Source organism: Rhinolophus sinicus, linkage group LG12 (genome assembly GCF_036562045.2).
Source record: "Rhinolophus sinicus isolate RSC01 linkage group LG12, ASM3656204v1, whole genome shotgun sequence".
Classification (NCBI taxonomy): Eukaryota; Metazoa; Chordata; class Mammalia; order Chiroptera; family Rhinolophidae; genus Rhinolophus; species Rhinolophus sinicus.
In genome coordinates, this window is record NC_133761.1 from 17,304,631 (window position 1) to 17,448,809 (window position 144,179).

Here is a 144,179-nt window from a genome sequence, read left to right on the forward strand (position 1 = left end):
CCTCTTGGCTCTGGACTATTTCAAGCAGAAGGCCCACATGCACTTTTTTGGGTCAGGTTAAAAGAACCTATAGTGTGATTAGCACACAAGACTGGAAAATCTTAGTGGGATATTTCCAAGGACAAAAATATTGCAAAGAAACTTTAAACTTTACTTCCTAGTTTTATTGTTAGTGGTAATATTGGCGTTGTAATTTTGAAATAAAACTGTTATATATGCTGTAGGATAAAACAATAATTATTGTTTGTAAGTAACCCGCTTTTTTGGTGCTCATCACTCCAGCTGCCCAATGATAGGCACTAATTTCCAGTTCTGGTTCTTCCATGATGGATTTTCTTCATTCTTCTTCTTTTTGACTATCTTTCTTTTACTGATTCTAGCATAATTCTACTATAATCAACCTTCAATACTTCTAAATGTGTTGAGACGGTCCCTGTGACCCAGGTTGTGGTCTGTTTTGATAAAAATTTCATGAGCACTTGAAAAGAATGGATATTAACTTTTTTGCTTTGTAGCATTAGGAATTTTTGTCAGGTGTAACTGTTCCTGTTTTCAGATTGTAATATAACACCAGACCCTCACAATAAAAAATCTTCAGGGCAAGAAATAGCCTTCATTGGTATAACCACTTCGTCAGTTCTGCCTAGGTATTTATTGGATGAGTCAACATTTCAAAAATAAGGAATAGGCAAACTATATTTGGAAGTGGAGAATGTTTTAAATTCGTCTAAGATGGTTTTCTAGAACTGTCAAATTATTCTCTTAAAGCCTTGAGATGTGTATTTCAAACTGTGTTATAAGTCAGCGTGATTTTTAGAAAATATGTTCCGCATCACCACTTCACATAAAACAACTTCCTGGTACTTATGTAAATCCTACATGAAACTAATAGCAGCAAAGGGCTATTAGTTCTGGTAATTGCGATCAAAGTTTCTGTTTTAATTAATTTTTATATAATCTATGTAGAGACCGCTATCTAAAATTACATAAGACAAACTGCAATACCGCTTAGGACTAATTAACAGAATGATGTTGGATAAATCGCGTCTCCCTTTCCTAATAAGTGTAATGGGAGTTAATACAGTTCATGGTTTACAAGATTGGGAATGGGGATTAATCAAAAAATTAGAAGTGAAAGCATTTTTACGCATGAGACCTTATATAAATGTGATCTATAATGCTACTGTGATCAGTTGCCTAATGGAGACTGACCAAACATAAAGTGGAAAACATTTTTAAAAGTCTACTTTCTTCCAGGACTCTATGGGGAAGCCGCAAGCGCACAATGCGCATGTGCAAAGGACTCTGGGGGGGGGGGGGGAGGAGGTGAGGCTGGGAAAAGATGGGAGGCGGGGCCCTACGCCAGCGCTTTCTCCCAGCTCCGCCCCTCGAACGCCAGACTGCGCACGACGTCACGAATAGCTTGTACTTCCGCTTCCGATCACTCACGTTTCTCTCTCTTCCTGTCCGGCTGGAAAGATGGCGTCCCGCAAGGAAGGCACCGGGTCTGCTACCACCTCTTCCAGCTCCACTGCCGGCGCGGCAGGGAAGGGCAAAAGCAAAGGCGGGTCCGGAGATTCGGCCGTGAAGCAAGTGCAGATAGATGGCTTGGTGAGTGGGGTTCCGTCTCCTCCGGCCCACGTGGGAGCATAGTTCCCAGCCCAGTCCCGCCAGCAGCGCTTCCCGGCAGCTTCTCCTCTAGGCTTGGTGAGGCTGGGCCAGAGTTGTCCGCTGAAACCCTCTTTTCTCATCTTCACTTTTGATCGGGAGACGCCACAGCCTTCTCTGCCATCTGACGGGGGAATAGAAGGAACAAGGCGAGGGGGGTGTGTGAGACAGATTCTTGGGGTCTTCTTTTGTGATGCGTGGGAGAGGGGACTTGGAGAAAGACTTTTCTGGAAGACAAGTAGGTGACGGAACTGCCGAGAAGGATCTAGGACTCCAGGGCTTTTGGCAGGGGAGAGTAAGGTAAACTAATGCTTCCCTGCTGGGGTATGACGTCTGTAACTTCCCAAGGGGAGATTTACTTTGTAGTCACGTTTGAGCCTAGAGTTCAGAGCTTTATCTGAAACAGCATAATCTGTTATGTAGTTTCTTCTTTTCCCATCTGTGAATGTTGGGGTGCCTCAGGATTTGGGTTTAAGCCTCCTTCTCTCTGGTCTCTGCTTGACGTAACGTAACCAAGTACTGTAGTTAAAAGCACACCTCTGGAGCCACACTGCTTGGGTTTGAATCCCACCTCTGATTAGTTGAGTGACACTGGACAAGTTCATCTCTTTATGCCTCAGTTTCCTCATCTGAGTTGTTTGGAGGATTAAAATTGGCTGAATGTGTCAATAACTAGCACGATGTCTGGGACATAGTAAGTTTCCAGTTCCTCTTAGCTGCTGCTGTTATTTGTAGTAGTTATAGTAGTAGACTCTCTTTAAGGACCCTTCTTGTGGCTTTCCATATTTATATTCTGAATTTATATTTCTTACCAGATTTGGTTGTTGAATGCCACTCTTGAATACCCAACTGCCTGCATGACCATCACTATTTGGATATCTTATAGGCTCCTCAGATTTAACGTGTCCAAAATAGAGTTATTGACTTCTCCCCCTCATTCCTCTCTCCCCTTCATTGGTCCTACCTCAGTCTCTCCCATCTTAATAAATAGAACTACCATCTACCCATTTGAATAAGTCAGAAAACCTAGGCATTAACCTACATTTATTCTTTTTTTTTTTTTTTACTCTCAACATCCAGTCTCTCAGCAAATCCTTGTGGTTCCAGCTTCAAAATACAGCAAATTCGTCTGCTTCTCATCTGTGTGCCACCAACCATATCCACTTAAAAAATAAAATACAGACTTCTTACCACAGTCTTCAAGGTCCTGCTACTCTTGTCTCTTTCACCAAACTCACCTCATACTTTCTAGGCTCCAGTTACAATGACCTTTCAGTTCTTTGTTTTCTCTGCCTGAAATAGTCTCTCAAATATTCCTTCCCTCTTGGTGGCTTCTTTTGATGCTTTAGGTCTCAGCTTAAATAACACCATCTCAAGAAAGGCTTTGCCTAACAACCTTCTTAGAAGTAGCCTTCTCCCGGTCACTCTCCATCACACCACCCTGTATTTCTTTCATAGCCTTGTCCACTGCCTGTAATTGTCCTGTGTGTCTCCCCCACCAGAATGAGAGCTACCGAGGGCAGGCAGAGACTATGCTTTTGTTACCTGTAATTCCCAATACTGAACCTGTTCACTGACATGATAGGATAAATGAATGAATAAAAGATTACGTTTTATTTTTGTATCGCTATTTATGTCCTGATAATTTTCTTTTATAGATTATTTTAATGGTACCTTGGGTTGTTGTCTTAGCCCTTTTCAGTCCATCCTTCATACTTTTATTAAAACATTGACTTAATGTGAAAGTTCACATCTTACTACCTTCCTTCCTGAAATGTTTTCAGTGATTTTGCATTGAGTTCAAGGCCCACCAAGATATCCAAGATATCGTCCTCTCTTTTGTGTTTAGGTTTATTTCCTAGTTTTTCCAGGCTTCCTAGGAACTGTGCATTCTAGCCACACAGAACTATTTGGCAGACCTGATGTTTAACCTCATTTGTTCCTGTCACCTTGACAGTGGCCAAGACCAATTTTTCTTGTATTCTTGAACCTTTCCTACCTTTGGTCTTGTTTCATCATTTCCTCTATCTTTAATATTACCTTTCCCTTGTCAGGACTTTCCTATATTAAAATGTTCAACTCTGTCTCTTTACTTAGCACTCTCTGTTCCATTCTTAATCCCCACTTTTTTTCTTCTTGAAGTCAGTGGTTACAAATCGTCTATATTGGTCGTCTTCCATTGTTTCTTTAATTCACTGCTATTAGAATCTGCCACCAGCAGTTTCCTGATTTAGTTTTTGAAAAGATCATTCATAACATTAGCAAAGTGTAAAAAAAAAAGTCAAGATATGTCATACATGCAAAATAGTGTCTATAATACATAATTTAAATAATCACAATATATCCAGTCACCTGCCATTTAGTTTGAGAACTAGAACATTACAAATATCTTTGAAGCTCTTTCCCCTGTTTCATCCTTTCCTTCCATCCCTTCTCCCCACCCTATTACTATTCTGAGCTTTGTTTCAGTGACTTCTTGGTTTTCTTTATAGCTTTACTAGTGTATTCCTAAACAACTTGTCTAGGTTTGCCTGTTTATATTAATAAATATGAATTAAATCATAGTATGTTCTCCTGTGTCTTGAGTAATATGTATACATATACAGTAGTACTTCGGTTTTCGGACGTCTCTGTTGACGAACCTTTCGGTTTACGAACGCTGTAAATCTGGAAGTAAATGCTTCGGTTTTCGAACACGCCTGGGAAGTTGAACATGTTACACAGCTTCCGCTGAGTGCAAGATCCCAAGGCCTAGTGTTGGCTGTTTTCGAGCATTTCAGAACTCGAACGGTCTTCCTGAATGGATTACGTTCGAAAACCGAGGTACCACTGTATCACACCATGGTTGAGATTGGTCCATTTTAGAGTGAGTAGGTGTAATTTATTTTCATTATGATATAGCATTTCATTGTATGAATATGTGTAAGTTTCTTCATCTGACTGTTAATGGACAATTACATGGCTGTTTTCCTTGTGTGAAATTGTATCTCACAATCTGTAAATAGTCCGTTCTGTTAGAATTGTCAGTGTGTCTTCTGCGCCCTGTACAGAGTCAGTGCCCAGTATAGCCTTATAGCATGGAGAAGTGGGTCTTCATTGTAGCCAGATGGCCTCATCGTTCCTAGACAAGATCAAGCTAATTCTTCCTATTGAACTTTTCATGTAAAGCCCGCTTTGTTCCCTGAAACCAGTTTGACTCTTACCTTTCTTATACTTTTGATACTCAGAGTATGGTCTATGGACCAGTAAGACGAGCAGAATTGACCTCCCTTGGTATCTTGTTAGAACTGTGGAAATACAGTGTCTCAGAATTTCAGGCGCCTCTCCCAACCTGCTGTATCAGATGATTTATAGCAGATCATGTTAGAGAAGTACAGCTCTGCTCCACAGTGATCTCTTCCTTTCTCTGAACTTTTTATGATGACGTTTTGGATTGTTCATCTTGGCCTGTGGTCATATACTGTTAATTAACACTTTGCTGTTTATGTAGGTTTTCTCACTGAGATGATCTGAAGGCTAAAGTGTAAAACGTTTGTGCCTTCCAAAGTTCCAGTGCTTAAAACCCATTGCCGTCAAAATCTACTTTTTAAATTTTCTTTTCCCTTTATGTAAGAAAGTTACCTCATCGTTTACAATGGTTAGCTACCTGATTCCTCCTTTATTCAAAGTAAGGTAGAGAGTGCTATTAATAAATGAAAAGGTCAGAGTTACATACACTTTTTTGTTATTCAGGTGTCAGCTCAGATGTCACCTCACAGGTACCTTCTGACTGATCTAAAGTGGCCCCATCAGTTCACTGACCCTTCTATCATCTTGTTGGGCCCGTGATACTGTCTGAAATGCCCTTGTTGTTGCTTGTTTGTGTTCTCACACTTAAATACCTACTTCCCGAGAGGACCAGTATCAGGCTTGTTCACTTCAATATTTGGAAGTGCCTAGAACAGTGACTGACACATGGAAAGCATTCATATTGTGAATGAATTATTATAATACAGTCCTGTGGTACAGAAATTTTCTTGAAAATGAATCATGAGGAAATAGGATTAGTAAAATGCTTTGTAGAAATTTAGATAATCTGTTGGTGAGAAAGGAGCACAGGAGCGAGGCTAGAAGACCAGTTAAATTCATAAACTTGCTCACATTTCTTCATCTTTTTAGGTGTCAGTGTCTTATCTGTAGAAAAATCACTAGTGTTAATTGAACATCTACTATTGAGAAGACCCTGTGCAGGATGGTTTGGTTAGATTATGTCTGATCCTCACACCAGCTTTGAGGGTAGATTTATCTCTGCCCTACTTGTCTGATGGTTATTTAGATGTAGTAATGAGAAAATGTTGGTAGAAGTGCTTTGTGAACTGAAAAGAGTATTCAAATTTGTAAAGTGCTTATACTAGGCCATGACATGTATGACTATATATATTTTTTTGTGACACAATATGAAGTTAAAAGAGACTAGATAATAGTTTGTTAAATTCTATGAAATGGAAGCTCTTGTCTGAAGTCCTCGTTTCAAGTGGAATATAGTTTGGCCTTTTATTTTAATGCTTTAACAAAAAAAATTGTATGACTCTTGGCTTCTTTCATTTTTCTGACTTCTTTGGAGAATCAGTTGTTTCACATGTGTGAATAGTTCAGCCAGATAACTTTAAATTCAAGCATGCAAAACTTTTACATTTCAGTCATTTTAATTATAAATCTTCCTGAAGTGTGTTTCTTAGAATAATTTCTGCCTCTTTAGTCAGAGAATATTGAACACAACTTAACCATGTTTTGATGACTTAGTATTATTAAGAACATAATTTATTACCCCATGCTGGACAAGAGTCTCAAGAATCCCTTGGTATTTATGTCTGTTTATTTGTATAATAAAGGTCCCCTGTCTTTGAATTTTAGGTGCTTTGAGTGTAATTTATCTTTGTATCAAGTTGACTGCCTTTTGTTTTTGTTGTTGTTGTCAAATTTATCTTTTCCCCCCTTGATTTCCGGCTTTACATTTAGTATGAATGAGAAACCATTTAAGCAATCTTGTTAGCATTATTTATAGCATGAGACTCAGTAGACTCTGAATGAAGATGAAATTAAGTATGCAGTCTGACATTTTAACCATTTAGTTATATTTTGTTGCTTTGGCCAGTAAGATGTTATTGCTTAAATGATAGCTTTCTAAAGTAGATAAAAACATTTGATATACATTATTATATTTTAGGAGCTCCAGAAGCTGATAAAACCACCACTGGCCAGATTATACAACATGATTCACTCACTCATAGAAACTGAACAGCTTTTCAAGGACATAAAGCGAATATATGCTAGAGCTTGAGCTCAGATTGTATCTTGCCATTCTCGATTCATTCTGCTCTCTATTATTGTAAGGACTTTATACATTGTCCCTAAACATAAGGATTTTATACATACAAGCTGCTTTATACATGTTAATGACTCAGTACATGTTAGCTCTTGTTATTTGTCAGGTGCTGTTTGAAGTACTTTATGTGTATTACAGCACTGAAGCCATATGATAACTCTTTGATGTAGGAACCAGTATTGTCCCCGCTTTACAAATGAGGAAACTCTGGTAACTATAGATTATGTGACCTGATGAATGTCAGGCTAGGGGGAAATAGTAGTAGAGATGTTCACAGAATAATCCAGTGCTCCTTCCTCAAGCATCTGGAAGTGTGATTCCCAAAATTTAGGGCTCTTCCAGATTTATAACTTTAAAATATATGAGAAAGCTAATGTATCAGAACCTTTGTGTTTAATAATTTGTCATATCCTAGGAGAAAATTTATAATGAAAAGAGGTCAATTTAGTAAATACTCTCAAGTTGGGAAAAAGGCAACCTTTAGCTTGTGGGTCACACAGATTAAGATACTAGGGAATCAACGTTGAAGAAAATAGGATGTATATTAAGGAAAGTTAGGAGAAGCGTTGGTAGGTATTCCTATGTAAAGTAGTTTCCCCTGCTGCCTTCACTACGTAAACCTAAGTCCATCTGACTTTCCATCTCAGGATGCATCCACGATTTGGATAACCCTGCACATACTCTGGGCATTGTTCCTTTCCCTTAAGGTCAGAGGGTTTATTTGCTTTTTAAAAATTTTTTTCTGACAGTGCTTCCTGTGTGTACAGCACACACAGTGATGACAAGCTGTATTAGTGTTTCTTGTAGCTTCGTGGTATAATTTAAGGCGTCCAGCATACATGGTATTTCTCATGGAGGAGATGATTTAATAAACCAATTAGCATCTCTGGGCTTTAGTTTCTTCTGCTTTAATATGAGGATGATGCATGGCCTTGTTATTGTAATAAATAGAAGCTTAATCTGTATAATTTCTTAATGATGTTTAAACATTGTTGATAACAGTTTTGGTAGTTGGTATGGATTTTGATGTTTTGTGTTAGTTACAGTGGAGTTTCAAACTGCTAGACCAAGTAAATGGAATGTAGTAAATTTTAACTTTAGTTGTCGCAGTGTATCTGGCCTGGAGGAAATGGCATATGTTACTCCTCAAATGCCTATTCTGACATTAAACAGTGGTTACACAGTAAGTATAGATTAAACTACTTACTGTTTGTTACCTTTTGCTTTCTTGTCACTTGCTTTCTTGTCACTAGTTCCTATAAAATTATAAATTCTGATCTTCTGCTTAATACCGAGTGTTTCATGAGTTTGGCTGAGCAGCTACAGGTATTTTAAGTCTTGGCAGCATTTTCCTGGACTTTTAGCTCAGTCCTAGCCTCGGCGTTGGGGAGAAAAGTCTCTGAAGAGTGTTAGGCTTTGAAGAGGGATTTTGCCAGTTATTATTTTTGTGGTCAGATTGTCTCACTTTTGTTTTATCAGCTCTTAGATAGTTTCTCAGATGAAAGCTTCTGATTTCAGCACTCAAGAAAACTTATTTGCATTTGCTTTTCTTTTGGAAATTCGTTTATAATTTTGTTTTTGTAAAATGTCATTTAAAATATAGTACTTGGATATTTCATTTGGCAATGTATGACAAAATATACTTAAACTCAAAATAGCTTTATTTTTCCCTGTAAGCCACTATTTATAGAAGGTCATTCTATAAAATGGTTGTATCCTGTAAAGATTAGATTTAATAGCAAAGTACAGTGTAATTTACATATCCATCTATTTGATGGGAAACTATTGTTTCATCAAAGCTGAAAGGGCTGAAATGGAGACTGGTGTATGCCAGAGTAGTATTCTGTATTTTTGTTGATATTGGTACCACGCCCAAGCATACAAGAAAAAAACCGATTCAGCAAAAAAGTGGTAACTCAGTATTAACTTAGACAAAACATAAAACTTCTTTACCCTTCAAGTCTGAATATCAGCTGTATTTTGGCATAAAACTTGGAAGATTTCATTTTCCCCCAGATAGTCACAGACATTCATTGTATCCTGATACTTAATACATTTTTCCCCCCTCAGCACCTTCTATACCTTCTGTCGCTGTCCCCAATTAGTTTCACTTAATGTAAGTAGGAAATGTCTATGTATAGGACAGTAATACTATGCTAAAATACGAATTTTTTTAAAAACAAAATACATTTAAGAAAAGTTTGGTGAAGTCACACACACAAAAAACCCACAAGGAAAATTAGTCAGTTTATAAACTCGTAACCTGAGGGCGGGTAGCACCATTAAGATTTTGGGCTCTGCTTTGGTAGTGTTTTTCCTCTGGTTAGTAAATACCTACAGTTGAAGTGAATCGGTTAAAGATTATGCATGTTCTTAAGCTTTTTAAGCATTTTGTCGAATTGCTCTCTAGAATAGTTGTGTCGTACAGTTTACTTTGCCACCGACAGAGTTTTGGAGTTCTGTTTCTTGGCACCATTGCCAACTAAAGTTAGGATTTTCAAAAACCTTAGTCTTTATTTTTTAAATTAAGTGTGTGTGTTAGTATGCTTATTACAGCAATTCAGTAAACATTTCCTCTCCCCTAGTGATACTCCATCTGCCCAGGTCACCCGGGCTTTCGGTATCATCCTGGATTGTTGGGTTTCCCTTGCATTTGCTTAAGATCACTTACTTAGTTTTTCAGTTTACAACTGTCGTCTGAACTATTCATTTCTTGCTCTCCTTTCTGAACTATTCATTTCTTGCTCTCCTTCCTGAACTATTGGGCAAGCCTCATGTGACTGACTGGTATTACAGATTCCATTTTGTACTTGACCGTCACACACACTGTTGCTGAGCAAATCATCTTAAATGACAGCTGTAGGCCCAGATGGCAAAAACCCTTTGGAAAATCCCTGTTACACAAAATAAAATCAAACTTTATAGCCTGACTTTTAAGATCTTTACTTTTTGGTTTTCGCCTCCAAATGAGGGCTTGTAGGTACTGTTTACAAGTTTGATTTAAGGGTAGTCTTTAAAACAGTTAAAACCACAAATTTTTCCTTTTGGACAGAAGAAAGCCCATGTTTTACATTTTGTGCAGAAATGCATAATCTTCAGTTTTGTTCCTAAGGACCTTTCTGGGGAGGGGAAGAATTTCTCCCCACCCTGCTTTGGTTCGTGCAGCTGGACTAATAATAAAACAATAACATCGACGCAAGACTAGATCAACAGGAGAAAAAACAATTTAATATGTGTGCACGAGAGAATCACAATGTGATGCTCAGAGCATACAATGAGGCTTAAACGATTGAACCAAAACCTTTTAATATTATTTAGACAAAGAAACAATAATTGTGAAGAATTGACAGGATAAAAAAGTGCTCGTTAGAAAGGTATCTATGCAAGGTTGGGCTGTTCATTAGTGGGGAATCCAAATGTGGTTTGGGCTTGGGGAGTAAATTAATAAAATGTTACATAAGCATTTGGGCTCTGAATCTCTTAGCTCTCGTGATAAGGGTCTCTCTCAGCCCTCCTGGAGTAGGAAGGGCACCTTTCACAGGGGAGGCTTATTTTCTGCGCTCAAAGTACAGGAAGGGTCAGGATGCCCTCCTGGCATGGGCTGCTTGTCAAGCAACCTTAATTCAAAGTAATCCATATGCCATTGTGGCATATTTTGGGGTGGCCTGTCTCAGGCCCCACAGCCTCTTCGGGTGAGAGATGGTGAATGATCAATCACCTTCTCCTGGAATTAGTGTAGTGTACTTTTTATACTGGGACAACTGAAGCCCTTTTAATTTATTAAACCTATTTACTTAAACACAACCATTACACTGGGTACACATGGTACACAAATCAAAAGGCAAAAAAGAAATAGGTGGTGAAAAGAAACTCTCACTTTCATCTCTGTCTTCAGCCACCCTCTTCCCAGAGGCTATCACGGAGACTCTTCTTTGACTGTTTCTTTCTGGATCTATTTTAGCAAGTGCTGCCTCATCTTCAGGAAGCAGAGACAAACCTTAATTGAAGCACCTAAAATCACCTAAAGGCTTTCTATTTATATAGTGGTCCATGCTCCTGAATTTAATGAACGTAATGTGTTAGGCAGTACACATCTCATAATAGTTTTGAAATATTTTTGTTTTGTATGAGAGAGGAAATGAATTTTGTCCCAGGTAAGCCTTTTTTACCACTCATTTCACATTAGAAAAATTACCTTCCAGCTACACGTGGGAAAATTTGCAGATTGTTTATATATGTTGAGTTGGTAAAGTAAAAACTTAACGTTATAAATTAAAAATCATTATCAGTTAACATTTAATTGTGTTTGTACTTTTTATTACTTCATTGTAATTTCTCATGACTAATTTTTTATGAGAGCAGTGCTATTCTGTTGAATTTCTTGAGGCTGTATTGCTCTTCTTCCCTTTTTTCCAACACTTAGTTGATTTGACTTTAAAACCGTGGACAGTAAGCATTAGATCGAAGAGAATAAGAATGAAATACACTCTTTCAACTGAAATATTATAAAAGTGCTATTGATTAAGTGTATTGGAGCATTGTAACTAATCCCATATGTGTCAGGAGCAAAATACCTTTCCCCCCCCCCCCATTGAAGTTAAATTTCTTTCACATCAAAACTTAACAGCAGTGATTTAAATCCTATGTATTATTTGACTCAGCCAGTTATGGAATGGAACCCCTATCCCACTTGAGCCATAAAATGTGTTAAATTCAAGAGTAATGCTGCTTTCTGGTATTTGAATTTACATTTTGGCAATAACTACCTTCTTTGTTCAGTGTTAGAAGAAATGATCTAGGCTTAACCAAATAAGAAAACTGCCAAGTTCACAGATCAGTCATTGAAAGATGCCAGAATTAAATGAAAGTCTAGATATTGCCTTTACAGAACATGCAAAGGGGAGATTCTGTGGCATTACAGTTTCTTTGAGACTAAATTCTTCTACAGTAATAGCTGTTCTTTGACGGTGATTGATGTGAGAAATTCAGGCTGTGGACCTTACCTCCCAGAATCTACAAAACTTGAATAAAGCCTGCTAGGAATCATGAATCCTGCCTGGCCTCTTGCCCCACTGGCCAGCAACTGGCATAGTCTGGGCTTTGCCTTTTTATCTCACACTTGAAGAAACTCTTGGAGTAGATCTAATCTTTATTTTTAGCAAGGATAGTGATGTTTTTAAGGCAGCTTGCATACATATATACATACAAACACACAAATACACAAATATTTTGAATAAATCAGTTTAACCTCACTTTTGACTTTTTAATACAGATTTTTAAAAATCTTGTTCTGAAACAAGATTTTATATTGGTTGTTTATGTTATAGATGGCTCTAGGTCCAGATGACTGATAAGTTGTAACAAAATGTAAGTTTGCTGCTGTCAGGTAGTTGATTTTTAATAAGTTATATTTACATCTCACTAGACTGGAAAACACCTCTGAGCAATAGATGCTGAACATTCTGGGGAGACAAGTCTCAGTGCCATGAGGGTACCTGGCATATTCTAGTCACACACGAAATACTGGACAGATGGAGGGATGAGTGAATGAGATTAGGTGAAACGTTCGTTGTAGTAATAGTAGTTGTAACAGTAGCTAACGTTTACTGAGGATTTAATAGGATTTAACAGGCACTGCACTGCCCGCTACGTACTGTGGGTAGATTACTTTTCAATTCTTGCAGCCATGACTGATTTATCTCCGCAGGAGATACCGTGGGTGAGGCTGCATAGATCAGGTAACTTGCCTACGGCCACAGAGCTGCACTCAAACTTTCTTTTGGATTCTAGTGCCCCACCTCTCAGCAACTGTGCTGTATGATTTTTCTGTTATGTACTCATAATAATTAATTTTACGTTTCTACTAGTTACCTCTCTCACTGGAACATTATTGTCTCACAAAGAAGGAAAGACTAGTTCTAGACTGTGTTCTAGACAACAAATGGAAAACAGCAAATCAGGGTGTGAGTTAGGCTCATGCGCTGGGTAAATTATTCACAGTTTTACCTCTTACAGAGCTTGCAATTCAAAGTGGGGTCCTGCTGCTGAAACAAGTTTGTTTTCACCCCTTTAAAAATGCAATGTTCAGAATGGAATCACCACGCAGTAGAGGTCTGCCCCAGCCTAGGGGTACGCCTCTCCTGTCCTGTAGAAGCATTGGGGTGGTGGAGGAAACGGGGGCTGGAGAGCCACAGTTTGGCACTCACATCGATTGAGATAATGTTGTAATTTGAGAGACTGTCTCTCAGTGACATATGTTGAGAAGTGTTTGGTTATAATAACTGAATGTTCAACTTCTGGAGTTGGAGAGAACTGTCTACCTGCTTGGTGTAGACCAGGGCTACCCAAAGCGTGGGGTCTGGTTCCTGCACTGTTTACTGGTCTGCCCGCGAGAAGCACAGGATGGAGAGTGAGTGTTTAGAGATGGGTATTGCCGTGATAGCCACGCGTGGGATCTCTGGGCTTGTATTTTCTGTGCCTTTAAAATTTTTTTCACTTTTCTAGTAAGTAGTTTTTATTCTTTTGCTAAGATATCGGTCTGCAATGGACTGGAGGAAAATGAATTCTTCACCACTGATAGCTTGAGAAGCACTGTTGTAAAAGATTTTCATAGACCTGTTTTAGCTAATAGCATCTTCCTCTAACCAGAGTCTTATAACATTTAATAGAACCATATCTAAAATAGTATTGTGGTCACTAAATACCACTAAATTTACTTTTTAATTTTAATTTTAATGGTACAACGTTTTAGTAATTTCAACGTTTCTTTATCTGTGAACTAGTAAAATTGCAGGTTGCAACCTGCGAGCATTGTCTATGAATTCAGCTTTCTAAAGGAGGGTGAAAAATGATAGAGGGTATAGTTCTGCAATTTAAACTCCTTTGTCCCTGATCGTTTTAACGGGGCTTTCAATGGATCCTTTTTTATGTGTATTACAGGGACAGTGGGAAACTTGCTGCTTTTCCTGGTGAAGATTTATTGCCATCAGTTTGCACAAAGTTTGAATTGACATTTTGCTGATTTGTAATTGGCTTAGGTTAGGCTTCTCTTAACCAGATCTCTCTGCTTGTTGAAAGCCACTCTATGTATCCAGAAGTTAACCTCTTTTACCTTGATGGTGTGTACATATGCAAGTTTTCTGGCAGTTTGTATATGCCTGTGCAGTGACACCTGTGAGTAGAGTTGAAGAGTAACCATATCAACAAGAGATTAGAATTTAACGTCAGCAGGTTCTAAGGTTTATAGTGTGTGGATTTTTTTTCTTTTTCTCCTTTCAAAGCCACTTATTCAGCCCCTACATACATATTTTTAACATATCCAAAAGAACGGGCTAAAATCAAGATGTAGCCACATTACTCTGTTAACTCAGTAGCAATGTCAAAGAAAGGAAATTACATTACTTTGTTCTTTGTGAAATTCCATGCAATAAGTTGCAGTGATTGCTGTATTTTAAAATCTTTTAAATCTTTCTTGATTAGATATTTTTGAATTAAAAACAAGTACATGCTTACTGTAACAAAGATTCAAAAGAGAATCTTCGTAACAAAGATTCATAAAGGAAAATGTATGTCCTTCCACACCATTCTTGTGCATACAGACATAAAAGTGTAACTAACTGCATGTGTGTAATAGGTTTTCATTACTATTACTTTTTAAAGCTCTTTCTAACCCTTTGTCCTGGGCCGCTTTGGACATCTGATGAATGCCTCAGACCTTTTCTCCCGCCCCCAGGAAAGTGTCTGTCCTTCAGTACGGAGACATAAAATGCTGCATATGATTTTAGGAGGTTCTTCGATCTCTTCAAGTTTGTCTGTGGCCGTGAGGTTTGAATGTTCGCCGTTAGTACGCCTACACTTTGAGAAGTACACTTGTTAAGGTAGAACTTGAGGAAATGTGGGTGTTTTGTTTTTTTAACTGTCTTTTTTGGCAGGGGATGGTTAAACATTTATCCATTTTCTGGTGAATTAATTTTACATAATAGATTTTTCTAGGTGTCTGAAATTATCTATTAATTATGGGATTAATCTCATTAAATTCTGAAATACTTTAAAATAACAGAAAAATTCTAAATGTTACACTTCTTTGACTTCTAAAACAATCCAGTCTAATTTATTTTTTTGATTACCTAGGCCTGTTATAAACTTGAGTTATTATAAACTTGAATTTGTGTATAGATATATAAAATATACATTACACATAATGCAGGGATGTAGTGGTGGTTCTTAACCTGGTTCCTCATAGCATTTCGAGGGATCTTTGAACTCTGAAATTGAGAGTAAAATTGGGAGTGGGTGCACATAATGAATTGTTTCTTTATCAGACAGACTTTAAAATGTGTATAGTTTTTTAAAGTTAAAATCCACCCATTTTCATTGTATAGTATGATGAGCTTAGTCGTTGTAAACAATTGTGTAATTGCCACCACATCAAGATGTAAAATAAAATAGTTGCCTCATCCTCAAGCCTGAAGGTGCCCTTCTTCAGTCAGTATCCTCCCCCTCGTCTTCGTCCCAGGCGACCGCTTAGCAGAATTAGTACCGAGTATTTTCTAGAATGACTACATAGCATTTTGTTTGACTTTGTTCACTTAGTATAATGTTTCAGCGAGTCCTCCTTATTGTTCTATTGGCATTTTGTTCCTTTTTATTGCTGAGTAGTAGTCCATAGAGTGGATATACTATAATTTGTTCATCCATCTGCATTTGGTGGACCTTTGGGTTGCTTTCAGTTTTGGACTTATGAATAATGCTACTGTGAACATTAGTGAATATATTTTTGTGCGGATATATTTTCATTTCTCTTGGGTTAACTCCTAGGAATAGGAATTTGGGTCTCGCAGTAAGTTTATATTTAACTACAAGATACTGCAGCTATTATTTTCTACCTTTTTTACCAACAATTTCATAGAGCTCTAGTGTTTTTGGGAAGGTGTCAGTTTCTACTTACTGACTCAGACAGTTTCAAGGATCCCCTGACCCAGCACAGAGACTGGGTTGCATCCCAGCTCCTAGCTCTTGGGAGTTATATCTGGGTCTCATGTTCTTTGCCCACCTCTGCATTTACTCACAGGGTTAATGCTTGGGTTGTGAGTTTCCTCTTCTAGCGTGGTTGGCTCTTTAAACGTTTTAGAAATGCAATTTATTCAACATTTCCACATGTACACAAGAGTAGAAGGAGGTAAGGTATTTCAAAATGGCGTATTGCAAGGCCTGAGAGAATCTGAAAACAAAAAATGGGAGGAAACACCCTGCCCGTCCCCCATGTGCCTGTATATGAAGGCCAGACCAGATCAGTTATCTCTTGAGTTTCAGAGGTTGGATTCAGGCATCAGGGTTTTTTTCTTTTTTTAAAATTCTGATGGCTCTACTATGTAGCCAGGGTAAGACTCCTCTTCTTTATTTGTTTAAAAAAAGGTCCCCAGTTCATTTTGATAAGACAAGAACAAATGATATAAAACTCCTGAGTAAGTGGTATCATTTGTGACACTTGTAAACAAAATATAATATTGGAGCATGTTTTTGTTTTGGAGAGCTATTCAGTTTTCCATGTATCTGTTTTTAAAACTAAGAACAGGGAGCATGACAGCAACAAATAGGATTAATTAAAACTATATCAGCACTGTTTTATGGACAGAGGCATAAGGTTGGTTGGAGGGAGAAAGAAATGAAAGAGCATGACTGAAACAGGACTTCTGTGGTGGAACATTCCCATCTTGTGGCTTGTGAGAATAGTGCTGGTAAGGATTCCAGGCTGTGTTGCACTCTTGCAACTCCTGGCGTTTCCTGTTGATGCTACTTCTAGTGATTAGGGCACAAAACGTTTGGCCTCCAGCACCATTCCCTTACTTTCTTTTGTTGCCTTGACCTGTAACTCTACAATGAACTTCTACTCCATGCCCTGAAGCCCTGCTTCTGCAACCTAGATACAGGGACTTCCTTCCGCTGGACCTGTTGGCACTGCCTTCTCCTTGTTTCAGCCTGTTAATTACAAACACCTATGGAACACCTGCAGTTACTCAGTTATTTTGAAGTAATTAGAAGTATGTTGGAGTCAGAAGTCAAATCTCACCTCCCTGATTTAATGATTCAAATTTTCTGTTTCCTCATCTGTCAATAAATGGGAAAATCGTATTACTGACGTCATAGACTGGTTTTGAGGATTAAAAGAGTCATTGCGTGTAAGACACTTAGTGGAGTGCTTGATGTATCATAAGCGATTGGTAAATGTTTACCATTCATTACTTCAGGAAATATATTTTGAGTACATTTATGTGCTAGTCACTGTGTTAGGTGTTGAGGATGTGATAAGTAAAACGTCCCTTTATTTTTATAAGAATATTTAAGAGGGGAGACTGAGCAGAATGTCGATTTTGTGTCAAATATAAATACCAATAATCTATGGAATGTTTTTATGTATACAGTAAATTCCGGCTTATTTACATAGAATAACAAAAGCCTTGTATGCCAATTAGTTACTGCTGCTCAGGATTTTCCTTTTGACATCTACTCTCTAGTTTGTAATGCAATTCCACTACGTTGTTGTTTGAACAAAAGAATTGAGATTTTAGTGTGTATGTAGGAAATAGGAAGGCCGTAAAATGTCAACATGAAGAATGAGTCAGCTTAGTTTTGATAAAAATGGGTTTTTCCTGAGTGCTTTATTTCATCAGATTATATTAAAATGGCAAGATCATAAATATTAGAGTTGGAAATTATTTTAGTGATCACCAAGCCTTTCCTGTAGGGTTTCTCTTTTGGACAGACAAATGCTAGAGAGAATTCATCCTTAAACTGGAAATCTTTTCTGAAGCTATCACCTGTGGTCCTTAGTTTGCCTTTCAAAGTAAGACACATCCTCTAGTGCCTCAGTATTTGGAAAGTGCTTTTTGTGATTGTTCCTACCAGAGAAATTTTAATTCATTGAACTGGTCTTTATCACAGGGTTTTAAGCTTCCTCTCTATAATTACCCCTTTCTGTGTATGCTTATTCATATTGGTTGACTCTAGCAGGTAGTTAAAACACTGTGCTTCTACTCTCTCTCAGTTGGGTACTGTTACTGGGAAACGTTCTCTTTGGTCATCGTGGAGAACTGAATATAACAAGTCAGTGATGCTGCAGAGTGAGGTAATTGCTTACTTGGAGCGCCGTACTTCTGTGGATGCTGTGTCAAGTCGCCTTGACTCTGGGCAGGCGTATCAAGCTGCTGTGCCCTCAGGTTTCATCGCCCCCTCCCCTAATCCCTTTGCAATTCATTTTTGTTAGCATTGAGGCAGTGTTTCAATAGAAGATATTTTTGAGCTGTGATATACATAGATAAATATTTAAACATAATAATTTTTTTCTCATTCCTATTTTCTTTGTAAAAGGAACCAAGGTTATCTTGGCTGCTTTGTGAAACTCGGCTGTGCCCTCGTCATCAGTCGTTCTTTCTGCACACATAGGAATCCACTGTTTAGAAATCAGTTCTAGAATTTGTCTGAAGATCTGCATTAAGCTCATATGTTTTCTAACATCTCTCACTTACTTTGATTTCAACAGTGGTTCAGTGATTTCATTAATAGGGCTAAATATCCAGGGACGCAGACAACCTAGGCAAGTTAGTTGATAGAGAGGTGTGTTTCTAGTAATTCTTCTTTATTAGTTTTGTTTATCCCTTCTTTCTCATTCATGTTTCTTCTATTTTTTTCGTTCTTTCTTTTCCCCTTGCCCCACTCTGGTTCAAGCCGTTGTTCCCATTCTAGTTGTGTAAGACACGGCTCCCTGGCCCATGTTGGTATTAGGAGCCTTGTGCTCCCCCCGCCTGGCGCAGTTGGTCCCTGGCCGCCCACGCTGTCCTCCGGTCCGGCTGCTCACAGCAGCCCAGCTCCAGGTGGAGCCATTGTTCACAATCTTAGCTGTAGAGGGCACAGCTCACTGGCCCATGTGGGAATCGAACTGGCAGCCTTGGGGTTAGGAGCATGGCGCTCCAACCACCTGAGCCACTAGACCACCCTCTTCTATTTTAAGTGTGAAAAGAATTGTCCTTGTTAGAGAGGTACGTTGAGTAGGAGTTAAGTAGTTCTCCCTTATTTTTATTAACAAAATCAATAATGTTGATCATTTATTATGTGGCAGACCCTGTGCGAAGTATTTACTATACATTATCTCATTTTTAGTAGTGTCAGTAATGCTATAAAACAGCTCCATTTTGCAAATTAGACATCTAAGATTTAGGACGCGTTGGTAGCTTTTCCAAGGTCATAGCCAGTATATGCTAGGAGATGCTGGAACTCATACCCGCGGGACTGTTAAACCTCATTTTGTACCTTTCAAGAAGTGGAGAGGTCTTTGATACAGCGATGTGTAAGGTTTGTGCACTTTCTTCATTTCAGTCTATCACTTGGTGTTCTTCCACATTAAGCTCTTTTTCCTGCTAACTGTTTGCTGCCCTTAGGAGATCTGGATCTTACCGGAGTAAAATCTTTTTGGGTCTATTCAACCCACAGTCTTTCCTTCACATCTATTACTAACCCATTGCTTTCATTATTGAGTTACGGATATGAAAATCACCTTGTTATTAAAGCTAAAGTATGCGCACAAATTTTGGAGTTTGACTTGGTTAAATCTTCGTTCTACCACTTACTTGGATGTTTGACCTTTAGCCATTTATTTAATTTCTCTCGACTTCAATTTTCTTGCCTGTAAAATGAATATAGTAATGCCGTTCTTCAAAAGTAATGGTGAGAATTACATGATTCAGTAACACATGTAAAATCATAAGAATATTGCCTGGCACATAATGTTCAATAATTAGAACCTGTTGTCACTAACTGTTTATTGATAATTAATTTTTATCAACAATGTATTTGTTTAGAACAAAACAGTTATCAGTAATATACTAATTATTTTGTTGTTAGATCTATTTTTCCCCTCTGAAAACTTTTCATTATATTTTGGACTGTGTTGCCCTTTAGTTTTCAGGCCATGAGCTTATACTAAATACTACTAACTACTGATGAATACTATGTGCCCAGCACTAGTCAAAGCATTTTGCTTGTATTAAACTCACGTTGTAGGGATTATTAATGAGAACTGTTACTGTGAACTTTTAAATTAATTGCTATTTAACCTGCAGTGTTACCTCTTTATCTTTATGGAATTACTAAAGGATACAGTAACATAAGAATTGGTTATTCCATTAGAGGTCCTTTGGTGTATGCTTCTGGTTGAGGAAAGTTAGGTAGTGCTGGAGACTTAGTTCTCTGTGTTCCGTTACCAACCAGAGCCTTCTTGGGTACATGTTCCTGTTGTTGTCTCCTCTGATAAACGAGATGCTCCGTTCAGGAACCATCCTGAGATGTTGAGAACTTGTCAGGGGAGCAGTTCTGCTTGCAGGCATTCAGATAATTGAGGTCTTTATTTCTGTGTCTTGTTGATGGTTCTGTCATCTGTGTCAGGAGATTATCTCCTTGTAACAGAGATTAACAGGGTCGCTGCCTCTATAATAACCTCAGGTTGAGGTGACACATTTGATTTGACCGAAAGAGCTCCTTGACCTGAGGGCATGAGTGTTGTATGTGCGTGTCTTCCTACTCCAGGAGTTTCAGACGTGCATTTAGACTGTGTGAGCTGTGTTATCTGGGTAAGGGTCAAGGAAATGATTTGTAAGAAATTTGATTACTTCTGCTATATAATTTTGTGATTTTACAAACCCGTTAGGATAGTTTATTTATTTTTTTCCTTGAAATTAAGGAAATGTAAATTACAAGAATGATGTTGAAGCTTCTGTGTAAGCTCACATCTGATTTTTTTTTTAGGTGGTATTAAAGATAATCAAACATTATCAAGAAGAAGGCCAAGGAACGGAGGTGGTTCAGGGGGTGCTGTTGGGCCTCGTTGTGGAAGATCGGCTTGAAATTACCAACTGCTTCCCTTTCCCCCAGCACACGGAAGACGACGCCGACTTTGATGAAGGTAAGGCTGCTCTTCTCAGATGTGTCTCTGCACACGGACGGTTGTTAAGCCACCCTCACTGTCCCATTGGATTATTGGTGCAGTTCTCACCATACCGTCTGGTCATCTGTTACTGGGAATCTACCTCCTTAGCCTCGTTCACGTGATGTCTGAGTGTCTTGAAAAACTTATACCACTTCTCTGAAAGGAACATTTATATCAGAAACTTCATTCGTTTGGCCTTTATTCAGAGTTTGTGATTCTGATTTCAGTCATTTGGATAGGCGCTGTGCCTCTGTTAACTTTTCCATTATGGAATCAGCTTGCCAAATAAATCACACTGTGAAGGACAGGGGTCATCAATTGTGTGTCCAACATCCATTTCCTTCTATGGTATTTCACTTAGTGTTTATGAAGAGATGAATTGAGCTAGCTACTTCAGAAAGAAGACTCTAAGCATTTCAGAGATGTTTTATTTTTGTGCCACAGGTGTAATGACTTTGTTAGCAATGGATAATAGTTAAAAACTCACCAAAGGCCAAGGTCAGTATCCCAAAAGATGAAAACAAAATCTGGTTGAAAATAATTTCTCACTTGTCTGAACTGTCAGGGTATAATTTTATTGTGATATAAACATATAACAAAATTTGCTACCTTAAGCATTTTTAAGTGTAGAGTAGTCTTAACTGTATTCAGGTTGTTGCACAACAGATTTCTAGAATTTTTCATCATGTAAAAACTGAAACTATGTCCATTGACCAATTCCTCTCCTTACCCCCACTCCCAGCTGCTGGCAACCACCATTCTACTTTCTGTTTCTGAGAGTTTGACTACTTCAGGTGCTTCGTGTATGTGGAATCGTGCAGCATTTGTCTTTTTTGAGACTGGCTTATTTCACTTAGGTTAATTGTCCTCAAGGTTCATCCATGTTGTAGTATATGACAAGATTTCTATCTTTTTAAAGGTTAAATATTCTGTTGTGTGTATATGCCACATTTTCTTTATCCATTTATCCATTGATGGATATTTTAGATTGTTTCCACCTCTTTGCCATGGTGAATAATGATGCAAATATCTCTTCAAGAATGTATTTTCAGTTCTCTTGGATATATATATCCAGAAGTGGGATTTGCTAGATTATATGGTAATTCTGTATTTAATTTTTTGAGGAACCTCCGTATAGTTTTCCATAGGGGCTGCACCAGTTTACATTCCCATCAACAGTACACAAGGGTTCTACTTTCTCCGCATTCTAACCAACACTTGTTATTTTCTGGTTTTTTGACAGTGGCCCTTCTAACAGGTGTAAGGTGATATCTCATTGTGGTTTTCATTTGCGTTTCCCTGATAGATAGTGATGTTGAGCATCTTTTCGTATGCTTGTTGGCTATTTGTATGACTTTGGAGAAATGTCTGTTCAAGCCCTTTGCTCATTTGTTAGGATTTTTTGTTGTTTAATTGAATGAGTTCTTTATATATTGTGGATATTAATCCTTTGTCATAAGTATGGTTTGCAAATATTTTCTACCATTTCTTAGGTTGCTTTTTCACTTTGTTGTTTCCTTTGCTGCACAAAAGCTTCTTAATTTGACATAATCCAGCTTGTCTATTTTAGGTTTTGGTGTAATATCCAAGAAATCATTGCTAAGACCCATGTCATGAAGCTTCTTCCTTATATTTTCTTCTAAGAATTTTATGCCAGTACCATGCTGTTTTAATTACTGTTGCTTTGTAATATGTTTGGAAATCAAATGTGAGGCTTTCGGCTTTGTGTTTCTTTTTCAAGATTTTTTTTGGCTATTTAGGGTCTTTTGAGATTTCCATATAATTTTAGGATTTTTTGTTTGTTTGTTTTGTTTTGTTTTTCTATTTCCACAGAAAATGTTATTGGTATTTTAATAGGGATTGAATCTGTAGATCACTTTGGGTAGTATGGACATTTTAGCAATATTAAATCTTCTAATCCTTGAACAGGGTATATCTTTCTATTCATTTGTGTCATCTTTACTTTCTTTCAGCAGTGTTTTGTAGTTGTCAGTGTACAAGTGTTTCGCCTCCTTAAATTCATTCTTAAATATTTGTTTTGATGCTATTATAATTTAGAGTTTTTAAAAAATTTATTTTAGTCATTCATTGTTTATATAACTTCTAATTGGTCACTTTTAATTTGGATAAAAACGTTACTAACTCATTCGACTCCACGTCCTCATAGTACCTTGAACATGTAATAGACACAAAGTGTACTCTTGCTAGGTCAGTACCTTCATACCGCAATTTGGTCCAAAATCATTTTTTCACTAAAGGTCCTTAAGGACTTTGAATTTTGAAAAGCTTTTGTGTAGTATGTATCTTTTTTTCCTTTTAAACTGACCAAGCTCTCCCTGTGTCATCTGAGCTACTGCAATGTTTCACCTGAATTATTGTAATACTGCAGGATTAAGGTTGGGATTTCTCTGCAGTCCATTCTGGCAATATTAGGATATCTCTGTTTCTCTATTCACCAGCATATCTGGAGATGCTTAATTGTATTTCAATAATAACTACTTTAGAGCTGGAAGACAAAGAGATTGTCAACATAATTTTTTTGGTTTACAAGTGAGGAATCTGAGAGGTTCGTTTGAAGTGATTTACTCAGTTAGTGGCACAGTGGGAAGTAGAATCCATTCCAGGATAGGTTTTATTGTCACACAGTTTTCTCAGGTAATTAATTTTGTTTTACAAAATTCTCAGTTTAGAATATGAGCAAGAATATGTTCAGTGCAATAGGGCAGATGAACAAAACAAGTGTTACTAATTTCATATCTTGATCATTGGAAGCTAACTTCTCTTACGGACTTGAGGTAATCGACCCACATACTGTTGCATTAACGTACTGTAGGAAACTCATTAAAAAATGTTGTAACAACACTGAGATAAGGAGAAATGCTGTTCAGTTTAGCATTAAATAATAAAATGCTGGACATTGTGTACTATATGTACACTGCCCATCATCAGTTATTACTCGGCACCGTTGAAGGTTTTATCCGTCCCGTTTTCCAGATTAGGAAACTGATGCTCAGGAAGACCAATGACTTGTCCAAAATCATTTAACTGGGAATTGGGAGAAGAGGGATTGAAATCTGGCTGCCAGGTTGCACAGGCCATGGTTTTCCCACTCTGTGGTGTTGCTTTCAGGCACTTAGTGAAGGGGAAGCCAGTGATTAAAGGCTGGTAAGTGGAGAGCATCGTTATTCTGTATCTGAAATCTGCTTTTTGGGTAAAACAACAAAATTTTTTTCTTTGGCTTATCTTTAGAAGTTAGTAGGATTTGCCATTTTCCTTATACGTGTGAAAAATCTAAGACAACACTCTATTTCTTTATTGCCTTATGTAGTAGTCTTGAATTTTAGGTTCTCTCACCTAATCCATTTATTTATCTGAATGGGCATTAGTATTTGTATCAAACCTAGATAAAAGCTAAATTTTCCTACTGAATGGGTATATGGTAGAATCGAATAGTTTTGCATTTCGATTACTTAAGTCATGTGAAAGGCCCATTGTTTTGCTTACTGCTTTTCAGTTATATCATACCTGCTAAAACTAGTATTTATTCAGGGAAGGATTTGTTGTTGTTGAGCAAGCATGTTTATTTTTTTCATTGATTCTTTCTGCCTTCCTGTGAGAGAAGCACCTGCATTAGCTCCATTTTACAGGTGAGGAAACTGAGGCTCAGAGAGGTGACAACCTTCTCAAGGCTTTGCAAACTCCAAGTGGCCCAGCAGGTCTCTCTGACATCAGGGATGGATCTTTTCTTCTGTCTTCCCTGTTATGGAAGTAAAATACTCACCAAATGTTTTATAATCTTAGTGATTACATATTTTGAGTTGCTTAGGTTGTTTTTTTTTAACGTAAAAAACTTAAAATTTTTATTTTGGTTTTGGTACCTCATGTAAAGTAGAGATTTTAAATCTGTGGTCCAAAAGTAAAATGTTTAAATTAGGGGCTGGCAAACTAGGATCGGTGGACCTGTTTTTGCATGTAAGGTTTTGTTGGAACCCTGTCATGCCCATTCATTTATGTAATTTCTGTGGCTGCTTTCCTGGTCCACTGGCATTAGTTGAGTAGTTCTGACAGAAGCCATATGGGCACCCAGCCTGAGTTTTTTAATGTCGGGCCCTTAAGAAAGTTTGACTACCCCCTTTTTATGTATAATTTTTCTTGTTATTTTCTCTCTCTCATAAGGTTAAAGAATAAGGTGGTAGTTACCACTTTTCCTTATCAATTGATGACTTTTTGTTTGTTGTTTATTTCTTCTAGATGTTCTCCTTAACATTAACTCTGAATCCAGAATGTATTGTGGGCAATGTAATGAAAATGCTGATATTATCGGGTGTTTATTTTACTGGTGCATCTGGAAAGTATCAAAATACGTACTTTTTGCTTTCATTTTAATGCAGTTTTCCTTTAAGAACCCCCCCCACACACACACACATAATTGAATTGTTGCTGTTTAGGGGAACTGTTTGTAGGTAATAGGGTAGAAAGGTATTTAATTCATGGTTGCAGACCTGTAACCAGGTATTGTGGAAAGGTAATGGTGTGAGGCCAAAAACTTGGGTGAGAATCCCAGTTCTATACTTAGGATGCATGTGATACTGAATCACTTCACTTCTGAATCCATTTTCTTCTGACATCTTAATATCTTTCATTTAGCACATATTAATTGCTCACTTACTGAGTACTGGAAACAGCTGAATGATTATTTATGCGATTAACTTTTTGGGTAGTGCTACCTTGGATTATGTTACAATAGGGTGATGAAAACTAACAAAACTGTTGTGGCATGAAATTTTTCTTGTTTGTTTCTCTCCCTGAATTCACATTTTGTCGCACATATGATAACTCTCCTTGGAGTGGTTTAAATCTTGGTACACTTTTATATTAGATAATTTACTTTATAGTTGAAAGTGGGATAACTTGCTCATATTATAGAATATATGAATAGAAAATTTTTAAAAAATTGAATAGAAAAACTCATATTAAAATTCCCATTAGGGGGCACTATTACCAAGCTTAGGAGAGCTGGAAACTAATTTGTTTTCTCAGACATGCAACCCGAGGCTTGCTAAAAGGGAAAATATTTTCATCTGATAAGATTCAGATACTGTTTTATACAACTGAATTCCTTAAATATGTTATAAAGTGCACTGAATTAAACACAGATCCAGTAACTCACTGTCTTATTTTTCAGTAGACTAAATCAATTTAATATTGCAGGTGATATAAGAAGCTTACTTTATTCTGCATCAGAGCCAAATCCATAATTTTCATATTTGGAGAGGGCAGATTTTTTATTTTGCTCTCTTTAAGTCAGTCCAAAGGATGATCCTTGGCTTTCAAATAAGTTTCTTTCAGAAATGAAGCATGGAGACCGAATTGTACTACTGAGATGCACTTAGGGGATTGAAATGATGCCTTATTCAGAGACTATTAATGTGGGTAGCATTTATCATTGCTGAAGTAATTCCACACATTGAGGTGATACACACACACACACACACACACACACAGCTTTTACCTTTTTTGTTCATTTTCAGGTACTTGATAATTGTCTTTTGTTACTCGAGTTTGGTGTTAGAGCAAGAAATACTACTACTATTTACTGAATGCTCTACACAATTATTTTGTTATCATTCAGCTTCCAAAAGAAAAGCAGTCTTAGTCTTAAACAGGCCATTCAAGGACTAAAATATGAATTGGTAAAAATGTAATTAAAATAAAATATATTTAATGTAATTTTTCACAGCCTAGGGTCCAGAGAGTAGGTTTGTAAATGTATTTTATATTGGAGAGAATCTCTGCTTAATTATCTGCTTCTTGAAATCTCACCTTCCTTCTCTTTCTTAGTTTGCCTGTGGCCGTCACACCCAGGGCAAAACTTGAAAACCTAGCCTATGCTTACTGTTTCGGTTTTGTATTGCTTTTGAGTTCAGGAGAATGTTGAGCCAGGAGAGTAGAGAAAGCTTTTTGTATTTTTTTAAATAGATGGGACATTTTGTGAAAAGACATGATGTTTACTTATTATTTTGAATTGTCTTCTATCTGTATGAATAGTCAGTGATCAGGATCTGGTCGACAGATTCATTAAAAAAATTGTGTTTCTTTTATTGCATTTTTAAAGAGATTTTCTTGGTAGAAACATTGGCTATATAGGACAGTTTTGGAGTGGGTTTTAAAACTTATTGGAGAAGTAGAAGTTTGTTTGCTTTGTGACCTCAACTCATTAAAGTGGCTGTATGATAAAATATTTCAAATATCTTGGAAAAAAAATCTCAGTAATTCATTTCAGCTTTTATCCAGCAAAGTACATTGAGTAGGTGGTGAAAAAGATACAAAAATATGAAATCCTGGTTACTGCTTTGAAAGATTTTAAGTGGGAGAGACAAGTGTGTAAATAAAGATTTGTGAAACAAAATTGATGTAAGTCTAAAGTGAAAAAGAAAAAACATGATGGGAACACTCGGAAATATTTTGGGAATGACTTCACAGGGGAGGTGAAGTTTGATTTTGTAGGTGAATGACAGTTGCATTTTAAATAATTTTTAAGGAAGTTACATCTTGTAAGTTTGTTCTAATTATTCTCATTTCTGGGCCCTCATAAATAACACAAGTATCTCTAGAAATAAAAAACAAACTATGTAATATAAATTTAACTTGTCATCATTATTGTTCAGAGATAATTTTGTTCCTTGGCGGCATTTTTCAAATTTTGTTGCTGAATTTGTATTCAGGAAGAGAAGTCATTTTTGAGGTCGAGGCTCTTCAGATCTATGAAAAGACTCCTGATAATTTAGTGACATGTTTGTAGAAACTTGGAACCCATGCTTCATTTATCTTTATTTAAAATATTTAATAAATATTTAAATAATGTCTTTAATACATTTTAAGTATCTAACAAAATACTGCATTTTAAATGCAACATTGTGTAGAAAGGTAATTAGAATCTGTACACTGAATTATGGTATAATTCTCCTGGATGCTGATCTCTTTGTAGTGTTTTGAAAATGTTAAACCATTCACATTTATTGATTGAGCGTTGAATATTCAGGGCAGTGAACTTCAGATTATTGCTTACTTAAATTATTTTGATTGTTCAGAAAGCCTATGGTTTGTGATTTGAAACTAACTTAAAAACCTTAAACTTACTTTATGTTTAGCTTTTGGTTTACTAAGATGATTAGAATACGAGAACTGAATTCCAAATATGAGGCATCAACCCTAATATTTTTATGCCTTTTTTGTTCTTTTCAGTTTAGGTGTCATATTTTAAGTGCAAGAGTAGGAGTAAAGTCTAGCTTCATTTTAAAAGCTTGAAAAATATTTTTGCGTTTACTTCATGTTTTAAAATTTAGGATTTTTTCCCCCTCCTTTTAAATGAGTTGAGAAAATCCTGTGCGTGGAAATATATACTACTGAATATGTGGTCAAGGTAAAAGATTTTTCTGCTTAAAGAAATTAAAGCGCTTTACACCGTACCCTCCCTTGGTCCCTAAAGTGTAAGTGCTATGGTTTGGAAAGAAGCCAAGTAAAACCTGTTCAAATTTTGTGCAGACTTAAAGTAATACTTTAAGATTTGAAAATTACAGGTGGATACAGTACTTAAATAGTATTTAAAATTCCTAAGTTTCCCAAGTCTAAAAATGTAATCCTTAAATTACTATTCCCTGTGGTTTAAATTTTAATTAAATAAAAATTGTCTTACTTTTGAACAACAACGTTAGGTATAGATATTTGAATTTATTGCTAAACTTTAAGGCAATAACCATTAAAAATGAACTGTTTTGGCACTAATTAAAATATCAAAAAGCCACAGTTTCAGTGTGTGACCAAAGGTCCTCGCTATTTCTGTTTTTCCAAAATTGTCCTGACCAGCGCAATTCCAGCTTACTTCCTATCTTGCCCAGAAGTGCTACCCTCCCCTCCCCAATTAAATATATTACCTGATCTGCAAGTTTTATGGCTTGATAGATTTATTATAATCAGACTTGATGTTTTAGTGCCAATACTGCTTTCCAAACTGCCCTTTATATTAAAAGAGTGAGATCTTAGTCATGCCACTGAAGTGTTCTGTTTGTTTTATATTTATCTCAGCAGGTGAAATTTTCATAGCTCTTGAGACTTGTATCTGAGATTGCTCCTACCAGTTTCAGAGTGGTGTTTTCATACCTTCGTTTCTTTTTCATCATGAGGAGTTTGGCTACTTTTTATCAGTATTTTACTGAGTACATTTTTGATGCTTTGTGGTATATTTGAACACACAGGCAATGTTTATTTTGAGTTAAGTAACAATGTGTTGTAGGTTTATAACGCGGTCCTGCGTCTCCCCGTGACCCTCACCCCTCATCCCTGTTGGTTTTCACCCTTTATTTTCTCTTAACATTTAAGCTGCAGACTCTTTAATACACATGCATCTTTTCTTCCCTGCTTGATTGGTGAAATGATCACAAAATTATTCCAGTGGTGGTGTTTCCGTTTTGTAGCATTGGATAGGTGATGACCTTGTAGAGACATGTTTTGGCGACAAGCTACTAATCCCACAACCAGTAACAGTGGCTGCAAGAGTCTAGTTGGGGCTCTTTGGAATGGTGGCACGTTGGGAAAACCGCAGCAGGCAGCAGAGGCAACAGCACTCCTTACTCCCCAAATACCCGTTGTCCTCAAGCCACTGTACCTTCCAGGTCCATCTGTTCTCACTTTACCTTCTCTGCTCTTCTTTCTTATTACTTTGTTATTTATTCATCAAATCATTATTTTAGTGGAATCTATGTGCCAGGCATTTGCACTGCCCATCGTACCTATGTCTCCACTAAGGCTATTTTCTGAAGTGTTTATCATTTAAAGAATTTAGCTGTTCTAACGAGGATCTTTGAATAGAAGCATGGGAAGATTTGTTAGCACATTATGTTAGTGAAATCAGATTATTTGTGTAAAGTGAAGATGACGTTGCCATTCAGGTGAATGTGTCCAGAAAATATTTTTGTGTAGTTGGAGAATGAGTTGGGTTTACAAATATATACCTGCAAATCTATGCATCTCAGAAATTGCAGTTCAAAGTGATTCCACTGTTTCATAAAATAGTTTTGTTCCTAAAATTTACTTTTATTTTTTTATCTCACCGGGTAGTGACTCCCAAAAGTTTAAAGTGTCTCTGTCAATAATTGAATCTATGAACACATGTGCTCAGTTTTAAAAGTGGACTCAGTTTTGTGACCAAGATTCTTTTGATAATGTGAATTATTTCTGCTTAATTCATAGTTTTTTTCCTCATCTTACTCCTACCATTCCCACTACCACTCTCACCCTGGAAACAGAAAAAAACATGAAAAGGACTCAGTACTAGAAGAGAGTGAAGAATTGTTTGAAGCGTGGTGATGTAATGCCTCTATGGCCACCAGCCATTTTCTCTGGTGATAAAATGAGGAATGGGATGGTAAGGACAACGTGAACTGTTAAGAACGCTGTAAGCCACATCTGGGTTACTCGCCACTGTTTAGGAGATACTGGACAACTAACAGCGAGACTCTGATGTCTTGTCCAGATTTGTACGAGGTGTGATCAGAAAATACAGTGAGCGTTTAAATTAAAAAAAAAGTTATTACAGTAAAAGACACATTGCCACTAATTCCCCTCAAAATACCCACCTCGCTTCGAACACACTTATCCCATAGTTCTTGCCACTTTCTGAAGCAGTTCTGGAAGTCCTCTTTTGTGAGTGCCTTGAGTTACGCTGTTGTGGCTGCCTCGATGTCCTGAATGGATTCAAAATGTTTACCTTTTTGGTCATTTGACTTTGGTGGAAAGCCAGAAATCACATGGTACCAAATCCGGTGAATAAGGTGGATTTAGACACACTGTAACGTTTTTATTTGCCAGAAATTGCTGTCCCACAAGCGATGTGTGATACGGAGCCTTTTCGTTGTGATCACAAAATATGGTGAATGCAGCTGCCCAGTGCCACCTAACGGAAAGGCAGGGATCTTCAACATGGGAAGTGGCGCGTTGAACCTTAGTAACAGTGCGTGACAAGGTCCTACTTGTTCGGTGCAGTCACTTGGGGAGGAGCTGTGGTTGAGAGAAGGTATGTTTTAAAGTGTGCCTTAAGTCATCCTGTGCCATGACTATGCTCCGTGTCACACATCGCTTCTGGTATATGGCAATTTCTGTCAAAAACAGTGTGGTGTGTGTCCTCATCCACCTTATTCACTGCATCTGGCACCATGAGACTTCTGGCTCTTCCCCAAAGTCAAAATGATTCAGGACATCGAAGTAGCCATGACAGCACAACTAAAGACACTCACGAAAGAGGACTTCCAGAACTGCTTCAGAAAGTGGCAGGAACAATGGGAAAAATGTGTTCGAAGCAAGGGGAGTATTTTGACAGGCATTAATGGCATGTTTCTTTTACTGTAATAATTTTTTTTAATTTAAACATTCACCGTATTGTTCAATCACACCTCATATGTCTTTCCATATTATCACCTCAAACTATGAGCAATCTGATAAAAAGTTACAGTAGCCAATTTTACATGTACGGAAATGATGTGTGTATATGACATGTACCATTATAGCTCTTAGTTGAGAAAATTTCTAAAATCACACACACACACACACACACACACACACACATCTTGCAAACTTTCTGAAAGGCATAAAAGGAAGGAAGGTTAGACTGAGTTCTGGCTAAAGTGCTGGTAAAGTTCTGGCGTACCAGTGATTATAATCATGGTCTCTCCAGCCTCAGTTTTCACATTTGTGGAGTGGATCACAACAGGAACTTCTGTAATTCTTTTAGCAGGTGGGTAACGGAGCCCCAGAGAGACCCAACTCTAAAATTAGTAGCAAATTCTGAGCTAGAAACCCCAACATGCCTGTCTAAGAGTAATTTACCACAATTCAGGAGGCTTGTCAGTAATTGCAGTATTTTGTCAAAATCACTGAGTGAGTTATATAAATGCCTGCAGTAGTGACTTGTAGGCATGACATGTTTACTTGGTGTTATCATTTACTATTTATCATACAGCTGGAATCAGATGATTGTTGAATTTAACACTGGACTTCAGAAAGTTTCCTAAGTTTGTGTGTGTATATACTAGTTATTAAATAAAAATAAAGGGCAATTCTAGTCATCAGGTCAGCAGAACTTGAGTGGTGGTTGAATATGTATAGTCAGCTCAGATGTTCTAAACCCATTTAAGCACTACAGGTTAGCACAGCTTCTAGTATTTTGTTGAATGGAGAAACTAATTGACAATATAGATTGATCTGGGTGGGTTCAGGGAGGAAAACTACATCCTTATTAAATGCCACTAAATGGCAGTTGCAACCAAGTTTGAATAGAGGGTTTAATTTGACTTAGGAAATCAGTGTCTGACCGCTAACAGAAGGAAGACTTTGTGGAATCCATTGCTTTGCAGATGACTGAAACAGACAAGACTGACACAGCTGTCATGGGAATTTCCTTCTTTATACAGTACGATTAAGTGGTGTGTTGTTCAGTGCTTCAGTTTGCTGCGAGTGCCATCTGCACACGGGGAGTTAACGAGAACAGAGCCTGGAAAGGAAGTGGACCGGGTAGTTGTAAGGAATCTGTGCAGACGTTGGGTGCCACTCATGAAACAGTGAGCAGTTGGTGATTTTCCTTTGTAACCAGTACAACTAGCTGTCTGAAAACTGGAGGTGTGCAAGACATAACAACTCTCACAGTTCACCTTCTTTGGGTATCATGATACCTACGGTTGAGACCAGCTAAGGAAATCCAAGGACAGTAACTATGGTTCATGCTTCCTTTTCTTATTTTCCTCTATTTTTTGATACAATATTTTTGCTGCTTTAGTGTTTGCCACCAATTTTGAGGTGGATTTCATAATCTGAGCATTTTTACTTTGACTAAATGGAACCTTTTTGGACACAAATTAAATGACAAAAAAAGTTTTCTGAGAGACATTTAAGTACCTTTTTAAAATGTCAGTTAAGACCTATAGATGGGAAAATTGCTTCACAATCTTACACGTAATCCACAGGGAACCTTATGAATGATGGGGAATTGTGTATGCGGTAGAGGAATTCACCAGCAGAGTCCAACCTGTACACCTTTGTCACTGGATAAATCTATTTGAATCTGAGGTTTATAATTTATAAAACAGTTCTTTTTGTGTGTGCATGGTTACCTTTTTGAGGTCATCCGGTACCTCCGTAGGAATTAACATAACCTTATATAGGTGACGAGCAATACAAAGCCACTGTGGTTTCTGTGGTTTTACCAACCACGGCTCCAGTTCTAAAACATTTAAAATGAGACCTGCTCTCTCTTTAAAATTTTTTGGGACACAGAGTTGTCTTATCAGGAAACTTCAGTAACTTAAGCAGATCCATAACTGAGGGGAATTAATAACAGAAAGTTTTTGTTGACACCAGGAAGTAGATTAAATAGTGCAAGTGCAGTAATGAGTACCATATAAGATAAGCGCGAGCCACCTGGGGTTTGTTAGGCTGCTTGATACTTTGATCACAATATTATTTCAAGGCTTGTCTTTTTAAATTGCTAAGTTTTCTTGTCATCTTTGTGATTTAGACCACAATTTCTTTCACTGCAAAGAGATTTTTTAAAAAGAAAGGCTCTAGCCAAGCCAAAAATTCTAGAGAGGTGCAAGTTAACAGCTAATCAAGCCATAGAATGAGAAAATCTGTTTAACATAAAATTAAAAACTTTGAAAGTATAGCAGTTGAATATCAAGTTCATTTGATATTCTCTTTAGTTGTTTGCTTGGATCATAACTATACTTTTGTTTATCGTGGTAGTGGAGCACTAGACGGATATTTGGTATAATTCATTTATTTATTGTTTTATATAAATATATACATGCATATTTCATGTTTTGGGAACGATGCACTGCTATCGCTTTCACGTCAGCTGGTATTAAGTGGTTTTGATGAACATCTTTGAGAATTTACTGAAAGATTTTGAATACTTCACCCATAATGAATGAATTATACTAATCACAGAATTTAATTTGTTTGATACATTGTCTCTCTTTGTCTTTGAACTTGAAATTTTAAACTTCGCTTAGTCTAAAATAGATGAATGAAATTTTTAGTTATCAAAATCAGCAGACTTTCCCTACACTAATTTTCTTTACTATGGAAGTAGTGTTTTATAGGTATTTAATGGTATCTTTGTTATGCATTTAAGCAAATATTTTGCCTTGGGAAAATAAATATTCAGGCTTGGGCAAATAAATTCTCATTTTGACTAATAAAGGGAGGATGGGAGATTTAGTAATTTTAAGATGTTGTTGTCCTTAACGTAATAGTAACAATCATCATCATTAAATGCCATTTTGAAAATTTACACGTAAAGTGCTCTGTACATTTATTCACAGGCTCATTAATTTTCACTGTTTTGATTTTTGAGTACTCTTACAAATGTTGTGATTTGGCTTGATGTCTCCATGTCCCAGTGTAACTTTTTCGACTGGTTAAGGGCTAACGTAAGATGGGCTTCTTTTAGTATGTCTAAATTGCCTGTGGCAGTGAAAGGAGTATGTGGAAATGACAATCAACAGCCTTGTTGTTTTTCCTGATAGGACAAAGCAGAAAAGTATTAAAAATAGGAAAAAATTTGAACATTGGAAAGAGCGCTTACCAAGAGTTTGTAACATTTTTATTTTTGGAAAATAGGGTAGTACTTTAAGTTTTAGAGATATGTGCCTCAATGATTCAGGAAAAATAAACTCATATAAAAGGCAGAGGCATAGATTTAGAAATCAGCATGTGGTAAAAGCGTAGAAAAATGAGAAGATATGTCAGTGAGAGCAAAGACTTAGTTTGGAGGAATGGCCTGAAATGATACTAAATAGGGTCAGATTGTGGAAGTCTTTGAATGCTTGGAAAGAAGCTTAGACTCAAAGCAGTTATCCTAGGTTTCCTAGCAGAGGTGAGATAGTATGAAATCAATATTTTGTGGCTAGAGGCAGGAAAAACAGACGAATTAATGAGGCTTTGAGTGAAATATGGGCAGTAGCAGTAAGAATGGAAAGGTGAATGTTAGAGAGAGAGATGGAAGAAATGACAGAAACTTGAGTTCAAGGGTATACACACATTTTGAGGGTTTGACTTCATGTATCAAATAACTTTAATGTCTGACATTCTAGAATAATTAAATTCCGGTTTGTCATCCCTTTCCCTCTTGAATCCTTTGTGAAAAGCACCTGTCCTGTGATAATGATATGTGTGGCAGAGCAGATGGGTAAGCTGTTGATAACCACCGGAGGGATTCCTGCACTTGTAACAATACCAGATTTACTAAAATATCAAATACGTAAGATTTTGCAATATAGGGAGCTGCTTGGGCCATTTTGAAAGTACATAAGTTGTTTGGAATAATCAGTGTGATGTAGATGTGAACTGGTATTTTTAGGGCTCTTAAGAGAGAGGATTAATCTATGTTGTAAAGCTCCCAAGGACAGAACTACTGAAAGTAGAAACGAGTGAGTCAGTCTCCTTTACTCTTTCAACAGAATCATCCATTCACGGCATGAGATTCCTTAGACTGTTGTTCCTGTCTTAAGGATAATTTTTGCAACTTGTTGGATTCATTCATTCATTTAACAGATGTTTGCCGGTATCTCAGGAACTTTGCCAGATACTGAGGGATCACGTGATGGAACAAGTGGAGGAGAGAGACGATAGACAGTTAAACAAATAAGATATTTACCAATTGTGCTAAGTACTGTGGACGAAACAGACAGATGCTTTAACGGGTGGGGCCCCACCTTACAGGTCCTTTCAGAGAGTCCCAGGAACGGGAGTGAAGGATAAAGTATATTCAGTTGAAGTGAAGGATAAGAAAGAGGTAGGAGTAGAAGCAAACCAAGTGCCCAGGCTACCCCTGAGATGGGAATGAACTTGGCATTGTTTAGCAACTCTCAGAAAGCTAGTCTGTCTGAATAAATCCTGCTCAATGAGAAATTAAGGGGCTATGTCATCCAGAGCCGAATAGGAGTTTGGGTTTTATTCATGAAAGCAGAAAGAGGCTACTTTAAGTTACATGTAGTAATATACTTGAATCAATGACTTTTTGGTGTTGCATTTGAAATATTCATGAAACTAAGCTTGGTGGTTGTGTTTATTCTAAGCACGTTTATCCATGGCTACTAGACAACCTTCATAAACAAGTTTGTCTGGAGTCTTTTATTAATTTTTTTATTTGGAATATGTTATGTATTATGTGCCTCAATATGTAACTTATCACACAGATTAGATGAAAATTTTGCTTTACTTGTACACTGTACCATCTCGGACATACTATTGGGTATTTAAGTTTGTACAGGTGGGTTAGCATCCATCTCTGACAGAATGTGAACTAGAACTTGGAAAACATTCATTGTCATTCATTGGCACTCCAGTGTCAGGAATATGTGGTTCAGCAGTTCTCATTTCCCAAGTGCTGTGCTGTACGAGTACAGTGTTATTGGCAGAGTTTATTCCCACTACAGAGTGCCTTTTGTGCAGAGGAACTCTCTCAACTTTTACATTTGGGGTAAATATTAATACAACTTTGACCACTGTTGTAGAGTGTACAAGGTGTGATCAAACAACAGAGCGAATATTTAAATTTTAAAAGATTTACAGTAAAAGACATTGCCATTAATCCCCCTGAAAACACTCCCCCTCACTTCGATCACTCTTATCCATCGTTCTTGCCACTTTCTGAAGCTGTTTTCGAAGTCCTCTTCCGTGAATGTCTTTATTTCATCCTCCATCATGACAGTGTTCCGTGTCACACATCACTTCGGGTATATGGCAACTTCTGTCAAACAAAAACATCATGGTGTGTCCTCATCCACCTTATTCATTGGATCTGGCACCGTGTGACTTCTGACTCTTCCCCAAAGTCAAAATGACCATGAAAGGTAAATGTTTTGAATCAATTCAGGATCTCGAGGCAGCCATGACAGCGCAACTAGAGACACCCATGAAAGAGGACTTCCAGAACTGCTTCAGAAAGTGGCAAGGACGATGGGATAAGTGTGTTTGAAGCGAGGGGAGTATTTTGAGGGGGATTAATGGCAACGTCCTTTTACTGTAATATATATATATTTTTAATTTAAGCATTCACTATTTTTTGATGACACTTTGTACTACTAGTGTGAGAGCTACATATCGGCCCGCAATCTATGACATTATTTAAGAGATAAAAAAATGTTTGAAATAATTTGCTTAACAATATCCTTAAATAACTGCTGTGTTCTCTTTTGGGTATTTGAAATATTTTCAGCTTTTAAATTATTCAAGTTAAGAAAGTTGGAAAAGGATATATTGTAGTCTTAGGGACAGTCCTTTGATTTCCCTTTTATGCGGTTCTTAAACTTTCATTTGATTATTGACCCAGGGATCTCTTCGTGTTTGTTGACTAGCCTTACTCTTCTGTGTCTGGACTAAGACAGCAACTGTACATCAAGACTTTATCAGTATCAGTAAAATAGATGTCTTTACTGGTTATTAATTAGAGCATAGCAGTAGCAAACTTTTCTTTTCCTCCTGTCTTTTTAAGTGGGGAAGATCTTAAATAGTACAATGCGTGAAAGTTAGCACTGGGGATGCAATAATCTTTGCATGCTGTCATCATTATTGTAATGCTTCCCATCACTACTGGGAGCGGCAGTGACAACCACAGTGGTACTTGCTAACATTTATTGAGCACTTGTCATGTGCTGAGCACTTAGCATGCATTCGCTTAATCCTGTGGCCACTTGTGAAGTAAGTACCGTCCTGTTCCAGGTGGTGTGGTTATAGCCAAGTGGCTGGTATAGGACATGCTTTCAGAAGAGCAAGTCACTTCAGCACTAGGTTAAACTAGTGGGATTTGAGTTGCATCGTAAAGATAGGTGGTTCCCGCTTTCCTCTCTGAGCTTATCTCTTAACACTGCTAGGAGGAGTGTCAGCTGTACTAAACCACTTGTTTCCCACCCAAACCAAATCTGTCTGGTTCCTGGAGAGTGAGTTATCCTGCTCTGTCTTCTTCCTCACCCTTGCTGATTAACTCCTCATATTTCAGGACTCAGTGTAGACGTTATCCCCAGACCCCACACGCCTATATATCTCTGAGACTGGCTCTGGCTGTATGCACTCATAGGTCATATGCTTATTCCCTGATGGTGCTTATCAGAATGTATACTGGGGGTGCCAAAAATATGTATATAGATGACTTGTGTTCATCTTCTGTTGTTGGTGTATGTTATTATAATTTTAATACAGTTTTTCCTTTCTTAAAATGTGTATACATTTTTTTGGCACCTTCTGTGTATTTAAATCTTTTAATTTGGAATATTTTTAGATTTATAGAAGTTGCAAAGAATTCTAGCATACCCATCTCCCAGTGTCCCTTAATATTAACAGCTTGTATAACCGCGGTACATTTGTCAAAACTAAAAATTGGTACAAAACCATTAACTAAACTATAGATTTTCTTAAGATTTTTCTAGTTTTCCTACTCATGTTTTTTTCTGTTCCAGGGTCCAGTTCAGGGTACCATGTTGAATTTAGTTGTCATGTCTCTATAGTATCCTTCAAGTTGTGTCTTTTCCTTGTTTCTCCTGACCTTGGCCCTTTTGAAAACTACTCTTAGCTATTCTGTTACCAGTTTGGGCTTGTTTGATGATTTCTTATGATTAGATTGAGGTTGTGAATTTTTTGGAAGAAAACATGTGAAGTGCCCTTCTCATTACATCGCATCAGGGGGCACATCATCTCAAAATGTCTTAGTGCTGGTGATACTAACCTTGGTCACTTGGTTTAGGGGGTGACTTTTAGTGTGTTCTCCACTGAATAGTCAATATTTTCCCTAGAAGTGAGTCACTAAGTGCGGCGCATAGGAGGAGGGGCACTAAGTTCCACTGTCTGATGGGAGGAATATCAAAGAATTTCGGGAGATATGTTAAAAATACCTCAGTAATTAATAAATACTATGAGGACTGTCAGACTATATGTTAATTGCCTTTTCAACTACTATTCACTTTTACCAAATTGGATGCTCATTGAGCTCAGGGCCTAAGACTGATTCATTGTTTCTCTTGTATGTAGAACAGTGATATATGGTAAAAGCTCAATGAAATATTTGTTGAATGGCTAGAACTGAAAAAGAGAGTGTGTGGATTGCTTACCAAAGCTAAAATAGTTCAATTTGATTCTATAGGTAGTGGAAGAGTATTAACAGCTTGAATGATGTGACAAAAATTTTTACTGTCGTGGTGTCCTTTGTTTTCATTTTGTTTGTGATTAGGGACTATATTTTCCCCTAATTTTAACACGGTATTTAGAAAAAGTGTTTTTTCTTCTTAACTTTGAAGGAGAACTGATTAGAATAAAGTAACAAGATAAATTTAGACCAGAATTCTTATTTTGTGATTAAAGATAGCTGGTTAAATGTTTGGAGCATACTCTATATTTAGAAGGGTGGACTTAACTTGGGAAAGCATATAATTTCTAAGTAAATTAGCAGTGATAGAAAAATCCCTTCCCATTTCTCAAAAAAGGTGTTTAAAAGTGCCAGTGTTAAGTTTAACCTAACTATTGCATTAAAAATGGCCTCTCTGAACCCTGAGCACGCTAAATTTAACCTCCATGTTGGGTACCCATTTTACTTACGGATACCTTTCTGGCGTCCCTTCAAACTGTATATATATATATATAGTTTTTATAGAATGTCGGTTGATCCACTGGAAATAAGAACAATAAGCTATGCTTGCATTTGGCCATTGACTGTTTTGCTAAGTAGTAGCTAAACAATGAAGAGGATTTTTCTTTACGAAGAACTTGAAGACTTTAGGAAATTGATATTGGGATTTAATCTTTTGTTTCAGCTGCTATTGCCACCAGCCCACTACGGATGACTTTTCTCACCTGCTCTTTTCCCTAGGCAGTTAAGCAGTTCTTCAGACTGTTAAAATACTCTGCCTTCTTCTATTTCATTATTTCCATTTAAAAAAATCTACATTGTCATTTGCCATTGATCTTAAGGGCCCTTACCCTTAGGAGAGAAGAATCAGAGTACCTGTGTGTTCATTTAAATTAAAACTGTTGGTGAAATTTACGGAATAATTTTTTGAACTTAGAGGACTCAAATGTTGAGTGTTTTGCGATGACAAAAATTGTTGGGAAATTGAACTGTGAAATAGTTGGACATGTAAATGAGTATCATCAACTCAATATACCTGGTTTTTTTTTAAATTCATAAAATGATACAGTTGGGTGACTTAAGAATGGTTGACCTATAACTCAGTGGATTTAGGCACTCACACCCAAGTTAGTATATACATATATAATGTTTATGTTTGTGTGTAAAATTTATATATATAAATTCTGAATAGCCCCACTTCTTAATAGTTCCTTGCTAAGATGAACTACTGCTATTCACAATGTCTTTCATCTCTCAGTAGAAAAACAAGGAAAACAATGAAATTTAGGGGTTGGCAGCATGAACGAAGTTGGAGCTGACGTGAGAGGTCAGGATTTCTTACAGTGGGTAAAGAGGGTGGTGGTAGGGAGAGGTTTGGAAGTGGAGGCCATTGCAGGACCTTATTGCAAAGGTGCTGAGAGATGCAGCCCTTACCTCACACGTTACTCTTTTGGCTTCGGTTTCCTCATGTGTAAGATGGTGACAGCTGATATCTATAACTTTGTGTATATTAGTTTCTAACCATTTTGTTCAAGAGTTGGCCTTTAAATCACTGGCAGTGGGCAACTACGAAGGCTTTTTGTGTTACGAGAATGTTCAGATCTGTTTTAAGAAAAACGGTTAGCCTGCAGGAAGACCAATCAGAGCATCAGCGATGGGAATGAAGAGAAGGGGTAGCTATGAGAAATTTCGTGTCTTCTGAGTAAAGGGGTAAATTTGTATTAGTCAATGACAGCTAACTTGAATTGTAGGCTAGGCTTGTTATGATCTTGAAAATTTCAGCTTAAACTCATTTTAAGTGAAGTTTATGACTTACTTCTTTGAATAATCATCCATGACAAATTTATTTTATATCAGATTGGTCAGCTTGTTAAAACCCTGGTAAAAATGACTACTCTTATAATTGTTTTGTATGTGAAATCATAGCTACCCAGTAGCCATGTGAGTGGCCCTCTGGTGTAGCGGTGGAGGCGTGGTCTCTGGAGTTAAATAGACTGGACGGATTTGAATCTGACCTGAGGTTGCCTGGTAGCACCATTTACCCTTTAGGGTTGTTCTGGGGATTGAGTGAAAATGCTTGCAAAACATAAGGCAGTGCCTGACTCATAGTAAACACGTAGTGAGTGGTAGATATTGTTCTTAATTTTCACAAAAGCACAATTTTGGGTACAATTTGGGGTTCACTGTATGCCTGCAGGCATATGAAATATGTAGGGTCTATCTTCTACCGCAGCATAATTTAACTTAATCAATTGAGATGATGCTTATCAAATTTCAAGATTAAGCCTTATTGAATAGACTAATTTGCATTGTATAATTCAAAGTAATCAGGGCAAGTCAAAATTTAGAAGATTTTGAACAGTGTGATATTTAATAGGAACAAATAATGGTTTAGGCCCTGAGGGAAGAAACATAAACCATTACTAATTCAGTGTGAAGAGGACAGGATCAGCTAGAGGTTTCTGGTAAATGGGGTAAAAAAAAAAAATAAGTTTGTAACTCCGTGCAATGGGAACCTCACCTCTTTAAGGAATGGGGACAGTGGCTTGAGTTGGAGTCATCCTGCAACGCAGTTTAATTCCTAAGCTCCCTGGTGGAGTGAACTCCACTTTCTTCCCAGTCTGTAGGAAGGTATTTATTGGTAATAGAACAGAGGTGGAAAGCCAGCAACTCTCTGCCAGCATTTGGGTCTGTGAAGGCAACAGTAGGTCTTCAGTATCCCTTATGTATGAAAATAGGCATGCATTAAAAATATATATACTTTTCTAAAAATCTAAAAATATTTTTCTTCCTTCCTTCCTTCCTTCCTTCCTTCCTTCCTTCCTTCCTTCCTTCCTTCCTTCCTTCCTTCCTTCCATTTAGCCATCCTTTTTCTTTTATTTTTTTCATAATTTTTTTTATTTTATCCAGGTCCAGTGTATCACCCCTTTGGGGTGATCTGCAACCCTTTGGAAAAGCCACAGTGAGCTTACTACTTCTGTGCCCTTATTATATGAACATGCTGGGATATGGGGAGGTCTGGTGTGCTAGTCTTTCATGTTTGGTTACATGTGCTGTTTTTGTTTTGTTTCTTTGAAACATTTTTTTAGTTTCTGTGCTTTTCATACTGTTTTTGGAGCAAAGCTGTTCTGCCTCATATATTTTGTAGTCATATTTACTCTTCATCCATTTTACCCTCGCAAATTATTTTGATTTCTTTTTCTCAAAAAGACGAAGCATGATACAAGGATGAAATATATGCGTATGTAGTAGAAATTCAGTATCATGCTAATAAAAAAGAAACTACTATAAGTATTCTGAAGCCCTAGTCATGGAACTCCGTATTTTAGGTAGAAATAACACATTGTTTTAGAAACAATTTGTATAGCGCCATGAAATCTGGTCCTTGATGTAGTCATGAAATATGCTTATCTTCTATCAAGTCTTAATCATTATTCCTAATCATTAATTATGTTAGAGCTAGAAAACTTTGAATAGTGTCAGGCAAGAACCACTTCTTTGTATTTGGGGGGGTGTATTGTGAAACTTTGTAAGCATTCTATTTAGAAAATTATCAATTTAATCATATCTGTTTATAGATACTCATGGTATCCTCTTTTATTCATCGAGTTGTTATATATAATTATCATTATTTATTTTGATGTTCATTTTATCCCCAGTGGGATCAGTAGGATTCCTTTCAGGGTAGCTGTGGCCTTTTGCGATGTCCCATCAGTGTTTCGAGCATTTCCTTGCTCTATGGCATAACATGGTGCTCCAGGCTCATTTTGTGCTTTTCCCATCACAGTTCTTTAATCAGTCATTTCTCCAAGGAGCCCTACATCCTCCTAGAGAAGGATGGTATTTAAAAGACAAGAAGTGGGCACTGAGTGTGCTCATTGCTGTTGGAGTGTCAGTACTTCTGGACCTTTTATGCTGACGGAACTACGGGATGTACGTATTTAAGCACACGAGTAACACACACACAAACACTTCTGCATCTGTACTTCTGTATTTACTACGTTGAAAACTATGAGTTCACACTGAAATGCCCAACTCCAGTGCACTGCAACAGAGTTTATTCTGGTTTTTCCCCTTCCCATATTTATACCTCTCTTCTCTGATAGTGAAAATACCGGCCCACATTATGAATATATTTACTTATTTGGTTAATTTCCCCTTAATGTAACTACTAAGCTATCTCTGCCGTTACACCGCTTCCTGTGCGGACACCCTCCTCACCTTGCCCAGACTCAGACTCCACATCCCCAGCTCCTGTGCCCAGGACGCCTTCCTCGCCCGAGTTGGGCCCTGATACTCATGCCAGACCTCCCGTCCCTGGGTTGCCCGCCTTCCTTACCCTGCTCGGATGCTGCCCCTAATGCTGTGCTCCCCACTCCCCTACCTTCCTCACTTTACTGAGTCTCTGACTCCTGGTGCCGGCCGCTCTCATGTGAGGCCGCCTTTCTTCTCCTGTTTAGGCTCAGACACCCTCCTCACATGTGTGGGCTCTGACTCTCTGCTCTGGACCATTGCACACCCCTCTGCCCCAAGGTGTGGACCTTTTCTTCAGATAAAATGTACTTGTGCACAGTTCGGCACAGCATTTTGGAGGCTGACCCTACTTTTTCAGACCTTTGCGTTAGATAGGATTTTCTTGCTGCTCTATGATGATGGAGTAAATAGAAGAAGTTTGGAGAGAAACTCATTTTTCCATTTCCTGTTACTATGTCACAGTACACCTCCCTGAGTCGGGTAGCTCCTGCTTCCTCTTTAAAGGATTGAGCTAACCATCCGCATCACATAGTATCTCTTATCTGAACATAATTTAATTTTAGGAAAACTCTTTTAGGGAGAAGTTACAGAACTCCTCAACAGTATATATACAGGTCAAAGATTTCAATGTAATAAAAAAGTAAAACTAGAAACCAAAAATCATGAAAGAACGAAAAACATGAGTAAATTATTTAATATGCAGTCTCAGATTATGTAAGACCTTTCTGTGTGTGGCACAGAACCCAGAAAGGCGTAAAATAAATGGTTGATAACTTAAAAAATAAAAATAAAAACTGCTGCATGGCAAAGTGAAAGAAAATATTTGCAGTTCAGCACTGACAAAAGGCTAAGATTTAAAAATAATTTTTACAACTCAAGTGGGGGGAAGAAAATAAACCATGAGCCAACAGGCCAAAGGTGGTTCAGACAATTCACAGGAAAAGATACAGAAATAGCAGTTAAATGTGCAGAATTAAATATGCTCAACATTATTCATAATGAAAGAAGAACAATTGAAAATGACAACAAAGTACCAGTATCATCCTTTAGATTTGCAAAGATTAAAAAGTTTGAGAGCACACTGAATTTCTCACACATGATGTAGGGAAATAAGCACACTCATATATTGCTGATGGGAGTTTAAATTGGTACAAACTGAGTGAAGAGAAATTGGGCAATGTCAAAAATGGAAATAATTGCTCACCATTAATTCTTTACCTTGAAATTTTACTTAAAGGAATTGATTTACACTTCTCCTTACACATATGTAGAGTGATGTACATACAAGGGTGTTTATTACAGGAACGTGTACTACCAAAAGATTGAAAAAACTTAATGCCTATCAGTAGGAGAATGATTGAAAAATTGTATATCCATTCAGTGGGATGCCACACATCTATACAGAAATCTGAAAGGCGCTGTATGAACAGGTGTGGAAAATCTCCCAGATATATTTTTAAGGCAATAATTTTTTTTTTTTTTGGATCTGGCTACCTACCATTTGTGTTGAAAATACGTTGACTTTATGGATTTTTATGTGTAATAGGTTTGTATATGCATAGGCTACCTCTTTAAGGATACGTACATAAACTAGAAAGAGTGGTGACATCTGTATGAAGGGTATAGGAGTGAGAGGCAGACCTACGTTTCACTCTACATTTACTGAATTTTGAAACATATGTATGTGTTACTTAGGGGAGAAGTTATAAAATTAATGTATGCAGGCAAATAATTTTACGTTGCCCTACTCAGATGGTAATGCTGGCAGGCTGTTTCCTTGGTAAGTTACTGCTTAGTGTCTATCACAAGTATAAACCACTTTCCAGTTGTTGGCTGAACCTCCTTATTTGGAGCTTGTGTCTTGGGAGGAGGGGTTCCACAGATGAAACAGATCTTAGGTAAAAAAATACAAATTTTCACTTAAACTTTACGACAGTAGACTCGACATTCACAGACTTGTCGTTCTTTCTTCTGACTTTGGTTTGAAATGTGTAATCATTTAGTGAATTAGCGTAGCAGGCGTCCCAATTCAGTATTCAGCATTCACTTACCAGTGCGCCAATGCCATTCTCTGTCTGTTCATTATCATGCTGTGGGTGATGCCATTTGAAAAGTGATCAGAACTGTTTATTTCTGGTAAAATGGCCCTGAAAATAGCCACCCCTCACTCTTCGGCTGCTTTTATAAAGCTATTGCTTACAGTCATGAACAAGCAGTTATTAAATTGCTGATATAAATGATACGAATGTATTTATAAGATTAAAAATGTAGTTTCCCACAAATTAAACATTCACTATATTTTGGGTTATACATCAGCTCTATTTGGTTGTGTAACAACCAAATTCTTTATTTGACTTCCTAACATATTCTTGCATCATTGTTACTGAAGTCCAAAAACTTATCTGGTGTTCGGGAGACATAACATTTTTTATTTTAATTGCATGCTTTTCTGGACATGAACTTTGAGTATTTAAAGAGTCGGGCCTTGAGAAATTTTCTCTACAGTTACTTTAGCATATAAATGAATTTAACTTTATTACCAAGTAGAAAAAGGTAAGCTAAAATTATGGTGTTGACATAAAGATAAAATCAATTAACTTTATACAAGTAGAAGAACTTGGGCTGCATTAAGAAGATACAAGGGTTTGTGAAAACCATGGAAGCCCTGCTGTTCTCCTAATTTAATATGAAACTGCAGTAGTCCCCTCATCTGCGGGAGATACATTCCAAGGCCCTAGTTGATGCTTGAAACCACGCATAGTACCAAACCCTATACATGTACACTGGATTTTTTCTATAAGTGCATAACTGTAATAAAGTTTAATTTATGAATTAGGCATGGTTGGCAAGAGATGAACAACAATAACTAATAGAACAATAATAACAATATACTGTAGTAACACTGTTGTCAATGTGGTCTCTCTCTCTCTCACATACACACATGCACACACACACACGCATGCACACTCCTGAGAGGGCTGAGTGGCCAATGGGCAGGTTAGCATATACAGTCGGAGTAGGCTGCACAAAGGGATGATCCACGTTCCAGCCCAGGTGGAATGGAATGGGACCGTTTGAGATTACATCACAATATGCAGAAGGACACGCGATTTAAACCTTATGAATTGTTTATTTCTGGAATTTTCCATTTGATATTTTTGTACTGTGGTTCACCATGGATGACTGAAACTGCAGAAAGCAAAAAGGCGGGTAAGTGGGGGACTGCTGTAGTATTTTAATATTTTACCTTGGAGAATAAACTCATTAAGCACATTTTTATGAACAGTGTTTCTAATAAAGTCTCAGGGTCACAATAGAAGAAGAAAATACAATGGGAGTGGCAGGAAGATGGGTTCTATTTTGAAGGACAAAGGACAATTTTTGAGTGGTCCTTGATTTGCTGTGAAACCTGTCTTAATTCTTAGTATCACACCAAAACATTCTCTAAATATTTTGTGTAAGTTTCAGTTAGGTTAGATTTTAAAACAGTATTTACTTTTAGCCAGAGGTAATAAGCTAGGTGGTCTTGCTGTGTGAATCAGAAGATTTAATTGGTCCTTACCGTATTGAAGCATTTTTTGCCATTTGTATGTCCTCTTTGGAGAAATGTCTAGGTCCTCTGTCCATTTTTTAATTGGATTGGTGTTCTTTTTGTTTTTTGTTTGTTTTTGGTATTGATTTGTATGAGTTTTTTATAAATTTTGGATATTAACCCCTTATCAGATGTATCATGGGCAAATATCTTTTCCCATTCTATAGGCTGTCTTTTCGTTTTGTTGGTTGTTTCCTTTGCTGTGTGAAATGTTTTTAGTTTGATGTAGTCACATTTGTTTATTTTTTTCTTTTGTTTCCCTTGCCCAAGGAGATAGATCAGAAAAAACAATACTAGTGTGTTTCCCCAAAAATAAGACCCAGTCCGATCATCAGCTCTAATGTGTTTTTTGGAGCAAAAGTTAATATAAGACCCAGTCTTATTTTAATATAAGACCAGGTATAATATAATATAATATATAATACAGGGTCTTATATACTATAATACAATATGGTATGATATGATATGATATATATGATATAATACCGGGTCTTATATTATTTTTTTAAGTTTTTAATCCATTTTGAGTTTATTCTTGTATATGGTATAAGGTGGTCCTGTTTCATTTTTTTGCACGTATCTATCTGTCCAGTTTCCTAACACCATTTATCAAATAGACTGTCTTTACATCATTGTATGTTCTTGTCCCCTTTGTCATGGATTAAATTACCATATAAGCATGGGTTGAATTCTGGGCTCTCAGATCCATGTGTCTGTTTTTATGCTGGTACCATGATGTTTTGATTACTATCCCCTGTGTGGTATAGTTTGATATCAGGTAGCATGATATCTTTCTCAAGATTGATATGGCTATTTGGGGTCTTTCATGGTTCCATATGAATTTTAAGATTATTTGTTGTAGTTCTGTGAAAAATGCCATGGTATTTTGATAGAGGTTGCATTGAATCTATAGTTGCCTTGGGTCGTATGGACATTTTAGCGATGCTAATTCTTCCTATCCATGAGCATGGTATATGCTTCTGTTTATTTGTGTCTTCTTCAGTTTCTTTCTTCAGTGTCTTTATAGTTTTCCAAGTACAGGTCTTTTACCTCCTTGGTTAAATGTATTCCTACGTGTGTGTGCTTTTTAAATTCAATTATTAATGGGATTGTTTTCTGAATTTCTCTTTCTGATAGGTCATTATCGATGTGTAAAAATGCAACCAATTTCTGAATATTAATTTTGTATCCTGCTACTTTACTGAATCATTTATCAGTTCTAGTAGTTTTTTGGTGGAATCTTGAGGGTTCTCTCTACATAATGTCATGTCATCTGCAAATAATGAGAGTTTTACTTCTTCCTTTCCAATTTGGATGTGTTTCCTTTCTTTTTCTTGTCTGATTGCTGTGGCTAGGACTTCCAATAATATGTTGAATAAAAGCGGTGAAAGTGGCCATCCTTGTCTTGTTTCTGATCTTAAGGAAAATGCTTTCATATTTTCCCCTTTGAGTATGATGTTATTTGTGGGTCTGTCACATATGGCCTTTATTATGTTGAGGTATGTTCCCTCTATTGCTGAGAGTTTTTATCATAAATGGATGCTGGATTTTGTCAGACACTTTTTTTGCATCTATTGATGTGATCATAAGATTTTTATGTGGTATATCACATTTTGTTTATATGGTATATCACATTGATTTGCAGATATTAAACCAACCTTGCATCCCAGGAATAAATCCCACTTGATCATGGTATATAATCTTTTTTAAATATTGTTGAATTCAGTTTGCTAATATTTTGTTGAGGGTTTTTGTATTTGTTTTCATCAAGAATGTCAGCCTATAAGTTTTCTATTTTTGTAATGTCTTTGTCTAGTTTTGGAATCAGGGTAGTGGTGGCCTCATAAAGTGAGCTTGGGAGCTTTCCCTCCTCTTGAATTTTGTGGAGTAGTTTGAGAAGGATACATGTTAATTCTTCTTTGCATGTTTGGTAAAATTCACCTGTGAAGCCATCCAGTTCAGGATTTCTGTTTGTTGGGAGTTTTTTTTATTGCTGTTTCAATTTTATTTGTAGTAATCAGTCTGAAGAAAGAACACTTCAGAGTATATATATTTTGAGTGTTGTTGGGGCTTTTTAAACACACTCTACCAAAAACTAGGTTTGTAGAGGATGGGAGAGTGAGTCAAAACCACAGGGTGGAATTTTGGTCTTGAATTGGAGTCCTCTAGTATTAGCAGCATTTTACTCAAAGTGTAGTGTTTATGTGTATCATGGATGCAATGTACAAATAGGTTGTTATTTATAAACTGAAAATTGTTCTTACATTTCCTAACTTAATAGTTTAACCAATGTTTGCTCTCATTAGGAGTTGCTATCAAACTTAGTAATGTAGCAAACTACATTTGCACTAGGGCTGTTATACTTTGAGCTAAGAATACTGGGAAACAAAGTTGAACAATAAAGTTTACCTGAATAATAAGCAGTGGAGTTGAATGTATTCTCAGAGAAACAACCCTAGCACTAATTTTGGTGAAAATCACTATGGATTTAGCCATGGTACATATTCTCCTGCTTTCATATTTTATTTGCTTGTCAGAACCTTTTAATGTGTTGAGAATAATGGATTTATTATTCACTTGCTTAATTTAGCAAATAAATGTCAAGCATTTTCTAGCTGTGTTTTTACTTTTCTCTCTATTTTATTTTGAATGAATGCAGAGAGCAGAACTAATCTTGAGTATTTATTTGTTGTATCTAATTATATCAGACGTTTTTCTTCTACACGTTGAGAATTACAAGAAAAGTAGGTTATAATTCGATCCCAGTGTAAAGCAGCCTAGAAATGGTAGTTAGGATCAAAGTAACATTATAGCAGTCTGGAAGGGTTAATAAGTCTAGAACTCCCTGTCCTGGGCTTAAAATGTCTGCTGTAGCAACCTTTCAGTAAGTTGCCTCCTTTCAGTTAGAACTTCTTTTCAAACTTATTGTGTGTGATGTAATGTATTTCCACCAAGCGCTTTTGGTGGGGGTGTGGGATAAAGGATATGAGGAGCTGTTTTTCTTTTTAATTTATTAGTCCCCAATCTGGTTGTTTTTTGTGTATTTTGTGATTGCTGTGTATTTTCAGTAATAGAATAAGTGACTTTAGTAGTTACTTTAGTGGTCCATCAGAGGTTTGTCACCTCTAAGTCCTAGGCCAGCTCTCTGCTTGTGCTTAAGGCCAAATGGCAGGAAACAAAATAAGAAGTGGGGCGCCAGTGTGGAGAAGGGTCTGGGGCGTAGTATCTTCTAAGAACAGGTATGACTGACTTAATAATACTTGCGAAAGTGGACACAATTTTAAACATATTAAAATGATAGTGATTATTATACTAGACAGGAATGTATTGTCATATGTGGGAGGAATGGATAGATATGGCATTATCACCAGATGTCAGAGCCCTTAGATTTTCTGGGATATGTTCATGTCATATATACTTTTTTATTGGTGCCTTTAATTTTCCCTATAATAGTTTAATTAGAATGCAGAAAATCTGACTTTTCGGTGTAATAGGGCCTCTGACTACATTTGAGTTTATATAGTTTCCAGAGTTTTTGATTTTTGTAATAGGAATACCTTGGTTTTAGCACTGTGTGTCATTGATGATCTCATATACAGTCTATATTACTTAGCTCTTATGTATTATGCTTATTTTTCTGAGCCCCAGTTCTTTGTTCTAAAAAATATTCATTGTAATTAATTGTTGGATGAAAGAATGAAACCTGTTCCTGCATTCTGTTGATGGACATATTTACTTAATTCAGAAATGTATAGTCATTTAAAAATATAGTTTGTATTGTTCCACCTTCTACATTATTTTCTAAACAGATGAGTCTAGAAAAATTGTTCTCACCTGTGTTAATGAATTCTACAATTGCTATTTTTTTAACAACTTTATTGAAACAGTTTCCTCCCCTTCTTCAGCCTCCCCCCCCCCCCACACACACACACACACTCTGGTTCAAGCCATTGTTCCTCAGTCTAGTTGTGTAGGACACAGCTCCCTGGCCCAGGCTGGTATTAGGAGCCTGGCGCTCCCCCCGGCTGAGGCAGTCGGTCACTATTCATTGGTCGGCCACTCACAGCAGCTCAGGGCAGCTCTAGCCAGCTGCCGGCTGCTCCTCGCAGCACTCAGCAGCCCACGGCAGCACTGCAGCCCAGTGACAGCACACAGCAGCCCACGGCAGCCCAGCTCCAGGTGGAGCCACTGTTCACAATCTTAACTGTAGAGGGTGCAGTTCACTGGCACATGTGGGAATCGAAACAGCGATCATGGCAGGAGCACGGCGCTCCAATCACCTGAGCCACGGGGCCGGCCCCCGAATTATAATTCTTATGCCATGTAACTTACTAATTCAAAGTGTACTATTCAGTGGTTTTTAGTATGTTCACAGATACATGCAATCAATTTTAGAACATTTTCATCACCTCATAAAAAAACCGTGTACCCTTTGGCTGTCACCTCCCTGTCTCTCAGCCTCTACCTCTAGCCTTAAGCAACCAGTGATCTACTTTCCGTTTATGTAGATTTTCCTGTTCTGTACATTACATCTGAATGAAATCATATATTATGTTCTTTTTTGTGATCAATTTCTTTCACTTAGCATAATGTTTTCAAGGTTCGTCTATATTGTAGCATGTATCAGTGCTTCATTTTTTTTTTTTTTTAATTTGGTATACTTATTTTTTTGTTGTGGTAAAATATATAAAACAAAATTTGTTATTTTAACAATTTTTAAGTGTACAATTAAGTGGCATTATTCTCATGATGTTGTACAACCATTACCACTAATTTCTGAACTCTCCTTGTCACTCCAGGCAGAAACTCTGTACCCATTAAATAGTAACGGCTCATTCCTTCTCCCCTCAGCCCCTGGTAATCTTTAAACTGCTTTCTGGCTCAATGGTTTGGATTTTTCTAGGTACCTCCTGTCAGTAGAACCATTTGTGTCTGGCTTAGTTCCTTTAGCGTGTTTTCAGGGTTCATCCATATTCTAGCATGTTATTAGCTAGAACTTCATCCCTTGTTATGGCTGAGTAATATTACACATTTTGTTTTTCCATTTATCAGTTGATAGGCATTTGACTATTATCAGAAATGCTGCTATAAACATTTGTATACAGGTTTCCATGTGGGCATTACGTTTTCATTTATCTTGGGTATATACTTAGGAGGGAATCGCTGGTTCAGATGGGAACTCTGTAATCATTTGAGGAACTGCCTGACTTTTGCAAAGCGACTGAGCTATACATTATTATTGTTTTAAATCAAGATATTAATTGTAAGATTTTTGGCTCATTTTAGAAAATATTACTTCCCATATCCCATTTAGAAACATTTTGTTACAAAATATATTTACAGGAGAAGTACATAAAACAAATGCAGTTTGATGACTAATTCTAAAGTGAACAGCTACATAACCAGTACTTGGTCAAAAAATAGAACATGGGGAGCATCCCCCCCCCCCCCCCCCCCCCCCAGCGTTCTGCCTGATCACAACTCCTTGTGTTCCCCCTGGAAGTAACTAGTGTTCTGATTTTTTTGAAGCTTAATCTTTTATAGCTTTACCAGCTATGTTTATATGCAGTATAAATTTAGTTTGTTTTCGAACTTTATAAATGTAATGACAGTATATGCTTTCTTTATGTCTTGCTTCCTCTCTACTCAGCATTGTATTTGTAAGGTTCATCCTCTGTAGTTCATTCATTTTCCATTGCTGTATTCTATTGTGTGAATATATCACATTTTATTTATTCATTCTATCCTCAGTGGGCATTTGCATTGTTTCCAGTTTTTATGTGAAATTTCTAGGTTTTTAAAAACACTGCACATGTCGAAACATTTTATATGCTAAAGTTGGCCATTTACAACCCTTATTTAAGGTCTGAATACCAGAGAGATAGATGCCATTCTGTGTTTAGAGCTAATACTTGAGCATATTCAGAAGGGATTGCACTACTACCCAATATGTTTGTGGTGAGTTTGACAGTAACTGCTTGTTGGATCTTTTTGGGTCTTTTCCTTAGGTATTCAAATGTTTCTTTAGTTTTTCCCAGTAATGTGAATATCCTATAGATAAAAGTAAGGGAAATTGTGAGTTAAATTGGGCCAACTAAATATGGTATTTATCTTTATATTTTATTGCTTTGCATTGACAGTAACATTTTGTTGTGTTTCATTTAAGCTGTGGTCAGAATGTGTCTCCTGACCTTCGGAATTCTGAAGTACTTATTTTTAACTACCTTAGCTTGTATTATAAGTATATGCAGGCAGTAGTCAGACCTGATCCATTCTAGATTAGTGTCTTGGGCATTTTAGGTTTCTTATTCGAATGAATGATTGCTTTTGTGACTGAGTTTCTATTATAACTATCTTCAAAAAGAATCATGAAGTACATAAATAACAACCCTCATCGTTAGATTTTTTTTTTTCTTTTTTCAATTTGGGCGGTTTTCAGTAGATTTGAAAAATTTTCAGAAATGAAAGTAGCCATGGTAAAAAGTTTGGAAACAGCGCGGTTTTAAAACCCTCTAAAAATGTCCCAGATTAAACTAATGTCTCTTGGCTCTAACTTTAAAATTTTTTTCTAACAAAAAAATTAGAACTAAGTACAAAACACTTTATAAAGCCTATCAAATGGCTGAATCAATTTCTCTTGAATTCCTGCATTTATTTGTCTTTAGATGACATAGTAAGAAAATAATGTAATTATAAATTGTAGCAGTTTACTTTGAAACTTGTAGGTTACACTGTTGATTTGTGAATTTTATGAGATCATTTTGTGATTTTTGTGCCTCTCTTGTTGGAGCTTCAAGGTTGGGGCAGGCAGGATGTGATTTCTAATCCTTTCCTTGAATGTATAAACTTTGCTGATTCTTAACTAATAGAAATTGTTTTGTAGTATTCCTTTAATGCAATATACAACTTAAAATGCCTTTTGGAACTTTGGGGTTTTCTGGATGGCACACTTTTTGCACGAGTCCCTTTTAAAGGTAACATGTACAGTTGTTGAGTGTATTCCATGTTTCATGTTAACTGCTCAACCTGTTCACATTATTTAACTTCAGGCCGTCATTATCATCTCTTGCGTGAATTACTGTGGTAGCTTCTTAATACGTTTCTTTGCCTGAGTCTTTTCCTTTTTTAGTTCATTCTCCACTCCGGAGTTTTTGCCTTAAATCAGAAGTCTGAGCATGTCACTCCCCTACTGAAAACCCTTCTCTGGCACCTCTTGGCCTGTGCAGTCTAGTCCCTGTGGCCCTTTGAGATCTGGTTCAGGCCTGTGTTTCTGCCTTATTTCTTGTTCTTGCTGCTTGCATGTTATATGGTATGAGAGTATAGCCTTAACTAAAAACCCTTCCACCCTTCTATACCTTTGCATAGTGGTTTCCTCAGGCCAGAATACCGCTCTCACTTTTTCTGCCTGGCAAGTTCTTACCCATCCTTCAAAACCTAGCACAGGTTTTGAACCTTTGTAAAGCCTTTCTAATGCCCTGTCCCCTTTGTCCCCTTTTCATTAATTCTGCACCCTCTATATCTACTGAATTCATCAAACGGTATTGTACATGTGGCTTTCTTACCAACTGTGACCTGCTTGAAGGCAAAGACCGAGTCTTGGTTGATTCAGGGCTGGCTGTCAGCTCTTTCTGAAGTGCCTAGAAATAGAGATAGGTGCTCAGGAAACACTGGCAGAAATCATCTGGAACTGGGCTTCCAGCTCACTTTGTAATGGCTTTGAATATCTTTTCACATCTTCCTATTCTCAGTGTAATACGGATGATTTGAGCCCATTTGGCCACTCATCTTTTATTTTTCAGGAGATGTAGACTGTATTACCCTTTCTGATTAGCAGGTAGTCAAGATATCCACAGAACCACCACAGGCACACAAAACTCACTCTGTAGGGCTTATCATTGACTTTGAACTTGGTGTAAAATCAATTCCTGATGTGATGCTGAATGTCTTGTATTTTAAGTAATACGGCTTTAATTCAGAATGTGGAACCCAAAATAAACTTCCATAAATAACACTTGTAAACTATTTCCTAAGGCTTTTGTGATTAGTTGTTTAGTCCAGTAGTGAAGAGTCAGCAATGGGAAGTCAAGTATCCATTCTCTTCATTGATAACTTCCTTTGTTTAATAGTCGGATTAGTCCGTAAATGTATTCTCTTTTCTACTGTCAGTAAAGTTTATTGTATGAAAATGCTGGGTAAAATCCAAGGTCTCTCTCATGGGTACTAATGGAAGTAGCTGATAGTGTGAGGTGATGGAAACATTTTATTTCTAAACACTTTTCAGTTTGCAGTTGATTTCTGTTCCCCTAGGGGCCTGATCCCTCACAGCTGTGAGAACATGTAAGTGGGTTCCTCTCCTGCTGTGCACATCTTTCCTTGTTTGGGAACCTTTCATGGCACAGTAGGGGCTTTTAAAAGTGTCACAAATGTAAGGCAATTTATATTGCAGTAAGCATGGAATTTTGTTGCTGTTTATGGCAGAAAATTGAAAGTTGGAAGTAAATGGAGGAGAAAGACTGCTGAGCGTGGTGTGCCTGTGAAAGCAGGCTATTTCGAGTTAATAATGCCCTCTCTTCTGGTCATCTGCACTTTCTCAGTTTTCCTTTCCTATTTCTTCTACTCCAAATTGTCTTATTGGAGAGTTGAAAAATAAAAGCAGAGTCGATTGATGAGTCACAGGCAAGAAATAGCACACATCCTGTCCTGATTAAGGCCTAGGTTAATATACGTGGGGAGGGACGTGATCAGCAGTCACGTGTTAGCAGCAGTCTGTGGAATAGGTATGTGTTTTAAGCTGAAGTGTGTACTTAACTACAGAAATATTTCACCAAATACGCTGTGAGGCCCAGTTGTTAGCACATTGCTGAGAAAAAAGAAAGCACTCCATAGCTCAAGAAGATGCTTCTTTAGTTCCTTTTTATTCTCCGTTATGCTTTTTACCACTTAGCACGGAGATTACAGCTATCACATTGGAATACTAATAGGAACCTTCGCAGCAGCTGTGGTCCTGCAGCACGTTACACGTTTTACCAGATGTTCCATTTCTCTTTAGGGCAAACTCCTGGTTAGTTTCTCCTATCAAACACTATAAAGAATCAGAATTTGAAGTTTATTTTAGGCATAGTATGGTTGTTTATAAACAAGAGAGAGAAAAGGCACCGTCTTTTATAACCTGAAAGAGTGGGTGATTTGCATAATATCAAGTAAGTTGTTCTGCAGCTACGTTTTATAAATCTTTTTCTAGTTGATATTGTGTCTGCATTCTGTGTAGAAAAGCTTGGAAAATATACATATTTCAAGAAGTACCTCTTAGGAAATAAACAGTAAAGTCGTATTCTTTGTTGATTATACAACAAATATTTATGATTTACGTGCTCCTTCCAAAAAAATGTTTGAAGCAGCTATGAGTTTCTTGCTAATTTGACGATTTAAAACATTTTATAATTGAACAAATTGTGGATATTCTTAATCATAACATCTGCAGGATGTTGATTTATAAACACTGTAAAATGCTGTGTTGTTTTCATGCTATGCATACTTCCCGTAGTGTATGCCTACAGTTCAAAAGAATTATTTTCTTATCTGTTTCCTTCAATCTTTGATTTTTAGCACTAGTCATAATTTTGCGTCTGGAAAAGATTTCACGATATTCCAAATCTCTGTGTTTTTCCTTCCCATCAATAATGGTCTAGCAGTTTTATGTAATGTTAAGGAGTATTACTTTGAAAAAAATTGCAGTAGTACCTAAGCAGAAATGCATTATCTTGTTCCTTTGGAATGATAGGAACAGAATTAACCCTGCAAGGTAATTTAAAGATGTATCTTAGTTGAAGAAAGGGAAGAATTACATGATGTCTTTTGGAAACTGCTTTATTCATGTTTGTTCTGCATCTTCACCTTGGGGGGGGAGGGGTTCCAGCAAGAACAGTTTTATAGTGGCTGTATTTCAGAAGATACACTCTGTGTTCTTCCTATTTCGAATTAAATATTTTGGAAAAAGCCCTCATGTCTGCAGGACTTCCATCTGGTGAGAACTTGATACTTTCCGTCCAGTTTCATCTTAACTCTCAAAGAGAAGCATAATAGGTTCTCTTGAGATTAAAACACAGAACAAAGACAGGCTCTTTTTATTAGTAACCAAATGAAAGACTACAGATTTGTGATTAGTCCTTTTTCCAGATAGGGAATTGTTAGAGACAGGTCTTATTTTCTCCTTTTAAATTCTGTGTTTTACAATTGTACTTCTACGGGCAATTCTTACACTTTCCTTGTCTGTAACATGGAGATAATAACAGTACCCACATACATCATAGAACTATTGGGACGATTATCATAAATACATGTGAAGTGTATAAGCTAACAATAAATGTAGTCTATTATGAGTCATCTTGTGGCTTAAAAGAAAAAATGAAGATAGCTAAAATTAAGAAGAATTCAACATGTGTAACCTGCATGGGTTTTATAAATCACTCAGTGCTGATATGACCTTAGCATTTAAAAAACAACACGTTCATGATAACCAGAGATTACATGTTTCTGCATTTGCCCAAATTTGGTATTGTTTTCATATAGTCCTTTCTATGAGTATCGATATCAACCATCTTTGTATTCAGAAAGTTTTGTAATTTATATAAAAAAATTTAACTTTTGTCATCTATCTCTATGTACACACACCATTGCCAGAAAGTTAAATAGAAGTTGTTATGAACTGAATGTCTGTGTTCTCCCCACCCACCTGTCCCCCCCAAAGTTCATGTGTTGAAGCCCTAACTCCCAATGTGATGATACTTCGGGCCTTTAGGAGGTGACTGGGGTTCGATGAAATCACAGGGTGGGACCCTGGTCTGATAGGATTAGTGTCCTAAAAGAAGAGATACCAGAGAGCTTGCTCGCTCTTTCTCTTGCCCTGTGAGGACACAGGAAGAAGGCAGGTGAGCCAGGAGGAGAGCTCTCACCAGGAAGCAGATGAGCTGGCACTTTGATCTTGGATGTCCTAGCCTCTAGAACTGGGAAAAAAATTTCTGGTGTTAAAGCCACCCAGTCTATGGTATTTTGTTACAGCAGCCCAAGCAGACTAATACACAAGGGTAGCTCAAAATTGAAGTAAATATTCAGGTATGAAGTAGGTTGATCTCTCTCATACGAAGTCGATAAATTCATTATACGGGCACTGCAACAATGAAAGAGCTTTCCGTGTAATACGTGGGGTATGGCTCTGTCTGCTTTTATTCCTGATAGGAGCGCAGATGTCTATTGTAATTTTCGTTTTATGATGCCATCTGTAAAATGTTATTGTTTACTACTAGATGGTAGGTACTTTGAGATGTTTTGACCTTAAACATTTATGCAAGTTTAGTTGATTTTCTCTAGATAGGCACTTAATGTGCTAGTCATAATTCAGTGTCAGATGATTATCTTCTAAGCAGGGGTCTCTATGGAAAAGTTCATGCATCACAACCATAACAAACAACATATCACAACATTCCATTTTTATGGATTCTCTTGGTTATGTGGTTGTATAGTAGAAGTAACAAGCAATTGGAAGGTGAGACTTTCACCCCCCACCCCCATCAAATCAAACATTTCCTGCTCAAGTGGCTTTGTACCACTCTGCATATCTTTAACAAAATTGCATTTTAATTTTGTAGGGAAGGTAAATCTGTTAGGTACAGACCAAGCACTTAGAGTAATTTTTACTTTGTACCTGTTATGAGTCATGTAACCAGAGCCTGCATCTCCTACTCTCTTGAAATGTGACCTATAAACTGTTCTGTGAGGGCATTTGAATCGCGCTGCCTCGGGAGACAGGAACATTTGTAAAGAGTTTTTCTTCTGGGTTTGCGTAGTCCTTGGAGGAAGTGTCTATAAGGTGGCCTAATCTGTATAAAAGTAAAACAGGAGAGATGCTCAGGGAGAAAGACATGGTGGCAGCGACATCAAATAAAATGGATATTTACTAATTACTGTTAGTAACTTGCCTTTTTATGGCCTCAAATAAGACGCTGCTCACTTAAATTAGGCTTTTGACCTCTGTGTTTTGACCTGATTGCCAAGCTTCCTTTTCCCAGTGAAATGCCTGAGGAAGCCGTCTTCTCATCTTTTCTGTACTTTCTGACTCAACAGCCTTTAACTGATTTTAATTTTGAATTTTGCTGAGAGCTCAGTGTGGCTTGATGCCTTCGGTGTAATGGACAATTCTGCAGCAAATGGACCCTACTTTTATGTTCTTTGATCTGAATATAGCCTTGACATGAATTTCTGTCTCCTGGACTCTGCTTCCGTTCCATAGGAACGTCTGGTTTACCTCTTGAAATGCTTCTCTTACTAAACTCAATTTCTTGCATCTCTCTTTTGCTTTTTTTCCTCGCTGTCTTATCTGTATCTTTTAACTATCACTTTTGTGAGCATGTGAATTTTGTAAGGAATTAGAGAACAGCATGTACTGTATTTGAACTTTTAACCCTTGCTGCTTTACTTTTTAAAATTTTTTAATTATAAACATTAATAGAACAATATTTCAGGGAATTTGGAAAAGAGGAGCAATTATCTATCTTGTATCTTTACCGCAGCGATAGTGAATAATTTGGTGTTTTTCCTTTTAAATTTTTAAAATATGCTTTAAAAATTTGAGTTTTAGAGTGTTCTTTTTGTGTCTTTCACATTATATTGTGTTACTGAATGATCGCGTCATTGTTAAAGTGGTTCTGTAACATGAAGGTATGAATGTATCACTTAATACCTACCATCAGGTATGTTTAGGTAGTTTCTAATTTTGAACAACTTTAGATGACCACTTGAAAAAAACTTTTTTCCCCCCAATTTTGAAGTACAGCCTTCCTGCTGATTTCCAGCAGGCAAATCAGAGTCATAGGACACAAATATTTTTATGTTATATTGCAGAGACTGTTGGCTTGGTAGCAGGGAAAGTCTAGCTTTGAGTTATGGTGGTTACTTACCTATTATATGGGCAAATTACTCGTGTGACACCTGGAAAAACTAATACCTGCCTTATATATGAAATATGGGGAGTATCTGATATATTGATTGACAGATAATAGGTGCTCAGTAAGTGGAAACTATTCTTAGTCCCAGCATTTTTCCTTAGAGGTCGTCTTAGTAGTAAACAAGGGTATCATACCATTTAACTGTGATCTTGTACTTTGTAATAAGCACTGTGACACTTTAGTCCCAAACCAATGTCAAATCATGTGGGCCATCAGGACAAGTATAAACTGGGACTCAGCCACACTGGAACATATGCCATCCTACAATTAAACCACATGTTAACTATCATTGGGCTTTTTTTTTTTTTTTTTTTTTTTTAAGTTACACAGTTTTCAGGTGAAAAGCACATATTTTCATTCAAATTTATTTGATTACAAACACTGTTGAATTAGCAGCTGCTTATTTGCCCAATGGAGTAAAATACTTAAAAATAATTGTAAATATTATCTTTATTTTTCTATAGTATGTTCTTCTGAAAAAGACATAAGTAAAAATTATCTATGACTGTCGAGTTATACTTTCTAAATATAGAGACAATCTTGTATAGTGCTCATTGAGATTTCTAATAACCCAGAATGTTTGCAGTATTCCAGATTGGTTTTAAATTTTTTTCCTCTTTCCTTGATATTAATTACTCTGGATAAATTTGCGGATGTTGTTATTCCCTTTGTATACAAAAGGAGAGCTATCCTAGAATTCATTCGAATCTTTTTTAACAAGGAGTTGCTAAAGCACCCACTTGTGCCAGGCACCCTACCTGGTGCTGGGGACACAATGGTTTTGTTGGGAAAATGTAGACATAACAAGGCAATTATAGCATAGTGGGATAATCTTATGAAAGCAGAAATGTGGCGCACACAGTAGGGGCACGGAACCTGAACGTGGGGAACCTGGAAAGTTTCCAGAAAGAAGGGACTTCTGAGCTAAGACCTCGAAGATAAGTAATACGTGTCCAGCCTTTCTCTGGCCTGCCATGTGTGTTAGTCCTGCTGTATTAATTCAGGCGTGTGGTCTACCCCCTCCTGTTCTTTCCCTGATTAGTATTACTAAATTGTATTGTACCAATAGAAAATTTATGAGAAGGTATGACTGCTATAACTGCTCCCCAACTTCAGGATCTCAGCTGCACATGTACTGTTACTAGTTTTTCTAAACCTTTTAAAAGTCCTGCATGTTCGTAGCCTATGTTATTGAATTTTATAAGTTAAATACATAAAATAGCAGAGGAACATTAAAAAAAAAAAAATCTTCACTTTCTGCCCTGAATTTTGATATTTTCAGAAAAAAGGCATTGAGGTGTAAGATTGATTATAACTTTCCTACATTCTTAATGATTGTTAGGTTCTTAGAGGTTTGAATGTATACTGTGGAGGATAATGAGTTGGTCATTGTGTTTCTGGTAATAGTTTAATAGGGTAGTTTGTTTTGGTTACCATTCTTACACCAAATGCATATTTTTGTGTGTTGAATTTGGATTTTTAAACTCTTACCGTGTTGTAATCCCATCTCAAAAACAGGGTGGTGGCGTTGGTTAATTCATTCATAAAAGTGGTAACCCAATCACCATGTCTCAGAATAATATAAATGTGACAACTGAACAGGACTTCAGGGCCTCAGTCAGTGTTCTGAGGAAAGTTGGGGTTTGCTCCAGAACACTGGGCAGTGTTTGGAGACATTTGGTTGTCACCACTTGGGGGTGTGCTACTGGCATCTGATGGGTAGAGGCCAGGGCTGCTGGGAAACATTGTGTAGTACACCGGACAGTTCCCACAGCAAAGATTTGTCGGGCTCAAAATGTTAGTGCTGCTCAGGCTGAGAAACCCAGGCCTAAACGGGTTGTGGATCATGTGCTGGGAATGAGAATCCAGGAATGTGATGATTTACACAAGCAATTGGGAAAAAAATAGTGTGAATAAGAATCACTATGATACCTGCCTGAAAATAGGTTTTATTGACAAAGTTTTTAGTTATTTATGAACTAAATGCCATCCAAACATTTGTGTGATTTAAAAATAAACTACAATGGCATTTTTTTTTTTGGGGGGGGGGTGTAAATCAATCAAGTTTTTCCAGGACAAATCTAAAAAATACTTTCCAAAGAATTATTTCCAAAAATAATGAATCTTGTTGCTAAAGATGGTCAAGAGTCCCAACTACCAGAGCATCATTCTAAGTAGAATTTTTTTTTTTTTTTTTAACCACAAACACGCAGAAGTTACACTGTTGCAGAGAACCTTGTGAAACCAGCTTCCAAATCAATGACACAAACTGTTTGGAGCGAAAGCAGAGTCGTTATATTGTTACCTTTACAAAATGACTGCTGGATAATATTGCCTGGTATCAGTGACATACAGTGTGCAAAAGAACTGCACTTTCCTGTATATTCAGCGTCCCAGTTGATACACACAGAAGTATTCATTCGTACCATGTATGTTCTTGTATGAAGAAGGAAAAGTGCCGGGTGATTTTTATTGTTGTTCATCATGGAAAATCTGTGATTCAAGAGAATGTCTACCTATCTGTATCTGTATCTGTATCTGTCTGTCTGTCTGTCTGTCTGTCTATGTATGTATCTATCTATGTATCTATCTTATCAATCAATCATCTATCTCTATATCACAGCTCACAAAATAATTCTGTGAGCCATGATGTGCACTGGGAAAAGTGTCAGGATCCGTATGGGTAGAGTGCAGTTATGTTTTTAACAAGAAAAGGGCATTGCTACCACAGTGCTTTATTTCCGGGGAAGGGCTTCATTGGCCCCAGAATTCTCCATGCCCTTCCTTCTCTGTGTCCCTGAACATCTATGAAGTTGGGATACATTTTTTAATTCATGGCCTTATTTAAATTGCCAGCCCTCTTCTTTTAGACTTGATGAAATAATGTTATTATGCTTTCAAATCTTAATTTGGTATGGAAGGAAATAGTGAAAATAATCAAATGAAAACTTCTGTCTCTTTAGAATATGCTGAGAGGAAACTGTGTGAGTGGCAGGAGATTGGCCGACCTGCTATTTCATGCTGCCTACGAGGAGAAAGATGCCTGCAAGAAGCTTTGACATGAGAGAAGAGATTACATTTTTATATACCTCACGGATGAGACAGTGCCAATACACGCTATTTCCATTCCTTCAAACAGTTTGCTGAAGTGGCATGTTTTAGCTAAACATGTAGTTCCTGAGTAGCTTTACAGTATTGTGAGTAACATATCACAATTTTAACATTCAGGCTATGATACTCGGAAGAGTGTAGTGTTCCCATTCCACCTGAATGCTGCAGTAGGATGTAATGCGGTCAAGGGTAAGAATCTCGTCCCCAGAATTTCCCTGAGTGAAACACTCATTTTTAGATAAAACGTGTTCCTTGGCCAGAGGTGTAATGATGTATCGCCATCATTGTGGAGTCTCGTTCATCTGTGTATGTGTAGGATCAGCTGCCTTTGTTTGTGATCTGTAAGTAAGAAGCTTCTGATTTAGTAGAAATAGAACAAGAAAAGAAGTCTGTTGGATACACAGTATGTGGTCCAAGTCATGCATCTCCAGGCTGTAGCAAACACCTAGAGGTGGTGTAACTCATCTCTGTTACAGATCTACAGCAGTTCTGTTTTGGTTTTTAATTTACTAAATTGTTTATGTATATAATTAAATGAGGATAACTTTTCAAAACTTGCAATCGGTGGTTTTCCTGAGTGCCAAATATCCATTAAATGATGTATAGATGATGAAAGTTTGAGAGACACTGTTCCAGTGCTTGTTTGACGTAAAAGTTATGTGTTGGGAGGAAAACCTAATGACCTCTGAACCTTCTCATCCTCTTCCTCCTGCTTCTCCAGGATTAGCCTGAGGCCTGTTGTATGTGTGAGGAACCCACAGAAGCTCGTTAGTCTGGAACTCTCGTCACTTCGTAGAGCGTGACCCCTGTTACTGCTCCCCCTCTTCTGACCACTCTTGTTAGGGTTTCGGGACCATATTTTTAGTGAAACTGACTGTTTTCATTTATCCAGGTAGAATATTAGTACCTGAAGGCACGATGGAGATAATTGACTCGAATGTCAAAACTTAGCCGAGAAACACATGACATTTTACGCGTGGAAGTTTTTTTTTTGTTGTTTTTTTTTTAAATCTGTTCCCTGCTCTAACCCTTACACTGTCAGATTTCTCTCGAGGGTAGTCGTTTCTATTTTACTGTCATTTACTATTATCACCATTTCCATGTGATAAGCATGAAACCAAATCATTTTTTCACTTGAGATCAATTAAAAATTAGGTGATCGTAAAACTGTATTTTTCAGGGCAGTTTGGAGGGTTTCCTCTGCAAAGCCAAAATTGCAGCTCAGGTCTCCTGTTTTTCAACCTGCGGCTACTTTGCCCTGTATTATTATTTTGCAAGGTAAGAAGCAAGGCCTTTGACTTCCAACTTGAATTTCCTGGTTGTTATTAACAGAGATAGTTGGCTCACTTCAAAGGCCCAGAGAATGCTATGGAATTGCCCAGGTATGTTCTTTGAGGAACATGAAGCATCTGGGTAGGAATTCTGGCCGTCACCCTGTGTCCTGTGTGCCTCTCTCCATGGGAATGGCAGCCACAGAAACCGTTCCTGTCTCCACCGCCCTGTGCTGGACCGCACCGGAAAGTCTGGCGCATGGTAGCTCGTAAAAACAATTTCTCGCGTGACTCTATGAAGGGGTGAACATATGAATTTGCTGTTTAAGAGTTTTCTTCCCCAAAATATAAAGAACAAGCATCTGTAAGCCATTTGTAATGCCTTTATCTAGCGCAATTGTAATCTTTTCTGCGAGGAATAGTTATATATCCTTTGAGGACCGAGGAGGGTTTTGTTGTTATTAAGGTGATGTTACCTGGTTTGAAAATGCTTTGAAATATTGCGAATATCCTGATTAAACTTAGCTTTGTAAGTAGGTGTTGTTTAATCTGCTTTTGACACATTTTCAAAAGTCTCAGCGTACGCTGCTGACTCAGTATCTGTGGACAGTGCAGTAAGGGACACTTTTTGGTGGGGTGGGGGCGACAGTCTGAAAGAGGTGTTGCAGGAAAGTTAAACAGAGATAGCCCTTCCCTAGATAGTTATTTAGGCTTTCCTAGATATTTATTTATCTAGAATAAATAGCAGTTTATTTTTATCAGTGTTGTCCATAGAGGTTAATTCTATTTCAAACATCTGGCAGCAGGATTCTGCCTGCCAATTGCAGAATTATTTGGTCTGTTTTGTAGCTTTCCAACATCTTTCTGTAGTACTTTTCTTGCCTTTCAGTTGTTGATACCCCCCCCCCCCCCCCCATATTGGTATTTCATCTTCCTCTCTCATCCAAGAGGCCGCCATAGAATAGTACGTTCAGGAGCTTCAGATTACATGACGTAATGAGAACTGAGTAGACAGGTCTCAGGCATGGCTTCTAGAGATCGCTGTGTAAAAACCTCAAAGGGGAACAGATTACTCAGTTGCTTGAGGTCGGTTTTTAGTGTGACTAGAGCTGTAAAGCTCCAAGGTAAATTTGTGACATAGCACAGTATGATTTGGCTAAGCATATATTTATAATGCAACATTTTTGCTAGAGACCAACTTTTCCACAAAATCTGTGTTCTTCTCAAATAGAGAAGGGTTCTCTATTAGGATTACCATGCCCTTCCTTTGCAGCAGTCTTGGCTTACTAGCTCCAGTCATGCCACCTTGTGGGTAAGGGCATGTATTTTCTCTTTTCTGCCTTGGGAATTACTAGTTTTGATCATGGAGTAGTTTAGGTGAAGCATCCATCCAGCTTTCCCCAGGGCGGACTTTCTGGTCTTGGTAGGACAGGTAAGAGCGCAGACATTCTCTTGGGTCGCCCACTGAGAACTTTGGCCTGTCGTTCTTGCTCTTCCTGATGGGGTATCTTTGGTGATCTGAGCGCTGTCTGTGCAGTTGGGCTGTCTGAACTGACTGACTGTGCCTCGGGCCTCGCCTCTCTCCCTCCTTCCCCTCACAGGCGCACAGAGGCGTTCCAAACCACCAGGACCACGTGGGCTTGTTCCTCAGTGCGTCTCAGTACTTGATACTCTCTTGGCTCTGGACGCCCTTTGAGAATTTGGTGAAAGCTTTGGACCCTCTCTCCACACAAGTGCCTGTGCATTTGGTCTGGGGAAAAGGAGATTGCAACAGGAAAGGTAGCATGGCCTCATTAAAAACAAGCCTCAGGTTTTCCAACCTCAGATTTATTGTGGCTGCCGTGAGGATTTCTGCTTGATCGTTTTCTCAGCATGGTACCTGTATTCCTTATCCTATAAAAATAAGTTTAGATGAAAGCAGAGCGTGTAAGGAAAGAGGTAGGGATTAGAAAGGGTGGATTGAGAGTGTGGCTACGCACATACGTCTGTTTCTCTGATTAAATAATCCACAGGAAATTATTTGTCCATCCTAACCTTTTCTTTTTATAACTTGTCACTTTTAATTCTTGCTAACTTTTCTTTCTTTAGGTTGCAGTTAAGGATACTCTTAAAAGGTGGTGTCTTTCAGGCTTTCTTCTTATGGCATCTTTAATACTGATTTTCTATCCAGTCTGTCCTGGTGTTTGAAGGTAAAGGAACTCCCTTTGGACAATTGAGAGTGCCATAGTGGATCATCCCACTAAGCAATAGACGGCACGGGAGAAAGCTGTTTGCTGTATCTGATTGAGTTCAGCTACTTCGCTTGGGCAGGCTGTATTTCCACTGACCTTGACTCAGCCCCTCAGGTACGCTGGCCCTGCTGCTCACTCCTCCTTCCCACCCCCACCCTCACCCCCATTCGCAGTGTTGTTTTTAAACTCACCCATTGGGAAGAGGGCAGGAGCTTATTTCCTTTCTTTGGAAGAGTTATAAATGGAATCAGGAGATAGAAACTTACATAGTACAAGCAATTATATTGTTATATACACAGTAATAATAGAACACTTACGATTACCTTTTCTTGAAATCTAATTTCTGTAGCTGTCTCTTTATTGAATCTGTTCTTTATTGTATTGAATATAATTAGCTTAGTTTTAAAAATCTAAGGAATTATTTTTTTCCTTTTGTAATCCTTTTTCATGGTAGATTATTTTTTGATTATATTCATATTTGTACATAAGAATTCTGTTTCACGAAGTGGATGTTACAAATTCATAGACCGCTTTTCTTAGCCACACACACAACCTCTGATCTCCTCCCCCGTTTTCCTGACTTCCCCCTACTCCCAATATGGTGATGGAAAAAAGGGGAGTTTACACACTTGGGGACCAATTTAGTCAACCCAAACTCCATAACCTTTTCCTTTGAGCCAGGTAAGTGTCATAACCTCTGGATTATAAATAGCATTTTTAAATAATAGGTGATGGTGAAAACCCGTTGCTCTTCTTGAGGTAATTCAGTGCACCAACCTGTAGTTGTGAAGGATTTCATTTAATCTTAACTGCCGTATGAAGTAGGTACTGTTTTCCTCCCTGTTTTACAACAGAGGAGACCTAGGCTGGGATAACTTGTAGTAGGTTACACAACTAATGTGTAATGAAGATGGTATCCCCTTAGCTTGGGCTGCCATAATGAAATACCATAGACTGGGTAATTTAACCAGCAGGAATGTATTTCTCACAGTTCTGGAGACTGGAAGCCCAAGACCAAGGTGCCAGCAGGCTTGGTGTCTAGTGAGGGCTGTATCCTTGGGTCGTAGCCTCCTTCCTACTGTGTTTTCACATGAGGACTCAGTACAGCCTGCAGATGGGGAGAGGAGCATGCTCTGTGTTGTCTCTACTTACAAGGACACTAATCCCCTTGTGAGGGACCCACCCTCACGACCTCAGCTAAACCTAATGATTTCCAAAGGCCCCATCTCTATATACCGTAATCTTGGGGACTAGGCCTTGAGCATACGAATTTGGGGTGGGTCACCGTTCAGTGCATAGCAGAGGTATTCAGACCAGGTTGGCTACTTCAGATGCTAAGTAGTCTGGTAGTCTATCCTGTTCCCTGTTTCAGCCCTTCAGATGCACTGGTACAGAGATTATTTGGCGACCATGTAAAATGTAGCAAGTTGGCCAGCAATAGAGAATCCTATCCGTAGGGACTCCTATTATATGTGCCACATCAGTAAGAAAACAAAAATCATCTCTGATCTCACTCCCTGGAGAACTAGTGCCATTACCATTTTAGCACATTTCTTTCCAGTCTTTCTCTTTAGGAAGAAGGCACAACCCAGGTTGTTTACTTCTTGGCATTTTATGGTTTATAGTTTTATCTGCTTTTTCTCTTAGCATTACATGAGCATTTTCAATCCACGCCAGTTAATTTTTTTTAGCAACACTATAAATGATTTTTGCCTTGGAGAAAACAAATTTGAGAGCTACTGAAGAAGGTAGATGACTGAGCTGAGTGTGGGAGAAGTAGTCAGATTGATGACTCAGAATGCTTCTCACCAAGGGAGAAAACAGAAGTCGTAGGCGTGGAGGGTGTGATTGATAAAGTCAGTGTATGCTTTTACGGAGTGCAGCACCTATGGGACGGCCCCTGAAAATGTTCATTAAGCCAAGAGCCATCTGGACTGGAGGGAAGTTTTTCTAAATTGTCATCATCATGTGGTTGGAAGTTGAAACCACCATTTTCTCAGTGAGGAAATAAAGGTTTGTTTAGAGAGGGAAATGCGTTCCCTACCAGCCACTCATTGGGCAGCCATATTGAAGAGGGGGCACCTTTTAGAAGATGCTGTCACTGTAATTTTATCAGATTCCCTGAGCACACAGGTGATGCTCAGTACATGGTTTCAGACCATTTATTTTTGAAATCGTTTTGTTTGTTTATTGCAAATACTATTTCTAAAAAGTGATCATTTGTTCTCTATTTTTACTATTTAGTGTTCACTACTGATGCAGCCCTTTCTATGTTTGTTTGTTTGTTTGTTAATAACTGGAGTTTGAATCGATAGGTAGTTTCTTGCAGGATGAGACAATTCGTTTTGGCAGCGCTTTATTCTTTTTGGGGGATGAGGATAACTTATCCGAACTGTTTTCCGTGTAATGAAAAGCACTCGTGTGGCCATTCTCTTTTTGTTTTACATTAAAAACCCAGATTTACAGGAAAAGTCAACCAAGTGTGATTGATTTTTCTATTATAGAAAAGTCTGCTTCTCAAAAAGTTACGCAGTAGTTTTCCCCTGAAACCCCACATGGAAATTTTATTTTAAGGTTAAGAACTAGAGAAAAATCTTGCCTACTTTGGATAATATAAATGACCATGTTTCTCTTTTTGCTTTGATTGCCAGGCTTTTCAGAGCTAAATGTGTATATTTTACTCAAAATATCTACGGCTTGTTCCACTTTGTTCAGGTTTCGGCCTCACCTTCAGTTTCACTTCCTATATTCTAATTTATATTTTTTTCTAATCCTAATTTTACTGACTATTTTATGTTTTAACGCAGGCTACTTCACATCCTCTGTGAATATGATAAGATGGATGGTAAGATGCAGATATATAATTTCCTGATAATTTTAACATTTCTCTAGAGCATTAACAACTGCCACGTTTTTTGAAACATTCAGTTCTTTTAGAGTACTGTAAGCACCTACCTGCCAGCATTAATCTAGTACCTGATGTATAGCTGTCAATATCACAGGACTGTTACCTGCCCTTATGAAAGAGCCTGTTTATTACACAGCATGGAATATATTTCCAAATCCAGAAATTCTCATTTGGTCTTCTAACATACCATGCTCTTAATTGTTGCAAGAGATAGCAGTGGTCAGTAGGTTATTTTTTAAGTGAGAATTCTTTGTGGTGAGAGGTAAGGGGCCTAAAACTCTTGGTCCTGTTAAGGTGAATTCATTTCCTTTGTATAAATATCTCAAATCGCATAGTACAGTTAACTTAGTAGCTGTTCTCTATCATGCTCTTATGTGTTTTCATGACCAAGGCCATACATGTATATATATTTCAAATTCTCATAACCTCAAAGAAACAGGGTCTCTTGGCTGTGTTTCATGATTTGGGTAAGAAGATAACAATATGAATTTGTTACAGTTTGTATATATTAATTTCTGAAGAGTCCAGTTTATTTCATAGAAGACTTCTTGAGATACATTAAAACTTTTCAAAAAACCTGATTTCCAGTAATTTTCAAAGTCTTACTAGTTTTAGAAGATGGAGTGACCCCCTCACCCCCAAATCCCTTATTCCCAGTTGGTATTCAGAAGAGATTATTTATCAGAATTCATAAACATTTTAAAGAAGAAATTAAACCACTCAGGACAAATGAACTATTTAAAAAAATACTTCTGTAAGATTATTAAGAAAGGCAGTATTTTTGTTACTCTTACTTAAATGGAACAGGTTAATTTCTAGAGTAGAATTTATATTGGGCACTTCATTGTGAAAAATTGAACTGCTACCACAATTCTTAGGCAGACACCAGGGTGGCCTTAATAACAGATGTATTAATTGAAAAAAGAATGAGTATGTGATACAGACTGGGCGAAGAGAATATGGACGTTTTAAGAAATGTGCACTCCGCCCAAAGAAGACTCTTATTTAATTTTTTTTCCCCCAAATGCACATTCTGTTTGCTTAAATCTACATCTGTTACTAGCTTTGAACATTGCCTGAAACTTATGTGCAGCTTGGCAGAAAATCTGATACGAACAGGAAAGCAGAGTAGTTTGTCTTGTTCAATAACGGGGCGTTGCCTTCGCAGCCTCTTGCCGTCCCTCGCTTGCTGGTGTCACACCGCTGCTGAGAGACACTTGTCATTCTTTTCTTAACAGCCCTGCTCAGGTTAGCCCTGGTGCTGCAACAGACAGGAGAGGCTGATGTGTTTCACTTCCCTTTCCTGTTTGTTGAAATCATTGATTCGTTTCAGAGCTGTGGAGTTCTGTTTGTGTGTTTGCTTTTAAAGCCATCTCTAGATGGGGCCTAGTTTGTTTCTTTGCTGCAAAGAACATGTACTAGATCTGGTCTCTGTTCGCTTACTTGATGTGTTTGTACAAGTCATCTTTGATCTGAGCCAGTTCTTAGTTACAAAGTAGTCTTGGCATAAGTTTCAAATAGTAAGATAGAATGCAGTGTTTTAGGAGTTTGATTACATATTTGTGATAATCATCGACTTTGACATTTTAAAATCTTTGAAGGTAGTTTTATCACATAAAATCTACTGGTAGAGTTAAATTATTGGTTAATCTAGTGATCAGACATGCGCAGGCTGTGGTTTCTGGAAACCTAGAAATTGTATATTTCTGTTGTGTCTCTCTGTTATGCTTTATTGATTCAGAAATAATTTACATTTTACCAATATGAAGAGACGAAATTCTATAAATGGGTGGTTGCCTGGGCTTTGGAGTCAGAGAGTCTGAAGTCAAATTGAGTCCTGCCACTTTACAAGCTGTGGTGAACAGCTTTTCTAAAAGGATTTCAGTAATCGCGATTAGCTCCTTAGAGTTACTGTGAGGAACAAAGTCAGGTAACATATGAAGCCCACATAGCAGGAAATCTGACGCACTAAGTGCTTACTAAGTGCTCTTTCTTTCCTGGGGCTCAGCTCTACCCTTTCCCCCCAGGCTATACTAGCTATGTATATTTTAGTACAATTTTATAAATATTTTAAAATAATTTGGGTTTATTTGATACAATATTAAGTCATTAAATAAGACAATAGGCCCATTAAACTTGTTTTTAATTTTTAAATTTTAAATTAGGTTACTTTGTCCTTTAAGAGTTCCCTAGTTTGACATCTATAAACCACGTTTTCCCTCTTAATCTGACCAACAGAGGTTGAGTTTTAAGAGTATGCTACGGCTTTAACGTTCTACTTTCAGCTCATTCCAGCCTCCCTAACTGTGGCGATTCTTTGTTCCTGTTTTTTAGTGAGAAATTGTATTTCATGAGGGCTCACTTAAAATAATAAAATGGAAAAGATAATTTTTCAAACGAGGGTGAGGAATTGAAGGTGAAAGAATGCTGGTTAATGCTGAGCTGAAGAGCTTCTCCGCACCCGTTGCCCTTCCCAGTGTCTTCAGAGCGCCCCTCGCAGACGCCTGGTGGCTGTGTGGCAGTGCAACTCCCGGTGTCGCATTTAGATGCAAGACAACATATTCTTCTCAGGGTTTTCATATTTGGAGATAAAACAAGAGAAAGCCCAACAAATGTGGTGGGTGTTTTGAAAGGAAGTGTCACTGGGCAGCCTGCCTTAGTTAAGACAGTTTTAGCTCTAGGCAATTTACAATTGACTGTTTTGCAAAGAGGGTATCTGGAAAAAGTGAATATGAATATACCGATGCCAGACTTCGCGCAGTTATTTAACGTTGTAAACCCGGCTCTCCTTTGCTTGGGAGGGGTTTAGCCAATGAAGACAATTGTAGAGGTGAAAGAGATTTATAAAACTTCAGCTTATTTTTGTAATTCTTCCAAATTCTGTAGCACCATCTCAGTTGCATCTAAGTGTAGCTTTTGTGTTAGAAATTCGAGTCAGCTTAGTTGTAACTTCCAATTTGTCTTTGAAATTCATCTGCTGTTCACTGTTTTCTCAGTTGATAGGGTATTGGCTTTTTAAACTAAGAATGTTTTAAAGGTTCTTCCCTAAACTTTACACAATTCTGAGCCCTTCTGGTGGATATTACCATACATTTTAAAATAGTCCCCTCTCCAAATATTCTTTCCCTTTGCTAGTCATCTTTGGGAAATTCCCCAGGATTATTTAGCCATTAACTGCATACGATTGGTTCCATTGCTGCTTGGGCTTCTGTTAAGTATAACTTTAGAACAAAAATGAAAGTGTGTCTAACCCTGGACCAACTCTACAAAGTTGCTTGTAAGTGGGATTTCTTCACTGATCAGTGTTAACTCAGCAATATGAAAAGGTACTTTGTAGCCAGGGGCCTCATGTTCTCTTTTCCTTCTTTGTTCCTTTTATTTCTTTTGAAGTGTTTCTCTTTGTTCTGAGGTGTGAGGCACTCCCTAGATAGGAGTGAACCCTGTCTCCGTCTAGCCACATCTTTTACATCCGCCAATTAAAAATCCGACCCAGGGAAGTGAGGCGGGCTGGACCTGGGCGTGAGAAGGCAGAGCTCTACCTCCCCATGGGGCAGAGCCTCTGGGCTGGGCGGGAGACAGCATCCTCCCTGCCTCTTGAGCGGGAGCCTCTTCCCCGCCTTCCTTCCCTCCCTCCCACAATGTAACTCCTGAGAGAGACTAGCATAGCCACAAAAGCAATGGCATTTGCCCTGGCGATTAGAATCTGGAATGACGGTTCCTTATTTCCTGTGTAAAATTTATTGGCATGTCACCATTTCATGATTTTTTCTCTGTCTCTTCTGTAGGCCAGAGGGGTAAATAGGTGTCAGCTGGTGTGACGGCTCAGATCTGTTGATTAACGGTGGCTTCCGGGAGCAGGTTTTGCTCTGCATTTCTTATCTCTACATAGCTTTTGCAGGGTTTAGGTTTTGTGCTTTTTGAAAACGTGTGTTGGAGGAGGAGGAGGAGGAAAACCAGCGTGGGTGCAGGGAGACAAGGGTCACACGTCCGTGTCAACATTAGGAAGAGGACTCAGACCTAGAAGTCTGCAGAGATAAAGCAGTTCACTAGCTGTTTGTGAGTTGTTTCTTGTAGCTCGGCTTGTATATAATAGAAAAACATATCACTTGTAAGAAAATTTTATTTAATCAAAGTGACCTGTCAAACCTTGCATTTATTGGAGCCTCATGAGAGTCGTCTGGTGAGGACCCCATCTTTATCTTCTCACAGATCAGTCCTTGCAGATCTTTTCTTTCTGTGTGTGATGTCTCCAAGAGGACTTTCTTTTTTTGTTAAGTTGTGGGTTTTTGTGTGTTTGTTCTTTAATTTTTAAAATTGAGGTGGTAAGTCCAAACCAAGATAGAGAATATCTGGAAATTTCACATAAAATAGGCCCAGCACATATTTTTGTGTGTAATAGTGAAATTCCAGTGTGCTGTAGATTTTCAAAAGCAATTTTATCAACTTACCTGTCATTGATCTTAACACTTAATTTTCTTTTTTTTTTAAGGAGGGCGCAGCTCACAGTGGCCCATGTGGGGATTGAACCAGTAGCCTTGGTGCTATCAGCACCACGCTCTAACCAACTGAGCTAACCAGCCACCCCTCAACAGTTACATATTTGTACTATATTCATCTATAGTAGTTAGGTCTTGTGAAAACTCTTATGACCTTAAAAACAAAGTTTTTATTACAGTCTTGCAAAAGATGGGTGTCATGATTTTCTAAGTTGTAGAAGAGGAAAATGCAAGTGGCCCCCTCAGCCCCCAATAATGGAGCAGCTCATCTCTACGCTTCTGTGTCCTTATCCCCAGAAAGCAATAAGTTGGAGCAGTGCTAACTCCACAGGATGACAGGCCGCAGATCCCTCAGTCTCTTCCGTAATCGAAACACTTCATTTTAATTCTTGTCCTTATCCAGGGGGCTGTAAGGTAGGTGAGACTCTGGATGAAAAAGGAATTTGGAGGTTTGCTACTGATTACAGAGTTGTTGTTTTTACCGCCTGCAACCTGAAAATGCTCTCATAAAATTTGCTCTTTTCAGACTATTTAAAGGGAGACTTAATGAGCTTACAGAATATTTTCAGACAAATACATTGTTTTGTTCAGTATTAATGCATGCTGCAGGCCCTGCTTTAGTTTATAGAAAAATCATTACTTACAATTAGCATATCAGATGAACAATGTGCAGTCATAGCATTTTGTCTGGGATGAGCTCTCAGATCTGTTAGGAGATGGGCAAGCTGAGCGTCAGGGAAGGCTCATTAACTGGACAGCAAGATTGCCCACGGGAGAAATCTCAGAGCTGGCATGAGAACCTAGATCTCTAGATTCCAAGTCTTTTCTTTCCTACTCCTGCAAGTTGATAGAATCTAACCCCTGCTTATGTTATAGCTAAACAGTACATTCACAGATGTTTTGGTAGTATGGATTTTAAAAAAATTATTCTATAAAACTGTATTTGTACAGTCAGTTGCTTGGTAATCTCTGCCCATCGCTTCTTCCTTATCCCTTTAAAATAAATGATCATTTCAGTCTGACTCTTTACTTGTAATATTGAAACTTTTCATTTGTAAGTTAAATTTGATTAAACTTCATTAGCCAAATCAGTGATTTCACTTTAGAGGGTTATGGAGTTTTAAAGCAGTAAGAGACTACATCACTAGTTTTGTCCCAAATTTATGCAGTTGCTGTGAACCTTACAACTAGCTGGGATTTCATGTGTTAAAGAGACACAAATTTAAGATAAAAGATAATTGATGTAAGATTATCATGTTAATTCTATGCTGCTTCTTGGGGCCATCATATTGTGTATAAAAGGAAAAATTTTTTAAAAAACCACATAATTTTTGAGTAGTTGATGAGTTCGCTGCCATTTTTTATCATGAGAAATAGAACCTTCCTTGGAATAAGCCGATTTGTAATTTCTTTACCTGGTAAGAGTGTTGCAAAATAAGACCATGTCCATCTGAGGAAGGTTCTTTTTTATTTTATGTTCCTGAATCTTGTCTTGCTTTGTAAAACTATGGTGCTATAACCAAGGAAGTGACAGACATATAACTTTTTGTTAAAACCTGATTGAGTTTTAAAAATGAAATGGTTAGATTCCGAGTTAAGAAAATATGTTTACTCAACATAGTTAGCATTCATTATAATAGAAATAGCTTGGATATTATGTTGACTATAAATTTTTCTCCTGTATCACATAATTGCTACTCATTATTGGGCTATATTGCTTTTTTAAATGTTTTATTTATTGTCAGTTTGCACCTATTTTTCTAGAGATGCTGCTTTAAGTTAATAATGCACATTATAGTCATTAATTTGACAAAAGTAAAAGTCATCCAACGTTTTTATTCCATACATGGAGATTAAAATAAAACTCTGTTCTAATGAAAAAAAATATTACGTGTTACTTAACACAAAGCAACACAGAGACAAGAAAAAATAATTCTTTTTTAAATTTAGCATATGCAGCAGGGGGCACCAGATGAAGGCAAAAATGAATTCTTATATTTTAAATCAGCTACAGCTTGTATCCTGTTCATATTTAAATAATGTGGTAGTTAATTGTTTCCCCATTAGTTTTTTGATGGTTTTAACTTCTCAGTTCTAAAGACTGTGTTGAACAAGAGACTGATAACAATTCTCTCTTACTAATTCAAATGAAACTTCTTAACTACCAGTTTAGTAATTACGCAACATTTTTTCTTAAATATTTACTATTTTTAGGGTCTTAAGAAGGGGAGTGGAAACTACATTTAATAAGTAATTCCTTGCTTAGAACGAGGTATTACTGTGTTTTTAATACCTTCTTTACAAAATATTTTTTTGCTAATGAAACAAAGGAAAGCCCTAGTGATTTGAAACGACTTGAAAACTTAATGTTGTTTTCTTTGTATGTGAGCTGAATGAATTTTAAATCCGGAAACCTGTTCCCTTTAGCTAATAAATAGTTGTGCAGAAGTGTGTTTCCAGAAAGATTGTGTTTGCTGTTGGTGGCATCATTAATTTCTGTTGTATCCCTTCCTCCCCATCATCTAGTCCAGTATCAGATGGAAATGATGCGAAGCCTTCGCCATGTAAACATCGACCATCTCCACGTGGGCTGGTACCAGTCCACGTATTACGGCTCGTTCGTCACCCGGGCGCTCCTGGACTCTCAGTTCAGTTACCAGCATGCCATTGAAGAATCTGTCGTTCTCATTTACGGTTTGTAGGAGTTTCCTTTATTATTCTTTTCTTCCCTTAATATTATTCCTACTATTTTTGCTTTCTGTCTTTTTGCCTCTTAAGAGCAGCCTGGCAGGCCTTCTCATGTAAATACCAACCCTGTTTCTGCAGCAGCCTCAGCAGCAGCTAAGTCTAGACAGGGTTTCCTTCTTTCTGTTTATTTTTCTTGCTATCAGAGCCCTGATGTGTACATTTTGGAATGCTGGAGTAGCTGCTTCATTTTTATTCCTCCGTCTCCCCTCCCTCATTTGAAGGGGCTGGTGGAACTAGACCAGATGTCTAACAAACCCGGATTGCTAGAGTGTCTGGCTCTGTACGTGACTGACCAATCATAACACAGTGTGCCAAGTTTTTTTTTTTATACCTCTGACAGCAGCGTACAAAACCTGGACTGTTTCTTAGCACAAAGATTTTTTTCTTTTCGGCCTATTTAATGGTGTTTCCTCAAGCTCTCCAGACCAGATGTTCTGTGCTGTATCAGAACTGTAGGCAATTTAACAGCTTTATAGCCTTCCCCCTCCCCAAACACTCACAGTTTGCCATATCTGGCAGACTTGCATATAGTTTCCAGCTGAGAAGTAAATGTAACGTCCTGAGTATCTGTCAGAAAAAATACTAATGAATACGATCAATCTTATGAGCTGCCCCAAAATTGTTTCAGTATGTTAACAATTGGATTACAGTAAAGAACAAGTTGTTAAAGTGTACTTATATTGGCTGGAAACATTGCATCATCAGACCTTGATGAATTTTCCACTTGTTTCAATCTATTTTGGTTTTCATTTTATCACCTATTGCGAAAAGTTTCACTGTGTTAAGTTTCAGACAACATGAATGTTAACACAGGTTTTAGGTGAATATTGGCATGCCGGAGCCGTTATCATGCGGCAAGTGCTAAGCTCCCTTAGCGGGGAGTGTTTAAGTAGTTAGTTTTGACAAAATGAGTTTCTCTGAAACTAGAAAGACACTTTTGTGATAGCACTTTGACTTTAATGGTTTTGTTTTTAAATTTATTTTAACTAAGATATTTGAACAGTGATTATTAGGATGGATACATTTTGTTTGCAGGGCTGTTCATTTACATTAGCCGACTGAAGAGCTACACAAGTGCATGCAGTGAGTTTTCATATTTAATAATATTCGTCAGTATTTTTCTTCTAGTTATACCAGATGTATGTAAGATGTATAGAACATATGATATATTTCATTTTAATCAAGATTACTGATTCTGGCTGAGGAATAGACTTGAAAATAACTGTACTTTGAATCTTCTGTTTTTACTTTAGGGAGGAAGTTATTCTACGTATTATACGTAGGATGATAGGTTCCTTCATTTTCAGTTACTGTTTGCTGTACTGGCTTGAATCTGTTTCAAACTGTGTTCCGGTTATTTATTTTGATCTTCATTTTGCCAAGGTTGTATGCTAAGTAACAGCATGTGCCTAGAACCAGTGTCCTTTAAGCACTGGCAGTGACAAGATTCTTAGTAATTTCTTTCTCTTTTCCTTCTTTGAGATCCCATAAAAACTGCCCAAGGGTCTCTCTCACTAAAGGCATACAGACTGACTCCTAAACTGATGGAAGTTTGTAAAGAGAAGGATTTTTCTCCTGAAGCGTAAGTGTTTAGGGGCCTGTAAGGCATGTGGTAAAGGACTGGGTGTTTTTCTTCTAAGATTTTAGCCACGTTTATTGAATACTCGGTGGTGGTGTGGTAATGCTTTTGCCATGTGGACGGTAGGAGTTTTCTGCGTGGCCAAGTACCACTGGCTCCCTCCCTTTCCATTTAAGCTATTCGTTATGGAACGTCTCATCTGTTCTCACCAAGGGTGAATTCAGGGAGAGTGGGAATTAGTCAGCTACTGGATTTGAAGAAATACATGATTAAATAAAGGACATGGAACGAATGAACATGGGCTCTCAGATTGTAAGCTCTGTGTCAGTGCTTTTGTGAGCTGTGTGTCTTACTTTCTGAGCTCCTGTTTCATGGGGAGGGGGCTGGGAAAGAAACGTTTTAAGGATTCCGTAGGGGATGTGGCTCACTGGAAATTTTATGGGTAACAAGTATGCAGAGAATTAATCAATAAAGCTGTTTTGTGATACTACACCATGGCATTGGAATACTTACTTTAAAATTTTAAAGAAATATTCAGAATTCTTTCATTTTCTATTCATTATAGGAATTTTTATTTCTTATTTAAAGGTGGTGTTTTTGACTTAATGTAGGACAGACATATAGTTCATTGCTAGTTTCCCATTTGGCTCCTAACGCAATTAAGGTGCAAGGAATTTAAAAAGCAAAGCTAACTGATGAATTTCTGGGTATGGTGTATAACTAAACTACAGAGAAGTTGCATTCTTGCTGTGTTTGGAACCAATGGAACATTCTGTGAGTGGTAGTCTATTAGTTGTTAATCTCTTCAGTTCAGTGGGCTTTTTAAATGAACTTTCCAAGAACTTCAGTATTTACCTGTTCTAGCTATTTATTTTAAAGGTTTTAGATACAGATTATATAGCATAACTTCCTGTGATACTTACATTTTAGTATCACTGAAGTTTTCAAGATAACCTGATTACAAAGAAAGAATAGTTTCTTTTGCCAAGAATCTTATTTTCTAGGCTTCTAGCTCAAACTTGGATCATTTTCAAAGTTATTCAAATCACTTGACTTATGCTTGATTGTAAAACTGATTCTCTCCCTTTTTTAGAGAGTGCGAATGAAACAAACACATATCTGAGAGAGGGCCTGTAATTAGGGGAAATGTATGAAATAGTCCATTTAACATTTACTTCTGACCACCACACTGAAGTATTTTTAACATGCTTCACAGATTGAAAAAGGGAAGTATCACCTTTGAGCACATGTTTGAAGAAGTGCCGATTGTAATTAAAAATTCACATCTGATCAATGTCCTAATGTGGGAGCTGGAGAAGAAGTCGGCTGTAGCAGATAAACATGAATTGCTCAGTCTTGCCAGCAGGTAAGTGGCCCTGCCTAATGAAAAGTCCCTTTTTATCTCTTTCTGCAAAAGATTCCTTTACTTAGACTTTAACCTATGAAACAAGAAGAAAATTACTTAAGCACATTTTGAGGTTACCAAGACATATGTAACAACATGTAGTACTTGTCCTGCCTTGCTCGGATCCCAGGAAAAACGCCAACCTGATAAAGTGAGACAGTGTTTGAATCCTAATTAGCTCCTAATCTAAGAACCCTCTCCTGCCTTTGCTGTATCGTTTTTGTTCTGATAAGGTAAATGCCCGTGTGGGAGGGGTTTTTATTTGGCTCTTTATTTATTGGACATTATCCTTGGAGGCTTGTGGTATTATGTCTGGATATTTAATAATGCTCAGGAGAAAACCAAAAGTACTTTTTTTGTTTTACCGGAGACACTTGCTTGCCCTTGTTCAGATGCAGACTTTATTAGTAGAAAGCTTCCAGTTTGAATTTTCAACTAAAATTAGAATTTTCTGGACCTGGCACTGGCTTTTGCTATCTGAGACAGTGGTGACGTAATTTCCTCCACTGTGACTGCTTTGGCTATCTAGTTGCTAAGATATTATTTATTATATTGGTAAAATGCTGACTAAAATGTTCCAAAACAGATTGTTTCTTTTATAGAATTAATGTTTCTTTTCCCCTCATTTATTTCTCTTCGCAGAAATATTAGCAGAGTTGTGTATATAGCTCCTCTTCAGTGCCCTTTAAGCTTGGTATTCTTGATTGTTCTGTGGTGGGAAAAGGCTAACAGCAGACCTGTAGAATGAAATTAAATGGACAGAATAGGTAGTCAATCAATGGGCATTTGTTGAATGGCTAAAAGAAACAAGGTGTGTTTTCTTCAGCGACCAGTTTGGAACAGAAGCTCAGTTACTTGTCAAATTTCCAGTTATCCCAGATAGAAGCTTGTACCACAGAAAAATATAAGCTGCTTCACTGTAAGACAAGTGGGATAAACTCAGAAGGACCAGAGAGCCCAGTGTTCTTCTCCATGCTCTTGGATGGAGAAGAACTTGTGTTTGAAGTGCCACCTTTCATTGCAGGAATCTACCAGAGGCCACTAGAAAGTCTGTACAGGGGCAGAAGATGGAAACTGGATAGTAAACAGTGCTAAGTGAGACAGCTAGGTTGCGAGGCTGATTTGGCATCAAAGAGTGTACTGTTTGACTAAAAACATATATTCATAATAGTCCTTTAATTTGTCTCTTTTAGAAGGTCATATTTTTCTTTATTGCTTTTACAAACACACTCGGCACACCTGTATTTAAAGCTTTGAGCTGAGAACCTTTTTAGCGTGCAAGGTTACAATTTGATGAATTAAGTATGTTGTTATATACTAATTTTAAACTTACTATGCGAAAGCTTTTGCTTATATAATTTATGTCTTCAGCTTTTCCCAAGCTTCCTTTATTGAGCATACAAAACACATATAGCCCTTCTGTGCTTTAGCATTACCAGTGAGCTAGCCTACAATGTGTTTGTCCAAAGCATTTGTTATAATAGCCAAGGAAACATTCCCAGTTCGCCATAGCTACTAAGATCTAGACAAATATTTTATTATAGTTTTTATCCTCTGTATTTTATGTAAAATAGGAAGAGAGGCCCTTTGCTTTCCATGTTAAGTTATTTAAAGGGTAAATTGGTGTTCTGTTGGGAGAAAAAACATGAACCAACCTTGAAGCAATGCTTATACTAATGGACTATTATCTCATTGACCCAAATTGATAATAATATTTTAAAAGCTTTGTTCATTTCAGATTTTAATTTATAACTCTAATAGCATGATGATGGTAATCAGGCCAGTTGCCATAAATTTTTTTCTAAGAAACTGCATCAGAAATCATTCTTAAGCACCTCCTTCAACATTTTGCTTGGTCTTGCTTTTCACAACCCATATGGGAGACCAGTTCTTTGATTTGCCTGATAAATTTGTTCTATGCTGTGAATAAAACATACTATATTCCCTTTCATTTAAAAAACTTCCTATATTTAATTTTATTAAATGAAAGTTTTAGTAATGATTATTTCATTACAGCCTTTATTAATTGTTTAAAAATGTGTTACACACAACCCTTCAGCTTTTCACACATGAAAAAAAAATTGTTTTTATTTTCTCTTTAAAAAGGTGAAGCAAGGGTGGGTATCATACATAAGGATAATACGGATAATTGATATCTTAGAGCTGACTTATCACTGCACGTCTTGGCTGACAACTGTTTATCTGTTTTCAGTTCTTTGTTTCCTTGACAATAAAAGAAAAGGCGATTTTATTGAAACTCCTAACAATAGCTCCCTGTTTCAGTATTCTAGTTGAACTGGTACTGAAAAGATCCCCATAAAATTGCCTTTGGTGATGGACACGTGATTTCCTGGTATCTGTGAAATAGTTCTGTGTTACTGTTAGTTCCTTTTGCCTTACAAGGCCTGTTGTGCAGATTTTTAAGTATTTCTTATTGGATGTATTTCTGAAGAGCATTATAGTTATATAAATGTTATAAAATGTTTAAAGTCCACATGTCTGTGCTTGTGTTTTTCCACCATAATTGCATATACCTACAACACGTGATATTAATGCTTTACACTAAAGGCATTTTTAGGTGGAGAGGGAGGATCTAGTCTAGTCGTACCTTTCTCATTGCTGCAATAAGTGGAGTTGGCCTCCAAGATTTAAGCTCTGGGAACAAATGCCATATCTTTTTCTGTGTACATCAGTAGCTTGCCTTCTTCATCTGCATGGTTTCCTCCACGGTCACTGCACACCTCCTCTCCCACCCCAGCCCCCACAATTGCCCGGTCATAGGATTGATAGGGACCTTTCCCTTCTCTGAATTTCTGTTGCACGTAAGGGCACAAATGAATTATTTAACAATTGGGTAGTTAATTATGACTAGTTAATTCTTGTATTTAATACAGCTCTTTGGGCCTCAGTTCTTCCATTGAAAGGGTCATTGTCTCTCCCCTTAGGCCAGTCCCATCCTGCCCCTCCTGCCTTCTCAGGATCTCAGTTTCGCCCTGTACTGGTTCTTTTCTACTAATGTTTATTGACGTGTTTTTTCGACTTTTAGAAAATTTGAAAGTGTTCAACTCTTCAGAAAAATTGAAAGAATAATGCAGCAAACACCCATAAAGCTTTTACTTAGATTCACCAGTTGTGTATCTTGCCACATTGGTACCTGCTCTCTATCTGTAGACGTAAAAACCGTGTACTCTTTCCCCTGAACCATTTGAAAGTAAATTGCAGACGTGACTCTTAACCCCTAACTACTTGAACGTGTATTTCCTAAGAATAAGGACATATAAACTAGTTTAAATCTCCCTCATCTTAAAAAATAAAGTTACAAAAAGAACATCTTTTGACCTCATGCCAGTATTATCCATTTTCACCGTTTGCTTCATTTTTCTTCCGTTTTTGTAGTTAAAATTCTTAGTAGAACTTTCTGTGTGTCACTGTCTGTTCCCTCATTTCCCACTTACCCTCAACACATAGCGTTCCATCGATTCTGTGTTATTAGAAGTCTCACTAAAGTCACAGAAGGCGACTTTATTGCTGTATTAATGGATGTAGACTCTAAACATTGAATATGTTGATAACGCTTTCGTCATGAAATATGTTCTTTGGAGTTTATGAAGCTATAGCTCTCTGGCTGGCTTCTCATTCTCCAGCGAGCCCTCGTCTGCTCATCAGTGTTCCCGGGAAGTGTGCGTTCCTGGAGTGACATCATCAGACTTCCTTGTCTTTTGCAGCCTTAGGCCAGGGCCTCATTATTTCTGCGCCTCATTACTTTCACAGTCTCCTAACTTCCTGCTTTTAACCTTTTTCCTCTTTCATGGCAGTGATCTTGCTAAATGCAAATTATATGATCATATTACTCCTTTGCTTAAAATCTTTGGCTGGTTACCCATTGTGCTTAGAATAGAATCCAGACTTGCAGTCTTAGCTTCCAGGAGTCTCTGTGCTCTGACTGTTGTCTCATTCTTTTGTTTCATGGCTCTTTTCCACCCCCAGTCTTGCCCTTCTCCGGTGCTCCAGTGTACGATTGTCTTGTCTTATGCGTTTCATGCCAGTCTTTGAGCATGCTGCTTGCGCCCAGTATCAGCTGTAACCCCCCGCACCTTCCTTGTCTCTAACTCCTATCTCCAGCTCCTCTTCAAAACCTCAAAATTCAGCTGTCACCTAACCCAGAACGTCACATCTGATTGACCACACTCGCTTCTATCCTGTACTATTATAGCAGTTTCTACCACTGTGTTGTATTTATCTGCTCGCCTTCCTCTCCTCACTGGAATGTGTTGAGTGCAGCAGTGTTAATCCTTAGTATCTCACAGTGCTGGCAAAGGAAGGATGTACTGGATAATGTGTGTTGAAAGAGTACATGGGAGATGACACAGTGCTGTTCAGTTTTAATCCTAAAGTTATTTGGAAAGCGATGTGACTGTGTAATCAATGGATCTAGACATTTGATTAGCTACAGGGAAAAAAATAATTTTAATTCCTCACCTTGTACCATGGGCCCAAACACTTAATTATGGGTGAATTAAAGTCAGACTATTAAGACATTAGAAGAAAATAGAAGTTAATACTTAATCTGGTTTCCAAAGAGGAAGAAACATTTTAGTGTTGAGAGCGAGTCACTAAATTACAGTGGAATAAGATAAATAAGAAATAAAATTTAATTTGAAAAAAGCCCTCAATTCCTAGATACGTTAAGTCATTTTGTCAAGGTTAAGTAGGTAGTGCCAGACCTTGGATTAAAGGTAAATTTACACACACACACACTCACACGTACCAACCAGTTCTATGCTCTTTCTGCTGTTTCAGAAAGAGCTGAAACCTAATTTTCTTCGTTACAGATGGAATCCATGTAGAATCCATATTTTAACTGGATTTACTTTCATTCATTCCCAGTATTGCCAATTTTTTTCTTCCTCAGCCTTCCCTTTCTCTGTGGATGCTGAAACCAACCATTCAGCTGCTCAAGGCTGGAAACTGGGACTCACCTTGATTCCTCTCTCAGTTCTGCATGCTTTCAGCCACTGTCCTGGTCCAAACTACCACTGTCTCTCTCTGTAATACCATGATAGTTTTGTGTGTGTGTGTGTGTGTTGTGTGTGTGTGTGTGTATGTGTAGTTTTAAAAGTAGAGATAAAATTCACGTAACACAAAAATCCACCATTGTAACCATCTTAAAAAGTACAATTCATTGGTTTTTAATATATTCACAATGTTATGCAACCATTACCACCAATTCCAGAACATTTTCATCGTGCCATACAGAAGCCCCGTGCCCATAAAGTAGTCACCCTTTTCCCCCATGCCCCAGCAGGCACGCATTGTTTTGTCTGTGTGGCTTTCCTGTTCTGGACATTTCATATTAATGGAACCATACCGTAGGTGGCCTTTTGTATCTGGCTTCTTTCACTTAGTGTAATGTTTTTAAGTGTCACGCATGTATCAGTACTTCATTCTTTTTATGACTCAGTAGTAGTCTTTGTATGGCTAGACCATAATTTATCCATTCACCCTTTGATAGACATTTGGGGCTTTACCGCTTTTTGGCTATGCAGCTATTAACATACGTGTACAGGTTTTTGTATGAGCATGTTTTCAGTTCTCTGGAGTATATACATAGGAGTGGAATTGCTGGGTCATAAAGTCACTTCATGTTTAACTTTCTGAGGAACCACCAAACTATTTTCCACAGCGGCTACACCATTTTTTTTATTCCCACCACGATGTACGAGTGTTCTAGTTTCTCTACAACCTTGCCAACACTCCACAGTAGACTCTTCACTGAATTCCTGGTTTCTACTCTCCAGTGTGTTCTCTGCATAGCAACCAGAGCGGTCATTTTAAAATTTAAGGCAGAACTTGTCACAAACGTGCGCAACTCCAGGGCACCGTTCACGGTGACATTGAAGGGTCTCATTCATACTGTGTTGGGCGTTGTGTGATGCCGCTGATGACCTCCTGTGTGTGCTTGTCTCCCTTCTTATCCTGTCACTATGCTCCAGCCAGGCCAGGCCGCTTCTTTTTATCTGGAGTTTTTGCCCATCTCAGGCCTTTAGCACTCGTGCTTTCTTCCACCTAGATTACTTCTTGTATGGTTGATTCCTTTTCAGCCTTTGCTTTCGGCATGTCATCGCTTTAAATCTCTTTCCAACCATACTGTTTAACGTGTCTCTCCACCTCCCTCTTCCTTCCCACCCCCAGTGAATTGTAAGCTCCATGAAGATGGAGACCACGAATGTCTCATGCACTGTCATCTCCGTATTTGCTGACACTGAAGCTGGAACATAATGGTCTTTAGTAAATACCTGTTTGACGTGAACGAATGAGTACTACTTGTCAGCTAGTTAATTTTAAAGTAAATATATGTAGTATCAGGCTTTCCCACGGGAGGAGATAGCTGCAGGCAGAAATCAGTGACCGTGATGGTCAGTGTACTAGCACGTACATTAGTGACGTACAGAAAGTGTGTGCATTAGCCCACATTATACGAAGATGTTGTTCTATAGAATAAATGCTATTGTTGCTCTTCCAAAGCCTGCTGGATAGAGAAATTATGTTTGCGTGGTTCTCCCTCTTAAATCGGTTCTAGCTGCCAATTGCAATGTCCTGGAGCACAGTTTGGGGGAGGGGGTGCTAAGGAAAAGGGTTCAGGCTAAACTTGGTTGAAAAGAAAATACCATTATAGATATTCTTGCCCTACCCTGACGTGTGTGCTCAGACAATAAGAAATGGAGCCATTTCAGATACTCTTGTCCCAGTTGTGGGTTCAGGAAGGAAAGCTGAACAACAAGCTGACTCAGATTCTTTCCTCCACCCTTGCTTGTGTGTGTGTGTGTGTGTGTGTGCTCTTACACTTTTAGCAGGTGGCAAGCTATAACTTTAAAGTATGGTATGTCAGTGTATTTACATTTCATGTTTACGTTTCAGCAATCATTTGGGAAAGAATCTACAGTTGCTGATGGACAGAGTGGATGAAATGAGCCAAGATATAGTTAAATACAACACATATATGAGGAACATGAGTAAACAGCAGCAGCAGAAACACCAGGTCAGTATGAGAAAAATTCAGCCAACAATTCATTTCTAAGTACGAGGCTTCAAGAGTCATCTTCGGAATTATCTAAATTATCTGTGTTAAAGCATTCACTGTTAGCTAGTAACTATATCATACGTAAAAAAAATTGTTCTTTGTGTGGTACGTTCCTAATATATTATTTACAAGTTGTACTTAAAAATACCTGTCTTAGAGCCAGTATATTAAGCTCAGGTTGTAATGCCAAGGTTACGCAAATAAGAGTCACATTTATTGAGAAAATCAGAGGCACGGAATCCAGCGTGTCACAGCTCATTTCTTTACTAACTATAATTGGTTTGGTAGTGGCTCATTGCAGCATAGTTAGCAATCTTCAGTTCATTTAAAAAACTGAGCAATTGTGATTAAGAGCAAGCAATTTTGATAGGAAATAATAGACCAACTGCTGTGAAATAGATCGTATAATGTGGATAAAAACCCTAGAATTACCTGAATATTCTCATATGCACATACGGATTGCTGTGACCACTTAACCTTTTCTTTATTGGTGTTGCCTGAAGTCCACATGATTTTCAATCCACAGTTCCTGGAATATTGTTTTGGGGTTATATTGCTCTGAAATGTTAACATTTGATTCACAGATAAATGGATTCCAGAATGTTTATCCGTGAAAGGGATTGCACTTTCTCTGTGTCCATTAAAATGTACTTTAAGCTGGGTGGTGTTGACAGAATTCTAAGCACAACTTGGTTCTGAGAATACTATATTAAAATGACTTTAAATATCAGTGTTCATATATTTAATGAAATTTAAAATACTTTGTTTCTACCATACTTAGAATTGTAAAACACATATAAATTTATAAAATATTTTTTTTTTAACTGAAAAGATGGTGTTGAAGGTGGTGATGGTGAAAATCTCTGTTAGAGGGAAAAAAACCAAAAGAAAACCCAGCTTAATGTTGTTCTCCTACTGGTTCTTCCTTTAGTTAAAGGACTAACCCTGAGGTACTGAATTGAAAATCCGTCATCTATGAGACAGTTGATTCTGGAAACCAGTCTTACAGATATTTTTTCAGAATTCTAATATATCTTAAAATTTTGCATTTGACATTTATTCTTACTTACTATTCATAACCCTTTTTAGATTCGTCTCACTTCTATTCTCATACCCCATAATAAATGTAGGAATCTGCAATGCAAGTTACTCCCTTACTTCAGGAAGAACCATCATTTCCCTTCCTTTTTTCATAGGACTCCATGGACTTAAAATTTTTACTAGTCCACTTTGGTTTATCATTACCTGACCTTTTAAGGCTGTGTGATGGATATTATTTCCTTTACTATTGTAAACCATCCAACTATTAGTTCTTGATTGTAATTTGACTTGTAGGTTTGTAGGTGATCTATACCTTTGTATACAGTCCCACCTTCACTTCAGAGAACACAGGAATCTTTGGAAGCGTTACCTGAGCTAATATTCATTCTTAGTTATAGAACTAATGCACAGATGTTAAGAATAGTAATAGTGTTTACTATTATAATAGTTATGATGATACTCTAATCATATAATAATAATGCCATCAGTGTTATTGTTATTTTGGTCAACAGGGATAAAGTTGAAAGACTCCCCCATATGTAGTTCATTACTTAGGTATTAAAGTTAAGATGAATCGTACTTGTAATGCTGTCATGTACCCCATTGTCACAAATGGTAAAGTTACTCCCTTTCACTCACTCACCAGAGGCTTCTTTGCCTTTTAAGCCTCCTGTTTCTCACATAACCAGTTTGTTTTTCTGAATCATTAGTTATAGACTTTTAGAGCTCAGGATGTCACTAGAGTTTACAACAAAGGAATTCTCTTCTACCGTTGCCATATTTAGCCTTTTGGAAGCAAGAGTTACCAAGGTTTGCCATTTATAACACTGAGATTGGAATTCAGAGCAGTGGGGTTTTACTGGTTGCAGAAGTGAGGGAGGTCATTTTTCTCCTCAGATGGAGAAATACAACCAGGTCATTTTCTCTCTGCATTTTAGTATCAACAGCGTCGCCAGCAGGAGAACATGCAGCGCCAGAGTCGAGGAGAACCCCCACTTCCCGAGGAGGATCTGTCCAAACTTTTCAAACCACACCAGCCCCCAGCCAGGATGGAGTCTCTGCTCATTGCAGGTACTGTCAGCCAGGGCAAAGCATGGCTGGTGTTCTCTGTTCTTCAGAAAGCGGACGACCATGAGAAATTAAAAAAACAACAACAAAAAAAACACCCCAGAAAAATACGTCATAAAAGCTAGTGCATTTAAAGTGGTTGAATGACGAATTTGAATCTAGCACCTATAATTTCTGAAATTTAAGAATTTGTTAGTCTTTGCTACTTTTAAGGTCCTTTCAGGGCTTCACTCTGTGTTTATCTAAACATTTTTGAGGTGGCATTATAGATTTTCTGAAATGGAAAGGTTTTATTTGAGTTATTTTTCATGGAAACTAAAAAAATTTTACAGTCTCATAATGCAAAAGATCATTTAGCCGAAGCAATTCACTTTTCACAGTGTTGCTTCACACTGAGCCCAAGTCTGTGTGTGGGTGTTCGAACCGGATTGAATTCTCAGACTTGAAGAAGAGTATTTCCCTTATTTTGACTTAAATTGTAGCAACATGAATGTAATTTTGGATGGACTTTCTCTGGGGATACTTCACATTTAACAACTCCTATAAGTGGTGGGGATTTTATGTCCTGCACTAGGACTTGATTTGAATATATGACATGCATGCTCTTATTTAGCTAGAGATACCTTATTTCTGTATACATGTTGTTAAATACTGTTTGATTCAGCCAGTTGTCTGTAAGACATTTACTAGAGTGAAAATCCTACTCAAAGAAAAGCTGATCTTCCACAGTTTCTCAATTCTATTGATATATTTTTTGGGTAGGGGACAGGAATCTAAATTCCATAAAACTTTCTAGTACACATATGTGGTATGATAAAGAAAAAAACGGTGAATGTTTAAATTAAAAAAATATATTACAGTAGAAGAAACATTACCATTAATCCCCCTCAAAATACTCCCCCTCACTTCAAGCACACTTATCCCATGGTTCTTGCCACTTTCTGAAGCAGTTCTGGAAGTCCTCTTTCGTGAGTGTCTTTACTTCATCTTCCATCATGACAATGCTCCCTGTCACATCGCTTCTGGTATAAGGCAGTTTCTGTCAAAAGCAATATGGTGTGTCCTCATCCACCTTATTCATCAGATCTGGCACCGTGCGACCTCTGGCTCTTCCCAAAGTCAAAATGACCGTGAAAGGTAAATGGTTTCAATCGATTCAGGACATTGTTGCAGCCATGACAGATCAACTAAAGACACTCACAAAAGAGGACTTCCAGAACTGCTTCAGAAAGTGGCAAGAACTGTGGGATAAGTGTGTTCGAAGCAAGGGGGGGGGGGGGAGGGGGAAGGGAGGAGGATTAATGGCAATGTGTCTTTGACTGTAATAAAAATTATTTTATTTAAACAATCACTGTATTTTGTGATCCCATCTTGTATAAATTCAGTTTGGGAAATTGAGACACATTTCCTTATTTATGGTCCAGTGCAAGCAGAATTGTATTTCTAATACCTTAAAAAAAGATGTACCATTGCAGCAGATCAGATCATTAGTTTTAAGACTTCAGAGCAGTGCTAGGGTCCTTTCTTCACATGAGCTTTCTGCTCCTGCTCTGTCGTGACCCGAGGGAGGGAGGAGGAGGCCTTGATGTTTCCAGAGCAGACGTTGCACTGCTGTACTTGTTCACGTGTGGGTCAGGTTAGTTTGTAGCTCTCGCGGTCTGGTTAAGGAGAGCCAGTGCCATTTTCGCATTTGTCACAGGACCGTGTTGGTCTGTTCTGCATAGTCAGCACATTTTGATTGACAGCTAATATATATACTTAACTGATGATAACCTTTTAAATTGTAGTTTTTTTCCTTTCTCCATTTAACCAGGAGTGGAAGATAGCTTAAGAACTTAACATTCTTTATTATCCCTATGGAAAAATAGTATTGATTCTTTAAACTACTTGACTCAAACCAAAACAAAATGCTGGTGATTCTGTATTAGGCTGATTTTCTAGTTTGACCAGTGGTCTAGGTCATTTTATAATTTGTAGAACATTATGACTCTCTCTCACTTTCTCAAATGCACAGGCCAGATTAATACTTACTGCCAGAACATCAAGGAGTTCACTGCCCAAAACTTAGGCAAGCTCTTCATGGCCCAGGCTCTTCAAGAATACAACAACTAAGAAACAGAAATTTCCGGAAAAGGAATTCACTTGGACTCTTGAGATCACATTGGGGCTATTCTTGGAAGAAATACATTTGCATATTGAAACATCTTTCTAGCCAATAATAAAATATAAATAAAACAATCTTGTCTGCTTGCTCATTTGGTTTTAGATGTGTTTTAGCTAGCTTCTTATTTTTGTTTTCCTCATATCTGTTAATTTCCAAAAGCTAAAACAGACGTCACCAGGCTCAGCCCCGCAGAGTCCATCACCGTTGCTACCTCTGAGGTGCCACATTTCAACCACACTGTTCAGGCCTGCCTGTCTCGACCTCTGACCCAGGGCCCTGGCATCCACTGGGAATTCTAGTACTTCCTCGCTCAGCGCTCCTGGAAGCCCGGCTTTCATGTCCATGCCCAGGCAGCCCCGTCCCAGGCCTGGAATTGCCTGGAGTGCTTCCCAGAGGTCTGCCTTTTCACTTCCTGAGGTGATGGTTGACCAGTCCTCATCCTCATAGGCCATTGGGCACAGGAATTAAGAGAAAAAAAAAAAAAATTTCACCAAAGAACTATTTTGTATGAAAATGAAATTCATTCTGTGTATATTTTTAAATTTAGGACTCATGTTTATCTTCTCCGTACCATGAAGTAAAATTCTGCTAACAGCAAGTATTTTGGGTGAGGAAAGAATTGGGAAGACGATAGTACATGGGGTGGGGTGGGAACCTATCTTAATCGTTTGTATTTGAAAGATTATCAAAGATCCAGTTGGTGCAACCTCAGAGTCAGTGAGGGCTACCTGCTGGTGGAGGTGAGCCTGCCAGACTCACAGGGTGATTTTCTCCTTGAAGACTTAGCTCCAGGAGGATAATAAGGGGTAAGGAGAGTTGAGAAATCGTTTTTTCCCAACAACAAAGGTTTTGGAGACACCCCTGGGGCTCTGGGATCAGGCAGCCAGTTTGAAACCTGGCTCTGACTCTTCTCCTGTTAGTGTGTCCTTAGGCAAGTTTATCCTCCCTGAGCCCCACTTTCCCCCTGCAGATGAGATGAGAAAAGGGGTAGAGAGTGTTGACCCTGTAGGGTGGGTGTGAGTAGTAGGGAAGTTCCTTGGGGGGTGGGGTGAAGCACACAGCGGTGGTTGGTAAGTAGCAGGCGCTCAGGTGTCACGATGAGGTGCACATTCCAGGTTTTCCATTCAGGATACTGGGTTGTTAGATTTCTGCTTTTAAAAAGCTCAGGTTCTTGATCATTCTAGAATCCAAGCACTTGCTCACACATGTAACTATTTTTCTAGAATAAATTCCTAGAAGTGGACTTACTGGTCAAAGAGTATATAGAATTCTGAGGCTTTTTACCTGTATCGCCAAATTGCCTTCAAAAAAGGTTATACTGATTTGCACTCATGCCTATGATGATTTATTCGAGAGTCAACACATGTTTTGAGTGTGACCGTTAGGCAGAGGGGTATATTGATAAAACTGGCCATGGCCGCTGCCTTGGGGATTGTATACTCTTGATTCATTTTTCTGCATTCTAATTGCCTAGATTTGGAATTGCACTGTGGAATTGAACAAAGCACTCTTGAAGTAACAAAGAGCAAAATGGAGGAAAATCAGTTCAAACAGAAGCTTAATTACTGTTTTCCTCATCGTGTAATGTTAATTTAACAACATTTAATTATATTTCTTAAAGGTGTGATTTTTGTGTGTGTAAATTCCATGTAACTTTATATATCCATAACTCATAGTAATAACGTGAGTACACGCTTAACGGAAGATATTAGTTTTTGAGTTAAGAATTACTGTGGTGGGAAAAACTGTTTAGGAAAACATGTCAATGGAAATTAAATCACCACGCAATGTAGTGTTAGGGAACAGCTTCTGTTCTGCATTTGATTTGAGTGCTATATTCTGACATTTTTCAGGAGCAAATACATGTGGTTCATCTTCTATAAATATTTGCAGTTTCTTCAAGTTGAAATGAGAAAAGCTCATAAACTGAGTACCAGGTCTAATAAATCATTCACTTACCCAAGAACGAAAAAAACACAAAAGTCCTCCCATGTTAATCTAAAGGAAAATTAAATGTTACGAACCAAGAAAGTGAAAACATTTGCCATTCACTCCATAATCATTGATAATGCTTTGTAAGGTTCTAGAAAACGTAGCATTATTCTTAGTTAAAAATACCTGAGCAAATGAATCTTTAGTCTGCCCAAATTACCTTATTCTTTTAATACCGAGGTAAAGTAAAAGAACTTTTTTCTTCATTTTTGGAAACAGACGTGGTTATCTAATGTTACTGGAGCTTGGTTTGATTTCTCATTTAAGGCATCTGAGTATTTCATATTTCATATTTAGCGTCTTCAAAAATACTACTACATTGTTCACTATGTTTTTGTACCATTCTCTAGAATGTTTCAAATTGTGCTGGCATTGAACTGTCGTGTGGATATCAGAATGTTATGAATAATTTTTTATTGGAGTTGTAAACTCCATTTTTATAGTAAACATTTCTCATTCAAATTAAATAATATACCATCAATTGTTTTTCTTTCTCTTCTCACTGACATCTTTTGCCATCAGTTCTATCATAGGAATGGAGGAAGGGTGCTTAAAGGAATAATACTAAACTGGGTGCGGTCAACCCAAATAGCCATAGGGCTTATTTTAAGCAAATGACTCAGGTGCCTACCTGTAGAAAGCATGGTGAAGCCATCAGTGCCTTGGAGAGTGCTTTGGTCCATCTCAGCAAAGGATTCCTTATTTGGGATGTATGGAAGGGTGACAGTGATTAGTAGATAAATAATGATGGGATGATGATCTGGGCCTAAATTAATATTGATGAAGATGAGGGGGAAACAGTGGGTTGTGTCTGCAGTGGAAGAGTTAGAACCTGTTTATTGGGTGCTGACTCCCAAACTGGAGCCTGAACCTCGGAATGGAATGGAGCAGGTTGGTCTAACTCCCAAGTTACTGGAGACAGGGAGTGAGGGCCTGGGGAGCCAGGACTACTGGGAAGCCACAGTTTGCTGGAGCAAACAGCTGTGGCCTAATACCCATTGCCTCGAGCTTTCTTTTTACATAGATGACACTCCCTGTGATGCTCCTTAAGCCTGCTTGGTTCTGCAGCTACTGCAGAACTCAGAGTGAAGCCTCAATGTGATTTTAGGGGTACAATCCATGGATGTAGAAATGGTTTCCAAGGGCCTCCCCCCCACACACACTGGGGAGTGAACCATTTCGTAGGGGGTTGGTCTCTCCCAGATACCTCTTTCTCTGAGTACTTGTATCTTGTTCTCAGAGTCACGATTTGAGCCCACGGCACTGATGTCGAGTTAGGCACCCGTTTTCAATCCTTTCAATGAGTCCCTGGCAAGTGGTCTACCCAAGATTAGATGCAGCCTCAGACTCTTTCTAACTTAGCTATTCCCCTGGGACTTCCGTGAGGTGAGGGGTTAGTAGATAGGGTGCTGCATCCATGCTTCCTCTGGGACTTGCTGGGAGGAGTTCTTTTCAGTAGGTCGCACATACGTATTTAGTTTCTTTCCATGTGCATCCTCCTCCCCGCCAAAAAAAAAAATAAAAAAAAAAAATAGAAGAAATTTCTGATCCACTGATGCTGTACTACAAAGAAAGGTAAAAATGACTTACTCTTCTTTTAATCCCAAAATGACTGGTTTTGCAGTTGGACAAAAGTGAGGGACTCTTACCACTTCTTCATCAGACCCTTCACAATGCAGGGTGGCCCATTTCCAAGCGTCCTTATTTAAAGTTGAGTTGATTGCAGTAGGAAAATATTCTTGCTGCTTCTGGCGTTTGTGTCAACCACAAGACATAAACTCAGGTGTCACTTCTATTTCCTTCAGTGATATTTTTTTTCATTGACCCTCTCTCCAGGGCACAGCCATTTCTGGCATCTTCCATCTTTCTTTGTGGACACGAGGCAAAGGATTTGTTTAACTTTCAACAGTGTTTACTGCTGCTGACAGTAAATGGTCCTTGCCTTTTCTTCTTGGACCGGAGTGTCTCTCCAGTGTTTTACTTTGTATGTATTGGAAATGGTTCTTATTTTGTCAGATCCCCTGGGTAGTCTTTCCCCACCTTTGTTTATCTTGTCATTTGGCTTTCACATGCTTAACTCAGATTCAATCTGCCTGTGATTCTGTAGTTTTGATTCTTGCCCTCCATTTTGAAGTTTTTAAATTGCATTTCATTTTTAAAAATCGTCACAAAGATTTTCATTTCTCCCTGATCTAATCATGCATCTCTCAATGTCATAATTCTCCAGTCAGGCAGGCAAGTGTCCCAATAACCTCATCTCCTAGATCACAATGGTGAGGGTCTATTTTTCTCTTTGATGCGTGCAGCTCCCATTATTGCTAATGAAAGGTCTTCATGTGCATTAAGGGGAAACTAGACCTCTAATGAGATACAGAGAGGAATTGCAGCTGATGATTTCCACTTCTAGTCCACTGTACTATAACAGAAATGCACTCTCTGGAGGCAATGGGCCAAAGAAATACAAAATGCATGTGCTGCCTACATAAAATATCTAGGCTGGTCTTAATGGATGGGCGGTATTGTTCTTGCCTGTAGTCTCTGATATTCCATACCTGCCAAGGAGGACCCCTATTACGGAGGCAAAAGACCCTGCCACTTGGAGAAGAAAGTGAATAGACTAATTACATTATGTTTGAAACAGCTTTTAAGAATGATCTACATTAATTGAGTAACAGTTCACAAACTACTTGCTTGTATATTTTCTCATGCGGAATGGGAAAAGGGTACAGATGTGTTCTAAAGCCAATGTGCTTGGTGCTGAGAATATTGAATGAATGAGAATTATTGCACAGGGATGATGAAGCCAAATCTCAAAAGTTGTGATTAACCAAAGCTACCACATTCCTAGGTGGCAGGAGCAGGACTGGAGTGAAGGTCTTGAGTTCTCTGACCACTACTTGGCACAACCTCCCTTCTCAACACAAGTCTAGGAAAATAGTTCTTGTTTGTGTGATGTCTTCACTTCCGTGGTGAAGGGAATTGTTTCAGCCCCTAATTCACCCACCCCCTAAATTCATAGGGTCTTAGTGGTGAGCTCCCAATGTCCATTGGGCCATGGTGGACCCCTCACCCATTCAGTAACCTTTTCCTGATAAATAAGAATTGAGATTAAGGGATTCCAGTATCCATTAGGCTCATTTCCTGAGAATATCTAACTCTTGTTAACCATTTTGAAATACAGGGCTGAGTAGCTGAGAAGAGTATAGAGAAAGAAGCAGAGAGGAATAAAGGTGAAAGGATGCTTCTGGGTTTCTAACCCTTGAATTTTCTGTTTCCAGTCCTATTTTGAAGCCTGTTTGTATTCCTGCCTTTGGGTCTCACAAAACCACATTTGAATCTTAGTAACACTGCCTTTTTTTTTTTTCCCCCTTCAGCAACTTTGAGTTGGTTTCTGTTGCTTTCAACCTTAGAAATAACTACCTAACCCAACTCACATATATGCCAAGGCTTATTTGCTATTGGGCCTCAATAGATTTGAGAAGGTGCAGCCTTAAGACCCGATAGGAGAATAAAAGTTACTTTGCAAATACATTAATAGAATTTTAGACCAGGAGGGTACCTAGCCTGATCTCTTGGCCACCGTCAACCCTCCCATTCACAGTACCTGTGGAAGCAGGTACTGAGAGCTTTATTAGCCTAGATCATTCGCTCTTCCGTGTTATACCGTGTCTCAGCATTGCTTAAACAGCTTGAATGTTGTCCCGTGTTCGCTGAGCCTGTCTGTCTGAGAGATGCTGTCTGATACACCACGGAGTTAAGGTGTGTTGTCCGCAGAATGTGGAGCACAAAGGTTCCACACTCTCGAGAAGGAACAAGCAGTTCAGGGCCAATGGAAAACCCCTGGCATCTCCCCATCACCCTGACTGTTCTAGCTGGGAAGTGGGTGGAAGAGGTGCACTTTTGCTGCTTTGCTGGATATTGGTGGCGTAACCAGGTGGCGGGGTATTCTAAATTTGGTCTGAGATGAAAACATTTCAAGCAAACAAAATTAAGCCAGATTCTTTTGAGAGAAGTATTTAGAGATGCAGGTGTCAAAGTACAAATCAGCACTGGAAAAAGAATACTTGGTGGTGTGTTTCAGAGCTACTCTTGACAAAACACTTTGGAAAACGAACTCTGCCTCCTAAACTTGCTATGAAACGGTATGTGGAATCCATTCCCTCCCAATCCCAAACTTACGGAAGAGGGGGAACTGTAGCAGTTTGTTAGGAACAAAGACATTTGCATTTGTGATGTTCATGTCATTCTGTTCATGCTTCTGTGAATTCACAAATGTACACAAATTCAGAAATCATCTGGGGTCAGAGAGAGAGAAAGGGAAGATGTTAATTTTGCATTTTGATGAAGCTCTGATATGGCATTTATCAGATGACAATCTCCCGTCGTGTATCAACGGACTATAGCGATTGTTGGGCGCTCCACTGGAAGTGGTTAGAAGCTGGCCCTGTCAATTCTCCATGGATTCTGAGGGTGAGTTAGCAGTAAACCATTGCTCCCAATTCAAGGCATACTTGGACAAAAAAAGATGTTTTGCTCCTGATTCCTTTAGGTACTAGATGCTTGCCTCTTGTTACCTCTAGGAAGAAAAGTCAACCAGCCAACCAATTAAGAGTGGTAGTTTTTCCTTAAAAGAATGGAGCGTTGCCTACCCTGTCAGTTCAGCACTTGAGTTGAACTTGGCAAGTGGGTTTTAGCTGTGATCTGACAATGGTGGAGCATCACTGTGGGATGAAAGTAGAATCACAAAACACTTTCAAAAGGGTGATGGTTGTGTGTTTTCCTCTCTACTGTATTAACAGTAGAGCACCTTCTGTGGTTGTTCAGCAGACAAATGTACCAGACCCTGTGCAGTAAGTCCTGACTCTCAATGGGCTTTCTGAAGGGCTGCCGTTCTCTAAGTGTGGTCCCTGGAGGAGCATCCCCTGTGAGCTTGTCAGAAATGCAAATTCTCTGGCCTCAACCCAGACTCAGAATCTGGAGCTTGGAGGGTATCTCCTGACCACCTGTGCTTTAACAAGTGCCCCAGGTGATTGTGAGGGTTGCTAAAGTTTGCACTGGAACAGTGGTTCCTGAATCTGGCTGTATGTCATTATTGCCTGGGGAGTTTTTAAAAAAACAGGTCTGAAATAAGGCCTGGAAATCTGTTTTCTTTTTCTTTTTCTTTTTTTTTTTTTTAAGTTGCCAGAGATGATTTGGAGAGACATAACGCAATAAATTACTTTAAAGTAGCCACCTCTAATAGAGGTCAGGTCCTGGAGCAAAAAAGGGATTCCAGATAGCAAAAAAACAAAACAAAACAAAAACACACCAAAAAACCAAAAACCCCAAAACCCCTGCCTGAAGGAAGGGGGTATGGGTTGGGTAGAGGAGTTGGGGGGGGGGGAGGGGAAGGAAGAGGGACGGAGAAGGCTGTAAACTGGAAGGAGCCACAGGTCCGGGGAGCCTTGTAGGCAGGTGTCAGAAAAGCCTTCCCTTCATGAGTCGCCAGCATTTCAAACCAGGTGACTGAGACAATAGCAGGGCTTTGTTTAGGTGGCTGCCGATTGTAGGGGCCACCCAGAGGCAGCGGAGCTATGACTGCAGCGAAAATGACAGCAAGTGTGTGGCACTTCACAGCCGTGCTCTGGGCCCGGCCTTAGTGAAACGACTTCTGTCTTGGAATCTATGTGGGATCCCAGCAGCGGGAGGGAGAGGAATGGTGACAGCCTGCCTCCTGCCATCACTCTCAACTCCCCCCAAACGGGGTTCGGTCAGATTAAAAAAAAGAAGAAAAAAAAAGAAAACAAGATTCAAGTATGCATTAGTTTTCTAGCGAAAGTGTCATTGCTACACACAAGCCCCATAATTTATGGTGAAAAAGATATTGATGTTGGGCAAAAAAATGACTACACTGTTCTGTCTTCAGATGCAGCCAGAATCATGTGCAACTCTTGTTTGAACGGGTATCTCCAAAATGTGACCTATTAAATCTTGTGAGTGATTTCTTGTGTATTTGAACACCGTTGATGAGAGTTTGACACCAGAGCATGAAAGATCGTCAACAGTCGGGGAAGGGATTTCTTCTTGAACACCTTAATAAAATTGGCAGGGAGAAGTGAATTTTTAGCAAATTGCACACAGTCTGTTTAGAATGGGAGACTGTGTGGACTACCCAGCAGGCCTAGCTGCCTCCCTGGAGGCAGTGGAAACAAATCACTGAAGGCAGAATCGACTCCTCATCTTTCTTGCTGCCAACATCCCTTTCTTCCAATCTAGTTCAACGTTTTCTTTTTTTTTAATAGTTTTCTGAAATTGTCTTAAAAAAAAGAGAGAGAGAGAGCATATAGAAATTTAGATTTAATTTGTTACAGCTTGCATTTAAAACTCTGGAAAAATGAGAAGTAATTGGAAGATAACAGTAGCAGCTGCCTAACCAGTTGTTTCAAAATATGGCAATAAAATATTAAATTTGAGGCTTTCTATTTTTGTGCACAGATGTCTGTCATTGGTTCTGATTGATTTCTAACCTCCTACCAAGTTAAGATTTTAGGAGGAGGGGGGCAGGGGACGATGATCATGACAAGTTATGGACTTACATTATTCCTGAAGACAACTGGCAATAAACGAAGCCCTGGCTGTAAACTTTACATATAGTAGCAATTATTCTCTTTTACAAAATGGGGAAAACAGCTCAGCATATACCCCATTGCTCAACTGACCTGGGCCAAAAGGCAGCCTCAGATTTTGGATCCTACGATTGGAAAAAAGCCTGCCACTGATTCGGTACATCAATCCTAAGAAGAATTTGGACTCGGAGGGAAAGTGAGCCGTTCTGATGGAAGATGCCGTTTATTTGCCCCAGAAACGGGAAGTGTGGGATGGTTCAAGTGTATTAAGTGCACATCCAACGCCACACAAGGACGCAGCTTCATTATTCCTGTAAATGGAATCAGGCCGCAGCAACAGCATGAACTATTCAGGGTATTTTAGTGAAAATGGAGTTCCATTTGCCCGCAGAGCAAGGTACAGTGTGTCTCAAATGGGGCATGCCCAGAGCAGGTGTGTGGGCGTTTGGAGGCGGCAGGCGATGGCAGGAGACGGCCGCAGCCAGGGGACCGGGGCTGGCAGGGCCTGTGAAAGGTTGCAGGCTCTTTGTTGGGGTGGGGTGGGGGGAATGGAGGGAGTGGAAGCGTTTCCCAAAATGTTTTCCAAGGAAGACTAGTTTTGTTTGATATCATGGGTACTACTTGGGGGTGGAGGGAAACCCAGAACTTTCCTGGTGCAATAAATTTGAGAAAGGCTCGCTTAACTAGCATTAGACTAGGTCGTACAACCTTTAATACATGAAGTGAAGTGTAAAGTTTTAAGAAGCAGCAGTCAAGCTAGTGCCTTAGGCGCAAAGCTGGATAGAATCAGAGCTCTTGCACTTAGCTGCATGCCGAGGCCAGTTACTCCTGTTCTCTCATTTCTAAAATGGAGATAATAGGATTCGCTTAGCCTATATGGAATTGCCAGTATTTGATCTACCAGAAACACACACACACACACACAAATTACATATATGTGTGTATGTTTGTGTGTGTGTGTATGTTTCCCTGAAAATAAGATAAGTCCAGACAATCAGCTCTAATGTGTCTTTTGGAGCAAAAATTAATATAAGACCTGCTCTTATATTATAGTAATAATATGGTAGCAAGCACCTCACGACGTGGTAGTTGATTGTGTAGGCTGTATGGCCAAGACCATGTGATTGCTAGCGGTAGATCCAGGACCGATGCGGGATTCCAGAGGAGGTTGCTAGAGAGCAGGGGTCAGCAAGCTTTTCTCTGTAAAGGGCTACATAATAAATATTTTAGGCTTGGTGTTATATGGTCCCTATGGTAACTACTTGACTCTGCCACTATAGTGGGAAAGCAGCCATAGACTGTATGTCAAGGAATGGGTGTGGCTGTGTTCCAACAAAACTTTATTTATTAAACTCAGGTGGCAGTCTGGTTCATTCCATCTCCTCCTTCTATAGTTTTCTGATCCTTATGTTAGATAAAGGAAAGCAGCAAGTCGTAAAGGTGAGAAGACTGAATTGGGTGTTTGGAGACCTAGGTTTTGTTTCCAGATCTGCCCCTGACTGTGTCAAACTGATTTCTTGGAGCCTAAACTGGTTTATCAAGTGGTTGATATTTTCTGCCTTAATAAACTCAAAAACTGAGGACAGCATAGGAGGCGATGCTATAAAGGCAGAGAAAAATCTATGCAAACATAAAAGAATTGTTTTCCCAGGTTCTTCATTTGTTCAACAAGTTCTTTTTTCGCATCCCCTGTGACTCAGTACTTTGGGGGTGTGACGGTGAATAGGACAGATATTGCCCTCGTCCGAAGGGTGCGTGCATTATCTTGGGGGGTATTTATGTTTCTATTGTTATATGATGAAAATGGAACATGCTGTGTAAGAATGATTGATTCCTCCACTTTTTACAAAAAAACGCTTTGTTCTGAGTAGAATAGAGCAAGGTAAATGAGAAGGTGGGTTCTTTAAATATATCCTAGTCCTAGAGGAGAAGAGATTGGCTTTTCCCGAGATACTTACTGAACGGGACTTAGGATGAAGTCAGGTTCAATTGGTATTTGAGCTTTGCTACAGTCTTGTGTATAAGAATACTATATTCTGTTTATACAGCAGGCTCTGCTTCCAGCCACAGATGTTTCCGGCACCTGGTTAATTTGTCTAGGAAAGGCCAATGCTCATTAAGACTCCCAAGTCCCAGAGGTAAGTTTTATGTGTGGGGAAACTGAGGTACTGAAACTGGTTATGGGATTGGCTCAGATCACAACTCACTAGACGTAGGACTCGGGCCAGCACAAGTGGCAGGTCCTAGGAGTGGGACGGAAGGTCTCCCTCTCTGGGACTGCCTGACTCTCACGAGCGGCTGAGCCGTCTCAGACCCCTGACTCCAATTAGGCTTAAGAAGTATTAGAGGGACTCAAGATCCTGCTGGGAGAGAACCCGTTTTGACAAACGAGAGGCTTGAGTCAGGAAACCAGACGCTGCTTCAGGGCCAAAGAACTTTGGCAGCATGAGCTTGGTCTGAAGGCTGCAGTGTCTCAGAGACAAGCAGGACAGTGTGGAAACAGGGTCACTTTTCTTCTTTCCCTGAGCTGGTGTCTTCTGTCCCTGGAGTGGCCCGTATTAAGGTTGTCTCTCAGTAGAGAAATACCCTGGAACCAAAATGGATGCCTGTCTATGATAGAGGATTGTGGTATCATTTCTCACTTTCAGTTTCATTGAACATGGTCAGAAATGGGGCAAAATATCTTACCCCTTCAACCCAGTCTGTGGCAGGGGTCACCAACTGGGAGGGCTGAGCAGAACCTCCCAAAGTGGCTCCATTGGTTTTTGGGGAGTGGGAGCGTTAGGTTTAGTTTGAATCAGCGTATTTCATATTATGGTTTTAGTTTGTATTTTGGAATTTAAAAAAGAAAACCTCTTGGCTTTGTAATTGGCCCATCTTGTTATCTGCCAAAAGTGAACTACCAAGAGGAAAAGCTCAATCAAATTCTCTTGGCCATTTGGGAGAAGCAGTCATTCTAAAAATTGTTGAGAGACTGGGAGATTTTAATGTTTATTAAAAGAAGATTTTAATGTGTATTTAAAAAAAAGAGAGAGAGACTGAAATAAAAATAGACTCTTTTCTGTTTGCCTGGCTGAAACTCGCCCACACCAGGGGATTCTGGACACAGTGATAATGTGAGGACTGAAAATAATAAAGTGCCCCGTCTTTGAAAGGGCTGAATGCCAGTTTTTATCAGGGCACATGCGCTTCAGGCTGTGGCTGGAAAGCCCACTGATTTGGGTTTGCCAGGGATGGTGAGAGTCGGGGGTGTCAGTTCAAGAGCCAATCTACTGCTATGACCTCATCAAGCAATGCATAGATGTCCCTGAATGACAGGAGGTCCAAACTAAGCAGGACCTCAGACTCAGGATGTGGAGGCCACACCTAGACCCTGGAGCTGTTCAAAGGTTTGTTAGCTTCTTCTCTGAAAGGTGAGAAGGAGGTGCAGCAGCGTGTCAAAAATAGGACTCTTATTGACATACACTAGTTTTGAGTCATCACGATGTGAGGGTTTTTGTCACTATAGCAAAACTTAAAACTATTCTGAGCGACTTAGCCTCAAGTTTCTCATCTGTAAAATGGGAGTAAGAGTAACCTCGTACTGCTATTGTGACAATTCCATAAATTGGTGTTTATAAATCGTGTTGTCCATGCCTGACACCAGGGGCTCAATAAAAGGTAGCTGCATTGATGCTAATGCTGCCTTGTTGCGAACAGCTTTTATCTTCGGCCATCGGGATGGTCACAGTTCATTGGTCTGGATTCTGTGGGGCGTGTCTTTGGAGTTGGTCCCAGTGGATGAGCGCGATTTGCTCTGATTCACCCACCTCTCTCAACCAGTCTCTCACCGTGTCTGCAAGCGTTCATTTATTTTACACGTGTTTACCAAGCACCGATGATACATCAGTTCAGTTCACGAGCCAGGCCCTGGGGAAAACAGCGGGGAATAAGCAGGACTCCTGCCTGCATCAGTGCCAGTCCTCCAGGTCCTTAGGGAAGCAGATGCATTTCGAGGGAAAAAGGGAAGGGAGCTGGCTGTGTAAGGAGAGCCTTCAGATGGTCCTGTGAAGAGGCAGGAAGGAGCTTTGGGGAGCAACATTTTTTTTTCAGTTTTTTTTTTTTTTTTTTTTAAATAAACATTAAGTCCTGAGGAAGTGTTGACCTGGTGAACAGGGAGCCCTTGATGTGGAGTAGCTTGTCAGAGGAGTCGCACGTCTGGCAGGAATGGGACGTACATTCAGTGCTGCCACAGTCAGTGGCTGGGACTCAATGGGGGACGCACAGCCCAGCAGCTGGGGCCACTGGTCACTTACCCTCCCTAGAACAGGAGACCTGAGTGGTGCAGTTTTAGGGCTGCCTCTCTGCCTTCATGGAGTTTACAGTCCGGAGGGGGAGACAGGCATTAAACAAATCATCACGTAAGCGATCGATGCTTTGGACTTGTGACTAGAGCCATGGGTAAGACGCACAGGGGCCACTAGACGGCAGCACAGAGAACCTGCTATTAAGAAAGGTTGGGAAGCCTTTCTGGAGGAAGGGGTTTCCTGGGGCTGAGGCTGGAAAGACACACAGGAGTTGGCTGGGAAGAATATTCCAGGGAGAGTGAGAGGCTGGAGCTAGAGAGAGAAGGAAGGGAAGGAAGGGAGGGAGGGAGGGAGGGAGGAATGAGAGAGGGGGAGAGAGAGAGAGAGAGAGAGAGCGAGAGAGAGAGAGAGTTTTGATGTTTCATAAATTGTCATAGGAATTCTGGGGGCTTAAAAGGGGTCATTTCTGTTCTTTTCTAATGTTCTTTATTTTGGGATTCCACAGTTGCTTTTTTTGTTTGTTTTTTGCTATGAAAAAGAACCTCCTCTTCAAGTGTACACTCTAAGGAGACCCAGTTTAGTCCCTGTACATAAAATATAAAAGAAGTGAATCTATCTGCTCCCGAGGGACATTGGGACATTCCGACCTTATTGATGAAGACGTTATCAGTCACTGACACCAAGGGCTTCTCAGTGTTGAGGAACGGTCCCAATCATCAACACTGTATTAAAAAAATGATGAAATGCCGAAACAGGTTATAAAATTAGTCCTGGGAGTGTATCTCAGGGACACAGTATGTCACTTTAATATGTGAAGACTGACAGTAAGAATCTAACCATGAGGCCGACCGCATCCCCTCCACCTGCCCCACTAGCCTCCCAGCCTCAGGCCCGGAGTCCTCAGTGTGGGGGTGGGTCTGTGCAGGTCACCGTGGCGACGGCAGAGCATGGCTTTGTGCAGGTCAGTGTAGAGTACAAGGGCCCAGGACAGATACAGATCTTCTGAAATTCCTGTGAGCCCTTTCCTGAAGTCCCTGGCTTTTCTCAAACACTAGGAACCTTAGCTGACTTCTAGTGTCCTTAAAGCCTGTTCCCTTTCACCAAACCACTCCAGCCAGCCCTTCTGACCTGGATAAGCAAGGACACCTGTCTTAAGAGCATCTCAAATGATTGCTGGCCTCTCGGGACAGGAGGCCCTCCTTGAGCCCTGACATTGTCTGCTTCCATTTAGTTCCCATACCCCTTTTGGACACTGTTGCCATTTCTTCTTCTGCCTTCAATATATGAGCAATATGTGTACATCTCAGCGGCCGTCTCTTGGAGGAGAATAGCAATTCTAATAGTATTAGGTTGGTGAAAAAGGAATTGTGGTTTCCGAGGTTAAAAATAATTGCAAAAACCGCAATTACTTTTGCACCAACCTAATACTTAACTCAGTCCTGTGTGATGAAGCGTTCAATTCTGTTTTCTGCCTGTCTGTGTACCTGAGGAACGATTCTTATTACATTAGAATTTGTCTTCAGCTGTATTAGCATTGTGTGTTTTATCTGCTCTTTCTGGAGATAGGACTCCCTCCCACACATACCCTCCGTAGCTCATTTCCAAGTCTGTGCATCTCACTGTACATCTGCTGTTGCTCTCCCCGGGTCTGAGTAGCTGCTGACAGTGATTGGCAGAAGAGTGTTTCCAAGATTATTTAAAAAAAAAAAAAAAAAAAAAAAAAGGAAAATAAAAAAAAGAAAAGCAAGAAAGAAAGAAAAAGAAAGAAAAGAGGAAAGAGAGAGAGAGAAAAAAACAAACCAACTGTAAAAGAGAGAGAGAGAAAGAAGTTTTGCGTTATGCTGGTCCTTTGAGTTCCAGCTACTGGTACCAGCTGCCATTCGCTGCATCACCCACACAACACCCTTTTTTGGAACTGGTAAATCCTGGATTCTAAGTGCTGACCGGAGTGTTTCTGGCTTGCATTTTCTCAGCCACTACTGTCCTTGGCTTTTGAGCATGAGAATCCAGGGGGTCACAAAGGGAGGGAAGGTGGATGTGGGGACACCATAGTTTCTATACCGTGCCCCACCAGGTAAGTTATGGTTTAGACACAATTTAAGAGCCAGAATGCCTCGATCCAGACAAGATGGGATGGCTAGCTCTTACTTTTGATTCACTTTTGTGTCTCTCCTCTCCTTCCCACTATCGTTCCTTTTGGGAAGAGAAGTCTTTGGCAGGGTCTACACGGCATTAGAGTAAGCATGTGGAAAATGTAAGCACCACAGAATACCTGTCCACGTGCTGGAGGTACATTCCTTTGGGACTTCCATCTTTCAAACATACTCCCTCTGCCCCTGCTGAAAATACTTCTGTGTTGGCTCCCCCTTGCCCCCGGTAATTTGATGGGCAAGGAATTTGGTGAACTGGCCTCTACAACACCCTTTAATAACCTTATGTGCCATGTGAGGTGTCAAGGAGGAGCCAACCAGGGAAAGAAGATGCTTTGTGAGTTCTTAAAACAGAGGGGATTAAATGCAAGGACTTGGGGAGACAGGTGAAAGAGAGCTGAGAAGCCAATGGAGGAGGATGTGGTAGCCCAGAGATTCACAAGAAGAGATGCATAGGTATCGGGACAAAGGCCACAGGTGGAGCCTCTGTTACCTGGCAGAAGCAGGGACCATATGGGCCTGTCCAGCATATGCCATTGATGAGCTAGAATTGCTTGAGTTAGGGGAGGAGGGAGAAAAATATTCTGGCTGTTTCTTTCTCCTTCCTAACTGTCTTAGTTAGCCCAGGTTGTTATAGAATGCCACAGACCGTGTGGCTTAAACAGACACTTCTTTCCTCACAGGTCTGGAGGCTGGAAGTCCAAGCTCAAGGTACGGTCAGCGTTGGCTCCTGGTAAGATCTCTCTTCCTGGCTTTCAGATGGCTGCCTTCTTGCCATGTCTTCTTCACATAGCCTTTCCTCTGTGTGTGGAGAGGGAGGGAGAACTCTGGTGTCTCTTCCTTTTCTTATGAGGACACCAGTCCTATCAGAGTAGGATCCTATCCTTTTGATCTCATTTAACCTTAATTACCCCCTTCAAGGCCCCATTTCCAAATACAGTCACACTGGGGGTTAGGGCTTCAATATGTGAATTTTGAGGGAACATATGTCAGTCAATAACACCTCTATCTCTTACCAGGGCCTCCCACTCGTCAAGCCAATGGCTGACATAGAACCTGGGAAATGCAGCTTGCAGACGTCAGGGCCTGTGTGACAAAGCATGGGGGTCAGCGTCTGCTGAGTGTGTGTGTACGTGAATACTGAGTATATGCTCAAAATTGAAATTCTGTTAGGAGATGTATGGGGAAATGGATGCTCGTTGGGCAACCAAAAATGTGCACCTCAGAGTGATACGGAATCTCTTTCTGCTTCTGGAACTAACCAAGTCTCTTGCCTTGTTCATGTTTTCTTTTTGTCTGGAGCCCACCCGACCCACTTTTGCTCTTCACTACGTCTTCCCCTGGCTGAGTTCCCATCATCCGTGCCATCTCATGTATAGGTGAGATTCTTCCATTTTAAGCGCCGGTCCCTGTTCTAGGCTCTGGTGACATACGAACCAACCAAGTACCTGCCTTCCTGGAGCTTACATTCTACTGGGGGCTTGGATGAGGGAGGATAAATAAATAAATGAGCAAAAAAAAAAAAAGTATTTCACATGGTGATACAGAAAGTGGGGAATAATCACGGTAAGGAAGATGAAAATGAGAGAGGTACAGGCAGTGTGTCTGTTTTATGCTAGACTGGCCAAAAAAGCCTCCGAGATAAGTCCAGTTGACCACTGAACAATGAGGGGGTTAGGGGTGTCGGTACCCCACATAGTTGAAAATCTGCATGTAACATTTGACTCCCTCAAAACTTAAATACTAATAAATAGCCTACTGTTGACCAGAAGCCTTACCAATGACATACACAGTCGACTAACAACTGTTTTGTATGTTATATGTATTATGTACTGTATTATTACAGTGAAGTAAACAGGAGAAAAGAAAATGTTATTAAGGAAATCACAAGGAAGAGAAATTACATTTACATTATTTATTGAAAAAAATCTTTGTCTGTGGACCTATGCAGTTCAAACCTCTGTTTTTCCAGGATCAACTGTAGTACCTCAACAGAAAATTTAAAGACAGGAATAAGGGCTCTGATAGGCCGAATCATGACCCCCCCCCTCTCCCCAGGTATGTCCTAATCCCCAGAACCTGTGACTATTTCCTTACAAGGTAAAGGAAATGTGATTAAAGATTTGAGATGGAGACATTATCTTGGATTTTCTTGGGGGACCCAATGTCATCAGAAGGATCTTTAAAAGAGGAAGGCAAAAAGCTGAGAGTCAGTAGGAAGAGGAAGGAGGACCAAAGTAAGAAGTTGGAGTGATGTGAGGAAGGGCCAGTAGTCAAGGGACGCAGGTGGCCTCTAGGAGCTGGGGAAGGTAAGGAGGCCGATTCTCCTCTGAAGCCTCCAAAAGGAACGCAGTCCTGCCAAATCCTTGATTCTAGATTTCTGACCTCCAAAGCGGTAAGAGAACAGATGAACGATTTAAGCTTCTAAATCTATAGTACTTTGTTACAGCAGCAACAGGAAACTCCTACACAGGTAACTGGGGAAGAGTATTCCAGACAGAGGAAGAGTGTGTACAAATGTCTTATGAGAAGAAGGTACCCGTTATGGGGATTCCGTTTATTGATTATTTCCACAATTAACAAATTCATTTACATTAACTATTTTATGGAGCACTTGTCATATGGGAAGCACTTTTTACCTCTCCCCACACCCCGCACCTTGGGCTTGCCTCACTGTTCAAATGGTTTCTTTGTTTATATTTCTTTCCATTTGACTGTAAACTCCTTGAAAGCAGGAGCCTAGATTTTTCTGTTGCTTTGTCCCCAGTGTTGGCACAGCATAAGCACTTAGGAAAAAAAAAAAGCTGCTTTCAGAAGTTGAAGACGTGTTAGGAAACTTTCCTCTGTACAGATACACCCAGGACACCACATGAGGCCTCTAAAGTAGTCTCCTTGGGTATTTATTTATCTACCCACTACTGTCTGGGTTGTGGATTGGGCAAAGAAAGATAAAATGTGGGGCACGGACTGACCTCCTGGCTTTCAGAGCACTGAGCTGAGGGTCTCACATATTTGATCAGGTTCCTTTTACATCCATGGGGCAGTAGGTCCTGTTCTTTGGTGGGTGTGTTAGTGGAGGTTTCCATTAATGGTGGTGGGGATCAGGGAACCCTGGGGCTGCGAGGGGAGGCCTAGGACTTCAAGGTCACCACCTCATTAAAGATTTTGCTGCTTACTTCCTGTGTAATCCTTTCTGAGCCTAGCTGCCATGCTAACTGGGAAGGTATCACAATTCTTCCACAGGCCTGAGGATGCACTCTTCCTGCCACGCATCTCCCTGGGGTGGTCTCTGGTTCTTGTCTGCTTCCCATCTCTAGCACAGGCCTCCCCAGATGGGGAGAGGCGCTTCCCTCAGAACCCTTGGAAGCAGTCCAGGGGGCTGTATGCTGATTTTCAGGCTGTCTGCTCACCAGCAGCTTCTTTATTTCACACTCCAAATACTTGAAATTGCCATTGGGTCACCCTCAGCTCCCTGCAATTAGCCATTGGCTGTGAAAACCCAGCTGTGCTCAGCATTTCACTGGTGATTGCAGATGCAGGCAAGGAGGTTGAGGCTCTCGAGTAAGACAGTTGTTGCTGGAAAAGGGAGGAAGGGCAGGTGTCAGAAGGAAGATGAATGTCTAGGTGTGTGTGTAGGAGACAACAGGGTGCTGGTCAGAGGGGACACCAGGAGATCAAGTATGGAAGTGTAGAGCAGGACAGGGGATGGTCTGAACGCTGGTCATTAGGACAGGACAGGGAAGAAAAGGCTCCCGGGAAATGGGGAGATGCATGTGTACACACATTTTTGCTTGTTAGGGTTGCACTTACAGACGGAGAAAGGTTGAGGAGGGATGGGTGTGGAGTGCCAGAAACAGGGCGAAGGTCTCCATGTTTGTTACCGCATTTAGACTTCTCCTCAAATGTATATGTGGTAGGCATTATTATCCTCGTTTTTATAGATAAGGAATTAAGGCTCAGAAAGGTTACACAACTTGCCAAGATGGCACATGCCAACATGGTAAGGTTGTAAATGGCAAGGTCAGGATTCAAGCCCCACTCAACCTGACTGTAGACCCGTTGGCCTTTCAGAGCCCTGAATCGGCTAGGTCATGCTGCAGTGAAAAATGACCCCACCTCTGTGATTTCTGAGCCATTGGTTTATCCTGTACTCATGCCTCATGTTCATTGACGGTGGCTTTGTTCCATGACTCAAGCTGATGGAACAGCCTCTACCTTGAAAGCTGTGTTATTTGTAGTGAAAGGAAACCAGACTATGGCAACTGCTAAGCTGGGTTTTAAAGTCTCTACTTGGAAATATCACATATCTCTTCTGCTCATGTTTCTCTGGCAAAATCAAGTATTACAGCTAAGTCTGCTGCCAATGGGGCAGGGAAGTAAATCTTCCCCCAGGAAGGGCATTCGATGCTTTTAAATATCAATATGGCCAACCATAGGCAACTAGCAGGTCTCCATGGGGCTTTCCCATTCCCATGAGGCAATTCTGGCCTGGGGCATAGCAGGTGCATGGCGGGTATGTGGTCTATACTGGGGCAGGGCCATGCAGTAATGAGAAAGCCTGAATGACTCTTTTAAGACCAGAGATTATCTCTGTCATGTGCACTGCTGTGTCTTAGTTTCTAAATGGTGCACGTAGTTGTTGCTCAATAAATACTTGTCAAACTAGTACAGAGAAAAATGGGGCTGTGAACAGCATGAAGAAAATGAGTGGGAATTACTGTCTGAGAGGGGACAAAGGACGGAATGAGCACCTAAAGTACAGAACCATGCTATTTCCAAAACTAGTTTATCCATCTATTACCATTGGACCTAACGTTGGGTTGTCTATTGGAAATTATGTACTCAGACTGTGCCTGGGGGCTGGTTGGTAGCTCTTGCCACTAAATCACAAGTTGCCAACTAGTGCTAACTAGTGATATGTGCTATATTTAAGTTTCATTGAGGTATAATTGGCAATCAAAATTGCAATATATTAAAAGTGTACATCGTGATACATATACTTTGTGAAACGATTCCCTCCGTCTGCTTAATTAAGATATCCATCACCTCACCTCCCTGCCAGATGTGTGTGATTTGATTTGCAAAATACTTTTAATCTTTTTGAGCTTGTCACAAATATTTAAAAATCAGGAGGTGGCCCACGAACCTTTACTTTCTCTTGAAACATCAAGAGCTCTGGCAACGTCAGACCAGGCAACTTTTATGGCAGTGATGAGTTAGGAGCTGCCTTGTCCATTCAGGGCACACATTTGCATGTTTGCCACGGTCCCCATCTGCTGCCCTGTTTCCTTCTTGGCCTGTGCTTGCCTTGGAATTGGAGAAATAGTGAACATGGTCCATCCAGGAGCAGCTACAGTAACAGGCTGATGATTTGTCTCAAAAAGGGAAAATTATACTTGGGTGGTTAGCTGTCTTCAGATCAGCAAGCCCTGTCCTCCCTCAAGGGGTCACTTGACATGTTTCCATGTTTCCCCAGAAGGCTGGTAGAACCAGCCCAAGTGTGGGGGAGGGAGAAAAGCTTAGTTGGGCTCAAAATAACCAGCAAATAGGAAATATTTCCGCAAAACCTACTATATACCAGACGAGAGTTGGGGCCATAAAGGTGAGTAAGACGCACAGAACAGTTCCCTCAAGGAATTAAGTCTAGCTGGAAAGACAGAGCTAATTAGCACAGTTTGTTAGGAGCGAAGGTATGCAGAAATAATAACACACATTTCAATGCCACTCATTATGTGCCAGGCACCATTCTGCACTCTCTACAGAAGGTAACATTCATTTCTTACAGCAGCCTCATGGGTAGGCACTCTTATCTTACTGGGTCCAGAGGGCTTTTATGCCCTTTGCCTTACTCACCAATATCTAAAAGGAGGCATCAGATAGCTGAGGAAACTGAGGCAAAGAGACGGTTAGTAACTTGCCTATGGTCACACAGCTGGGTTGGAGCTGGGGTTTGGGGCGGGAGCTTGAGCAGCCAAGTGTTTACACTCAACCAGCCACTTATCGGAGGACTTCACAAGGGACGTTGGAGTTCCACTTGGAAGGGGAAGGAGTTCGGCAGATACACTGGTGACTGAGAACCTTTCCAGGAAAGGAGATGAAATCAGAAGGTATGAAGGCTCTCTGCTCCTGTGACCATTGGCTGCGTCTCCCAGCACAGTGCCAGCTGTGGCCCTGAGACACGATGGTGAAGGTCGGCCTGAACGGATTTGGTCGTATGGGGGTGCTTGGTCACCAGGGCTGCTTTCAACTCTGGCAAAGTAGATGTTGTGGCCCTCAAGGACCCCCCTTCACTGATCTCAACTACGTGGTCTACATATTCCAGTATGATTCCAGCCATGACAAGTTCAAAGGCACCACCAAGGCTGAGAATGGGAATCTTGTCATTAATGGAAAGCCCATTCCCATCTTCCAGGAGCGAGATCCCGCCAGCATCAGACAGGGTGACACTGGTGCTGAGTATGTTGTGGAGCCCACTGGTGTCTTCCCTACCTTGGAGGAGGCTGGGGCTCACTTAAAGGGTGGAGCCAAGAGGGTCATCATCTCTGCCCCTTCTGCGGATGGCCCACGTCTGTGATGGGTGTGAACCGTGGGATGTATGACAAGTCTCTCGAGATTGTCAGCAATGCCTCCTGTACCACCAACTGCTTGGCCTCCCTGGCCAAGGTCATCCATGACAATTTCGGCATTGTGGGGGCACTCATGACCACAGTCCATGCCATCGTTGCCACCCAGAAGACTGTGGATGGCCCCTAGGGGAAGCTGTGGCATGATGGCCGACGGGCTGCCCAAAACATCATTCCTGCTTGGACCCACACTGCCAAGGCTGTGGGCAAAGTCATCCCTGAGCTGACTGGGAAGCTCACTGGCATGGCTTTCTGTGTCCCTGCCCCCAATGTGTCAGTTGTGGCTCTGACCTGCCACCTGCATAAAGCTGCCAAATACGATGACGTGAAGAAAGTGGTGAAGCAGGAGTTGGAGGGGCCCCAAGGGCATCCTGGGTTATACTGAGAACCAGGCTGCTTCCTGTGACTTTAACAGTGACACCCACTCTTCCACCTTCTATGCTGGGACTGGCGTTGCCCTCAACGACCACTTTGTCAAACTCATTTCCTGGTATGACAGTGAATTTGGCTACAGCGACAGGGTGGTGGACCTCATGGTCCAGATGGCCCCCAAGGAGTAAGAGCCCCAGGACCACCAGCCCCAATGAGAGGAAGAGAGGCCCTCAGCTACTGGGGAGTCTTTGCCCCAAATTGATCCCACACACACTGAGAATCTCCTGATGCCGCAGTTTCCATCCCAGACCCCCTGAAGAAGGGGAGGGGCTTAGGGAAATCTACATTGTCACGCACTATCAATAAAGTTCGCTGTACCCAGCCCCTCACCCCCCCAAAAAAAAGAAAGGATTAGGATTTGAGTTACCCAGCAGTGGAATCAGCAGCCTTATCAATAACGTGTTGATCATTTGTAAATGGTAATTGGTGATGCTGCAGAGCTGGTTGTGTGAGGCTTCTTCCAAAAGGCTCATCGCAATTAAATAATGGCACATCTGCCTGCATTTCTAGAGACAGACTTCCATGCAATACTGGTGCATGGACAGCATGTGATTGGAAGATCAGTGCAAGGCAGAGGCCTCTTTTAAACTGTCACTTGTGTGAGGACAATCTTGAAGCAGAAAGAAAGCCCAAGAGACAATGGGAACTTGTATGTTCATCTCTCCCTCAGAGGAGAGCCCCATGGTTCACTTATTTGTGTGCTGCTTGTTCTATGCACGTATTAGGCTTTTAATGGAGCTTCTTTCATGAAATCCACAGAACCCAAATGAGCTCTGGAGCTACCCAGAGACTCACATTTTATCAAAGGCATGAACTTGACTTGCTTCTCTGTTGACATTTTGCAAATTGTAGTTGTTTTTGTAGTTCCCCTGCCCAGCAAGACCTGGCATCCATTGCCCAAGAGTTTTGAATAACTAGCATCACTCCACCATGCTTCAAGGCCCTCTCAGATGCTGTCACCAGGAAGCCTTCCACCAGCATTACTATAATAGATGTGTTCCATCTTGAGGCTGTGGAGCAATTTATCTGGACTTTTCTGTGGGTGACCTTGTTAGAGCTGCTTACTCTGTTCTTTTTGTTTACAAAATGAGCATAATTAATAGTACCTAGGGTTGTTATAAGGATGAAACTAGATAACCTTTGACTTCTCAGCGCAGTGTCTGGCACATAGTAAATCCTCAATAACTGCTTTCTTCTCCCTCTTCCCTCCCTCTTCCTTCCTCTGCATCTCTCCCCTCTCTTCTCCGTATGTCTTCTCTTCCTCCTCCCTCTCATTCCTCCTCCTTCTCTTCTTCCTCCCTCCCATCCTCCGTTTCCTTGTATTAACTGTTCGAGTTTGGAAGCATTACTCTATATCAAGCCTTTCTGTGGCTTCTTTTAATATTCTCAGCTCTAAATATGACCTGTATCTGTCAGGGTCTCAGCAAGAAACAGATGCCATAATCACTTTAGGTAAATTGAGGAGTCTTTAATAAAGGAACTATTTATAAAGGCTTGGGGAGAGTGTGGGGGAAACCCCATGGGGTATAGAAAATCACTGAATCCAAGACAAGTAGGTGCTCTTCAAAAACAGGTCTGACGGGGGCAATGAAAATGTGTCGGTTGACTTCTGCTGTGATAACAGACAACCTCAATGATCTCTGGCTTATGATACAAATCTTCATTTCTTGTGCATGTTACCCAAGGGCTGGCGACTGGCTGTGGTTCTGCTTGACTCTGCTGGGCTCAGCTGGGTTCAGTGGGACTCAGTGGCCTTAGCTCCACTTGGCTGGCTTGACTGAGCTGCACGTGTTTTCACATGTGAGAATCCAGGCTGACAGTAGTTGTGGATTGGGACATGCTGTCTGATGATGGAGGGCAGAGCCAGACCATGAAAGAATACACATACTGCTTCTGCTCTGATGCGTTGAATGGCATACCCTGCTTTTATGTTCCATGGACCAAGGCAAGTCAGATGGCCGAGTCCAAAATCCATGGGGTGGGGTCAAGCTCTGCCGTGAGAGAGGAAACGAACATCTGTAAACAAATGATACAATCTATGACAGGGAGGGAGGGGTAACTGGAGACTAGAGACAGAGAGAACTGTGAGGAGTGGGCTGCATGACAGGAGCTACGGCTTTGCATCAAGGGTGGAGCCCACCACGGAGCACAGAAGAGGGCTCTGCAGGATTAAATGCCCCACGCCTAAGTCCTTCCTCCCTCCAATACCGGCCAGTTCTCCTTGTGCCTGTCCCCCAACTGGAAGCCAAAGGCAAGAGTCTTATTCTATATCTTTACAGGTCAGTTTTCTGGGACAGAGAGCCGGGTGGAAAACATTAGAGAGTGAATCTGAAGAGGCAAATGGAAGATGATGATTTGGTTCCTTCTCAAGGGCATTATAATCTGATTCATAATATGGATATTAACATTGTAGAAAATGTACCACAAGCATTTCTTATAAACCAGCAACTCCTCAGTCCTAAATAACTTAGGGAGAATTCCAGGCTGATAGTTCATAAAGTGAAAATGGGGAAAAAAATTAACATGGCAATAAATCTTCCTCGAGAGCATGCTATAAATCTAGGAGAAACCCCTTTTGGGTGACATAAGGCATGACCTTTAACAGCTAATAGTCTAGAAACTGTTTGCTTCTGACCGTTCTCAGTCCCTAAGTGGTTTCCATTCCAACATTGTCATTTATCTTGTGATATTTACTTTATTGTGGTAAGTTGCAATGTTTTTTTTTTTTTTTTCTCTCAGTGAGTCCGTGATAAAACAAACTCACCAGAGTAAGATGAATGCCAACTTATTAACAAGCATCACTTAGAAGGGAATGGAGCCAAGCAGGCCCAGCGTGAGGCATAAGAGTTTTGCATCTCTCCACATCAATCTGGTAGAGATGCTCATCTAGGCATTTATGTATTGACGTAAAAGCTCTGAATTCTAAAAGATTCTTGGACAAGATAGGGAAGGGGGACAGGGAATCTTTGCAATGCCCTGCATCTTTCTGTCAACTTTTCTCTCTTCAAATCTTTCACCAGTCTTTCCAGGACCTGGTACCCTCCTGGTTCCCCTGGTTGTCCAGATACCCTAGACTCTAGGACCTGGTGTTTCCCATCAGTCCTACTTTCCATAGGGTCTGGAGAATGCTCAGGATCTTCTCCCCAGAGTCTCATTGCTGTCCAAAGGGGGTGAAGAAGTCTGCCTGTCCTTCCATTGTTCTTTCCACCCATTTTCTAGCTTCTTTTCCTCACCCCCATTTAAGAGAGAGAACTACCAATCTGGGTGGTTGGAGCCCAAGACATTGATGGAAATCCTTCTTCATCTCTCTCTGCCTGATTCTCATGTCGTTACAAAAGTTCGCCAGTGGGTCCTGCTTCCATGTGGTAATGACACCCAAGGGTCCCTGCTATAGGTTGGCCATGCTCGTCCATTTGACTGCTCAAGCCAGAAGCTTGGGGGATCTCACCATGTCTGTTGGAATGGGGAGAAGCCTACACTTCATGACTCTCCCCAACTTACCTTGGAATCTCACTTGGGAGTGTCAGGGTTTGTTTTGCTTTTAAAGGAATAGCATTTTGTTTTTATTTGACATTTGTTCCCTGTGTGAATGCTTCCTTAGCCAAGAACTCTGGAGGAGAGGAGGAACTTGGGAGGAAGATTTGCACCCCAAACCGCACCCCAAAGCCAAGCCCTTTCCTTAGGCTTAGCATCATCCTCTCTTTCCATTCCTGTGTAAGATACAGTTGAGTGGAGAATGAACAGCACAAAGGACTTAGCGTTGAGAGAACTGGGTTCCAGTCCTAACCTGGAGATCAGACTTTGGGTGAATCATTTAATGCCTCTGAATGTTTTCCATTATCAGACAGGATTGACTTGCAGCTAACATAAACCAGTCTAGCTATTTTTAATCAAAAAGGGAATAAGGTGCTCATAAAATCCTTAGATGGCTGGAAGAGTGGGCTGAACTCTCAGCGTGACTTCCAGAACAACAGAAGCAGCCTATTTGGGGAGCTGCCATCTTGGCAGTTGGGGAACCAGGAAGCTGACACAGCAATTGATGGGTCTAGGTACACACCCTCCCGGTTATAATCCAGGGATGGATGGCTGTGACCAGCATTGCCTCCAGAAGTAGGTCACGGCTTCCAGATTCACACCAACAAAACATGGAACCCCCTCCCCATACTCTGTCTGTTACTTCCATGGCGTCAGTGATTGGACACTGGGACCTCTGCCATTGTGGCTGTGGGAAAACCCAGTGTCCCATGAAAAAGCTGGGCAGCAGCAACAGAAGAACCTGAAATGAAACCTTTGTAAAGCTCTGACTCTCCTGGCTCTCATTGGCCCCTCATCTGTGCTCCCATAGCATTGTTTACATTGCTATTGTGTAGCTATTATTGCGTGTCATGATTTGTGCTGTCTGTGTCTGCTCTTTGATTAATCTTGAATGCAGAGCTGTGTCATTTTCATTTTCGTGTCTGCAAAAATAAATGTTGGATAAAAGAAACAAACAACTATTTGAAGAGAGTTCCTTTTCCAATCCATTTGTATCTTAAGAATAGTTTCTTTCTGCTTGCAGCGTTAAAAATGTTCAATGGGACCCAGCTAGGTTTTTTAATGGAAAAAAATCATTTTTTGAAATGTTATCATTCAAGAAACAAACAAAAAGGGAGGCGGCACAGAGAAGAAGACAAATTCTTCCTCTCTGGGAACCTCCACCTAGCAATGGAGACCAGAAATAATAATAGCTTTTATTGAGCACTTACTATGAGCCAGACCTGCAGTGGCTGCTTTGAGAACATTATTTGAAACCCTCATAACACTCCATACTGACAGGTGTTGCTATCTCCATTTAGCAGGTGGAGAATGAGGGCACCTAAGGAACTCAAACATCTCACTCACTGGTGGTGTAGGTGGTACAGGGTGTGCTGAGAAGCACATGCCTACTTCTAACATCACAAATCAGCCCCCACTGTGTTGCAACTTTACATCTTGACTCCCGGAGAAAGTATTTTAAAAATGTGTCTGAATCATAACATAAATAATATAAAAATAATATTTTCTAAATAAGTAATATTTTGTAAATCATATTGTATAACTAAAATGAGATGTGAATTAGCTACATCTATTGTAGAATATAAGTCATGTCCGTATTTTTTCTTAGGGCTAAGATTGCCAAGTTTTTTTTTTTTATTATTATTGGTTATGAGAAAAATTTGAGACAAACACAAATTATGACCTCCACAGATGGTGAGTGATGGCTTTTCCATGCCAGACTCATTCCCCTTCTCTGTAAGCCCTCTTTTTTCCTACTCCTCCAGGCATGTTTTTCCCATCAGTCTTTGTGGTAAAAATTGCTAGTTACCTCCTGATATCCAGTCCCTCTTTACCCTTGGTAATAAAAACCCCGATTTTCAGCTGAATGCATTGTCACCAGCTAAAAGACTATACATTCTTGAGTCTTCCTTATAGCTAGGTAAAGCTATGTGACTGTGTTTTGGCCAGTAATAGAGATGCAATTGGAAATGTTGGTGAAAATTCTAGGAAATGTGCTTAAAGTGAGAAAGTGGTCTCTTCTTCTGTTTTCCATCCTTTAGTCTGAAACTCAGATGTGATGGCTGGAGCTCTTGCAGCCAAGTTGGATCAAAATATAGTGAAGTAGAAAGGTGAATGAAATGTAAGTCCTTGATGACTTTGTGGAATCACTTTATTAGCCCTGGACTGTCTACTGCTGGACTGTTTTTTTGGTTTTGTTTTTTTGAGAGAACAAGACTAGGGTGTTTAAGCTGCTGTTAATGTGGGTTTTCTCACCCAGGTGGCCATACTTAGCCCTAACTGATGTAAACTCTCACTGGCTCACCGATGATTCTAACTTATAGCTGTCAGACCCTAAGGTCTTTGTGAGGTACGTGTACTAAGTGTCTGGAGATAAGACAGACACAGGGTTCTAGAGGTTCAGATGCAGGCACATCTCATTTCTTCCTGAGGGGGGTAGAATCTCTTTAAGCTGGGTAGCATACCCATGCTCTGGCGTCAAGGGGAACTCCTAGTTACACAGCAACTTGGACTGCAAAATAGAGGGGCTGCCAAAAAAATGTAGACACATTTTAAGAAAGGAAAACTCTATTAAAATTATAATACTCAATATATACCAATAACAACCGATGAATACAAATCATGTTTGACTTCTGCAATTACAAGAGGTGATCAAAGTGGTTTCCATCAGTGTCCAGACACTTCTGATTATGGCGAACTACTGCTTGAGCAGCGTTGACCAACGTGTCCACTTGTAGACATTTTTTTGGCACCCCCATATATGTTCCACTTATTTAGTTCTCTAGAAGGGTCTAGCCCAAGGACACCCTTATATTAACCATTGAGGGCTTGGCCACCTCTTATCTTTCTCTTGGCCAAGAGCAGCATATGGCAATGCAACTCCTCAGCTGAGATATCACCATGCTAGGGGACTCTGTCTCCTACTATTCCAGGAACCCTGTGGTCATAAATGGCAGGATGGGAGCTATGGATTCCAAAGTGCTGAAGTCAGAAGAGAACTTAGATATATGCAATCCAGCTAATTCATTTGGCAGATGAGGAAATGAGGTTTTTAGAAGTAGGTTGATACAACTGGAAAGGGACAGAGCTGAGACAATGGTCTAATTTTCCTGCTTTGTAGTCTGGTGTTCTTTCTTGAACAAGGCACCTGGTGTTGCCTGGAGTGTTGGTCCAGATTCTCCAAGAAGCAGATGCCAAGACAGGATGAAATGTGCAAGAATTTTCTTAGGAGACGTGCCTGTATTAGAGAAAATGGGGGAGGGAGCCAGAAAAGCGTGGGAGAGTTGGCAGACCATGGTGCAACTCTGACACCAAGTGAAGGAGCAAGGGAGGGAAGGTTGGGTCGAAACATAGGGGTGCTGTGCAGCCTAAAGAAGGCCTGGCAATGCTATTGGTAAGTCTTTGAACCACAGTTGGTCATCACAGAAGTAGGTTGCCCTGACACAGGAGCAGCAGGGGAAGTGTGGCCTTAGCACAGTGCAGCCATTGCTTTTACAGCCAGTCCCTTGGTCAATTATGCTCCCTGCAGCTAGAGGTCTACAAGGTGCATTCTCATGGCTGCCATACCTGGTGGTGAGCCTCTGCCCACCCTTTTATACCTGTAATGTAATGTATACTGTTTGCACCCATTTCAGTGTAGAGATAAGTAGGCAGACAGGCACATTCTTTCTGTGGAGACTGACATGGCAATTGAAGCAATCGATGTGCCCTTTGATGGAGACAGGCCCAGCCATTGAACTTGCTAGACATGGCCCTCAATGTAAACCATGGAATTGAAGCAATCACATTTCAGGTCTTTTCCACATTTGTTTGGGGGACAAGTCAACAGGATTGCTGGTTAAGCTCACTGACGTTTTCTAGAAAATTATATTAAGTGAGACCTTAGGCAAATTCCAACTACAGGCATGTGGCTAATTCCTAATCATTGGCTTTCCATATGTTTCTCTGCTTGCTCCTTTAAGTCAGGGCTGCAGGGCAGATGGGGGATGTAAACATGTGTTTTGTGCCGTGGACTCTGACCCTCACATGTGATCCACAGAGTACCTGACAAGACTCGGAGATTCAAGCTTCTTAGGGGGCTGCAAGCATTTCTCTGCTCAGTGACGACTCAGCATTCTCAGAGCCAGAAATCCTGTAGGTTGAGCACGTGTGCCCCATGACGTGGTAAGGGTCTTTGATTGGGACTGGGCCAGATGGAAAGAAACAAAGTCTGTAACAGCAGGCGCTGCCTACCTAACTCCCTGTGTTGTGTTCCCTCATGCTGGTTGCTCATATTGCCAGAAGGCGGGACTCATTTACTTTACATTCAATAAACATTTATAGCACACCGCTTCTGTGGGGCCACTGAGATGAAAAGAACATGGCTTCCATCCTCAGGTAGCTTGCAGTGTGGTGGGTGGATGGACTCCTACACAGGGAATTAAATCCAGGGTGACAGGACAACGTGAGTGGAGTGACAGCAAGATCCAGTGAGACAAGATGTGCTCCCAGAAGGCAGAGGAAAAGCATCTAACTCAGCCTGCAGGGCTCAGGAGAGACTTGCGATATCTGAGTCTTAAAAGAAAAGCAGAAGTTCACTAGTTAAGGATAGGGTTGGGAAGGCGAGAGCAGTAAATTACAAGCCATTTGTGTTGCAAGAAAAGCATTTCTCAAAGTGCGGTCCTGGGACCACTGGGGCTCTCTCAGAGCTTTTCAAGGCATTCGTGATGTCTAACTATCTCATGCATTTACAGTGGAGTTTTCCAAGTGCTATATGAAGTGTGATATTGTAACAGATTAAATACAGAAGCAGATATGAGAATCTAGCTGTCTGCTATGTAGCCAGACATTTAAGAGATTTATAAATATGTAAAACAATGCCACTCTTTTCACATTTTTTTAAGACACAGTTTTCATAGAATATGTTATTTATTTAACATGTAATGGGCTCGTTATTGTTAATTTAAAATCAGTTAATAAAATATTTAAAAATAGGTTTAAATTTCTAACAGGGTAATAAATAAATAGATATAATTCATTTAAACAATAGCTCTTTGGAATCCTCAACATTTAAAAAAAATTTTTTTATTGGGGAACAGTGTGTTTCTCCAGGGCCCATCAGCTCCAAGTCGTTGTCCTTTAATCTAGTTGTGGAGGGCGCAGCTCAGCTCTAAGTCCAGCTGCCATTTTTCATTCTTAGTTGCAGGGGGCGCAGCCATCTCATGCGGGAATTGAACCAGCGACCTTGTTGCTGAGAGCTCACACTCAACCAACTGAGCCATTGGGCCACCCTCCTCAACATTTTTTAAAAAGAGTATAAAGAGGTTACATTACATTGCAAAAGGGACTTTGTATGTATGATTAAGGATGTTAAGATGGGGAGACTATCCTGGATTATCTGAGTTGGCCCAAGCCAATCACAAACCTCCAGGATTACTTACTATTTTCCTATTTCCTGGGTTTTAAGCAGATAGTCTTCCCCCCCCCCCCCCAGAGGCTCCCCTTTCCTCAGCCTCTGCCTGATGACTTGGTACCTCTACACCCCAATCACCTGTTCTCCTCCACCAGCACTCCCACCCCCATGCAGATTCAGTCTCACTCTCCTCCATGCTCCCATAGGGGATGGTGGTGCTTCTCTGGAGAACTCATTTGGCTGTATGTAAGTAAATACGAGATAGGATGGACCAAAGTGAGTGAAAACAGGGTTGTGTTTGTTTTGTGTGCCACCCCTATAGTGTCTAGCATTGTGCCACCATATACTGATCATTTCGCTTTTGCTTAGCAACAAACCATCGCCAAAACTTAGTGGCTTAAAACAACACACCTTTTATTTAGCTTGTGGTTCTGTGGGGGTTTGGGAGGTTTGGGCAAGGGCAGACGATCTTTGCTGGGCTCTTTCAAGTATCTGTGGAGCAGGCAGGGAGACTGGTTGCTAGTTGACCTCGGATAGCATCACTGACATGTCTGGCTGTTGGCAGTCTGTAAACAGGGGTGGCTTGAATTTCCTCAGTGTGATCCTCTGTGATCTGGCCTCTGTCAGGTTGTCAGTCACATGATTCGGGTTCTGGAGCCAGGCATACTTATCGTGGAATCCCATTTGATCACTCACAAGGTTTATGAACGTAGGTCATATTGTCTCCCTGTGCCTCACTTTCCTCATCTGTGAAGTGGGTAGAATGATAGCTAAAAACACTGATGTCAAAGTCAGCCTCCGTCACTTACTATCTGGGTGAATTTAAGCATGTTATTTCACCTCTGTTTCCTCATCAAATGGTAATACTAATTAGTATTATCGCCTTTTCAGTGGCTGTAAGGATTACGTGAGTCGGTACACAGGAAGCACTTAGAACGGTGCCTGGCACTTAGCAAGCACTGCATGAATATTTGCTATTATTGTTGACATGATCACTTAGTGCCCACTGCCTAGGTCATGTGAGAAGGAATGAGATAGAAAGCATGTAAAGAGCTTGCCTGGCATGTGATGAATTTCAGCTACTAGTGCTCTTATTAGTCTAACAATAACCCCGCCCTCTTAGCATGTGAGGGGCCCTCACTCAATTCGATGTGAACTTCTCAAGGTGAAGTTTACAGGTTCAGGAGTGGGAGGGCTCTCAAACTTGCTTTGCACTTCCACACACCCACTCCCATGACTTAGTTCTCTCCAGGATCTTCTGTGAGGAATGTCGAAAGCTTTCATGCATGTAGGAGCTGCCCTTCATCCCTGATAAGAGGCATTAAGAGAGGAGTACAGCGGGCGATATTAGAGCGCGGTGGGTTTACGGAGTCGTGTTAAGGGTGTTCCGATTTCTCTGCTGTATAAAACACCCCATATAAACTATAAAATAAAATATTTACATTTTTACATACCTAGAAGTCCTGGGTGGGTAAAGTGAAGTGATTTGGTAGATTTCCAAATCCATGAGGCTTCGGGGATTATGGTTTTGCTTCACCTGATGCAAAGCAATACTTTATGGATTTCATGGAAATCACATTTTTCTGCCTAAATTATTCTTAGTTGAGGAGGGGGGGAGAATGGAGACCATATTGGCTCTGGAAAAGCTTGGATAGAGGCTCCTTGTGGTACTTTGAGTGAACAGTTGCACAAGTTTTTGATAACCGGAGCAGACGGAAAATTTATATATGTATATATAATTTATTTTTCTGTTTATACAAAAAGGAATTTTAAAGTCATGCAACTTCTAAAAATTTCTACTTGCAGCTGGTTAGTTTTCTGAGCCACCACAAAGACAGCACTAACACCCTGCCAAAGTTTAATCATAAACTGATAGCTATAACTTGGAAAGGGGGGGTGGAGGTCTGATTTAATAAGCCGACAGATAAGTCAAACACCCACAAATGGTAATTTACAGCTGCAAAGGGCAGTGTTTTAAAATCACGGTGGTGAATTATATGTTTCTGAAAAAGTAACTATGTATCTGAAAAGTTATGTTCTTTGGTCATGCTTTAGACAATATTTTTTTGGCTGAATCGCCTTACTAGGTTGTAAATAACAGTCCTTTCTACTTTATTTTCCTAGGTTAGCTAGTTGCCACTAGCTGCGGTTTCCTGGCTGTATTTGAATGGAGTTCCGTTCAGCTGCAAATGCACTGTCCTTCCTCCTCACTGTCACCTCGAGGGGACTTTGTGGGGTGTGGCTTTCAGCTGCCTGTGGGAGCTGAGTGGCTGTGGAGATCCTGCTCTCTTCTGATCCAGTTCCCCCTGTCTCTCTCCCCTACCCACTCTGTAGACCACCAGGTTAAAAGGAAAGCATGGCTATATCTTGCTGATTCATTCATGAAGTTACCAACTTTTCACTGTAGGCCTACTATGTGTAGAGGCTTATGCCAGGTGGAAAGCTGTGGCACATACCGGTGGCCACAGCCCTCCAAGGTATGCATCTACTTGGAAGAAAGGGCACCTTTGTCTCATTTACACAGAGGCGCTTCATTGGCTGGTGAAGGGCCCTGGTTAGGAGCGCTGGGGGCTCATGGGAGAATCTTTGTCTCAAGCAACATCTCCGTCTCACTGCCATTTAGCCACCAGACTTGATGGCAGTGGGATTTAGGGATTGGACTATTTTATACATTCTCTCACATTAATTTGACTAAGCAGAGGTTCTTCAATAGTAACAGCATTCACGGTGACAGCACAGCAACAAACGATGGCAGACTGTGTTTTCCAAAGCTGGCTGCAGCCACGTCTTCATCCTGCATGCTCTTCCCAGATGTGAACCTGCCATGCCTTCACCAGAATATGGAGTCTATGTCTCTACTCCCTCGAGTCCCATTAGTGCCTTGACCACAGAATACGGTGGAAGTGACACTGACACTTCTGTAGGTCTCACCTGGTCTAGCTGCCTCCACTTTCAGTCTCTTGGAGTTTGGCTGCCATGGAGTGAGACAGACTGCCCTGTGAGCACCACGTTGTGGGATATCCAAGCCACCTGGGAGGCCCTGGAGGATGAGACACCAGGTGAGAGAGAGGCAGGGGCGAGGCCAAGGGGCCCGAGAGTGAGGTGCAGCACATGCGTGAAGGAGCCATCGTGGAGAGGCGGCCCCTGGAGCCCTCAGATGACTCCCGCCCCTGCTGTCTGTCCTCTGGCTTCATCCTCACAAAAGCCCCCATGCCAGAGCTGCCCCGCAGTGGCCAGTCAAGCCACAGAAGTATGAGGGAGAAGATACTGTCATTTAAAAAACTCTAGGTTTGAGGGTGGCTGAGGGTGGCGTGCTGCGCAGCAGGGATGACCGCAACACCCTCTCCGCCTCCTGCCGCTTCCTCTGAAAACAGAACTCGGTGTTTTCGAACTAAAACCTCATTTGCTTCTTCCAACTTGATTGGTTGGAATTAAAGTGATGAAGAAAACAAACACTATAGGATGTGATGGAAGTCTCGTTGTAATAGGCTTCTGGTAAGTGGTGTCCGTGTTTTCTGACAAGCAGGTTTTTTGTTTGTATTCCTCACTTCTCATTTTAGTCCATTTCTACTTGTCCGACTCTCTGACATAAGATATGTTAGAACATCTGAGCTTCATTCATTCATTCATTCATTCATTCATTCATTCATTCATTCACTCATTCATTCATGTACTTACTGAGTTTAGTCATGGAGGTGACTGTTAGTGGGAGCCCAGGACACCTGGCTATGGCCAGGCAGGTGTCATAGAACAGGAAGCACCTTCCCTGCCCCTGTGAGACTCACCACTGGTGGGGAAGGCGTGCATAGAACTGAATGACACTGCGTGGCAATGCCACAGGAAAGGTATCTATGAAGTACTTCAGGGGAACGGAAACGTCCACCCTCCCTAACCCAGGCAACATGCCAAAGAAAACTCGGGGGGGCCTAACTGGGCTGAGTCACACCTGTGCCTGGGACACTCTCTGTGAGGAAGGAGAACTGCTTTGTGGCCCGTGAGGATGGAATATTACAGTCAATGAAGTAGCTGGCCGCAGTCACAGCCTTCTTAGCAATGCCGATCTGGTGACTGACCTACACCTTGACCAGTGGAAAGCATTCTCCTTCCCACGCCACCTGAACACCTCTAAGCTCAAGCACCAATGACATTTATGGTCTGACTTGCTTGACTTTCGTTGCCTTATATTGCTCACTAATTATTTTACATGTACCCATTTGCCCTCTGTAATGAGCCTGGAAGTTTCTTGAGGTTCTTATTCTTTTATTCCTTGTATGGGTGGTCTTGGGCATTTAGAATTCAATAATCACTTACTAGGCAATTGATGAATATGGAACTGGATTGGACAGATCACAAAAACTTAGAAATAAAGGGTTTAGATACTGAGTGAAAGTCTTGGAGATGCTTAGTCATTTGCAGAGCTCTTAGTCACATGTCACACAGGAGACTGAACACATTCTGGTTGTTAACTTATAGAATCTTTATAACTCACTAAGGTGGGTAGCATCATTCTTATTTTAAAGCTGGGGAAACGTAATCCTGGAGGGTAAATACCCTGGTCAAGATCATACAGCTAGTTAATGACACTTTATCGCCTCTTTAGAGTCCCGTGTGCCAATCAAATGAGGCTGTCTGTCAAATATAGTACAGTTTTTATGCATTTGGTCTCCCAATTTCCCCATACTTTCCAGGGGGCTTAAATTGGACAATCTCTCATTTCCAGTGCCTAACTTAGTTTGGAAGTCATATCCAAAAGTTTGGATCCAATGTGTATATTTCTTGTGGAAGCAAAAAGTGCAAACCTTTTGGCATCTGTTACTTATAGTTGCTCTGCATTAAATTACAATTTTGCATTTAAGTTTCAAAAAGTGCATTTTGGTACCAAGACTTTGATGTGGAAATGAACAAGGGTAGGAAGTAACGGATACCTTCCACATTTTTATTTAATAGAGAAAGATGTGTAAAAACATTCGACGTCAAGAGCAGTTGTCCTGGTGCTTGTTCTTAGTCGTTGGAGGAGGTTGTGGAATGCCACGCTTGCGCTGCTGTTGAAGACAGAATTTACACACACCTTACATCTAGACTGGTTAGCCTCACAATTTTACCTCAGTTACCGCCTGGTTCACATTCTCGGTCTACAGTGGTCGTAGCCGTACTTCTCTGCTGCATCTAGCCCACTTCTGGTTGGGAGAGCTGAGTAGAAACCATGGGTAATACCTGAGTAGAATCTGCAATACCATATGCCCTCATTTCTCAATCAGAGTCTTTTGGTCAGCACATCTGTCCTTATAAATCGAGTTAAAGTAACATGGGTGAGGGAAACTCAATACCAATCAATAAGAAAAAGACTAATTGGATAGAAATATGGGTAAAAGACATAAACAGGGTGTATTAGTCTGTTTGGGCTGCCATAATAAAATGCCACAGACTAGGTGGCTTAAACAATGGGAATTTACTTTGCACAGTTCAGGAGGCTAGGAAGTTCAAGATCAAGGTGCCAATAAGGTAAGTTTAATTCTGAGGCCTTGTCTCTTGGCCTGTAGATGGTCTCCATCTCTCTGTGCACTCACATGACATCTTTGTGTGAACAGGAAGAGTGATCTTTCTGCTGTCTCTTCTTATAAGTACACTAATCCTATCAGATCAAGGCCCCACCCTTTGACGTCCTTTAGCCTTAATTACTTCCTTAGAGGCCTCTTCTCAAATTCAGCTATATTGGGAGTTAGTGCTTCAGCGTATGAATTTTGGAGGGGGGTGCATAACATAGGGCATTCATAAAAAAAAATAATATATATTGTCAATAAGTATGTTATTGTTTTTTTAAAAAAGACAATAATAACTAACATTCGTTTGGAGCTTACTGTATTCCAAGAATTTCTGTAAGCACTTGATATTTATTCACTTATGAAATTCTTATAAGAACTCTGTGGTGAGGTAATTGCCATCAGTATCTCATTTGACAAAAGAGGACCCTGATGTGTAGAGAAGTTAGGCAACTTGGCCAGGGTCACACAGCTAGGAAACGGAATTCAAGCTCAAGGTCTGGCTCCTGAGCCTGTGCTCTCGACAGCTCTCTGAGACGCTCAGGCTTATTCATAGGAACAAGCTAGAATAATAATTTTTTTTTTTTTTTTTTTTTTACCATTGAATTGATAAAAATTTAAAAGCCTGATATAGCTAGTGCTGGCAGGATTGTGGGGAAAATGGCAGTTTTACATACCTTTGGTGGAAGTTGAAACTTTTGAAGGGCAATTTGACAATATCTATCAAAATTAAGTATGTGTGCATTTAGACTTTGAGCCAATAATTCTACTTCTGGGAATTTACTTTATAGAGATACTTAAAAAATTATGACAAGATAGTAATGCAAGGATATTCACTGCAGCATTGTTTGAATTAGCCAAAAACCAGGAGGAGATGTAAGTGTGAATCAATAGGGCAGAGTTTAAAGAAATTGTGATAATTTGTTTGATGGAATGTGGGCGTATGAGCACTGATACAGATTTGTCACAAACATATGCTGGTATGTTGTATTAGTTCGCTAGGGTGCCATAACAAAGTACTGCAGACTGGGTGGCTTAAACAACAGAAATTTATTTTCTCATAGTTTTGGAGGCTGGAAGTCCAAGATCAAGGTGCTGGCAGGCTTGATTTCCTCTGAGACCTCTCTCCTTGGCAGGCAGCTGGCCACATTCTTGCTGCCTTTTCACATGGTTGTCTCTGTGTACATATGTGCCCTGCTGGTCTTAATTTCCTCTTCTTATATGGACACTAGAGAGATACCAGTAGGGCCGCCCACCCTAATGATGTACCGTTCTCCAAAGTGAAATCTCGATCATTTTTAATCAGTTACCTGTTTGAAGGCCCTATCTCCAAATATAGTCACGTTCTGAGATACTGGAGATTCGGACTTCAACACATGAATTTTGGTGGATACAATTCATCCCATAACATACACGAAAAAGAAAGATGGATAACCTTGTGATTAGTATAATCTTTTATGTGTAACTTAAAAAGATACATAAATCCTGGTATATGCATTGAAAATATGTCTGTGAAGCTCTCCAAAGAACAAGTAAACAGATTTACTTTTGGGGTAAAAAACTGGAGTGTGGTTGAGGGTACACTCCTATTTTCCCTTGCTCTATTTAATATTCTAATCATGTGGAAGCATTGCTTTCTATTTTATTTTTCAAATGTCAGCAAGGGCTCCCTAAGTAGTGGGGTTATTTTAACTTTCGCCTTTAATTTTTTTTTTATTGAAACACTTTATGGATATTATTAAAATAAAACATATTTTAAAAAAGAACCAGAAAATTTAGGGGAAATGGGCAGCATGTATGTAGAGAGACTTACTGGTTAACTTTCTCTTGTTTTCAGGATGTTATATTGATGGTATTTGAAAAAAACTTTACTGTAAATTTTCATAGCCCATGGTTTCATCCCCATTTTTCTTATTTTGATTTATAAAGTTCTCTTGAAGGTTAAACCTGTGTAGGTAAGTGTTGTGCCTTCACTTCACTGGAAATAGTCCAAACAGAAAACAGGACTGACTATCTACCTTCCATTGGTCTGCTTTAGGGATTAAACATAGCAAATTATTAATCACTGCCCACCTTCTGTTACCAGCAGGCTCCTGGGTCACCTTCTCAGATCATCAGTGTGTTCATTAAATGTCAAAGAATTTTAACATTTGTTCAAAGCAAATGTAATTAGGAGGGAAATCTACCGCAAAGGAGGAACGATGTACCGTTCTCCAAAGTGAAATCTTGATCATTTTTACATCATTTGCTGCTGGGTACTGACGTGCTATTAGTTCCCTCTCATAGCAGAGACATTTGAATTGAAATATTTTAGCAGTTTTGTCCCACAGGAAAGGAGAGGGGAGGAAATTACATTTATTGAGGGCCTACTGTATACCGAATGCCTTACATATATTCTCTCATTTTACCTTCACAGCCACCCTAGGAACTGAGTATTATTATTTCCTATTTACCGATGAGGAAACAGAATCAGAGAGGTTGGAACAATTTCAAAGCCTAGCAGCTGGGGCCTGGGCAGAACCAGGCTCCATTTCCAGGTCTTCGGATGTGGGGGCACAGATTCATCCCAGCCTCTCTCTACCAGTAAATAGTTCACAAACAAGGACACTGCAGGGCCCTCGGCTACCAGGCTTGGTGCATGGTGAAGCTGAACAGGATGGCAGGCCCAAGGCCTATGTTTTCCTTGGACACAGGCCAATGGAAGAATCCTCACTCACCCCAAGGGAGACACTGGTTAGAACCCAGGGCGGTGCTGCAGGAGGGGTGTCTGCTAATCTTTTCCTTTTACAAAGCAGGAAAAGGAGGCTCAGAGAGGTTAAGTGAGTTTTACTCTTATTTCTTACCCTTTCTTCTTTCGTTTTTCTTTTCGTAGATTTAAGGAACAAAGGAGCCAGCTCTGCAATGCAGGGAGTTGGTTTGTAGTGGCGTCTCTGTGGGCTACTTGGCCATATTCTCTTTCATCAGTCGACTGCCTAGATATACTTTGTACCATCTTGTGTTTTTCTTTCGTGGTTTCATTAAGAAATGAGACTTTTAAAATCCTCGTTTTGTATGGTATATATTCTCATGGTAAAACATTAAAAATATACAGAAACGTAAAACAGAAAATGAAATTCGATGTAATTTCTCATTCCAGAAATAAAAGTTTGGGTATCACCTTCCAAATATTTTATTATGATATAAGTGAAATCTACCCCATACTGAAGCCTGTGGCAAAAGGAAAAAAATCAACAATTCTGATTTTTTTCTTTGTTTGAAATTTTGATATTTTCTCCATCCTGGATTTTTTTTTTGCATTACTTTGATTTTCAGAAAATTACATTGCAATATTATTATTTATCTTGATTACTGAACTTTTTGGCACCCCTCTTAATTTTGTACCTGAGGTGAATTCTGTTGTTTTGTCTTATTCATCTCACCCTACTCCTGGCCCATTATTATTAAAACCACTTTTTTTTTTTTGGTCTTGTTCTACAAAATAAAAAAATCATATTATGATAAGAAGAGTTTACATACCTACAGCACTTACTATGTAGCTCTATAGAATCTTTTTGCTTTACACGTGTTAACTCAATTCTCATAATAGCCTGATGAAGTAGGTACTGTTTATATTGTTTCCATTTTGCAGATGGAAAAACTGAGGCCTAGAGAGTTAAAGTGTCCAAGGCCACACAGTCAGTAAGTGGCTGAGCTGGGGTTTGACTCATGTAGTGGGGTTCCTATGGTGTCTGCCCTAACTTAACATGTAATTCACTCTCTCTGTGCATTATGTCCTGTCAACTACATTTTTTTTGGTTTTTGTTATAAGCAACTTTCAATTTCAATATGAAAGACTCTACCCCATCTTTGGATCCCCAATATAAATGGAACTAGCAGAAAAAACCCCAACCCCAGACCTCTCTCAACAGCACCTGACAATCCCTTTAGCCAGTAGCATCCCTCTGCCCCTGCCCCACTTCTTTTAAGTGGACTTTTGACCATCGTGGTGACTGTGGCTTTTCCTCTTTTGTGCCAACACTCTTATTTTGAAGATAATCGACTCGAGCCAGCAATCTGGCTGCTGTGTATGCAGAGCAAGCCACCTTTTCACGAGCTCAGGAAAACATTTGGAGCACAGATTGCAAAGCACCTGAATTTGAAATGTTTATTTCTTGGCTGGCTTTTATTTTCTTCCAACTATCAAAGGAACTCTGGCTGAAGTTGACGCATTAATCACTTGTCTAATTTCATTTCTTAAAACCTAGTTATTTTTAAATGATAAGTAACATGATTTACCGCCCTTTGTGATTTAGAAACCTGTTCAAAATGCAGAGTGGTGTCTGCTTCTTTGTTGGCATAGTCTTGAGATGCTTTTCCTTTTGCTTTTTGTGATAATTAAATGCTTATGGTTCTTTCAGCTAAAATGCATGTTCGTTATTGATATAGTTCGTGCACTCTGAACCATTTAATTTAAGTATTGGTTATTGCTAGTAAAATGCAGTATGGTTGGCATCCCTAGATTAATGGGCTAAGAAGAATACCCTGACCCATTCTGATTATTTTGCAATGTGCTTCCTTTCCATTTGTGGGTAATCAGCAAATCCTGCTAACTACAAGGTTACCAATTCAATCCCTAGATGGCTCAGTTCCGTGATCAGAGTCCGCTCTCTGATTTTGTGATATGAAACACTGATCGCAAAGGGTGTGTGTGTTCCCTTCAAATATTTTATCACTTATGGTCTGAGTAGATAACAGACCAGGCAGGGTCAGTTCCCTTTAAGCACCAGGCGTGTAAGAACAGTCTGAGTGGTCTGTGTGTATCAGCATGTGAGGGTGGTTAGAATGGAGGTGGTGGGTAAGTTAGGTGGTGTTATGGACTGAATTATGTCACCCCCAAATTCTATGTTAAAGTTCTAACCCATGGCACATCAGAAAGTGACTGTATTTGGAGATAGGGTCTTTAAAGAGGTAAACAAATTAAAATGAGGAGACCATGACTGGTGCCCTTGTAAGAAGAGATCAGGACAGCGACACACACAAAGGGAACCTGTGTGAAGACACACGGAGCACACAGCCATCTACAAGCCAAAGGGAAGGGCCTCAGCAGAAACCAACCTTGCCAACCTCTTGATCTTAGATTTCTAGCCTCCAGAATTGTGAGAAAACTAATTGCTCTTGTCTAAGCCACCCAGTTTGTGGTACTTCATTACGGCAGCCGTAGGGATCTAATTCAGGGGGACAGTGGGTAAAACAGGTTGGACTTCTGAAATGAGTTCCATACATTTTTGGTAAGCTGGTCAAGTTAAAGAGCTCATTATTTTTACTGTCCCTGTAATTTACCTACCTGTAAATAGATTTCCTGTTCTTGAATTGTGTGATTCCTGCATGTTATGAAGAAGTAGATTTTGTAGCATGAATGGACAAAGTGTACTAAGTGGTTGGAAAATCCAATGAGTCACCTCTGAGGAACGGGCAGTGGGGGATTAAGGAGTGAAAGTATCCTTCTAAAGCTGTTGCTGACAGAGAGGTCACCACGCCCCTTTGAGTGGAAAGGGAAGAGAACCTTTGCTCTCATACAACAAGCATTGTGCTATGAGATTTACATACATGGTCTCCTTTCATTTTTATCACAAACTTGCATGATGCATTATATTACCCCTATTTTATAGATGACAAAACTGAGGGAGAATATACGATTATAAGAACTGTGACACCAATAGGTCTGCCTGTATCCACGGCCATACCATGATGCCTCTAATTTCTTTTTCTTAATGTTACTGCTTTGGTCCCTCTCATGGCGAGTTTTATGTGCCAGCTTGGTTAGGTGATAAGTGCCTAGTTGTTTAGTCAAATGCCAGTCTAGAAGTTGCTGTGAAGGTAATTTTTTCAGATGTGATTAACATTTATAATCAGTAGATTTGAGTAAAATAGATTGCCCTCTATTTATTGGGTGAACCTCAACCAATCTGTTGAAGGCCTTAGAGCAAAGATTGAGGTTTTCCTAAGAAGGATAAATTCTGCCTCAAGACTGTAACAGAAACACGCTTGAGTTTCCAGCCTGCTGGTTTGCTTAGCAGCTTTCAGACTCAAGACTGCAACATCAACTCTTACCTGAATTTCTTGCTTGCTGGCCTGCCCTACAGATTTTGGACTTGCCAGCCTTCACAATTATGTGAGCCACTCCTTAAATCAATGTTTCTCTCTCTCTCTCTCTCTCTCTCTCTCTCTCTCTCTCTCTCTCTCTCTCTCTCTGTCTGTCTCTCCTATTGCCTCAGGAGAACCCTGAGTTATACAGTCTTTAATTAAACTTGAGTCTTCAGCTTAGAAGGTAGGAAGTCTCACTGTTGCATTAGAGTAAGTTAGCTGCTATAACAAACAATCCCCAAATCTCAGTGGGTTGACACAATAAAAATTTTATTTCCCCCATGTAATGATCCAACACAGTCTTGGCAGGTTGGCCTTCTCCATGGTGGTTAGGGAACCAGGCTTCTACCCAGCAGCTCTGCCATCTTCCAGGGATCATGTGGTTAATCCTGGATCTTCTGAATCTGACTGGGAGAGGAGGGAAGTGAGTGTGGCAGCTCACACGGGGTTGTTAGAGGTCAGGTCTGCAGACAGCTCACACTTTCTCCTATATTGTTCAGAGCTCTGCTGCATGGCTGCTCCTAGAAGGGACACTGGGACATGTAGTCTTCCTGGGAGAGCCCTGAAAGGAGAGGAGAAACATATATATGGGAGAGCACTGACTTTCTCTGTCACAATCTTACAACTGTCAACATGGCTGCAGAAATGATAAAGAGAGTGATAGGGAAAAAAATCAACAGAATTAATGCAGGTTGTTTTTAAATGTGAACACAAAAGATTTCTATATGTCTATTATTTTTTAAAAGTTAATCTGTGGATTTATAATTTTAATGTAGAGATATGCAATTTCAATCAATCCTATAGGATTCTTGCCCTGGAATTTACCAAAATTTTCAAAAAAAAAAATTCATTCGGAAAAATAATAGAGTAGGCAACCAGAGACATCTTTGAACAAGAAGAGAGGTTAGGGTGAGAAATATGTTTCCACCAGACATTAGACAAGCTTGTAAAATAACATATTGCAACTGAGATACTATTTAACACTCACTAGTAATGGCCAGTGCTGGTGACATTCTAGAAAATGTATATGCTCATACTCTGTTGGGGGCATTTTCACTCGGTACAACTCTTTCAGAAAACAGTGTATCTCTATCTCTTTATATATCTATCTATGTATCTATGTATCATCTATCTATCTATCTATCTATCTATCTATCTATCTATCTATCTATCTATCTATCTATCTGGAGCCATAAAGTATTCCTAGTCTTTGATGAAGACATATTGATATGATAGGATTTTATTTCAAGGAAAGATTTCATCTTTAAAAGCTATATATAAGGATATATTCATTGCATTATTAGTTTTAATAGGGAAAAAATAGTGCTAAGTTTATAAATCCCTAGTAATTATCTTTAATTAGAGTCCTCCTCTTTTTATAAATACCCAGTGTGTCACCAGCCACTGGTAGAGTAAGAACTGAAAAATAGAATTTTGCTTTAAATTGACGAGGAAAAGCTGAGGCAGAGCATGGCTGTAATTGAATGTCTGCTCACCACTGTGGAATCATACCGTCTTTGTAGATTTAAACATAAGTTTCTTTTTCTCTTTCTAGTCTGGAAAGCCCACTATGGTCATTATTAAGACAATTTTCCTAACTCTAAAAAACCTCAGTGCTGCTTGCCTTTGGTGATTCTCTTGGGGGAGCAGAAAAAAAAAAGAAAAAGATTAAATTAAAACCCAGCCTCATTGATGTTTGCCACTGGCAAACAGAGGTTCTCCAGGAAGGAAACCAGGTGAGGATTTGATAAAGCCATGCCGTGACTTGTGTTTGTGCAGAAGGCTCTGACAGGGAAAGAATGGTCTGGCTTTGTAAGTCAGGACATCTTTGTTGGTTTACCCTTTGTCCTAAGATGTGTGAGGTGGAATGTTTGGGCCCCTTTGCTGGGAACATAAAGAGACTCTGACCCTATTCTCCCCTTGTCATTTCTTGATTGAGCAGAAGCTGCTGTGCAGGAGGGAGAGGAGGAGGCTTCCGAGTGCATTTGGACAGCCCTTTGCTGGTAGGATGTTGAAGGTCATAAATCCGCTGTGTGGTGCTAGGTGAGCAAAAGGGGCAGTGGGTGGGAGGGACTGCCCACCTGAGATCCTTCTCTTGCTGATGAAGGCACGTCCTCTCTGGTGGGGCCTGTCTTCTTCTCAGCCCTCTCCTGAGCTACCACATTAACTCCGAAGGTTCTTTGTGGAATCAACCCAAGAGCCTGCCTCTCTAATAATGTAGTTTTTAAAAGGTCTCTCTGTATAAGACACAAGTGGGAACAGATTTACCAAGAGAAATGGCAACAGAGACAGAAACATAACAGCAAACACAATAATTACAGGATTGCCAAAGACACAATAACAACTCTTTCCCAATGCCTCCCACTGTCCTGGCTGGACTCCCTGATTCATGAGCCCCGAGGCCTCTGCCCATGACTGCGGTCCCTGCGCTAAGTGCCGGGCCTGGTCCTCGGAGGTTCCAGGGCCTTGCCTGAAGTCCTGGGCACGCACCCCCACCGTGGTGGTGGGAGCTTTAAATAAACACAGCCAAAGGGAAGAGAGAGGGAAATAAGAGGCCTGTGTTTTCACACGGCACACAGCAAGGCTCCTTGTGACTCCAGCACAGGGAGCTCCCCTTCCAGCGGTCCCAAACATGTTCTCTTCCAAGAAAGTACTTTACAAATGATACCTTGGACAACAGGAACCGCTCTGAGTCACCAACCACACAGTGAGCTGGAGGTTTGGGAAAGTCCCTTGGTGTTGGGTCAAGGCAGGCGGCAACTGGGAGGCTGGGACATGGTGTTCCTGTGGTCTCCAGGTGTGATCCAGATGCTGGCTTTCTCTCCTCTTCTCAAGAGAGTCTTGGCGTGGGCTGTGGTCTTGGCTGCCCAGCCAGTCCAAGGTCTGTGTGGATTTCTTAGCTTTACCAGGTTAGCTGGAGATTCCTTGTTCTCTTCCTTCTTCTTTCCCATCTGTGATCTCTCTCTCTCCCTCCCTTTCTCTCTCTCTCTCTCTCTCTCTCTCTCCCTCTCTCTCTCTCTCTCTCTCCTCCCTCCCTCCCCCCATCTTACTTTTAATTTACTGAGCATTTACTATGCACATAATACTGTGTTGGACATTCAGGAGGCTGCACAGAAGTAAAAAGCCCATGCTTTCATTTTTCAAGGAGCTGAGAGCCTGGTGTTGGAGATTCCAAACTGGACTAGGAGTAAAGAGTCCTTTATTCCAGAACTTGCCTGTCACCGATCAGTGATGCAACCTGGGGCAAATCACGGAACGTTTTTTGAGTTTAATTTTCCCATCTGTAAAACAGGGGGTTATGCAGGGTTATCCCATTCTTTCCTGAACTCTGTTGAATTTTTATGGTATCAGATAAGTAGTCGGTTTATTTGGTGAGGAAAGATGGCATTACAGGGTTCTCAGAGGAAGCTTTGTGGAAGAGATGGGATTTGAGGGAAGTCCCAAAGGATGCATAGGGAATATTAGCAAAGAGAAAACAACACACAAATTCAAGACACTGGAGGCATCTGGGAGAAGGAAGTTATGAGGAAGCTCTGGGTTAGGATGAGTGCAAGAGGAATTGAAAAAAAGGCGCAGATGAAGCAAGTATTGTGAAAAATAGATCTTGGATATTGGGAGAAATGAGCAAGAAAAACCACGTAGTTTCTTGTTTTTTAATTTTAAGCACAAACAATCTTAATAATGGTAGTATCACTGATAGAAGTAGAGATAATAAAGGGAGTGGGTGTAATGAGGGAGACGCTGAGTTAAGTTTCAGATGTGTTAACTGTGAGATGGGAATATGACATCTGTTGGAAATTTCCAGTGTGTATAACCACCGCTTAGGAGAACTGTGATGAATGACCTTCAAAGACTGGGTTGCTGCTTGGGTAGAGGTTCATGCTGAAGTGATGAGAATGGACGAGAGCTTTGATCAAATGTGAGGAAAAGGAAGAGCAGAGAGTTAAGCAATGCAGTTTGGGGACTACCCACCATTCAAGGAGAAGTTAATGAAGGAGATAGAGGAATAATAGAGACTGCAGGAGAATGAGGAGGGAACTTGTTTCCAGGCCGGTGGGGAAGCTATCTAGTAGTTCTAAACAATGAAGGGGACCTGAGAAAATGCTGTTTGGGATGGCAAACAGATGGTCATTATCGCACTTTCTTGATTTCGTTATTAGTTCTGTCTTTTACGGAAATGTCTGATGGGACACTTAGGGAAGTTTGGTGGAATTAATTTCTCTAAGGGTCTTTTTGCCTGTTCATTTATTTTGAAGAGAAAACCTGGAGGAAATTGAGTTGAAGTGTGGAAAACCTTTATTTTAAAATACTATCACCAGATTTGTAGTTAATTTAGTGTAATGACTACTTGATTTTTTAAAACACTTGTATCTAAGGTGCGTTTGAAACATGTAAAGCATCTTAACTTTTGGGGAGAGGCCATGTCACAGGCCACTTTGTGTATCTCAATAAAGCAGGGTCCTTGTCCCCAGAAAAATACAAACTTAGGTGCAGATTCCCCAAAAGTCCCTATGAGGCCATGTCCCCAAGTGAAGACCTCTCAAACGGGTTCCAGGTCCCTACATTATGTGACATCTCTTCCCATTTTTCTTTGTAAAGTAAAGACAATACTTTGTACCGTGGAGATTAAATTAGTGAACTCAAAATGCTCAGAACAAAACCCAACCCAGTGAGCACTCAACAGTTATTCTCAATTATGGTTACAATTGTTACATTATTCGATGACATTTTCTCAACCTAATGACTGTTTTCTGGACAAAGCTTCCTTTTCCTAAAGTATTCACTCACTCGTTCACTCCCTCACTCGGTCATTCTCTCATTCAACTAGTCATGCAGTCCTTCGCACACTCACTCATTTCTTCTTTCTCACTTTCTATCAATTTGTTCTAGAATCTCAGGAATCCAAGAAAATCGAGGCTGCAATCCTCATCTTCAAGAAGCTCTCAACCCAGACATAGAAACAGAAACTTAGTTTCCCCTAAAGGTTTTGAACTTTCAAGTAAGAAAAAGCCAAGGAAGGAAACAAGTTTGGAGCAATAGGCAGTGTTTCTGTTGGTGAGATTTTTAGAAGACGATCATAGTCATATATGACATGCGTTGAGATCTTATGTGTTTGGAATCCACTAATTTGGAGTTGATGAGAGTGGAATTAAATCTTAGTGAGACTGAATTGTAGCATCACTTCCTACCGTTCTTAAAAATCGGGATTATTAAGCAAAGCAATAATACAAAGAACCAAGGGTACTCTCTGTTAGATACTCTGGTAAGACTCTGGTTTTACCTCTATTCGCAGCATCCTGAAGCTATTGCCATCATTTGCTTACATTAGATGTGAGCTACTGGAGTGCAGGGAATCTATCTCATTCATTTCAGTGCCTAATACTGACTAATTGGATACATGATTCTGTTTAAAGGGGCAAAAACTTTCCCATTCATTCTTCAGGCCATTGTAACAGAACGCATTTACGTAGAACTCATTAAGGCAAACTCACCGATGAGGATTATGTGTTTCTTATGATGTCTATATGGCAAACACCTTGTTGATCTCTGATTTGTACTGTTCTAGAAAGTATTAAAGTAACTTTAAACATATTGAATAATTTAGAAGTTTCACTAACTCAGAATGACCTTACCCATCACATTAAATTGGCGTGATGTTAATAAGCTCTTTTAGAAAGCTTTCGTCTTAGAAGGAAAATGGAAGAAAAGTCTAAGGAATCATTTACCTTCGGTGTCTTTGGGGTTAAAAAGAGGCTACATTAAACATTTTTTTAAAATTAAAATTCCTTTGAAATAGTTTTAGTTACCACTTGAGCACTATTACGTATTTTTTACATTAGGGCTGAACAAGCTTCTGAAAGTCAGACTGGGATTTGCTCCTGAACAATATGAAGGGAAAAACAGATGTTTTCTTCATGATGGTATCTGGGTTTATTGGGAAAATGTACAATGAGTTAAAACATTTTTCATAAGAACTAAGGGCAAGGTGCCCCATTTTATTGAATAAGGGAGAATATGGGACAAAACCCAAACTTCTTGGTCTGGCTTTTAAGGACAACCAGTATCCAAGTGCAACCTACTTTTCTAGTCTGTCTTTCCATGTCCGCCTAATTGTACCCTCCCATTTACTCAGATACATCGATTTACATTTCCCCAAGCCCAGGAGCTTTCAGCCTATTACCTCATCCTCTAACAGCCCACTGAATTCCTCCCCCAACCCCCGGATTTAACATTCAGATAAAAATCTTAACATTCTCTGGGAAATATTCTTATTCCTCTCTAGGTCCCATTTGGAAATTATTCCCCCACCCACACTTCTTTTTAAATTACTAGTTATTGAGTGACTGCTCCAGGCCTGTCACTGTGCTAAGTGCTCTACAGGCATTAGCATAACAACCCTGTAAGGTAGGTGACATTATTAGCTCCATTTACAGGTAGAGAAACAGGTTTTGAATGGCTAATTAATTTTCTCAAGATCATAGAGCAAGGGAATGACGGGGAGAGGGGGGGTTGGGGGCAGGGGGGGTTGGGTTTAAACCCATTTGCAGCTGATCCCCAAACTTGCATTCTCACCCACTGTAACATTCTGTTCCCCCTGAACTCCCCTCAGCTCGCTTTTATTTCACTCCTTTATTACTGAAATAGAGTTCCTTTTGATTTAAAAAGTTTTTTTTAGTATTTTTAGTGTTTCTCCTGAACTTTTCTCTTATTGTCAATTGGACCGTGAAGTCTTGGAGGACAAAGATCATATCTTCTTTTTAGTACCATGTTTCCCCAAAAATAAGACCTAGCCAGACAATCAGCTCTAATGCGTCTTTTGGAGCAAAAATTAATATAGGACCTGGTATTGTATTAATTGTATTATATTATGTTATGTTATGTTATGTTATGTTATGTTATGTTATATTATATTATATTAAAGACCCAATCTTATATTATAGTAAAATAAGACCAGGTCTTATATTAATTTTTGCTCCAAAAGACGCATTAGAGCTGATTGTCTGGCTAGGTTGTATTTTCGGGGAACCACGGTATTTCCCTTCGGTTTTGAGCACTGTATCTCTCTCATAATTGATGCTTGGTAAGTACTTCTTGAAGAAGTAACAGTAAAATGAAATGATTAGAGTCACATGGATTTCCCAAATCTTGAAGGTCAGAATTAGCCCACAATTTAGGTTTTCCATCCTCACAGAGTGTTATGGACTGAATATTTGAGTCTCACATTAAAGCCCTAATCCCCAATGTGATGGCATTTAGAGATGAGGCCTTTGGGAAGTGATTAGGGTTAGATGAGATCATGAGCGTGGGACCCTCATGATGGGATTAGTGGCCTTGTAAGAAGAGGAAGAAAGAAGAGAGAAGAGAGAAGAGAGAGAGAGAGAGAGAGAGAGAGAGAGAGAGATTTCATTGCCATGTGAGGACACAGTGAGAAGGGAGCTGTGTGTAAGCCAAGCAGAGAGCTCTCACTAGGAACCCAATTGGTGGGCACTTTGGCCTTGGACTTTTAGCCTCCAGAACTGTGAGAAAACACATGTCTGTTGTTTAAGCCACTCAATCTATGGTATTTTGTTATACTAGCCCTGGCAGACTGAGATACAGTGATATATTAGAAATGAGAGGTCCTTAGAACATTTGTGGCATGTTGGGATGAATGGAAAACACTAAAAGGGGCACCTCGAGAGAGAGTGGCTTGTGGAAACCTCACTGTATGCCTGGCTCCTATAAAGTGGCCTTGTGAGCCGTCCAACCATGGTGTTGCATCCAGAAAAAGTACAAATTTGATATCTAACTCTGATGAGGACAATCTTTACTTCAGTCTCAAATAATCAAAAAGGACACCACAGGACATTCTCTTCACCCATGAAATTCTTCCCAAGTCCTACTGATCAGAGCGTGGCAGCCTTTCTAAACACCTGACTCCAGGCTCACGCTGAGTCTCCCTGGGTCTTCTTGCTCCCCTCTCTTCTCCCAGTGCAGTCTGTCCTCAGGTGGGTACCTGAATACTGCTAGCCTAGTGTGTGAACACATCTTCCTGAGAAGACAGAAGTGCATTGGAGGTGGGGAAGGTACTCATAGTTGTAGCAGAGTGAGATTATTCTAGAACTTCTGGTAAAAGCAGTTCAGGAAGATTTGAGAGGCAACTTGGTGTTCAGGCTCTCCAATGAGTTGAAGATCACTTGAGCACCCTGTAGTGGCTTTGAAAAAACAATGTGAGCCACCAAAGTGTCTACATGGTATATTGGGGTGGCAAGGATGAGAAGGGACAGTAGAGTCATTGCAGGACTTTCAACATTACTGTGATGACACCTAACCCTATTGAGCACTTATTAGGTACTGTTCCTGGTTTATCTGTACCATCTCATTTGATTCCTTCAATAAACTTCTGACATAGGCACTTTGAAGAACTCCCGTTTCACAGATGAAGAAATTGAGGCAGGGAGAGGATAAATCAAGTGCTCAAGGTTATGGACGATAAATGGAAGAACCAGGAATTAAGCCCACATAGATTAGTTCTGAAGTGTGTGCTTTTAATCACTCCTTTGTACAGCTTCTGGTAGGGGGAACAGTCTAGACTCTCCCCTCCGATGAGGGTCCAAAGTAGAAGAGTTGCCAGTCACTGCTGGTTCACTATTTTCTAAGGGTACCTATTTTGGAAGCAGCAATTACTGAGTCTCAATATACACTTGATACTTCCTTGATTTCAAAGTGCATTTAGATAGGAGATAGACTGATATTTCTGAATGAGGGGAAAGACCAAGGGAAGATAGCAAGGCAAAAATGAAAACGCATTCCTAACAACAATCCTTATAGACCTCGGATGGGTTAGGTTATAGAACAATGACAAACCACCCCTCAATCCCAGTAGCGTAATAGTATTCTCATGCTACATGTGCAGTACAGGCCAGCAGGGTGCTCTGCGAGTACTCATGGCTTCAGCATGACAGAGCTCCATCTCAATAAGTACTTGCAACATCACTGCAATAGGGGAAGACAAAGCGGTGACTCTTGCACCAGCACTTAACGTGTTCACCGGGAAGTGACTTAAGTCACTTTCTTTGACATTTCACTGGAAAAAGCAAATCCTATGTCCAAGCCTCATTTCAAGGGGTGGGTGAAAGAAAAGTGTCATCATACCATCTTTCTGGAGAGAGAACCAGAAATAGTTGAGGAGCAACACCCAAACTACCCCAGTGCCTGGACAGGCTGAAGCATTCAGCACTGGGATGGTGATGAATGTCCCATGATACAGTTTGCAGACACAGTGGAGAGACTCAAATGGAACTACCACATTTTTCCCCCCTCATTGGTCACTCATTCCAGTGCGTGAAGACAGAGAATGTACTGAGAAGATGCCCAGAGAAAACATCATCATTTAAAAATATTATTATATAAAAAAAGTATTTCCTACTCATCTGATTATGCGAACTAAGAGCAATTATGTGGTTGCAAGTTGTCATAGGAAACAAACTCTCCTTGTGTTTCTGTCCAGGCTTCATGGCATTTTCATCTCCCAAAAAGTCTACATGTAAGAACTCTTACTCAAAATCCACAGTTCATAAAATTTTATCAAGTGCCAACAATAAACCCAATTTACTTGTTTCCTTTTAAGTATCCTTTTGTGTTGTGTTGTGTTTTTTTTCTCTTCAAAGTTTAAGTTAAGAACCCTCTCTAGGTTGATGAGAAAGCTTTTATTTTCCCATTTGATTAATGAGTGCTTTTTCAATTTTCTTTTGAATTGGAAACAAAGTTACTTTAGACAGATTCTGATGCTTCCTGGCTTGTCATGAAAGTAGGAAGTTAGTAGATTTTAATTCATTCTCTTCTCCTGTTCTCATCGCCTTTCCTGTCCTTGCCTCAAGTATCCCACCTCTCTTCTCTCTCTCCTCGCCCTTCCTCTCCTATTCCCTCGTTCCCTTACATCACTCCCTTTCTATCTTCTATGTATTTTACCAGCTCCACATGCCCGCTGTTGACCAACTCTTACCCATGGCTAAGGTCAATGCCTAATATCATTCCCTTGGGGAAACCTCCCTGTCCCTTCATGCCAGTTTGTGTTTCTGGAATGAACATCTATAGTGTCAAGGATTCTCTCTTTAGAGCTCTTATAAAAATGCATTTCTATGATTATTCGTGGAGTTGTTTGTTCAATGTCTTTCTCCCTAACAAAACTGCAAGCTGCGTGAAAGCAGGTGCCAGGATTCTCATGTTCATTACTGTGGTTGGAGATCCTAACATAACACCTGAGCCATGACAGGTGCTCAGTAACTGTTGGGATGCCTAGTTAGTTAGCAATGCTATTACCATGTTCCCCCCAAAATAAGACCTAGCCGGACAATCGGCTCTAATGCGTCTTTTGGCACAAAAATTAATA

General features: G+C 39.7%; 1 protein-coding gene, 1 long non-coding RNA gene and 1 pseudogene across 2 annotated transcripts; all 3 read left to right on the forward strand.

Annotated features, from left to right (window-relative positions):
- The first annotated feature begins 1,446 nt into the window (after positions 1 to 1,446).
- Positions 1,447 to 91,204, forward strand: EIF3H (eukaryotic translation initiation factor 3 subunit H). Its single transcript, XM_019747372.2, has 8 exons — positions 1,447 to 1,611; positions 20,831 to 20,987; positions 76,571 to 76,738; positions 78,275 to 78,374; positions 79,588 to 79,737; positions 86,695 to 86,815; positions 88,837 to 88,969; positions 90,981 to 91,204. Exons 1-8 carry the CDS (start codon positions 1,480 to 1,482, stop codon positions 91,076 to 91,078), a joined length of 1,059 nt encoding a protein of 352 aa, XP_019602931.2. The 5' UTR covers positions 1,447 to 1,479; the 3' UTR covers positions 91,079 to 91,204.
- A 6,261-nt stretch (positions 91,205 to 97,465) lies between these two features.
- LOC141567798 (uncharacterized) lies at positions 97,466 to 107,226 on the forward strand. The gene is made up of 3 exons (XR_012490640.1): positions 97,466 to 97,592; positions 101,776 to 101,865; positions 106,847 to 107,226. It is a non-coding gene; the product is annotated as an uncharacterized LOC141567798 (long non-coding RNA).
- Positions 107,227 to 112,344: 5,118 nt separating this feature from the next.
- LOC109455668 (glyceraldehyde-3-phosphate dehydrogenase) lies at positions 112,345 to 113,540 on the forward strand (annotated as a pseudogene).
- Positions 113,541 to 144,179: the final 30,639 nt, after the last annotated feature.

What these genes read in the sequence shown, in the direction of transcription:
- EIF3H (XM_019747372.2), top strand. Translation starts at nt 1,480, where the DNA reads ATGGCGTCCCGCAAGGAAGGCACCGGGTCTGCTACCACCTCTTCCAGC. An exon ending in CGACGCCGACTTTGATGAAG is followed by an intron (nt 20,988 to 76,570) that starts GTAAGGCTGCTC and finishes CCCATCATCTAG; the next exon opens with TCCAGTATCAGATGGAAATG. An exon ending in TTGCTCAGTCTTGCCAGCAG is followed by an intron (nt 79,738 to 86,694) that starts GTAAGTGGCCCT and finishes TTTACGTTTCAG; the next exon opens with CAATCATTTGGGAAAGAATC.